This window comes from Lemur catta, chromosome 2, assembly GCF_020740605.2.
Source record: "Lemur catta isolate mLemCat1 chromosome 2, mLemCat1.pri, whole genome shotgun sequence".
Lineage (NCBI taxonomy): Eukaryota > Metazoa > Chordata > Mammalia > Primates > Lemuridae > Lemur > Lemur catta.
In genome coordinates, this window is record NC_059129.1 from 139,996,787 (window position 1) to 140,140,965 (window position 144,179).

The window sequence follows — 144,179 nt, forward strand, 5'->3', positions numbered from 1 at the left end:
TTTCAGAGTGCTAGGATTACAGGCATGAGCCACCACACCCGGCCTCCAATAAATATTAATCTATATCATCATTACATGGGTCTGTTGAAAACTTAAAGAAATTGTCTAGTTTCCAGCATTAGGCTTGGGCGAACATCTTTGTAGTTAAATCTTTTTATATGGCCTTAACTATTTACTTTAGAATGTCCTGAGTGTTCTTGGAGAGGCAGAATCCAAACCCAGGTGCTTGAAGTTCTGGTGACCTCTGTAGTCTTTTCTGCAGCCCCAGGGTAGCAGGAGACCAGGGCTACTTCTCATGTGATTAGTAACCCCCACCCCACTGCTCCCGAGGCCTGCTGTGTTCTGTGTCTGTCTCTGTTTCTCTTTTAAGGCAGCCTTTGATTTTAGGAACAGTTTCTTGGGTAAGAATGGGCTCTGCTGGGACAAGGAGCCCCCATTTAGGGATGAAACAGGGTGAGAAGGAGGATGTGGCAGTTTCGAGGGGTGCAGTGGTTTGAGGGGACACAGTCCCTATCCCATGGGGATCATAATCTGAGACAGCCATAGAACAACAGTGGAATTGGACAGAACTCACAGAACTGGCCGGGCATGGTGGCTCACGCCTGTCATCATAGCACTCTGGGAGGCCGAGGCGGGAGGATTGCTTGAGGCCAGGAGTTCTAGACCAACTTGAGCAACATAGGGAGACCCCCATCTCAACAAAAAATAGAAAAATTAGCCGGGCGCAGTGGTGTGTGCCTGTAGTCCCAGCTGCTTGGGAGGCTGAGGCAGGAGGATCACTTGAGGTCAGGAGTTTGAGGTTGCTGTGAGCTGTGAAGACACCATTGTACTTTACCTGGGGCACTGTCTCCGAAAAAACAAACAAACAAACAAAAAACCTTCACAGAACTTTGGTTCCTCCAACAGGGACTCAACCGCTGACCCTATGGGCCCTCAGCATGTGGCAGAAAAGCCAGAAAGGCATGTGCACAGGAAACGGGGCCAGGAAACCTTCTTACCTTGTGCAAATGAAATATTTGACCCAAATTTGTGAGGATTTCTTTGGAGAATCCTGGGCCCCATTTTAGCTTTAACTAAGAGGTGCTGGGATCCTGACTCATTGTGTGTGTTGGACTCATCTCCACAACAGAGCTTCTGCAGGCCAGGCAGCAAACGCAAACATCCTTACAGGTTAGCAGAGCTGCTTTCCAGCTGACCCTTGGGGGCTGGCAAGAAGCGAAGCCATTTGTACGATTACTTAAAGTGCTTAAACAATGTGCCTTGTCCATCCATATTCCTAAAAGAATCCTACACTCTTCTTTTACCTAATAATTAAATGCAATTTCAGCAAATCCAAACTTTATATAGAGCATTTTAAAAACAGATGTTTGGGACTATTTCTGTTATTATGTGATTTTGTTACTGAAAATGATGTGTCCACTTTTTTAAATTTTCATATTTTTCCACTTCAAAAGTTGGAAACAGAATTTTCTAACTTGCTTAAAATGTTCCAAATTAAATCTTCAGACTTTCAAACGATATATTAAAATTATAAAAATGGAACACTCTGATTACTTTGCAAGAACTGATTGGTATCAGAGAGGATTTAAATTTGCTAGCTAAATTTCAACAATCTTTTGCTCTATCATAAACTATTACACCAATATTTTAAAAAAATCTGCAACATTCAAAAATCACATTGCTCTGCCTAAAATATTAATACATACATATGTGTATAATATATATTGTATGTATATAACTATTCATAATGAGGAAAAAAATTTTTTGGTGCCATTCATAAGTAAAATAAAAGAAAGCAATATTTTAGAAAACCACTAACACACTAATAGGGATACAAGATAAAAAATGTGGTAACCTATTCTAGGGATGTTTCTGAAGTTTCTCCCATTCTCCAGACACTTTCCCCCACCCGAGGGTATTGCCCTTCCCCCACAATTAGTAATTATGATTCCTGGGAGCTGCCTCGGCCTACTGCTTGAACCCAGTTTTGTTCTAAAGATAGTTGGGGTATGTAATATACAAATTCAGTGCACTGTCTTGGTTCTGGTGGAGCAGCCTCAGGTCTACAGAATCTCCAAAGCAATCAGTAATCACGTTTGGATGTTAGAACATGGGGCTATGGTATAGTTTAATAAAATGACCTCCGAAACCAGAGTAACACTCATGATGACTGTAAATTATTAATCAGGTCAATGTGGACTGGGAAGCACAGGTCCCAGAAGCAGCTGACCAAGCAAGCTTTATTGCAGAGGATCGTACTCCAGCCGTCCTTGAGGCATAATATTAATAACAGAAGCCATCAAAAACCCTCCTTGCAGGCCAATTCAAGGAGGCCAGAGTGATTTAGGGGATTATTTTACAACCAATAAAAAGAGCCTAAAATTTATGAAAGTGAGAAGCCAGAGCAGAAACACCGTGATGCATTTAGACTGCTTCTCAATCTTCGCTGCCCCTTCAGGTCACCTGGAGAACTTATAAAAAATGCTCTGGGGCACTATATTCAAACAGAAAACATCCTCAAGGCATTCCAGCGTGCAGCCATATCAACCATGATCACAGCCATAATCCTCACTGCATCTGCCTGACTTCCTTTTCTGCCCATTATACAAACTGGCACCAGACTTGTCCTGCTGAAAACAACTACAAAAATGGACAGAACACATGAGTCAAGTGTTTGCAGGCACTGAATAACAGGCAGTGCTGGATGTGATCTTGACACATGGGAAACACACAAGATGAGCTCCACATCCCCTGGCTTTCTGCCTGCTGTTACACAGGGAGGTGGAACCTAAGCTGAGCAGTGACTTTACCGAGGTGAGGATGCAGAGATTGGAGTTCCGGACTGCTCAAGCAGCCGACGTTTGCAGAACAGGCTACTAGAGAAGAAGGGAGCTGTTCAGGATACGGGGGACAGAAGTTTGTGTGGGAGTTTTTATGTGAATCCTTAACTAAGGACCAGGCTGCGATTGTCCAGGGTAAGACTCCACAAGGCCTGTTGTGGGGCTGAGAGCTGAATAGCACTACTAGAATTTGTACATTACTGGGAGATGGAGTTCTGGTCTAGCCTGAATAGAGAGACCTTGCTGAACACCTCAGGGATTCAGGTGAGACCTAGAAAGACTACGCCCTGGGAGAAAGAACTATGCCATAGAGTAAGGGCAATGCCTCAGGACTAAGTTTAAAACCAAATAGATTCCTCCCAAAGAATAATACTAACCTATACTGATCAAAAGCATATAACAGTAATTTAAATGTTTGCCATAACAAAATGCAACATCTTATAAGGGAAGATGACATAATCCAAACTCTCTACAACATACTATTTACAATGTCCACCATATAGTAAAAAACTAGTAGACATGTGAAACAGAAAAGTGTGACCCATGATGAAGAAAAAAACAGTCAATAACAGATTCCAAATTGATCTAGATGTTAAACTTAGCAGACAAGGATTTTGAGAAGCTAATATAAAAATATATAAAGACTTAAAGGAAAATATGGTCCTATTGAGTGATCATATAAGGAACATCAGCAGAGAAATAGGCCTATAAAAAAGAACCAAATGGAAATGCTAGAATTAAAAGCTATAGTATATAAAATGCAAATGTCATTACTTAACAGCAGACTGTAGAAGAAACAGTTAGTGAATCTGAAAATAATATCAGTAGCAATGATCAGATTTGAAGAATTAAGAGAAAAAAAGATTTAAGAAAAATGAGCACAGCTTTAGTGACCTGTACGGCAATTTCAAGTAGTCTAAAATACATGTAATCAGAATCCTAGCAGAAGAGAAGAGAGAGAATGGCAGAAAAATTCTTCAAAGAAATAACGGCCCCGATCTCTCAAATTTAATGGTGTTTAAACATCAATCTACAGATATAGGAAGCTCAGGGAACCCCCCCAAAAAGAGAAAAACAGAGAAGTACATCCAGCATAGCAAAGTCAAACTTACAGAATGCAACATTCAATAGCTTCAGAATCACAACTGTCAACATTAGCAGTATCAGTAACAAAGGGAAGGAACACAACAATGGCTGAATCCAGCTCTTCCGATGACAACCACCCAAGGTACCTGTTAAAGTCACAGTCCCTGGGCTCCATGCCAGGCCCACTAAATCAGAACCACCAGGGAGCTGTGTGATCCATAAGCAACCAGATAATTCCCACTATGGGGAAGTTAGGGAAGTGCTGGAATTCCCTTTACTGAGGCGTGGCCTATCGTGATTGTCTTGGAAAATAAGAAAGGTGGTGTTTCTAAATGAGATACATTTAAAAATGTTCTGTTTAAACAAATGGTATTTGCTTTGTGTTTTAATGTTTCAGAACTTGATAAGGCTGCATAGACAAAAGGACTGACCTAGCACAAACTTTATTTAGTGGGTGTGGATGCACACAGTGACAGTTATTTAGCCATAATTTATGAAAACCCAATATGCTAAAATCAACATACTTTGTATGGAATGTTCTTGCTTCTTATCCAGTAAATGTAGGTAAGCAATTTAATAGTGTGTAAAAATTCTTCCTTTTGTAAGAAGTTGAGAGAGGCTCACAGCACTGTGATTTTGTGACCAGCTGCACCACATAATAAGGACTATATCTTCCTGTTATTTATGTGAATCTATAGAAGCTAGACTATCATTAGTAAGAAACCATTCCCTTAAAAACATAATCAGGTTGTGTTAACATGCAAACAATCCAAGTATGACCAGTATGGGAGAATGCATTTGAGCCAGGGCTAGAGCGCTCTCAACTCTCCAGAGGGGATTTCCAAAGCATTTCTGTCTGGGAAGACAATGGCAGGAGGTAGAGAGACGATCATTAAATGACTATCGAGGATCTTATTACAACCTACCATGATGTCACTTTCCCCCAGCACATTTCTGCATTCATTGCATTTCGTGTTTTTTAGCTTTGGAGTAATCCACTTATAATTGCTAAGGTTGTCTGGGTTTCAAGTCTCAGACACCAACTCTGTAATTATTTGGAATGAAAAGAGAATTTACTGGAAGGAGGCCCAGGCATTTCAGGGCATTTGAACAACTGTACTTTGAAAAGGGCAAGACCCAGGAAGGCAGTGGAGACCTGAGCAGTTGTGGGCCTTTTCCTCAGTGTGCTGCGTTGGTGAGAGGAAGGTGGGGCCGGGTATGGCAAGGAGGTGGGCGCGGTGGTGGCGGCAGAGCAAGCAGCAGGCAGTGTGGCAGGAGCGGCGCTGCAGCCGAGGCTTGTGTGTGTGTGTTGGGGGGGCGGGGTAGCGCCAAAGGAGGGAGCATGTGGCTTGAGCCCCCACCACAGAGGCCAGGGGGCTGAGCCACTTCTCTCACAGGCCACACTAGGAACCACATTCAACGCTCTCCACCGACAGGCTTCCCCACTAGTCGAATTTCTGTTCTGACAGGTGCTTCATTTCTGTCTCTCTCTTCTGATTCTAGCTCCTATTTGAGTGCTTGTGCGTAATCTGAGTTTGATTATTTTAAAGCATGTTTTTCAGCTCTAAATATAATACATAATCGTTGTAGAAAATCTGAAAACAAAGGAACCCTCCAAATTACCCTTAGTCTTATGACTCAAAGATACTGCAAGTCCTTGGCATTGTCCTTTGCTTCCTTCTGTACCTGTGTTTTTTTTTTTTAAGAGAGGAGGTCTTGCTCTGTCACCCAGGCTGGAGTGCAGTGGCATGATCACAGCTCACTGCAGCCTTGAAATCCTGGGGCTCAAGCAATCCTCCCACCTCAGCCTCCTGAGTAGCTGGAACTACAGGCAGGTGCCCATGCCGGGCTAGTGAATCTTTGTAAAGACGGGGTCTCGCTATGTTGCCAAGGCTGGTCTAGAACTCCTGGGCTCACATGATCTTCTCGCCTGGGCCTCCCAAAGTGCTAGGATTGTGGGCACCAGCTACCCCATCCAGCCCCGGGATCTCTTTTGATCAGTGTGACTGTACGCAATGTATGACTCTGTATCTCACCTCCTAAATACCTGATTTCTGGAGGACACTGCCTTGCGGACAAGCTGTACCCGCTGTCAACGCGCCCTGGAATCTGGTGGCATCTCCCTGCCCTGCTGTGGGGGCTCCCGGCTGTCGCTTCCGCTCTGAGCCTTGGCTCCCAGGAACACACAGCACACAACACACCTGCTGCCTTCCACCTCCCACCCCCTTCTCCAGCCGCCTGCGCAGCGTGGCGGCCTCGCTGCTGGCCGTAGTCCAGGGCTCCCTCCCCAAGACCTGCCCTGGGCGCTGCTCAGCCTGTGGTGCCCTCCCTGGTCTCAGCACTGAGCCCGTCCCTGCCTTTTCTCCAGGGCTTTCTGTGCCCAATAGGAGTTGAACTTCCTCTCGGTGGCCCCTTGCCTGGCTCCCTGTCTGGAACAAGCTCTGTGTCCCCACCCTCAGTCCTCCCTGGGGCCCGCTGTCCTGCTGCCCTTTCTGCTGCTCTCCGGCCCCGTGGCTGTCTGTGTTCCCTTGGATGCATCGACCTGTCCCCACCTGGGGTCCTCTCCACAGTCTCCGCTGCTTGGAAAACTCTTTGCCCAGCTCTTTGCATGGCTCTGGCCCCCTCCTCAGTCTCCTCTCAAAGAGGTGGCCCCATTTCAGGAGGTCCCCGATTGCTCCATTTAACTGTCCATCATAAAATGTGACCCTTCTGTGCGTGTTTCTCATCTGCCCCTTCCAGGAGCTGGAGCCGCTGGTCGGCACCCACCGCACTGCTGGTGCAGTCCGCGCCGGCGCCTCCCCGCACCCGCACCCGCACCTGCACCAGCCGCGCTGCCCAGGGCCACCGCGCTGGCCGCCGGCAGCTCCCTCCACATCTGCCTCCTTTTCAGTCACTGTCTGCTACGTTGTTCACGTCACCCTCCTACTTAAAAATCTTTATTCTCCCTCCCTGCTGTAAAATCTCGAGCACGCGGGTGGGACGCAGCGGCCCCTCGGATCCTGCTCTGCCCTGGGCCGCCCCGGGGCCTGGCGGTCGGTTCCCTCCGCCCCGCTTTGCCGTGTTACCCGCGCCCTCTCCCTGCCTCTTGCTGCGGTCCCCGGCGGTCCCCTGAGCCTGGCCGTGCGTCTTCACCAGGTGTCGGGCCACAGCTCCGTGCGCAGCTCACACGCCCGGCGGGTGATCCCGCCTGCCCAGGGCCTGCCCTGGAGACTCACTCCTGGGTTGTGCACGTCTACGGGGCTCTGTGCGGCGGGCTGGCGCTCGGTTCTGCTCACCTTTGTGTCACTAGTGCCTCCTGGCCGGAAGGGAAGATGGGCTGTAGCTCCTGATGTCACTGCTTTCCCGCAGCCTGGGCACAGCCACATCCGGCCAGGCCTGGCTGGAGTCTCACGTCTTGGCGAATCCTTCGAGACCGCCCTAGCCCACAAGTGTGGCCCTTCTACGTGCCTACCACACGTGTTGCCCGTGGCGCTCATTTGATGCGTCTTTCCTTTCCTTACCGCCTCCAGCTGGTGCCCGCGTCCTGCACCACCAGCCAGGCGGGAGCGGCTGGGGCCGGGGGTGTCCACGCCTTGTGCATGTCCTATAATATCTGGGCCACAGAATTTTAGAACTGGTGAGGATTTTAAAGACCATAGAGCCCACCCCCACCTCTTTTAAAAAATGAGGATACCAGGCTGAGAAATTCTCCTTCTCTTTAGCTATTCGATGGCAGATTCAGGAATAGAATCGGGGCATCTTTTTAGAACACAATGGGAAAGGTGTTCATGATTGAAGTTTTACAGAATGATGCTGGTGCATGTCCATGCAAATATTCCATCTCAACTGCATCCATTTGTTAGGAAAAAGTTCTCATGTTAACATGGGAGCCAACTCATGACTCCAGTGAAAAATACAAAATATACCATTGTGTTTGCATAGCAATAACCATTAAAAAGAACAACTGTTTTTCTTTTCTTTTCCCCCCTACAATATCAGGTGATTCACACATGGTAATTGTTGTAATGTTCATATACTAGAAATTGAAACAGTAGAAAGAGAAAGATCACAGGAGGAAGTGAGGGTTGGAAGAGGTTTTTCACAATTCATCAAATAGTGCTAGCTCTTACCTTTTCGCTTTTTAATGTAAGTAATATTGTGTAAAACTGGGGTCTTCCTGACTCGTGCTCCAGTTGCTAATGATGATAAAGGCAGCTGGGTGTTAAGTAACACCTGGTTTCTATTGGGCTAGGCCCTATAGTAGTGGTCATTACGAGAAAATAAGAAATGAGCCTAATTCCCTATTAGAAAGCACAAGTTCATCACAAATGGCAAATTTATGATTAATTCCTGTTGGGGGCAATAATCACTGCAAGAGTTTAGTTCAAATGCTTGACATTGCCTGAGTAAAACATTTACATGTTTAGAGGCAAAGCTTCCGCTGGTATTGCTGACGTGAGAACCATAACTAGGTGAAATGGATAGCATGTATATATCTCATACACAAGGCTCATCGCGTTTTTCTAAAGAGAACACCCAGAACAGTGTTTTTACCTTTTGATTCAAATTGAAACAGCACATCATTGTATGAGAGGTTTTATAAAGTCACAAATAAAAGATTTTGTGTCACAAATATACATTTTTTCCTTGGGTTTCATGTTTGGGGAGAAAAATATCACTTTATATTTGGGCAAATGTTAACAAGTGTCTCTTTTTTAAATAATTGACTTGGAAATCTTCAATTCCTATGATTTGAATTAAGATCATAAAAAGTCTACCAAATTGTTTAGGATCCTCAGACAAAGATGAGTTCCCCATCTTTCTGAAAGGAGATGAGGTTAGGAAACAGGGAGACTAGAGGGGCTGGTTGGAAGGACAGGGCTGTGCAAGGCTGGCCCCAGGCATAGCCTCAGTGGCTATTTCCATGGCAGGCCCACTGCCTTCCTGCAAAGCGTCCGGAATGTGTATCAGCTGGTCACCAGCTCAGAGGAGAGTGATCCGATGCCCACCTCTGCTTCCTGCTCAAGCGCCCCAAGTAGGTTCACATGGCAGGAAGAAGAGCAGATTGACCAAAACTCGCAACTTCTACAACTGTTTTTCTATTATCTTCTGCTTTGATACTCGGTAGGAAGCTTGTCCTGGGGACAATATTGTTTATTAAGGAGTTGGTAATACTGACATACCTCAGCCTGCCTTTGTTTTTCATGATGTTGATAATTTTGACGAGTACAGGTTGTTTTTAATAAGGTTTCTTAATTTGGGTTTGATTGTTTTGATTAAAATCAGGAGCAAATCTGTTTATTTGACAGAAATACTATATAACTGATGTCGTATCCTTCTTACCACATCACGTCAGGAGGTACATGGTATCAGAGAGTTCTATTTTCAGTGATATTTAGCTTGATCACTTGATTAAAGTGGAATTTGCCAGATTCCTATGCCCTGGTTTTTTGGATGAGACATTGTGTGCAAAACTTTTTAGTGATAATTTGAGGCTCTGCATGCTGTTGTCTTTCTCCAGAGAAGATTTGTTAATAATTTTGCTTTTGGCAGACAGGTGGGCTAGGGACAGATACCCTTATTTTTGTCAGAGATTGAGACGGTTCAGAGCTGGGCTTTAGTCTTTAAGAGCTGGTTTATTTTTGGTTCACCCTTCTAAGGGTTTAGCACTTGCAGTGCCAACCAAAATCCTAGGGTGTTTACAGGGGTCCTTCCTCTTGGGTGGACCCAGAAATCTAAGTTTTATTCCCTCAGACCTTGAGACGACCAAAAGCTCTGTTCAGCTCCTCAACCTGTCAGCTACTGCTTTTGCGTTCTGAATCGAAAGTTGCCTCAGGAGGAAAAGTGGCCTCAAATGTTGGGCTTACTTCTGGCTTTGCATCTCTTTCATGTCTCAGTCCTGAAGATACTCATGGCCCTGGTAGATCTCTGCTACCTTCATACCAACACTTGTTATATTTAGTCCAGGTTTTCTAATTGTTCTTGGTAGGAGTGTTGGTCCAAAATCAACTCAGTTTCACCACAAGTATAACCTTTATAATAATTTTTAAATGATTATTAATCTCAACTAGATTGCTTATGTAGAGTAGGTTAGGAATGGGAAATCCAAGGTGAGTTCCCAAATGCAATTAGAAAAGCAATGGTGCATACTAAAACAATAAAAATGGGCACATATATGTATGAACAGAAGCAAACTGAACTTCTGAAACTTAAAATTCAAGTGAACTCTTTTTCAGAGTTAGCAAGCTCATTGTATTCGACTATTGCCATCTAGTTGATAAATGTACATAAATCAATGGTTTTGTCTGGATATTATAGTCGTATTTCACAAGTGTGGGCTGTTCTTTTACTTTTCTCAAATGTAGAAAACCCACAATGACTATTAGGTATGAGTATTTTCTTCTTCTACAACTCTGGGAGCATTAATTATAAGCTAAGACAGAAAAAAAAATCTCAAACATTTTTATATGTTCTTTTGGAACTCCAATGTCTCTATAGTGTAAAAAGCATAAAAGTTTATATATATAGTAAATCCACATGTAGGATTTTCCAGGAAAACCTTAGTTTAAAATACATCATCATATTTTCTGATTACATCATGGAAAATGTGATCTTGGGATGTATCTATTCCTTTTTTTAGTTTTCCTTCATTTGTTATAGCTGATTGTAGTCAATATTATTTTGTATTAATAAGTCAGCACCACAAAATGAGATTTTTCCATTCAGCATTCAGAGTTCTACAGCATTCCCTTTACATAATTTCCAAAGAATGTAAATTGCCACTAAGACAGGAGACAGACTGAAGGTTTAGAGTGTTCAAACTTCATTTTTTAAAAATCTGATGAAAAATCTCATATTTTTGGCACAATTTACTAGGCAAATAACTGTCTTTATCAAAATCTATCAACTATTTTTATTCATACCCCAAACAGTAAGAACTCAAACTTTCTGTATGTATAAATATATTTGTAATTTTTTTTACGGTACATTTACAAAATCACTATAAAATGAAGTAGTGAATTAGAACTGTCTTGTTGGTCAGTCAGTAAAATGGGTTCTATTGTTTTTAAATCTGTAGAAACTCAAGTATAATATTTATCAGAGCATTATCATGTAATTTCAGAAATGGTCCCAGAGCTTTAAATTGTAGCGGCAGTATGCTCCATTATCTATGTTCCCTCTTTCTTTTTCGTTTTTGTTTTTTTAAAGAGACAGGGTCTCGCTCTGTCGCACAGGCTGGAGTGCAGTGTTGGAACCATAACTCACTGCAACCCGAACTCCTGGGCTCAAGTGATCCTCCCGCCTTGGCCTCACGAAGTGTTAGGACTTCAGGCATGAGCCACTGCGCCTGGCCCATGTTCCCTCTATTTCAATGTACTGGGATCCTTTGGCTAACACCCTAAGTCCTATGTCTGTGTTCTCTGCAATGAAGCAGGTAACTTACACTTGCTCTTTTGTTATCCTTGCTCCGTAGATGAAGTTGAATTCAATTGACTAAACTGCAGCCTCTTTCCCAGATTTTTCAGAAGGTCCAAGAGGGTCTCAGGGTTGGCTTGCTTCCAGGACCAGCCTAGCTGCTTTGCTTCCAGACACTGCTGCATTGACTGATTGGAGCCTCCTTGCTCTGAAAGAGTTAATGTGCTGATTTCAGTGCCCTATTCCCAGGGAGGGTTTGGTGCAGTCTGATAAGTATGAGAATATTTTAGCAGGTGGTTTATACGGCCTCTTGACATTGATTCTTCAATCAGTAAACTAACTGAAGCTGACAAAAGAAGGCTGGTGAAATACAACGCCTCTTCATGCCAGGCTCTGGGGAGAATCGGGTTTGTGGGTAATGCAATCAACATCCACACTATTCTGACATTATACAGAACATGCTCCTAGACCTGCTCGCATGCAAACAGTACTGTGCCTAAGGGATTATCCTTCCTCAGTTCAGTTATGTGTAAATGCTAGTTTTAGATATTTACACAGTATAATTCGCATTTTACAAAAAGACTTTCCATTTTGGGGTTTTTTTTGCCTCTAGGTGGACAAACTTTAAGATTACTACCACATTAAAACCCTCTGCAATTGTTGCTCCAGCTTTCGATGCTGGACATGGGTTAAATCCCCACCTGTGCTTCTGATTGTGGTGTGTGCACCCCCTGCGCATGCTCTGTTCTACAGGAGAACGAACTGCAGTTCCAGCCGTCCAAGCTTCATAAAGACAGGCCTTGTTCGTCCTTGTCTTGTTCATCTTGCAGCTCTAGAGCCTAGGAGCGCAATAAACATTTAATGAAGGAATGAATGAGTAGTAAAAGGGAATTTATTAGGACCTCTGGCAGATTGCAAACAGATTATAGAGGAACAAATTATTTTTATTAAGACTTATATTTACCCCCTTCTTCTCCCAGATGGTAATTTAAAATATATACTCAGTTTTGCTTAATTTGGATGCTCTTGGAGGATAGGGATTCTATCTTTAAAAGTACTAAGTTCTGCACTGAGTATGACGTGGTACTTATGAAGTAATTTAGGCTGGGCGTGGTGGTTCATACCTGTAATCCTAGCACTTTTTCGGGAGGGTTGCTGGAGGCCAGGAGTTCAAGATCAGAGATCAACCCAAGCAACTTAGCGAGACTCTGTCTCTACAAAAAGTAAAAATTAGCCAGGCGTGGTGATGCACACCTGCAGTCCCAGCTACTTGGGAGGCTGAGGCAGGAGGATCGCTTGAGCCCCGGAGTTGGAGGCTGCAGTGAGCTACAATGACACCACTGCACTCTAGCCCAGGGAATGGACTGAGATTCTGTCTCACCAAAACCAAAACCAAAACCAAACAAAAAAATTAAAAAGAGCATGATATGAAGTTTTCAGTCAATGAGCTTAATGTGAGGATTGGTCAGCCCATAGTATACGTGCTGTGAGTCTTTTCTACCTTGCCAGATTTATTACAATTTATGGTGCATTATCCATTTAGAAACTCATTATCTTTTATTAAAATTACATTTTCAATCAAAGCAAGTTATTAGATATAAAAAGAACTACAGGATTATATATATTCAATTAAAAGAGATAACTTATTTAAATGTGAAGCTTTAATACCTCAGTAATTTTTATTAAGTAATACTATTTTCACATTGTAATATTTGCTTAGGCCAATATTATCTGAAAATAAACCCATGGCTATATTATTATTATTTTTTTTAATACCGTATTCAACCACCAACCATGGCTATATTCTTAAAATCTAGCTATGTCCTAAATTTCTGAATAAAAAGGGATAGATTGGTTTTTTAATAGAATTTTATACTTTTTAAAAACATTCATCAAAGTAAATAAGATAAAATTTGATTGTAGTTATTTTAATTATAAATAAGACACAGTTTTTTTTGGCATTTTCTCCCCAACGTACATGGGCTCTCCTAATTCTTCTAACTGAGCACTTAGCATAGCAGATGGCTGCGGGAGGCAGATGGGGTGAGCTGCAGCCACCTTCCCCTGAGTACCGTGTCGATAGCCACGTGACCTCCAGTCTCTGCTCTTTGGGGGTTGAGAGATTGGCAGGGATTGCTACCGTCTGGTCGCATCACCTAATTCACTGGATCCAATTTCCACTTTTCTGTAACACCGGAGACTATATTCTGGTCAAATGGAATAAGAAACCAGTGTTTGTGAAAGAACCCAGAGAAACATCAGTACTCAGAGGTTTTCAACTCTTCAACGCTGGCTGCACTTTCCACCAACATGGGGAGCTTTAAAACAAAGGATGTGCAGACCCCACCCCAGACCAGCTGAATCACAATTTGTATTCACTGAAAAAATATTATTTTTAAAAAGTACCTTTATGAGTATTTCACAATGGTCATAATGGGCTGAAGATGTTTGCCCAGGGAGGGAGGCAGGGCTATTTATTCATTTCCAGATGATGTGGGGTCCAGGCAGCAACCTTACCTGATTGTTCACTGCTGTGTCTCCAGTCACAAAAACAGGTCTTGGTACATAGCAGGTCCTAAATAAATAGTGGTTGAATAAATAAATGGCAAAGCATAAAGACAGGACTGTGTTTTCTCCCTGCAGTGTAGATGTGCACTCTGGGTTCTTTCTTCACATGAGCAGCAGGTTTCTCACTCCCCCTTGCACTAGCAAACTGTCATCTGTTTGGCAGGCGATGTCCTCAGTCTGTTCTGATTGAATGCTTTGTTGTGTGTTGATGTTTCCTTACTATGGAAACAGTTGATGGTGCTTTACGTTTTTTCTGATTAATGAAAATGATAATGTTCAAAAAGAGATTTTATTGAATGCGAATTATACTGTGTGAATATCTAAAACTAGCATTTACACAAAACTGAACCGAGGAAGGATAATCCCTTAGGCACGGTACTGTTTGCATGTGAGCAGGTCTAGGAGCATGTTCTGTATAATGTGAGAATAGTGTGGATGTTGACTGCATTACCCACAATTTTCAAGTAGCCTTTATGGAGTAGACAGTATGATTTCAGTATCTTTTGAAAGTACTGTTATTTCTCTGCATAATTATTTGAAAGACACACACCTTCAAATGGCATTCATTTTACGTGTGTAGAGGTATTAATGTAGCAATCGTGAATACATCTATCCATAAGATGCGGTTACTTGGGTCTGGTGTGTCTAGCTAAAGGCAATGGTTCTGATTAGATCTGGTTCTCATATTAAAGATTAACATTAGCCAAACACGTACAATGTGCTCCAATGGTCTTGGATAACCCATCAGGCTTAGCCAGTCTACAGATAATGCTGCCTTATTCTGAGACCTCATAGAAATAAAACTTTGTTTTATTAATTTATTGTCTGAAGTGAAACAAGTGCTGCAGGAGCAGGAGAGCAGCAGGTCAGCATGGTAACATTGCTCGATGTGACATCAGCACACTCGTGCTAAATACCTGTGGTGCTACTGCCAAGCCCAGCATGGTGATGGCCTGTCCCATATCCCTCTGAACTCCTGAACAAATGTAGTGTAATTTGCTTACGTTCAGCTGTCAAGGAACTTAAATTTTATAGTATCACTCTTTCTGGGAGAGCCTTTTAGTTACCACCACTTTATGTTTATAGAACCCCATTCTTATTTTCTATTAGATTAAAAAAAAACAAGATAACCAGATGTAGCTCTATGAAGATAAATTATGAGAACTCTGAACTAAATTAATTCAATTCAGCATTGGGCAAAATGCTATGAATTCCTATCATTTGGAGAAGCTTTTAAACTTCTCAAACCCTTCCTAAAAGGAATCAATATAAAAAATGTGAGTCATCACCTTGTATTTTCTATCAGTGACAGTAGCTTCAGGTATAATTCAGGGACCCACTGAGAGGCTGCTGGCTGCCAAGTACATAGTAACATTTACTGAGGCAGGGTGGCAATCTGGTAGCATCATCTATTCAGAAACTCAATGTTCTATACATGTTTGTTTGCACTCTCTTCCTGTTATGTTTAGAGAAAGATAAACGATTGTGAAACAAGGAACAGAGGAAACCAAACAGAGTAGCAATGTATGAAATTTCACCTTCATACCATTTAATTAGTATGTTTTAGTCCTACCTAGTTTAACCAGATGATTTAACAAGCTGAACTTGGGAGGGGGCAGGCAGGACACACTTTATTTTTCCTCCCGCTGACTCTTTAAGCCCAATCTGTGGACTTATTTCTCTTTGCCTCTTGGATGAAGTCTTGGGTAGATTCCATGGCTTTTCTGGTTACTTTTTTAAAAAAATTGTGAAATGTATAACATAAAATTTACCATCTTAACCATTTATAAGTATACAATTCAGTAGTGTGAAATGTATTCACAGTGTTGTGCCACCAATCTCTGGAATATTTCCATCTTGCAAAACAAACTCTAAACCCATTATATTAATACAACAGCTTCCCTTCCAGCACTGGGAACTACTGTTCTTCCTTCTGTCTCTATGCATTTGATTACTCCAGATAGCTCATACAAGTGGTATCACACAGTATTTGTCTTTTTGTGACTGGCTTATTTCACTTAACATAATGCCTTCAAGGTTCATTCATGTTGTAGCATTTGTCAGAATTTTCTTCCCTTTAAAGGCTGAATAATATTCTATTGTATATATGCACCACATTTTGTTTATCCATTCATCCGTGCACAGACACCTGGGTTACTTCTGCCTGTTGGTGATTGTATCTAGTGTTGCTATGAACATGGGTGTACAGATGCCTCTTCAAGACCCTGCTTTCAATTCTTTTGGATGTATACCCAGAAATGAGATTGTTGGATCACACAGTAATTCTACTTTTAACTTTTTGAGGAAGTGCAATACCATTTTCCATAGTGGCTGCACCATTTACATTCCCATGACCCATGCAAAAGGGTTCCAATCTTCCCATATTCTCGCCAATGCTTTTTGTTCTGTTTTCTGGATAGTAACCACCCTCATGGGTGTGAGGTGATATCTCATGTTAGTTTTGATTTGCATTTCTCTAATGATTGTCATATTGAATATCTTTTCATATTCTTGTTGGCTGTTTGTATATCATCTTTGGAGAAATGTCTATTCAAGTCCTTTCCTCATTTTTAATTGGGCTATATTTTGTTGTTGAGTAGAAGTTCTTTATATATTCTAGATATTAACCCCTTTTCAGATATATAATTTGGGAATATTTTCTCTCATTCCATAGGTTGCTCTTTCACTGTATTGATTGCATACTTTGATGCACAGTTTAAAATTTTGATGTAGTCCAATTTGTCTATTTTTACTTTTGTTGCCTGTCTCTGTTCATGTTTAAGATACTAAAACCTTCAGTCGAATAACTAAGTGAGTTCAATACGGTGCAATACTCAAAACTCTGAATGCTCATCCAGTTGGAAACCTCTCCTTTCCCCAACTGACCCAAATTCAGGCTGGACGGTCTACAGTGGGGGTGGCAGAAGGCTGGGGGTGAGGTGCGTGGCTTTTCCTCTTTTCTGCAAATCTCTCCCAGTTTGCTGCAGATGCTTGTTGTCTCTGATCACTCCGTTAGATGGCGCTGGGCCCAGGGAGGAAGGATCTGCCGAGCTGGTGCAGCTATAATCTATTGTCAGGGCCCTCTGGATGGTATAAAATCTTGGCTCTTCCTCTCAAAGAGAACTTTTGGGGGTTCCTCAAGATCCCATGAGGGAGCTGGATGAAGTTCTTTTGAAGCCACACGCTGATTAAGAGAAGCGTGCTCTGACATCAGTGGCCAGGGACAGCTCTCTTCAGCTCTCAGGGCTGGCGTGAGAAGTATCTGTTGTTGAACCACTGCCGGCTGCCGGCCCTCGGTGCACCAGCCCGCCGTGCTGTGGCTGGCATTTCTGCCTGGAGGTGCCCAAAGTCATCAGACTGCTGGTCGGCGGGAAACATGGAAAATGGTAGGTTAGTTGCGTGGGAAGTAGAGGCTGAGCAGTCCTGCTGTGGAGTGTCCTCAGTGGAGTCTGAATGCTCTTGCTACTGTGGCTTGTCATTTATTACATGGTCTATGACTCCATTATTGTTTGGTGGCACTTCTTTAAATTTTGCAACAGCAATTAACTCCAAGTCCAGGGAACATAGGTTGAACTCTGAGCGCTCCTTCCTGCCTAGACACTGCACAGCACACCAGTAACTCCAGAACAAGCCTCACCCCCCTCCCCCACTCACCCCAGTCCTCTCCTACAGCCTCACGCCCAGGCTCGCAGCCCGCAGCCCCTGCAGGGCCCCCACAGCCGGTGCCTTTCTCCAGGATGTGGCCGCGCCAGGTGCTACTGTGTGGTTCCCAGCCTCTGGGCCCGGCCTGCCCTCTGAGAAGAGAGTCCCATTTAAATATCTCACTACGTGACCGTGTTACAGAGAAACCAACTAGCAGTTTAAAAGTTTACCTTTAAAGCACCGAATAATTTAATTTTATTCCAATAAGGTAATTAACAAAAATGAGGCACTGGTTAACTGAAGTGATAAAGTTACTTTTGAAAGGAATTTTTTAAGGTGATGTTAATTTGAAATAATGTACCTTATGAACTCATAAAAACACGTGACTGAATACTAAGATTTAGAAAAACCAAAGTCACGGTATCTTTGTCCATCTTCTGTTTATAACTGAATACCTGAAACTAGATAATTTTTAAAGAAAAGAAATTTATTTCTTATGGAGGCTGAGAAGGCCAGGGTCAAGGGGCTGTACCTGGCGAGGGCTTTCCTGCTGGTGGGGACCGGCTGAAGGATCCCGGGCTGGCACCGGGTATCACTGGCGAGGATGCTGAGCGTGCTAGCAGAGGTCTCACTTCCTCTTCTTGTAAAGCCACCAGCCCCATCCCACGATAACTCATTAATTCGTTAGCCCAGGAGCCCTCATGACCTAATCACCCTAAAGCCCCCCCCCCCTGTACTGCCAGATTGGGGGATGAGCTTCCGAGGGAACATTCAAACCACAGCATTCCACACCTGGCTCCCCCAAACTCCTGTCCTCACGTACAAAAACATTCACTCTACTCCCATATCCCCAAAGTCTTAACTCATTCCAGCATCAATTCAAAAGCTCAAAGTCGAGTCCGAGTGAAGCGAGCCAGCCGGGAGGTTGCGTGGTCGCGTCCGGAACGCAGTAGCGCTTGCAGCATGGCTGACCAACGGAGGAGCAGGTTGCAGAATTCAAAGCAGCTTTTCCACTGTTTGCCAAGGCTGGTGATGGAACTATCACAACAAAGGAATTGGGAACTGGGACTGCTGGTCCTGTACCAGAAATATCTTTTATTTTTACTTGATTTTTAAACTTTGTTTAGCCACTTAACGAAAATCTGCCTCAATTTGCTTCAAATCTAAGTTGTATGTTTTCCAATAAAAGAAGTTAAAAAATTTTTTTAAAAGCTCAAAGTCCAGAATCTTATCTGTCAGCCTGTAAAATCAAAACAAGTTACTTCCAAGCAAGACACACCAGTGGTTCAGGCATAAGGCAGACATTCCCATTCCAAAAGTGAGAAAAAGGTGAAAAGAAAGGAGTAACAGGCTCCGAGCAAGTCTGAAACCCAGCAGGGCAGACATTAAATCTGAAAGCTGGAGAAGACTCTCTTTCGACTCCAAGTGCCACCTCCTGGACACACTGGGGCTGGGGTTGGGCCCCCAAGGCCTGGGGCAGCGCCGGGCTCATGACTTTGCTGGGTGTAGCGCCCACGGCTGCTCGCGCGGGCTGCAGGGGGTGCCTGGGCTTTCCCAGGCAGGCACTGCACACTGATGACCACTCTGCAGTTGGGGGCCTGGTGGTGGTCCTGCATTGGAGGCTCCCCTGGGCACCACGCTGGCGGGGACTGCAGCAGCTCCAACCTTGCATTTGCACTCTGCATTGCTCCACAGGGACTCTCTACAGCGGCTCCGCCCGCAACAAGTCTCTGCCTGGGTTCCCAGGCTTTCAACCTGGGCGGAGGCCGCCAAGCCACCGCAGCTCCCGCTTTTCACCAGCCTGCAGAATTAGTTCCATGTGGACGTCATCGAGGCTTATGACTTATAGCTTCTTGAGCATGGGTTGATCTACACCTGGGGCTGCTTGAGCCTCAGCTGGGGTGGCTGAGAAGCACTGCACCAGAATTCAGGGAGCATTGTCCTGGGGTGGCCCTGGGAAGAGAGTAGCTCTGTCCCCCAAAACCATTCTGCTCTCATAGGTCTCTGGGCCTGTGATGGAAGGCAAAGCCTCAAAGATCTCTGAAATGCCTCCGGGGTCTTTTTTCCATTGTCTTGAGGAGGAGCACCTGGCTCCCTTCCATCTGTGCTAATCTATTTGGCGAGTGGCTAGCTGGGCTACACCCTTGCGTTCTTCTCCCAAACATGCTTGTTCACTCTATACACCAGTGTGAGAGTTTTCCAAATCTTTCTGCTTTGCTTCTCTTTTGATTATAAATTCCATCTTCAAGTAATTTTCTTCCCTCTCACAGCTTAATGTGAGCACTTAAACGTAGCCATGCAGGAGCCAGAATGCTTTGCTGCTTAGATACTTCCTCCACGGACACCCCAGTTCATCACTCTCGAGTTTAGCCTTCCACAAAGCCCTTGGGCATGGACACGGGTCAGCTGTGTTCTTTGCCAGTTCACGAGGGTTGACTTTACTCCAGGTCTGACGCCTTGTTCCTCAGTTCCATCTGAGACCTTGTCAGAATGGCCTGAATTGTCCATGTTTGTATCAGCATTCTGGTCATGGCCACTTAACCAATCTCTAAAGAATTCCCAAGTCCCCCTAGTCTTCTTGTCTCATGAGCCCTCACCAGAATGAAAACAGCCGTTTGTTCTAGCCTGTGCCTCCAAATTCTTCAGCCCCTGCCCATTAGTTAGTTCCAAAGCTGCTTCCACATTTTCAGGTGTTTGTTACTAGCAACAGTCCCACTTCTGATACCAATTTTCTATCTTAGTCCATTTTCTGTTGCTTATAAATGCTATAAAGAAATTACCTATTTCTTTATAAATAGGTAATTTATAAAGAAAATAAATTTATTTCTTATAGTTATGGACACTGAGCAGTCCAGGGTTGAGGGGCCACATGTGGTGAGGGCCTTCTTCCTGGAGGGGACTCTCTGCAGAGTCCCAAGGTGGTGCAGGGTGCCATTTGGTGAGGCGCTGAGCATGCCAGCTCAGGTCTTTCTTCCTCTTTTTGTAAAGCCAGGAGTCCCATTCTTGTGACAACCCACTAATCCATGAGTGGATTAATCCATTCAAGAGAGCAGAGTCCTCATGACCCAACCACCTCTTTAAAGGCCACACCTCTCAATACTGCCAAATTTGGGATTAAGTTTCAATATAAATTTTGGAGGGGACAAACATTAAAACCACAGCACATGAAAAAAGCATGAAAACCAGGTTGACACAAAAATATTGCTAGCAATTTAAAAAAATTAAACTGAATGTCATTTGGGCAACCACTGTTTGTAAACTAAAAATGTGACTTATGAAACAAGGTGAATTATAAGCCTGGGTATCTGCAAATCAAGGAGTTAGAAAACTACAGAAAATAATTAAATGAATTGAGCTTGATGTATCAGCTCCTAAGGCCCCAGATCTATTCATGGCTCTGTAGAGCTCAGTCAGCAACTGGCCTCAGTCAGCAGAGGCCAGTATGAGGCGCTGACGGAACAAGGAATGAGGCACCTTTTGAATTAGGGGATGAACGGAGAGGTAGGTGTCAACTTGTCCAGGACGCGTTCTCTGCAAATTGGCCTTCCAGAGATGGAGCTATGGAACAGGACCGCTGGGATCCGAAATCTCCACAGATGCCAGCCTATAGCCACAGGCTTAAGGCAGTGAAGTTAATCCTGGCAGAGTCCTGAGTGGCAGATTAGAGCTGCAAGCCACTGATCCACCATGTCACATAGCTGCAACTGTAGGGATTGGGTCGCAGATCCTGACCATGCCAGGGGAAGGCCTGGCACTTTCCCCATCAAGCAGCTGGTCACGGGCATTCAAGAATGCAGGGTTGAAGTTCCCGTGCTGGATCTCACGTCCAGCCCTGCTATGTGAGCTACCGACCGGGATGGGCAAAGGGAAACTCTGCACTTGCAGCTACTCTTGTCTCCGCGGTTTCCTCCCATGAGTGCTGTGCAGGCCTGGCGTGTGCTGCAAGGACACAGGGGCCCTAAGGGAGGCTCACAAAGTGGGGACCCTTGAGCTCAGTATTTAAGGATGATGAGTTTGCTAAGTAGGCAAATAGGTGGACCTCAGTGACCTGGAGTGGACAGAGCAGACGGAATTGGGTGGAGAAGACCGGTGCAGAGGAGGAAAGAAGATTTCTTCTTGAGTCAGTTTTGGTAATTTGTGTCTTTCTAGGAATTAGCTCATTTCATCAAAGTTATTTAATTTGGTTGCATACAGTTGTGGACAATATTTCCATAATAATCCTTATTATTGTAAGGTTGTTAGCAAATTTTCTTTTTTGTTTCCAATAATTTGAGTGTTCTTTTATTTCTTGGTCACTTTAGCTAAGGGTTTGTCAATTTTGTTAATCTTCACAAAGAACTGAACTTGTGGTGTTATTGGTTTTCTCCACTGTTTTTCTATCTCCTAGTATATTCATTTCTGCTTTATTTATTTATTTATTTATTTATTTTGAGACAGAGCCTCGCTTTTTTGCCCAGGCTAGAGTGAGTGCCGTGGCGTCAGCCTAGCTCACAGCAACCTCAAACTCCTGGGCTCAAGCGATCTTCCTGCCTCAGCCTCCCGAGTAGCTGGGACTATAGGCATGTGCCACCAAGCCCAGCTAATTTTTTCTATATATATTTTTAGTTGGCCAGATCATTTCTTTCTATTTTTAGTAGAGACGGGGTCTCGCTCTTGCTCAGGCTGGTGCTTTATTTATTTATTTACATTTTTAAATTCTTTTGAGACAGAGTCTTGCTCTGTTGCCCAGGCTAGAGTGCCGTGGTGTCAGTTTAGCTCACTACATGTGAGTGCCACCATGCCCAGCTAATTTTTTCTATTTTTAGTAGAGACGGGGGGTCTTGCTTTTGATCAGGCTGGTCTTGAACTGTTGACCTCAAGCCATCCTCCGGCCCCAGCCTCCCAGAGTGCTAGGATTACAGGTGTGAGCCACTGTGCCCAGCCTCATTTCTGCTTTAATGCTTATTATTTTCTTTCTTCTACTGGCTTTGGGTTTATTTCACTCTTCTAGTTTTTTAAGGTGGGAGTTTAAGTTATTGATTTGGGATCTTCTTTTTTTAATTTTTTTTAAGGGTTGCCTTGTGTTCAAGGGATCTTCTGGTTACAATGTAGGCTTTTATGGCTATAAATTTTATGGGTATATGCACTGCTTTACCTGCATCTGTAAGTTTTGGTATTTTGGGAACAATGATTTTTTTTTTTTTTTTTTTTTTTGAGACAGAGTCTCACTCTGTCGCCCAGGCTAGATTGCCATGGCATCAGCCTAGCTCACAGCAACCTCAAACTCCTGGGCTCAAGCAATCCTTCTGTCTCAGCCTCCCGAGTAGCTGGGACTACAGGCATGCGCCACTATGCCCGGCTAATTTTTTCTATATATTTTTAGTTGTCCAGATAATTTCTTTCTATTTTTTTGGTAGAGACAGGGTCTCGCTCTTGCTCAGGCTGGTCTTGAACTCCTGAGCTCAAACGATTCTTCCGCCTCGGCCTCCCAGAATGCTAGGATTACAGGCATGAGCCACTGCGCCCGGCCAGTTTTGGTATTTTGTATTTTTGTTTTCATTCATCTCAAATGACTTTGTCATTAATTTTTCCGTGATTTCTTCTTTGATCCATTTATTATTTAGGGGTATATTGTTTCATTTCTACACATTTGTGAATTTCTCAAACTCCTTTTTGTTACTGATTTTAATTTAAATGGATTGTGACATTGTGCCTGCTCAAACATTATTTTGGCTTTTTCTCTTATGTTCTGGAAGATGTGATTTTTCGATGTGTGAGTTTGGAGGAAATGAGTTGGTGGTGTCCAAATCATGGGAGGTAACAGTCCCACAATCCTTGCTGAGTCAGATCACACCTACAGTACTGTATCTAATTCTGGGAAACACGTTTTAAGAGAAACTTTTGACCAAATAGGAGTTTCAAAGTAATAGTAACCATGATGGAGAGTGGGGAAGTTCTAAAACTATTCCAGAAGAGTGGTGGTATTTCACTGGGAGAAAGGAAAACTTGGGGGAAAAGAGAAAATTTTACTAGAGCATATGCTAGGGCTGATACGGTAATAAGATCATTTTGTCTTCCTCCACCATGATCCTGCCCCGTGATTATGACCAATAAGCAAAGGTAATAATGGAACAGATTTTGATTCAGCATAAAAGAAATTTCTAATAATGAGAACTGCCCAACAACGTAATTGACTAAGCATTAATATAGCATAGGCCTACGGAGACAAAACCAAATAAGATGGAATCACTATCTAGAGCAGCTCATAAAGTGAAAACTTCATCTTTAATATGATGAAACAAAGACTGATTGTCCATCTGTTAAGGATCCTGAATTAGAAGAAGACGGGAATTTATGACCACTAAAGTCCATTCTAAAAGGAGCATTTTAAAAGTCTGGCACTCCTACACAACTGGCAGATACTCAGCGGAAGTCTGGAGTCTCCAAAGAATACAATATATTTTGAACTCTTTGCCTATCAAGGTCTAGAATACGCATTAAATTATGTGTGAAGTTGGTGTCAAGGTAACTTTACCTTAGAGTTTTACTGACACCTAGTGGTGAATATGGTATGAATATAATCTGTTAAAATGTTAAAAGACAACATACAATTAAATTATCACAAATAAAAATGTTCATTTTTATAACAATCATGAATGAATGTAGTGATGAAAATTCATTCAGTTTGAACTCTATTTTCAAAAAAAGTTAACATTGTTTAAATGTTATTTTATCTTTAAAATATTTTTATCTTGAAATTTCAAACTCTAACAATTGATTTTACTTATAAGCATGCCTATAATGCTACTACCTCATCTCTTAACTCAGGTATTTGTTATGCTATTTTCTTGGTTTATGAAAAACAGAGGAGCTTCTGGACAGCTGAACACGAGGAGGGTGCTGGAGGGTGGTGCGCCCTGGGAGGGCAGGGCAGGGCAGCTCGTTGTCCCTCCCCATAACTCCCCCTGGGCATCTCTTCATCTGTCACCTTTGTAATATCCTTTATGATAAACGGGTAAATGTATTTCCCTGAGTTCTGTGAGCGGCTCCAGCAAATTAATCGAACCCTAAGAGGGAAGGAGTCGTGGGAACCCCAGCTTGAAAAGCCAGTTAGTCAGAAGCTCTGGACTTGCGACTGGTGTCTGGGGGAGAGGCAGTTTTGGGGACTGCACCCTCACCCTGTGGGATCTGACACTATCTCCAGGTAGAGAGCGCCGGTGTTACAGCAAGTGTTACAGCGGGTGGTTCCGAGGACAAACCGAGCGGCACATGGAGAATCGGTTTATTCCCTGCGGGCTCAGAGGGGCCTGACCACCAAATTCTAAGCCCTGTGTACCACATTTTTCCCACTTTTATTAGGTTGGGGTGGTCCGAGGGGTGGGGTCTCAGGTGGCTGATGCGATAGGTAGGCGTGATTGCAGAAGCCAGGTGATAGGTTAGTGTTAGGTTGATGACGTCTTCCTTATCCCGGGAACTGAATTGAAGGGCTCTCAGCTGGTGTCCGCTGCTTGATGCGTGGGGAAAACCCCCATGTTTGTCACAGAAGACTTCTGTGTTGATGGTTGTTGTGTTGGTATGGAATTGAGAAGAAAAACATGGTTTGAGTGTTTTCCAGAAACAGTGGGTGTCAGAAGTAAGATTTGCTAGGCCGGCACAGGCTCACGCAAACATGAGGTTTGGAAGGAGAAAGAATGAAAGGATGGGGGATGAGGAACCTTTGATTCCTCGGTGGCTCCCTAGTCACTCATGGCATGAAACCGCAGCTGTACTACGCTCGCTTACTGAAGGTAAGAGTTCCCAGTGGAATTCAGAGATGGCGCTAACTCCCAAGGAGTTGGTTCACTGGATGCATAAGAAAATACAAACTAATAAGAAAAAGTGAAATATTCAATCCTTTGGTTATTTTTATCTATAACAGCTAAAATGAAATGAAAAGACAGTGCTTGGTCAGATCTTGATGCTAGACCAAGCTTAGATTTCAGTGAGTCTGAGCTTTGGGCACTGGCCTCAGAGCTGACCCCCACGGGTAAAATTATGCAGAAACAACAGAAAGTACCTCTGAGACCTGTGTTTACCAGCAAGGCAGTCGATGTGAGGGAAGGGCAAAACCAAGTAACTACTGAGACCAGAGGGCACGGTGTGAGGGAATGGTTCAGTTGTGTAGATCGGCATCATCAGCTTCCTGAGGAGCCTTTACTAAAATGGATTATGAGAATAATTAATTTGGGGGCAATATCTTTAGTGTGAAATGCTGTAGAGTGGAAGAGCATGTTTGGGTTGACTCAGGACCCACAGCTCCCTAAGGAGCAATTGCAGATGGGTACATATGGCCCAGAAACAAGGCGGTTATTCCGAAGGGAACGGCCAGCCTGGTGGACTGGACCAAAGCCCCTGTAAGGCCTGTTTACCCTGAGAAGGGGGACTGCCCGACTCCTCCTATAAGTGCCAAGTGGAGCACCCCAGATGCAGCAGCCAACATGCTTCATGTGCAAGCCATTTGGGACTGGCTTTACGATGATATTTACCCCTTGGATATTGAAAGGGGTGGCCTTGCAAAATTAAAAGGAAAATAGCTAATCCTCCAATTTTTCAGTAACGGTTGTGAACTAAAATAAAATCTTAAGGCTCACCCGCCACGGGGTGACTAAATGGACCCCTTTGTGGCCAAAGAAATATCCTAAAACTAAATTACCTGCCAGGAGGAAGGAGGTCAGACATGCCTCATCATGCCCCCTCCCTTCTTGGGGACATCCTTTGTAACCCATTAACAGGCCTAAGGGTATGTAAGACAAACCTGCAGGTCCTCAATTTACACAACAAATATATGTCCGGTGGCTTGTCTCTGATAAACAGCTTCTTATGTTAAAACATTCCAAGCCTCTAGACAAAGCTTCATGTCTTTAACCAATTACAAGTCAAAGAATCTTTAAACCCACCTATAACCTGTAAGCCCTGCTTCGAGATGGCCCACCTTTTCAGGCCACACCAAATGTAAGCCTCCCATGTATTGATTTATGACTTTACCTGTAACCCCTGTCTCCCTGAAATGTATAAAACCAAACTGTAACCCAGCCACAGTGAGTCCACTTGCTCAAGGCTTCTTGGGTGTGGCTCTAGGTCATGGTCCTCAAATTTGGCTCAGAGTAAATGTCTTTAAAATTATTTTACAGAGTCTGGCTTTTTTTCTGTTGACAAATTGAACATGTCACCTTAAATTCAGATCTTCTTACACAAAACCCAAAGCTGGAAGATGATACCAACTCACAAATGTTCATTTATTTCACTTCATCAAAATCTATACTGTGCTGAGTGCTAGAAATTCAGTGCAAACCCTTAAGGACCCTTTAGCATAGTAGACTGATTTTATGAATTAAAAGTGGAAAATGTGTTCTTACAACAGTTTGCCCTCAATTTGGGAGGCTCCTCGGTTACCCCTGAGGCCCATCCATGGAGGGGTCTGTGAACTTTTGCTCTTAGGGTCTAAGAACTGAGGACCACCATATTTCTGTCACTTCCATGGATGCCAGGACAGGGGAGTTTCTCCGGAAGCCAGTGTCCAGGAGATGCCTCTTACAGGAAGCACTGGCCGCTGAGGAATTCCAGGCACAGGCAAAGGGAAGCAGTTGAGCACCTTTGTTTACAGCTGAAGAAACTGGAAACGCAGAGAGGGAAGTCTCACCCAAGGTCCGCTTCCTCATCCATTCACAGATCGCAATAACCGTAGTCACAGTGGCTGTCCTGGCATAGTGTCTGGGAATGGGAGTAACTTTGCAGAATTGGCCTCAGTAATCCTTCCGGCACTCTGATCTGGGTGATCAGCCCACAGAGTCCCCCACCACCACCGTAGGAAGGCCAGCCTAGGAGCATCCGGCCCACAGAGTCCCACCACTGCCACATGGGACGGCCAGCTTGGTGGATTGGCTGACAGAGTCCCCCTCTGCCACCAGGGGAAGGCCATCTTAGGAGAATCCGGGCAACAAAGTCCCCAGCCTCCATCTGGAGAAGGCCAGCTTTGGTACTCCCAGCCCACAGACTCAACCACTGTCACCTGGAGAAGTCCAGGTTAGGTTCATTCCACTGACATAATCCCCCGCTACCTTCTGGTAAAAGCCAGTGTCAGTGCATTTGGCTCACTGTGTCTCCAGCCGCGATCTGGGGAAGGCCATCTTAGGTGCATTTGGCCCACAGCATCCCCCACCGCCTCTGGGGAAGGCCAGCTGCGGTGGCTGCATCCGGCCTATGGTGTCCCCAGCCGCCATCTGGGGAAGGCCAGCTTTGGTGCAGCCGGCCCTCAGAGTCCCCCACCTCTGTCTGGTGAAGGCCAGCTTAGGTGCATCCTACCCACAGAGTCAACTGCTGTCGTCTAGGGTAACACCAGCTTCGGTGCATCCGGCCAACAGTGTCTCTTGCCACCATCTGGGGAAGGCCAGCTTCGGTGTATATGGCTGACAGAGTCCCCCGCCGTCACCACAGTAAGGCGAGGTTAGGAGCATCTGGCCCTCAGCCTGCCCAGCTGCCATCTGGGGAAGGCCAGCTTGGGTGTATCCTGCTGCAAGAGTCCCCTGCTGCCACTTGCGGAAGCCCAGCTTAGGTGCAACAGGCTCTCAGAATCTCCTGCCGCCTTCTGGGGAAGGCCACCTTTAGTGCATCTGGCCCAGCGTCAAGCACTCTTGTCTAGCGTATGGCTGGGTTAGGTGCATCTGGCCCTCAGAGATCCCCTGCCGCCTTCTTGGGAAGGCCCACTCAGCGCATCCAGCTCTCAGAGTAAATCGCCATGGTCTAGGGTAACGCCAGGTTAGGTGCATACGGCCCTCAGAGTCTCCTGCCACCATCTGGGAAGGCTAGCTAGGTGCATCCGGCCCTGAGATTCCTTTGCCACCTCTGGGAAAGCCAGGATAGGTCCATGAGGGCGCCAGCGTCCCCTGCCGCCACCTGGGGAAGGCCAGCTTCAGTGCATCCTGCAGCAAGAGTCCCCCGTCGCCACTTGCGTACAAGAAGCTTTGGTGCATCCGGCCAACAGTGTGCCCTGCCACCATCTGGGGAAGGCCAGCTTCTGTGCATAAGGCTGATAGAGTCCCCCGCCGCAACCACAGTAAGGCCAGTCTAGGAGTATCTGGCCCTCAGCATGCCCAGCCACCATCTGGGGAACGTCAGCATCGGTGCATCCCACTGCAAGAGTCCCCTGCTTCCCCGTGGGGAAGTCCAGCTTAGATGCATCCAGCTCTCGGAGTCTTCTGCCGCCTTCTCGGGAAGGCGAGCTCAGTGCATCTGGCCACTGGATGAATTAGAGTGAACCGCTGTGGTCTAGGGTAACGCCAGGGTGGGTGCATTCGGGCCTCAGAGTCCCTTGCCGACACCTGGGAAAGGCCAGCTTTGGTGCATCTGGCTGTGAGTTCCCAGCCACCACTTGGGGAAGTCCATCCTAGGTGCATCCGGCCCACAGTGTTCCCAGAAGCCATGTGGGGCAGGCTAGCTTCGGTGCATCCGGCTCACAGAGTCAATCCTCATTGTCTAGGGTAGCGCCAGTTCAGGTGGATCCCATCCTCAGAGTTCCCTGGCGCCATCTGGGGAAGGCCGGCTAAGGTGCATCCAGCCCACATAGCCAACCGCCCATGCCTATGGTACACCAGCTCGGTGCATACAGCCTACAGTGTCCCCCGCCACCGTCTGGGGAAGGCCCACTTAGGAGCATCCAGTCCTGAGAGTCGCCAGCCACCACCTAGAGAAGCCAGCTTCGGTGCATAAGGCTGAGAGAGTCCCTGCCACAACCACGGTAAGGCCAGTTTAGGAGTATCTGGACCTCAGCGTGCCCAGCCACCATCTGGGGAATGTCAGCATCGGTGCATCTGCTGCAGGAGTCCCCTGCTTCCCCTTGGGGAAGTCTAGCTTAGGTGCATCCAGCCCTCAGAGGCCCCTGTGGCCTCTAGGCAAGGCCAGCTTCTGTGAATTCTGCCCACAGAGTCAACCGCCATTTTCTAGGGTAGGCAAAATAGGTGCATCTCACCCACAGTATCCCCTGCCGCCGTCTGTGGAAGGCCAGCTTCAGTGCATCTGGCCCACAGTGTTTTGAGGCACCGCCTGTTGAAGGCCCACTTAGGAGCATTTGGCCTTCAGCGTGCCCAGCCACTGCCTGGGGAAGGCCAGCTTCAGTGCATCCTGCTGCAAGAGTTCCCTGCCGCCACTTGGGGAAGTCCAGCATAGGTGCATCTGGCCGTAAGAGTCCCCTGCCTCTGCCTTGGAAAGGCCAGCTTCTGTGCATTCTGCCACAGAGTAAACTGCCATTTTCTAGGGTAGGCCAAATAGGTGCATCTGGCCCACAGTGTCCCCCGCCGCCGTCTGTGGAAGGCCAGCTTCAGTGCATTTGGGCCACAGTGTTTCGAGGCACCGCCTGTTGAAAGCCCACTTAGGAGCATTTGGCCCTCAGTGTGCCCAGCCGCCACTTGGGGAAGGCCAGCTTCAGTGCATCCTGCTGCAAGAGTCCCCCGCCACCTCTTGGGGAAGTCCAACTTAGGTGCATCAGGCCCTCAGAGTTCCTTGCTGCCTCTAGGGAAGGCCAGCTTCCGTGATGTTGGCCCACATAGTCAACCGCCATTTTCTAGGGTAGGCCAAATAGGTGCATCCGGCCCACAGTGTCCTCTGCCACCACCTGTGGAAGGCCAGCTTCAGTGATTCTGGCCCACAGTGTTTCGAGGCACCGCCAGTTGAAGGCCTCCTTAAGAGCATTTGGCCCTCAGCATGCCCAGCCGCCACCTGGGGAAGGCCAGCTTCAGTGCATCCTGCTGTAAGAGTCCCCCGCCTCCACATGGGGATGTACATCTTAGGTGCCTCTGGCCCACAGATTCAACCACCGTCATCTCGGGAAGGCCCAATAGCTGCCTCCGGCCCTCAGATTCCCCCACCGCCCTTGCCGAAGGCCAGGATAGGACCATGAGGCCCATAGAGTCTCCCGCTGCCGTCTGGGAGGCTGGCTTTGGGGCATCTGGCCATCAGTGTCCTCTGCCACCACATGGGGAAAGGCAGGTACAGTTATTTGGCCCTCAGTGGGCCCAGCTGCCGTCTGCAGAAGGCCAGCTTCACTGCATTTGGCCCATAGAGTCAATCGCTGTCATCTATGGTAAAGCCATGTTAGATGAATTGACATTTAGAGTCCCCTGCCACCACCCAGGGAAGGCCGGCTTTGGTGTATCTGGGCAGGATATTCCTTTGCTGCCTCTGGGATAGCCAGGATAGGTCAATCAGGGCCCCAGCATTCCCTGCTGCTGCCTGGGGAAGCCCAGGTTCGGTGCATCTGGCTGGAAGAGTCCCCAGCCGCCACTTGGGGAAGTCCAGCTTAGGTGCATCCGGCTCTCAGAGTCTTCTGCCGCCTTCTGGGGAAGGGTAGCTTGGTGCATCAGACCCACAGAGTAAATCGCCATGGTCTAGGGTAATGCCAGATTAGGTGCATATGGCCCTCAGAGTCCCCTGTCGCCATCTTGGAAGGCCAGGATATGTCCATCAGGGCCCAGCGTCCCCTGCCACCGGCTGGGGAAAGCCAGCTTCGGTGCATCCTACTGCAAGAGTCCCCCACCTGCCCTTGGGGAAGTGCAGCTTAGGCGCATCCGGTCCTCAGAGCCCCCTAACTTTGTCTAGGGAAGGCCATCTTCTGTGAATTCGGCAAACAAAGTCAACTGCCATTGTCTAGGGTAATGGCAGGTTAGGTGCATACAGCCCTCAGAGTTTCCCACCGCCGCCTTGGAATGCCAGCTAGGTGCATCCGGGCCTGACATTCCTTTGCCGCCTCTGAGAAATCCAGGATAGGTCCATCAGGGTCCCAGAGTCTGCTGCCGCTGCCTGGGTAATGCCACCTTTGGCGTATCTGGCTGCAAGAGTCCCCTGCCACCACTTGGGGTAATCGAGCTTAGGTTCATCTGGCTCTCGCATTCCCCTTCTGCCTTCTGGGGAAGGACAGCTCGGTGCATCTGGCCCACCACATCAGTGAGAGTAAACCACCGTGGTCTAGGGTAACACCAGTGTAGGTGCCTTCGGGCCTCAGAATCCCTTGCCGCCACCTGGGAAAGGCCAGCTTTGGTGCATCTGGCTGCAAGAGACCCCCGCCGCCACTTGGGAAAGTCCAGCATAGGTGCATCCGGCCCTCAGAGTCCCCTTTCGCCCTAGGGAAGGCCAGCTTCTGTGAATTTGGCCCAGAGTCAACTGCCATTTTCTAGGATAGGCCAAATACATGTATCTGGCCCACAGTGTCCCCCACTGCCATCTGTCGAAGGCCAGCTTCAGTGCATCTGGCCCACAGTGTTTTGAGGCACCAGCTGTTGAAGGACTGCTTAGGAGCATCCAGCCCTGAGAGTCCCCAGCCGCCACTTGGGGAAGGCCAGCTTCGGTGCATCCTGCTGCAAGAGTCCCTTGCCGCCACTTGGGGACGTTCAGCTTAGGTGCATCCGGCCTATAGGGTCAACCGCCATAGTCTTGGGATGGCCCAATAGGTGCCTCCGGCCCTCAGATTCCCCCGCCGCCCTCTTGGAAGGCCAGGATAGGTCCATGAGGCCCACAGAGTCTCCCGCTGTCGTCTGGGAGGCCAGCTTCAGGGCATGGGGCCAACAGTGTCCCCTGCTACTGTATGGGGAAGGCCAGCTTCAGTCATTCGGCCCTCAGTGTGCCCAGCCACCATCTGCGGAAGGCCAGCTTTGCTGCATTTGGCCCACACAGTCAACTGCCATCACCTAGGGCAATGCCAGGTTAGGTTCATATGGCCCTCAGAGTCCCCTGCCGCCTCTAGGGAAGGCCAGCTTCGGTGCATCCGGCTGCAACAGTCCCCTGCCGCCACTTGGGGAAGTCCCGCTTAGGTGCACCTGGCTCTCAGCGTTTCCTGCTGCCTTCTGGGGAAGGCCAGCTTCAGTGCATCTGGCCCAGTGTCAAGCACCCTGGTCTAGGGTAGGCCAAACAGGTGCATCCGGCCCACAGTGTCCCCCGCCGTCGTCTTCAGAAGGCCAAATAGGTGCATCCTGCCCTCAGATTCCCCACCACTCTCTCGGAAGGGCAGGATAGGTCCATCAGGCCCACAGAGTCTCCCGCTGCCATCTGGGAGTCCAGCTCTGGTGCGTCCGGCCAACAGTGTCCCCTGCCACCATATGGGGAATGCCAGCTTCACTGCATTAGACCCACAGAGTCAAGTGCTGTCATCTAGGGTATCACCAGGTTAGGCGCATCCAACCCTTAGAGTCCCCTGCCAGTGTCCAGGGAAGGCCAGCTTCAGTGCTTCCGGCCCTGATATTCCTTCTCTGCCTGTGGGAAAGCCAGGATAGGTCCATCAGGGCCACAGAGTCCCCTCTCGCCACCTGGGGATAGCCAGCTTTGGTGCATCTGGCTGGAAGAGTGCCCCGCCGCCACTTGGGGAAGTCCAGCTTAGGTGCATCTGGCTCTCAGAGTCTCCTGCCGCCTTCTTGGGAAGGTCAGCTTGGTGCATCTGGCCCACAGAGTAAATCGCCGTGGTGTAGGGTAATGCCAGGTTAGGTGCATATGGCCTTCAGAGTCTCCCGCCGCCATCTGGGAAGCCCAGCTAGGTGCATCCGGCCCTGAGATTCCTTCACTGCTTCTGGGAAAGCTAGGATAGGTCCATCAAGGCTCAGCATCCCCTACCACCGCCTGGGGAAGGTCAGCTTCAGTGCATCCTGCTGCAAGAGTCCCCCACCGCCACTTGGGGAAGTGTAGCTTAGGTGCATCCAGCCTTCAGAGACCCCTGCCTCCGTCTAGGGAAGACCAGCTTCTGTGAATTCGGCCCACAGAATCAACTGCCATTTTCTAGGGTAGGCCAAATAGCTGCATCCAGCCCACAGTGTTCCCCGCCGCCATCTGTGGAAGGCCAGCTTCAGTGTATCTGGCCCACAATGTTTCAAGGCACCACCTGTTGAAGGCCCACTTAGGAGCATCCAGCCCTGAGAGTCCCCAGCCGCCGCCTGGGGAAGGCCAACTTCACTGCATCCCTCTGCAAGAGTCCCCCGCCGCCACTTGGGGCAGTCCAGCTTAGGTGCATCATGTCCACAGAGTCCCTGCTTCTGCTGGGGAAGGCAACCTTGGGTGCAACTGGCCCACAGGGTCAACCACCATCTAGGGTAAGGCCAGGTTTGGTGCATACATCACTCAGAGTCTCCGCCCCCCCCCCCCCTCCCGCCACCTGGGGAAGGCCAGCTTTGGTGCATCCGGCCCAGAGAGTATTCCACCACCATCTGGGGAAAGTCAGCTTCCATGCGTCTGGCCCACATAGTCCCTCCACCACCACCTGGGGAAGGCCAGCTTTGGTACATACAGTCTAAAGAGTCCCCCGCATATGCCTGGAGAAGTCCAGCTTAGGTGCCTGGGCCCCAGAGTCATCCTTGCTGTCTGGGGAAGGCTATCTTAGGTGCCTCCAGTCCCCAGAGTCCCCTGCTGCCATCTAGGAGAAGGCCATCTTAGGTGTCTCCAGCCCCCAGAGTCCCCCGCTGCCATCTAGGTGAAGGCCATCTTAGGTGTCTCCGGCTCCCAGAGTCCCCCGCTGCCGTCTAGGTGAAGGCCATCTTAGGTGCCTCCAGCCCCCAGAGTCCTGGCCGCCATCTAGGAGAAGGCCAGCTTTGGTGCCTCTGGGCCTTGGGTCACTGGGTTAGTTCCTCACTGACCCACCTCCTTATGTCCAGGTTGGAATTTCGGATCTGAAGCAGTAAACATTCCAATCTGCGGGCATCAATGTAGAGCCTGGTGTTCCTTGGTCTCAGCTCCTTGTCACCCCAAGGCCTGCCATCATGTGGCCTCCACTGGCTTCTCTGGCTTCATGGTCTGACACGGCCCCTCTCCAGCGAGACACTCTGACTGCAACATCCCAAACTCCCCAGGCTGGCATGTCCTTCCCTCATGTCTCCACCTCCATCTCTCACCCTCCGACCTCCACAGCCCCCCATCTGCCCAGCAGGAGGCCCGATGGTTCAAGACTTAGCGCAAAAGCGTCAGCTCCTTTGTGAAGTTTTCCCAGGTGAAGGTAACCACACCCTTTATCTGTGACCTCACTGTGCCAGGTTTGGGTGGCTGTGGCAGCTGCAGCTCCTGCAGCACTTTGGGAATTCGGTCTGTTTCAAGTCTTTTCCTTTGAAGACTTTTGGGTTTCAGGATGTGAGAGAGGGAGAGAGAGAAGGAGGCATCAAAGAGGGTTGCTAACCATTTCGCCAAGTAAAAGGGTGTTTTCCAAAACAACCTAAGTCCTCTACATCCCCGATATTTCATTAAAGGTCATATTAACACACAAAACAGGAGAGTCATGACCTCAGCATTAAGGATGGTCTTAAAGAAAGGAGTCTCCACCCTTCTACCTTGATCTATGCACATGTTGGCCTCGGAGCTCTCACTGCTCTCAGGCCACAGGTGGGGACTGACTTTTGAGACCCCGTGTCCTAGAGAGTGAGCTCCAGTGGGGATTCCGGGTGGCCTGTGAGGTCACAGTTCCAGCAGCTATGGTTTCCCTGGCAACCAGAACTCGAGGGATGCCCTTCAGATGCTGCAGAGGCCTCTCCCCTTCTTGCCTCAGTTTAGGTTGTGAGTCTGCCGGGAAGCCACGGGGGCTAGTGTCCCCAGGAGACTCCTGCTGCAGTGTGTCCGTTGAAGTTAAACAGGGGATTTTCTCAGCTGCAAAATCCCATTTGATTTTGGAGCCTCAGACTTGAGAGGTTCCTGGGCGGGGCCTGTTGGACCTGACCCAGCTTCCCCCACAGGGTCTGTGTGGGAGGAGGCTCCTGACCCCCCCAACAACCAGGAAAGGCAGGATGGAGTCAGGCTCTGAAATCCAGTACTTGACTCTCAGCCGAGGTGCTCGGCTCTCAATCCCAACACCACCATCCCCTTTCAGTCCCCTCCCACAATTTGATGTAACTATCAATGTCCTTCCCTTTTTTTTTTCAAAAGTGTTAGGGGGGAGAGAGAGAAAAAGGAAGGGACTATGCCTCCTTTTTATAATAAATATTTTGAAAGCTCTCTTTACTGCTCTGAAATAAAACATATACATAACTTTGGATCTGCTGGATCATATGGAAAAAAGTACACATAGCCGACCTACATGTGTTACATATGTGGAAGAAAAGCAGTTTATAATAACATAACTTAAAATAATATGCTCTTATTTATTTTTCAATTTTTGGATTTTTTAATTTTTGGGGGGCAGTGTCTAGTTCTGTCACCCAGCCTAGAGGGCAGTGGCATAATCTTAGCTCACTGTAGCCTTGAACTCCTGGGTTCAAGCAATCCTCCCACCTCAGCCTCCCCAGTAGCTGGGATTACAGGTGTACACCACTACACTCAGCTAATGTTTTACACATTGTGGAGACGAGGTCTTTTCATGTTGCCCAGGCTGGTCTCAAACTACTAGGCTCAAGCAGTCCTCCCTCCTCGGCCTCCCAAGGTGCTGGGATTACACACATGAGCCACCACACCCAGCTGCTTCCTTTTTTTTTGTAAAGCGATGTTTTGGTGAGTAAAATACGATAAGCTATGTTGTTACTGGTGGTTTGATTTTCTGGTATCTCTTCGTAAAATACTGAACCAAACAGAACACATCTTTCCTTGATTTACATAGGAGTTGCAATCCTAGAAAATGCAGTACAGGTGAAAACTGCAAAAATAGAGGAACACTTATACACCATGGGTGGGACTACAAACTAGAGCAACCTCTGGAAAACAGTATGGAGAGTTCTCAGAGAACCGAAAGTAGACCTACCAATTTCGATCCAGCCATCCCACTCCTGGGTATCTATCCAAAGGAAAAGATGTCTTTCTGTCAAAAAGACACCTGCACTTGAATGTTTATTGCAGCATAATTCACAATTGCAAAGATGTGGAATCAACCTAAGTGCCCATGAATTCATGAGTGGATTAATAAAATGTGGCATATGTATACCATGGAGTTCTACACAGCCACAAAAAGGATGAATTAATGCCTTTTGCAACAATTTGGATGGAACCAGAGACCATTGTCCTAAGGTGAAATATCTCAAGATTGGAAAATAAAATACCACATGTATTCATTATTAAATTTAAACTAACTGTTGAGCACACATGTGCACAGAGGGAAGTAAAACTCAGTGGAAATCAAGAGAGAAGGGGGACAAGAGGTGAGGTGCAAAACCCTACCTAATGGGTACAATAAATACTGTGTGGGTGATGAGCACACCTGTAGCCACCCTGACTCAAGCATTACAAAAATGATCCATGTAACCAAAAACATTTGTACCCCATAAATATTTTGAATAAATGAAACAGCAAAAATGTTTAATGTTTATATGTAAACATATAAAATGTATGTGAAAATGGATCATTAAACAGAAAATGACTAACAGCTGCTTAATCTAGAAGGCTGTTTGGAGAAGCAGTTGAAAGTCAGGCCAACAGGAACCATTCAGCAATTACTGCGACAAGCTAAAATCTGCCCCTCCCCTCACACCAAAGTTTTCAAACCTCCTTAGAACCACTGACGTGTGGTTTGCAGATAAATCGAGCCACAGAGAAAGTGATCCGGCCGAGGCCAAGCAGCCTGCCAGCCCCCAGCCTGGCCTGGGCCTTTGACCTTCAACCCCAATGCAGAGTTCCCTGGAGGTCCCTTTAGAGCTACTGCAGAGTCAGGGAAGTGCCACACCCTTGGAACTAGAAGAGTTCTGCATGCATGCATGCATGCATGCATTCATTCATTCATTCATTCATTCATTCATTTATTTATTTATTTATTTATTTATTTATTTATTTGAGACAGAGTCTCGCTTTGTCGCCCGGGCTAGAGTGAGTGCCGTGGCATCAGCCTAGCTCACAGCAACCTCACACTCCTGGGCTTAAAGGATCCTACTGCCTCAGCCTCCCGAGTAGCTGGGACTACAGGCATGCGCCACCATGCCCAGCTAATTTTTTCTATATAGATTTTTAGCTGTCCGAATCATTTCTTTCTATTTTTGGTAGAGACAGGGTCTCACTCTTGCTCAGGCTGGTCTCGAACTCCTGACCTCGAGAGATCCACCCGCCTCGGCCTCCCAGAGTGCTGGGATTACAGGCGTGAGCCACCGCGCCCGGCCTCTGCTTTTATTTATTTTGGTTAAATAATTTTGGTGAAATAATTGCCAACAATGTTTGGGCATTTGCATGTGCCAGACCCTGCTTACAGAGAGATGACGCTGAGTTCCACCACTGTAACTTCTCACTGGGGCAAGTGTTAGGGTCCCATTTCACAGATAAAGAGCTAGGGGCCGGAGGCCACAGAGCCCGTCTCTCTGATTTCCGAGTCTGAGACCCTTCCACGCACAGGCTGCTCCCCTCCTGTTTCTGCCGTGGGCTTCCCAGTGGGGTTTCTTTAAAAAAAAGGGATGGGGGTTGCTGTAAAACAGCAACTTCATGGAGGCCACTTCAGCAGCCCTGGGGCATTCGGGTTGGAGGAGTTTGGAAAAGCTTGGTCTTCCTGACCTCCTAGGAGGGGCCAGTGCTGAAGTTGTCCCTTCTACAGAGGTGGGGGCAGAACCCCCTTTGTCAGTTTATACAAAGCACTGAAGTGATCAATCATTGCAGAAAAGATAGCAAAAAGAACAAGATAAAAACCACCCATAATCCGCTCTTGATGAGGTGGTTATTATTATTATCATTATTTTGAGGCAGGGTATCACTCTCTTCCCTGGGGAATGAGGGCAGTGGTGTCATCACAGCTCACTGTAACCTCAAACTCTCAGGCTATGAAAAATGATCCTCCTCCCTCAGCCTCCTGAGTTGCTAGGACTACAGACATGAGCCACCACGCCCAGCTAATTTTTTCTATTTTTTGTAGAGATGGAGTCTCACTCTTGCTCAGGCTGGTCTCCAACTCCTACGCTCAAGCGATCCTCCTGCCTCCGCCTCCCAAAGTGTTAGGATTACAGGCATGAGCCACCGCACCTCGCTACAATTGGTGTTATTTCTTCTTTAAATATTTGGTAAATTCATCAGGGGAGCTATCTGGGCCTGGAATTTTGATTGTAGGAAGATTTTCTAACATTTGATTCAATTTCTCTGGTAAATATAGGACTTTTTAATATCTTGGGTTTCTTTTATTTCTTGCGTCAATTTTGGTAAATTGGCTATTTCTAGGAATTTGTTTCTTTCACTTAAATTTTTAAGTTCACTCATATTGTTCATAATGTTCTTCTATTATCTTTCTAAAAAGGGGGATACTAATGATGTTCCCATTTGTTCCTGCTATTGATAATTTTTGTCTTCTCTATTTTTATTCTTGATCTGTCTTGCTGGGGGCTTATAAATATGAATTTTTGATGCTCTTTATTGTATATTTGTTTTCAACTTTAGTTATCTCTGTTGTTATCTTTTTTACTTCTTCTCTCCTACTTTCTTCTTCTCCTTATTTTTCTTAAGAGACGGGGTCTCGAGTGTTGCCCAGGCCGGAGAGCAGGGGCTACTGACGGGCGCGATCCCGCTACTGCTCAGCATGGGAGTTTTGACCTGCTTTGCCAGTTGCCTCCTATGCAACCAACCTGGTGTCCCGGCACTTCCTGAAGGTCACCATATTCATGCTGAACTTGGTGTAGACACCTGATTGTCATAGTGCACGACAGCCTGGAACCCCTGGACTCGAGTGATCCTCCTGCCTCACCTCCCCAGTAGCTGGGACTGCAGCTGCGCACCACTGCACCTGGCATTCCTCCTCCTTTCTTGGGATTCAATTTGCTATTTTCTAACTATTTGATCTGGACACCTAGATAATTGATTTTCGGTTCTTCTTTTTTCCTAATACATGCATCTGAAGCTATAGAATGTTCTCTAAACATGCCTAAGCAGCAGCCCACAAGTATTGATATGTTGTTTTTAATGTTATAATTCTTTCTCATCAAAATACTTTCTAATTTTTATTGTGATTTCTTTCTTTCATTTTTTTTTTTTTTTATGTGAGACAGAGTCTCACTCTGTCACCTGGGCTAGAGTGCAGTGGTGTCATCATAGCTCACTGCAGCCTCAACTCCTGGGCTCAACCGATTCTCCTGCCTCAGACTCCTGAGTAGCTGGGACTACAGGTGTGTGCCACAATGCCTGGCTAATTTTTCTATTTTTAGTAGAGACAGCATCTCACTTTTGCTCAGGCTGGTCTCGAACCCCCGGCCTGAAGCGATCCTCTGTCTTGGCCTCCAAAGTGCTAAGACCTAACTATATGTTGTCTACAAGAAACCCACTTCAAACACAGAGACACATACAGATTAAAAGTAAATGGACAGAGAAAAATATACCATGCTAACACTAATCAAAGGAAAGCAGGAGTAGCTATATTAATTTCAGCAGAGCAGAATTCAAAGCAGGAAAAGTCATCAGGGGTAAACAGGGGTATTATAGAATGATAAAGGGGTCAGTTCTCCTAACAATCCTTAACTTGTATAGTCTAACAACAAAGCATCAAAATATGCAAAGCAAAAGCTGGTAGAACTTCAAGGAGAAATACATGAATACACTATTACAGATGGAGACTTCAACCTCCTTCTTCAGAAGTGGACAGATCCGGCAGACAGAAAAGCAGTAAGAACATAACTGAACTCAACACCACCACCAATCAACTGGATATAGTGGATATTTATAGACTCCTTCAACAACAGTAGAATATACATTATTCTGAAGCTCACATGGAACAATTACCAAGATAGACCACTTCTGGGACATAAAAACACCTTAATGTTTAAAAGAATGGAAATCATACAATGCTGTCCTTAGATCACAGTGGAATTAAAATAGGAATCAATAACAAAGATAGCTGAAAAATCCCAAAATTCTTGGGAATAAACAACACACTTCTATGTAACACACAGGTCAAAGAACTCTCAAGAAAATAAAAAATATTTTGAATTAAGTGAAAATGAAAATACAACTTATCAAAATTATAGGATGCAGCAAAAACAGTGCTTAGAGAAATTTACAGCTTTGAATGCATGTATCAGAAAAGAAGAAAGATCTAAAATCAGTAAACTTATACCTTAGAAAACTAGAAAAAGAAGACCAAATTAAATTCACACTAAGCAGAAGTAAAAAAAGTAATAAAAATTAGAGCAAAAATTAACATAATGGAAAATAGGAAATCAATAAACAAAATCAATGAAAGCAAAAGGTGGTTCTTTGCAAACATCAATAAAACGGACAAATTTCTAGCCAGACTAACTAGGACAAAAAGAGAAAGAAAGCAAATTACTAATATCAGAACTGAAAGAGAGGACATTACTACAGACAGATCCTATGAATTCAAAAGATAATAAAGAACATTATGAATGACTCTATGCCCACCAATTTCATAACCTAGATGAAATGGACCCCTTCCTTGAAAGATACAATCTGCCAGTCTACAATGGAGCAAAGATAGTCTTCTCAACAAATGCTGCTGGAATAACTGAACACCCACATGCAAAAACATGAATCTAGACACAGACCCTATACTCTTCACAAAAATTAACTCAAAATGGATCACAGACCTAAATGTAAAATGCAAAACTATAAAACTCCTAGAAGCTGACATAGGAGAAAACATAAATAACCTTGAGTATGGTGATGACTTTTGAGATACAACACCAAAGGCCCAACCCATGAAAGAAATGACTGATAAATTGGACTTCACTTAAATTAGAAAAACTTCTGTTCTGCAAAAGACAATGTCAAGAGAATAAGAAGACAAGCCACAGACCGAGAGAAAATATTTGCAAAAGAAACATCTGACAAAGGACTATTATCCAAAATATACAAAGAACTCTAAAAACTCAACAACAAGAAAATGAACCAGCTGATTAAGAAAATGCGCCAATGGACTTAACAGACAGGGCACCAAAGAAGATAGAGGGCAAGTGGCATGTGAAAAGATGCTCCACGTTACATATCATCAGGGAAATGCAAAGCAAAAGTGCAATGAGATACCGCTACACACCTGTTAGAATGGCCAATATCCAGAACAAAATCCAGACAGCACCAAACGCTGGTGAGGACGTGGAGCAACGGGGGCCCTCACCCACTGCTGGTGGGAATGCAAAATGGCATAGACACATTGAAGACATTTTGGCAGTTTTTTAGAAAACTAAACATTATCTTGCCACACAATCCAGCAATTGCACTCCTGAGCATTTACCCAAGGGAACTAAAAATTTATGGCCACATAAAAAACTGCACACAGATGTTTCTAGCAGCTTTATTCATACTTGCCAGAACTTGGAAGCAACCGAGACATCCTCCAATAGGGGAACGTATAAACAAACTGTGGCACATCCAGGCAACGGAATGTCATTCAGCACTAAAAAGAAATGAGCATCAAGCCATGAAAAGACATAGAAGAAACGTAAATACAGATTGCTAAGTGAAAGAAGCCAATCTGAAAAGGCTACCTACTGCATGATTGTAACTATAAGACACTCTGGAAAAAGCAAAACTATGGAGACAGTAAAAAGATCAGTGATTGCCACGTGGTTCTGGGAGGGAGGGATGAACAGGAGGCCCACAGAGGATTTTTTAGGGTAGTGGAACTGTTCTGTATGATACTGTGATGGTGGATACATGTCACTATACATGTCTTTAAACCCATGGAATGTATAACATCAAGAGTGAGCCCTGATGTAAACTATGGACTTTGGGCGATAATGATGTGTCAACACAGGTGCATCAATTTTTTCTTGTTTTTGTTTTTTCTTTATTTTTCTCTAATTATTTATAATTGATATATACTTTTTAAAAAAAATATATTACTTACCACTATACAAACAAGGAGGGTTCATCAATTTTAACAAATGTACCACCGTGGTGAGGGCTGCTGATAGTGGGGGAAGTTGTGTGTGTGGGAACAGATCTATGGGGACTCTGTACTTTCTGCTCACTTTTGCTATGAACCTAAACTGCTCTAAGAAATAAAGCTTATTAATTTAAAAACTGGAAAAAAAAAATCAGAGAAAGGCCAGCCAATTTTCCCTCCTGCCCTGCAGAGCCCAACAGTCACCTACCCCTGGACTGTCTGGGGTCACCTCATCCATCCTGCTAAGAGCCAGGCCCTGGGGACCCCGATAAATAAGGGTTAGCTGCCCCCAGGCGCTCACAGTCAGTGCAGCAGCAGTTCTCAGCCTGGCTGCACATCGCAGCCACAGGAAGAGACTTAAAGCCGTCTGTGCCTCGTGGAGGGGAATGAGCTTTCAGATGGTGCCAGCACCCAGCCGAGTCCCCAGACTCATGGGGTAAAGACAGGCCAGCCCCATACAGCCCTTGCTACATTTCCAACCCACAGAAATGTGAGAGACAATAAATGATTATTGTTGCTGAAGCCCCTACATTTGGAGATGATTTGTTGCGCAGCAGCAGCTATGCAGACTGACACCCTGCTCCTGCCCTGCCCTGGTCAGATGCTCACAGCACCCTACTTGTTTCTTCTTTGCACTTAGCACTGTTGTCATTTTGTCCATTTATATGTGTTTGAGTAATGTCTCATTCGCCTACTAGGACGTAAGCCCCATGAGGGCAGGAACCTTGTCTGCTGTGCCCACTGTTCTGCCCCCAGCAGTGAGCACAGTGTCTGGCTCTGTGTTTAAACAAAACGTGAGCCTTGAATGAATGAATGAAGCTGGTAAGAGGCAGGAGCCTGCACCAGTGACCTAGAGGTGGAGTTCAAATACTTCCAGGAACCTCCTGTTTGCTCCTGCTGGCAGGAAGCTCAGCACTGGGAGGCGGTAGCGAGAGAGGTGGTGCGCTGGGAGGGTGGGGGGAAGGTGGCAGCCAAGGGCCGAACCCGACAGCTACCCAAGCAGGGAGAATTTCTGACTCTGGTGCTCTGCCTGACTCTGGTCCACCTGGTGGCTTCCCTCCTGGCTGGGGATCCTTTGGTCTCTGCCATTCTTCTGGACACACCCTGGTAATTCCTGCAGGGGGCAGGGATTGGCCCACACGTCCACCTCCACCTGGACCCAGCACCACCAGGGGATGGAAGGGTGCTGTCCCTCTGCATGCTCCTGCAGTCCTTGGGCTTGTGTCCTTTCACACCCACTTCCGAGTTTCTCCTCCAGGAAGCCTTCCAGGTTTCCTTTGTCACCTGTCACATTAGGGCACAGATACCTGTCAATTCCTGTGAGTAACGCCAGGCCCCACCAGCACCAGGACAGCAGACGGCTCATGGGGTGAACAGCACACCGAGCAGGCACCGCCAAACTCTTTCGTCCACCCAACAGCATAGCAACCTTCACTTCATGACAAGCCGCAGAGGCCTTTGCCGCCACCTCTCCTTATCTTCTTGCCCCGAGTTCTTCTCTGAGGTCCAGGTGGGTCGTCCCCCATACGCAGCATAAACTAGGTGGAGGCCGTGGCAGACCACTTTGTTTGGGGCGAGTATCCTGTGCCCCACTTCACAAGTCCAGGTTTTCTTCATTCTGGTTTTTCAGCATGATGGAAATGTTGGCATGCTCCTGAGGCCACAGGACAAATGAACTGACATTTACCTTTTGCATTTCTTGAAATGGCTTCCGTGACCTTTGGACATCCCGGGAGTCACAATCCCTACCCACCTTGCCCCCGCCCGCTGCCTGGGTATAATCCTTCACTGAGACCTGCGGGGAAGGAGGGAGGCAAAGTGTTCTCAGAACCAAGGGAGTGCTGGTCCCTGGCTCCGTCCACACGTGAGGATGCAGATGGCGGTTGCTTGAGGGCTGTGTCAGTGACTGATCTGGGACCAGCCACAGCAGCACAAACCCAGCGCCCTGCAGCATCCTCCACTTCACTCTGGTTGGGTGGCCCCCTTTGTACCTCCCTCCACAAGTGCTGCTGGGCCACAAGCCACCATTCCATGTTGTTACTTGAGAGCCCTCCATCTCCTGGTCCCCGCACCTCTGGCACACGCAAGTGCTTGTGAGTTGACTCCAGTTGATAACCTGGCCCCAGGTTATCAGTGATGACGCAGGGCTGAGCCACCTATTTCCCTGGACGAGCTTCTCAGAAAGGGATGGGCCGTGTCCATCCCCACGTAGCTTTCACCACCCTCCCCGCCCCCAGCACCTGTCTTCCACAGACAGAGCCGCTCTCCGGCCTTCTCCGTCGGGACTTCTGTGAAGTTGCGCTTGCTTGGGCTTGCAGCCCGGCGGCCTGGCGGGCGCTGATGGCAGCAGGGATGGCTTGGGAGGGGCCACAGGATCCCTGGAATGGGTCTGTCTCTAGGGAGCCTCAGCATGTGGGCATGGAAGAGACTCAGCGCCTTGCTGGGCAGCAGAGGAGACTGAGGCATAGAGAGCAGGGTTTCTTTCTGATGTGTCCCTCACCACACCTATCTTGTCAAGCGTCCCTCCCACAGCCCTGAGAGGGCTACACATGGCTCTTGACAGGAACAGACTCTGACTCTAGAGTGGGCTTTACTTACCCACTGGAAGATGCAAATGCTTAGATTGCCCATTAAAAAAAACAACAGAATATATTGCATGAATTTGGACAGCTGACCCTTATTTCTTCAGACCAAGGAACACACTGTGCAGCCCATAATATCCAGCAATGGGCAAAGAGATACGCTCCTCAGAGTAATAGTTTGATAGGGAGATGGAACCAGCAATTAAAACATCTGTTGTCTAAAACAGGGGGGACAAAAGCAGGAAGGGCTGGCTTACAGACCTTCATGAGTGTGTGCCCACACCCAACATGAATGGGACTACGAGTGTCCCCCTGCCAGGATCTTCTCTGTTTTTCTGGTGGATGTGGAGAAGAGGGGGCGGGGGGGATGCAATTCTTGCTAAGGGAGAAGTACACTGGTATAATGTAATTTTTTTCCTTCTTCCCCAAATCACCTCAAAAAATATTTTTTCTCCCCTATCTGATGCAGTAGTCCTAGGACCAAGGGCTATAACTACAAATGCTGGAAGCAGGGATGATTTCTAAGCAAGAAACTGTAACCACTTAAACATTAGACATTATGTCAGAATTCCTAAGGGCCTGGTAGGGGTGGACTGTGCCTTCACCTCATCTGGCAAACTTGGGGCTAGGAGTGAATATAGCTCCATCTACAAGTGAATACAGCTCTATCACCTGGAGGTATAATAAAAATGGCATAACCCTAACCTACACAAGTGGGAACAGATTGACGGGAGGTACTGGCTGGACTAGCATTGCTCCCTGCAACGTGGACCAGCACAGTGGCCAAACTAGTGGCCGAACTGGATGTCTTTTCCAAATGTGGAAAAGTTTGGGTAAAGTAAATGACATTAACAACTTGAAAGAGTCTTAGAGATGACATTGTCTCTTAGCTCAATGATTCCAGAGGCCTGAAAGAGTGAAGTTATATATTTGCTGAGACAATTTGGGTTCCAGCTTTAGTCCTAATACTTACTAGGCTTGTCACCTACTGCAAATCACTTAAAATCCCTGAACTTTGGTTTCTTCATTTACATCATTTCCTTCTGTTAGCTCCACTGCTAGGCTGTAAAGATATGTATGAAGTATTCATGTCTGTCCACTGCGGTATCTGCAGCCTCATTCCCAACACATAGCAGGCATTCATTTAATGTCTGCTGGTGGACTAAACTAACAATTAGAAACTAAAAATATAAATATTATCATGCATGCCTCAGAAGGATACTATGAGGTTTAAATGATATAGCAATATAATTTATGGGAAAAGGCTACATTCTTTTAAATTTTTAAAATGTGGATACAGTTGTGGTAGCTAACTTAAAAAGAAATTAAGGTAAATGGGCTAATAAGTTATTTCAAATTATTACAGGTTATGTATTTATAAATATTCTGAGAAAAATAAGATATATCTATCTGAAGACTCAGAAGATTTCAGTTATTGCTTAAGATGGACAAGGCTTTGGAGAGGAAATAATCTGTTAACTTCCATCAGGTAAATTCTCCAAACACATTCAGATAAAAAAGTCAAATGTTAATTCCCTATGCTATAGCACATTCATAATATAATAACATCATACCATATTTTAAAAAGAGATTTGTGTTTACCAATGCTGAAAGATCTAAGACATACTGTTAGGTGAAAAATAAAATATGAAAATATTTATATAAAGAAAAATCAACCTATATATTTCTAGATGTTCAAACATATGTGTACCTAAGTATTTCCAAAAAGGCCTACATGATACACACCCTACTGATAATAATGATTTGCCTTTGAGGAGGGGAGTGAGACTGCAAAAGGGCAAACAGGGACTTGTGCTTTATTGGCATTGCCTGAAACTTTTAAATAGCAGGAATGTGAAAAAAATACACGAAAGCATATTACTAATCCATAGGACCCCTTAAGTCTTACTTGAATATTGAAGCTGGAAGGGCTACCTATTAATTCTTTTTTTTTTTTGAGACAGAGTGTCACTCTGTCACCCAGGCTACAGTGCAGTGGCGTCGTCATAGTTCACTGTAACCTCAAACTCCTGAGCTAAAGCGATCCTCCTGCCTCAGCCTCCAAGTAGCTGGGATTACAGGCGCTCACCAACAACATCCAGCTAAGTTTTCTATTTTTTGTAGAGACAGGGTCTTGCTCAGGCTGGTCTCAAACTCCTGACCTCAAGCAATCTTCCCACCTTGGCCTCCCAGAGTGCTGGGCTTACAGGTGTGAGCCACCTATTGTTTAATTTTATACAAATCAGGGTATAGTTCTTGGTCCTCATGTGGAGGGAGCACTATAATGTTCAGTAACATGACATTCAGGTATTCTTTCACAGAGTAAAATAGTTTTCCTACAGAGAAGAAACGCTCAATGGCCGACAGCACTGAAATCTAATATTAAATATCATACTTACTAAAGAAAAAAAAGCATTCACAAAATTAAAAAGTTAAGGAAAAATATATTTGCTAGATACATGTAGTGGTAATTGGAAGATAGTAATTAAGTAAAATTCTCATTAGAATTATAATATAGCCTTTGAATATATTATTAAATGAATTAAATTCTTTTGTTTTATATTATCACATTTAATTTGCCCAGTCCATCAGACAAAAAGACATGTTGACTAAATACGACATAATTTCTATAGCCTCAGGAGACTCATGCATCATTACCTGACCATTTGCATTGTTGATTCAGCTGTTGATTAGTTTCATGACTCCGAAGCTGCTCATTGGCTTCTTGACTCTGAAGCTCCCCTCTGTTTTACAATTCTTCCTTCCCTAAGGATTTCCTTATTGTTGTTTCTTCACTTTGTCCTAAGAGCTCTCCTTCTTCCATATACTTCCTTTCTTGGGATGGCCCTCCATCATATGACGTTCTTTGGTCATCTCTGTCTAAAAGAGGCTTCTGTGTGTGGGACAGGCTTTGCTTTTGCAAGCCATAACCGACTGGTGGGTCTCTCATTGCTCCAGGACCACCATGCTCATCCTCAGGTCTCAGAGACTGATGTTTGTTCTCCTTATTCTCATACATACTCAGCCTCTTTTCAACCACTTCACGAATCAACACTGAAAAGTTATATGTTCAGAAATCACTATGATTTTCATATTTTAGGATATTTTAGTAGTTATGATGTTGGCCTTACAGATGAGTATAAAACATTCACTAAGCCTCATCCCTTTCCTATATCATAACCTTTTGTAAAAGTCAGCATACTTAATTTCTTTTTATTGACCCCCCCAGCACACTTAATTTCTACACCACTTAATGCATTGAATATGAATTATATTCTCTGCCTGTTTTAACAGAATATCATTTATAAAATAATGATGGAAGATATTAACGCAGATCAAATTATAAAAGAGCTAAAAATAATATTGAGGATAAAAACTTGCAGCTTTGTTTACATAACCAATATATTGAAAATTTAAGCACTAAAACCATAAAATTAGTATCTCTTCAATTTGTTCTTTCTACTGAAAATGTTAGAGATGGCTTTTAAATAAAATAAGAGAACTTACTGTCAAGCACTGTTCTTCCCACCATGCTGTATTCCATGGTTTTTTCAACTTCATCCATTAGCCATGGTAGGAATCCCATCTCAATATCTATAATTAAAATAATTCCATTAAGTGATTTTTACAAATCACTAGAGACAGGAAGAATGTGTTTTTCTCCTAATGTAACAGATTCATCAACATTGGTTTCTTAACATGAAATGTTAAATAAACTCACAGAATGTAACTTTTGCCATGTTCTCTATATATGTTCCGGTTAGTTTCCTTTGCATGGCAGAAGTGGTATTTTAAAAACTATGAGGACTTCACTGGAGTAAAGGCATGTGGAGCTGACTTCAGAGGTGAAATATGGGGCGGATCAGGGAGGAGGGGAAGGATGTGGATCTGGGAGAATGCCAATCCAAATGTAATGCAAATCTGGGACTGAGCAATGCCAGTCAAAAGAATGCCCCACCTGAAGCCCAGGGCCTAATGGAAGCTGATCAGACTCAGAGGATACAAGTCAGAGGCCCTGAGGAGGGAGCCATCTAGAAATGGGTCAAAAACTAGGTATTCCCATTAGTAGTAAGTTTATTCAGACTGAAATGGAAATCTGTGTAAGCATTTAAAAAATATGGTCCATTGTAATATACATTTTAAAGTTTCAAAATAGCTTTTTGGGGGGGGCAGGCATCTAGTTTTATTTTTCAATAGGATAACAATACACAGTGTGATAGGATATTATATTGCTACTATTAGTAAGTTTAATCTCAGGCATGAATTTCACTTACAAGGTTTTAAATTGATCTAAAACTGACTTTTTTGGTAATCCATGATAGTAAAAAAGGTTACTGCTCTCTGTGACTAACAGTAAGAGGCTTAGCCAGAACCCAAGAAGGTAGGATGGTAGCACAGAATGAACACTGGACTTGGAGTCAGAGTTCCAAGTGAGTCTGAGACCTAAATACTTCCAATGAGGGTTTGGGAGCAAGGCATTTAACTTCTCTGAGCTTCAGCTTCTTCTTCTGAAAAATGGAAATTATATCTGTCCTATCTTCCTCACAGGGTTACTGGGAGGATCAAATGACAGCCATATGAAAAAATACTATGTAAATTGGAAAGTGCTATATAAATGTAAACTAATAATACTTGTCTGTGATCTGACCTCTACGTATTGAATTGAATATGTAATCAGTGAAAATTAACATTACTAACATTAATAAAACACTATTGGCCAATGAAATTAATAAAATACTATTAGCCTATACACAAAGTACTGTGGATGTAAGTGCTTTGCAACCTGTGGAAGGAGGGTGGCAGTGCGGACGCACAGCCCCTCCCTCCCACTGGCAGACCACCTAGGGGTGGGCATTGAGGGATGAGGACAGACAGCTATCAGGCCATGGGTTCCATAAAGGCAGAGATCATCCTTCTTTACCTCCAACACTGAACACTGCCTGAGACAGGGTAAGTGCCTAGTTAAATGGATAAATGACCTCAATAGCTGCCTCCAAAGAGTTTTTGATTGGAATAGGAAGTCAGCTGAGAAAAAGTTAGTAACTATTTTTACATACATACTGCTTTATAGTTTAAAAAAAGTTTCATATACTTTGACTTAACTCCTAAATACTCCTCATTTCACACATGATGAAACTAGAAGTCATAAAGGCAGTTAATGATGAAGCTGGGACCCTAACTCAAGTTTTTGATATCAAGTTCATATTTCTTTCTACTATTCAGTGTTGCTTCTCAGTAAAGAAATGCCAATATCCTAAAATCAGTATCTGTATAATACACATCTTATTAGCAACAGAACTTGCTTAAAACAATTATAATTGAGTTTTTTACTTGTTTCAGAGCTAGAAAGTTCCAACTCAAAAAAAAAATGGGCATGAGATAAATTTAACCATTAAGAGGATGCTTATTAAAGCAGAGTTAATCTTACAAAAATATCCACAAACCTCTTTCAATGGGATCATAAAAGTAGCCACTATCCCTGAGACTGCTAAAAACAGATGGGAGAAGGTCAGCCAGGTAACGCTGCGCAAACACACGGGCGGCAATTTTTTGTGATGTCTCCTTATGCTTGTTCACCATTTCCCACTGCTGCTGCTTCCGACGCTCCTGCCAAGGATAACATAGATGGTTTGTAGCTCTTATGCCCTCCCCAAATACCAAATCTAGTGAAGTTAAATAAGTGGGAGAATTCGGACTTATCAGAAAATGGAGAGCAAGGTGTCTACCAATCAAAGGTTCATATTTTTCAAGATTCTATTAAACTTCTACAACTAGTGGGTACTGAATTCAAAAAGGTATAAAAGATGGAGCTTAAGGTAAAATTCATCTCCTGATGCATTTTCCAGTAAAATAATTTCAAGATATACACATCCAATTATATGGATGATATAAAGATAATAGTTATATGTATTTTAATTATTATCATAAAATATTACTGATAAGAGAATTATAATTGTTTAGAAATCTTCAATGAAAGAACTTGGGCCAATGAATGAATGCGTTTGTAATAATTCTTTGAATTCATAAAGCTGACATGGTTCTGAAGATTATGAAATCCTCTTATTTTTTGCTGTTGTTTCCTTTAGACCACGTATATCTATAAAGCTAATGAACCCTCTACTCTCATGTGGAAGTGGGAGCATTAATATATTTTCTAATTAAATCTATTTTCAAAGTTTAAGCAAATATAAATCTACATAGTTTGCATTCATTTCCCCATATTTTTCATAATAGTTAGAAAACAAATATTTTTGATAAAGATTGCACAAATTATTTCAACAAAGCTTGTTTTTTTCAGTATTTTATATTTGTAAACAATGTCTTCCATTTGTACAATCCTTACGGTAAGACCTATTATGCTCCTTATACAATTAATTAGTTATTCATTTTGGAGGAAAACTTAAAGTCCATTTGATTAGGTATTGAGTAGAATTTCCCAACTACTAAGCTATTCTTTATAGTAAGTCAGGGCCTTTGGGAAATTATTTTAATTGCTTTAGGTATTCAGGCACTACTTTATAATTCAGTCATTCAGTAAACAACAAAGGGTGACAGTTACTGCCAGAACCAGAAAGAGTCTTAAAGATTACTGTGTCTAGTGTTTCCTAACTGCAGGCTGTTTGCATATTTTTAAAAACTGAATTATAAAACTTCTCTTGTTGAAGATTTTAAAACCCTACAATCTAAAAAACACTCTATAAGGACCCAGGTAGTTCTGGTGTATCCCTAATGGTATAGAGAAGGGCTTGGCCACTGAGGAAAAGACCTAGAATTCTATCCAGAATTCTTACCCCTAGTCTCTTCCCAACACACTCCACTTTTTCTGTCCTTCCATCTTTATGCCACTAACTTATGGCAAATCAATGTATGCATTTCTTTCTGTAGGACTGCTGATATTTAAGAGTGCCTTCCAATTGGGACACAAGTAATTTAGGAACTTTCATTACATTTAGGAACTTTTGGAAACTCAATTTAGGTACATTTATGTAAGCTGAATGTAAAAAATGTAATTCAGTCCATGAAACATCTGTGATCTATAGGAGAGACTAGGCTGGGTGCGCTGGCTTGTGCCTGTAATTCTAGCACTTTGGGAGGCTGAGGCAGGAGGATTGCTTGAGGTCAGGAGTTCAAGATCAGCCTGAACAAGAGCAAGACTCTGTCTTTATGAAAAACAGAAAAATTAGCCAGCTGTGGTGTGGCGGCTCTTGCCTATAGTCCTAGCTGCTCAGGAGGCTGAGGCAGGAGGATTGCTTGAGCCCAGGAGTTGGAGGTTGCAGTGAGCCAGAGACTCTGTCTTAAAAAAAAAAAAAAAAAAAAAAAGAGGAGAGACCTGAGCAACAAATACCATAACACTATAGCTCTTTTTCTAACATATTCCCAAGGATCTTTAGTTTTATGATATACCACATGTAATTTTGAACATAATATGTTAAGTAACCAAAAGAATGTCTAAGAAAGAAAAATAGAATTCTATACTTTTTCTTCTCGGTGTCTCCTTTCTTGCTCTTCAAGTCGTTGAACTTCAGCAAGTTCAATATTTCGGATTTCTTCATACGCATACTGCATGGCCTGCAGGTTAGCCAACTCTTCTTCTTCCATTACTTCCAGAAGAGACTGCTCAATTGTCTTTCCCACCAAAACCTCTAACATTGGTTTAACTTCAAGATCAAAGTCAAAGAGCTTAAACACACAAAATAAAGCAAACAAAATTTTAATCAAGAATCAAATACTCAACAAAAAGTATAAAGAAGAATAGTAGTAACAGAATATTATTTATTAAGTGTCTTCTGTGTGCCAGACACTGTGCTGGTGCTTTATTTGTTGTTCCTAATCCTCAAAATGAACAGCATTTTGTTTACAGGCAAATATCTATTAAGTCAACATTATGAAAAAAATCTACACATTCATCAAAATGAACCCTGATACTTAACAATTTTAAGCTCAAACTCAGAAACCCATGGAAAATATCCCTGTCTTTCTTATTCTCTGCTTTTTCTGCTTGATTTTTACTGGCTGTTTTGTAACAAGTGTGATGAACTAAGGAACAAGAATAATGGATATTTTGGTGATTCATCTTTAGGATTTACAGACAAATAAATCCTTCTATGTAGTTTCTGAAGACTTATTTCTCAATTTCATTGATAGTTCTTTCAAGTTCCTTCAAGTCTTAAATCTCATTTAGGTCATTATGCATATAATCATTGCCTTCTCTTCTTCAATTTCATAAACTGGCCTATTTATGCATTCCACATTGATATGAAGATATAATTATTTTAAGATTTTTTTTGGGCCAGGTGTGGTGGCTCATGCTTGTAATCCTAGCACTCTGGGAGGCCAAGACAAGAGGATTGCTTGAGGTCGGGAATTTGAGACCAGCCTGAGCAAGAGCGAGACCTCATCTCTACTAAAAAAAATAAAATAAAAATAAAATTAGATGAGCAATTAAAAATAGAAAAAAAATTAGCCAGGCTTGGTGGCACATGCCTCTAGTCCCAGCTACTTGGGAGGCTGAGGCAGGAAGATCGCTTGAGCCCAGGAGTTTGAGGTTGCTGTGAGCTAGGCTGACGCCACGGCACTCTAGTAGCCTGGGCAACAGAGTGAGACTGTCTCAAAAAAAAAAAAAAAAAAAAAAAAGAAAGTTTTTTTAACAGGTAGAGTAAGTATCTTTATAAAAGTTATGTAATCCACAAGCAACTAATAGTAGAATCTCCTGTATGAGGGATATTAATATTTCCTTATTTGGTACAAATCTACCTTATGTATACACACTGAGTATGTAAACAAAATTCAAATGTGTAAATGTTTAAAACAGAATGACTTTGTTTCTAATCAGCAATCATAACATGGTATTTAACAAGATTTCTGAGTACTATAGGATAAAACCATTATAGATAATATCTGGAAAGAAATCCAAAAAGTAGAATGTTTCTGACTGTGAAGCAGTTCTTACTTGTAGTAAGCTTTACCTAAATCTAACTTTACCTCATTTATAAAGATAATAGAGGAAAGCCCACAGAATGTCCTGTACCTCTCCTTCTAGTATTTCAGTGTCCACATCTTTGCCAGTTTTGGCAGGAATAAAGAGTGGTGTTGATGGTCTGTCCAAAAATGCATCTGTTTGGCATTCCACATCAACTTCTACTACGCGGTCAGCAATTTCTTCAAGGTATAATTCTAAAAAGAATATCATATATGTTGAGTTTAAAATTCTGGTCTATTTCAAGCATATATGTGTAGTTGAAATTTTAGCTTCTTTAAAAGAGAGTTAAATGGATCAGAAAATAAGTCAGAATGAAAGTGCTTGTCAAATGTGGAGTTCAAATGACATAATTGAACTATTAATAAAAGTTTTTATATATTTGGAAGACCATAAGTCAGTCAAACTGGAACATTAACTAAGTATCTACAAAGCACTGAGCTTTGTATTTGAAAATGGAACTAAAGAAGAACATGGGACATAGATGTGTATAAGATGCAAAGTGTAATAGTGGATGAAAAGTTAATAATGCATATATATATATAACTGAGTCCTAAGATAGTATATGTATAAAGATTTGAAAATTCCTGGATATTTTAAAAAATCATGTCCCAAGTTACCATGTATGTTCCCACTACCCTACAGATTATAAACAGCTGTATGAAAACAAATCTCATGTTAGGAATGATTGATATGAGGCAGGGGCAATGTGGTATCATGCAAAGAACATGAGCAATGGAGTCAGCTGTTGAACATAGGACCTGGCAAGTTACGTCCTCTCTGGGCCTCAGTTTCTTCATCCGTAAAAGGAATCATAACTATCTGTCACATGGGCTCTTTGTAATAATAAAGGAGATGCTAAGGTAAAGGACTTGGTGAAGTCTCTGAGGAAATACTGGTAAAGAACCAGGTATAGTCTCTGAAGAAATATTCAACAAAAGGTGGCTGCTATTATATCACTTAACATTCTGGTGGTGTACACAATCATTCAAACTTAGCTCTCACAGAATTACAACTATGCTGGCTAAGAACAGACATACACTTATTCTAGATTTGGCATAAAGGTATGGGGAAAGAACATGGAATGGTTCTCTTCCATTGCCTTTACTACCCAGAAATAATGAGGAATAATCCCAGTTTGAGAATAGAGTATGTGCAAAGGACTAAGAGAGAATGAGTTTGGTCACAAAATTATGTTTTTTAAACCCTACCTCAAACTTCCAGCCATATCCAATATAATAAAAATACATACACTGTGTTTGTTTAATGAACGGACTTCCCTACCACATGATTAGGGAAGTCGTGGATAGCACCGGAGATGCATATGTCACACAAAGGCCAAATAAAAATGAACTGACACAGTAAACAAAGGAGCCACAATGCCAAAGGCATGGTCACACACCTGTTTGTACATCCACATGCTTTCTGCCTTCCAGGGGTTCGGGTGTTCGTGGTCGGAGCTGCTCTTGGGCTCGTTTTCTGGCAAGAGCCCTCCTCTTAGCCTGCTGCTGTCTCTGAAGCTCTAGAGGATCAGGCTGTCCAGGCTAATAGGGACAGAAAAGGCTTCTAGAATTTATAAAATATTTCTCAAAGCATACAGGAGCTGCTTTTCCAAAAGTAATTCCTGGGTAGTCCTAAAGCATCTGTTATAATGATGCTTCACAATTATCAGTGACTTGATTAGTAAAATTTTCTTGGAACTTTGTCAGGTAATTACAAAGGTGTTTGATAAAGCATAAAAGTAACTTCAAAGTATGGCTATTAACTGGAATAAATGGGTGCAGAGTCCTATCTAATAAATGGTTTTTTCTCATTTAAGCATTTTTATCACGAATTCCTCTGGTGCCTAGTAAAAACTGACATAACCATTCACTTACAATAAACTTTATTTAATGTGTAGTTAAGAAATTGAAAACCTTTAAAATTTGTTAAAATTTGAATTTCATTTGGACAGAATTTCCTGGAAAAATATATTAGCTCCCAAAGAAAACATCCTTAGTCCAAATGAAGCTTCTCCAAGTGCACAAAATGATAACTTGATTAAGGGATTAAAAACATAATTATTCCTAGTAGTTCTGTAATATTTGGAGGCCCCTGATGTGGTATCTGCATCTCATCTTACAGTCATTCTCTAGAGTTGGCTTTCCTTATCTCAAGGTAAATATGAAAAGAAAGGGGAAATATGAAAGTATTTTGTGAGAAAAACTTTAATATTTAAGATTAGAATTCTAAACATGTTTTAATTGAAGTGACAACGTAACATAAAAGTTTTTTAAAAACAGAAGAGAGAATTGTCTATCATTCTATATTATTTAAATACATATTGTTTTTGAGCTTGTGATGATAACCGTACATGCTTTACACTGTCTTTCTAATTTAACACTACCGTAAACTTTCCCTCATCTTGGCATCATACAGTGGAAATACAAGGATTGGCTCTGAAGCTCAAATTCCAACTCTTCAATTTATTAATCCTAGGATTAGTAAGGCTTGGACTAATAACCTAAGTTTTCAGATACTCAGTTTTCTCATCTGTATAATATTAATAATATCTATCTAAGGTTTTGGTTGTAAGGAACAAATCAGATGGTAATGTAATGAGCTTAACACAATACCTGACACAGAATAGCTCTTTTCCTCCATAGTTACCATATCCTTTTATTATAAAGCAATACAACCACATTACCAAAAAAGGAAAGAATTGCCTATAATTCCATTTATAAAATCTAATTACTAATACCATTTTGGGATCATTCAGTGAAGACTCTTTTACTTTCTGTATTTATTTTACACTATTATAGTATCATGCTTGATTTACTTCCATTTTTTTCATGGAATAGAATTATAAATGTCAGTTCTTGCAAGATTTGGGGTGTTAACATAAATGCAATTCTGATTTGGCATCTCCTTTGCCCAAGTTACAGAGCAGAGTTACAGGGCTGGGGACTGTAGTCCTGCCTCCCCACTTTGTCTCTGGTTGTTCTTAGGGATATTTCTCCCTTCAGGTAATTGCCATGCTTCCCATGGGTTTAGGGAGGACAGGTCTTCTGCCAGGGAACTCAAGATGGTGAAGAAGCTGGTCATCTACCTCAATCTCACTTTTTCCAATGTAGAAACCACGAGTCAGTCTGCATGGTAGATGCTGGGCAGACAGGGCGGAGGGGTGTCATGGATATAGAATTCTGATTCTCTTACTGTCTACTTGGAGCTTTTTCACTTCTCTGTGGTCCTAGGAACTGTCTCCTCCTCATACTTGAGCTCTGGGATATTGTTGGTGATAATCTCCTCACTGCACATTGGTTGTTGATTTTCTTTTTCTTTTTCTGGTCGTAGACTGGATGGAAAGTGGTGCTGGTTTTCTATAGGGGAGAGTGAAGCCAGCCTACTGCCATTTTGGAACCAGTAAAGAATAACCAGTTTCAGATGAGAAATCTACTGTCATTCAAATCATCGCTCTGCGTTAGTTTTGTCATTTCTTTTTGGCTGCCTTCAAAATGTTTTTTTAGTTTTCAAAAGTTTGATTTTGATGTGTCTTGGTGTGCATTTCTTTGGATTTATCCTTCTTGGAGTTCACTTAGCTTCTTGGATTTGTAGATCTTTTGCCAAATTTGTGGAATTTACAGGCACTACTTCAAATATTTTTTCTATCTCACACTTTTTCTCCTCTCCTTCTGGAATTCCAATAACATGAATGCAGATTTTTTTGTTGTTTCTCAGCTTTCTGAGGCTCTTTTCTTTTCTTTGCTTTTGGTCTATTTTCTCTCTCCAGTTGTTCAGCTGTGTAATTTCCATTGATTTGTCTTATGAGTTCACTGATTGTTTCCTGTGTCATCTCCAATGCACTACTGAGTCCACCCAGTGAGTTTTTGATTCTGATTATTTTTTAGTTCTATAGTTTCCCTGTGGTTCATTTTTGTATCTTATTTCTTTGCTAAGATTTTCTATTTTTTTCATTTGTTTAAAGAGTGTTCATAATTCTTCATTTTTGATTGCAACATTTTAATTGCTGCTTTAAAATCCTTATCAGGCAATTCCCACATCTGAGTCATCTTGGTGTTGTCATCTCTTGATTGTTTTTTCTCATGCAAGTTGTGACTGTCCTGGTTCTCGTATGATGGGTGATTTTCGATTGTATCCTGGATATTGTGGGTATCATATTCTGAGACTTTGGATCCTACTTAAGCTTTCAGTAGGAAGACACCCCTTTTGTTTTAATGTATAAGTCTGAGGGGAGTTGGAAGTCAACTCCATGCTCAGTAAAGGCAGAGGACCAACTTGTCCCACTTTACTGGGGCCAGGTGGGCGTGGCAGTTCAGCTCATTCCTAGGCTTTGCTGACACTGGTATTAGGGCGGGAATGAAGCACTGACTAGCACTGCCTCATACTACCTTGTTCCTCCTTGCTACTATCAGATAGGATTGAAAATTCAGCTCCCCTCTGGCTTTGCTCACACCACAACAGAAAAAGTGGGGCACTGACTTGTACCATCTCTTACTACCTCACTGTTGCTGGGTGGAGGCAGTTCAGCTTTCTGTTCCACCCTGGAGGTCTTAATGCAGAAGATTCAAGACAGGGCTGAAGCACATACATCTTTAATAAATTTTCTAGATGATTTTGATTCATGGCCAGTTTTAGGAATCACTGCCTCAGGCTGTCTAACATTCCATATACAGATGTTCCCTGACTTATGATAGTTTGACTTTATCATGGTGCAAAAGCAATAACCATTCAGTAGAAACTCTACTTCAAGTATTCATATGACCATTCTGTTTTTCACTTTCAGTACAGAGTACAGCATTCAATAAATTACATGGGATATTCAACATTTTACTATAAAATAGCCTTTGTTGGCCGGGCACGGTGGCTCATGCCTGTAATCCTAGCACTCTGGGAGGCCGAGGCAGGTGGATCGCTCGAGGTCAGGAGTTCAAGACCAGCCTGAGCAAGAGCGAGACCCCGTCTCTACTAAAAACAGAAAGAAATTATCTGGCCAACTAAAAAATATATATAGAAAAAATTAGCCAGGCATAGTGGCGCATGCCTGTAGTCCCAGCTACTCGGGAGGCTGAGGCAGTAGGATCGCTTAAGCCCAGGAGTTTGAGGTTGCTGTGAGCTAGGCTGATGCCAGGGCACTCACTCTAGCCCGGTTAACAAAGCAAGACTGTCTCAAAAAAAAAAAAAAATAGCCTTTGTGTTAGATGATTTTGCCCAACCATAGGCTAATGTAAGTGTTCTGAGCACGTTTAAGGTAGGCTAGGCTAAGCTATGATGTTTGGTAGGTTGGGTATACTAAATGGATTTTCAATTTACAGTATTTTCAACTTATAATGGGCTTATTGGGATGTAAGCCCATTGTAAGTAGAGCAGCATCTGTATTATTACCACCTTGCATTCAGCACTTATATGTTATGTACTGTTTACAGATTCACTATATTTCATTTCTTTGCTAAGAAATCACTGCCCTTAGTATCATACTATGTCTTACTCCTCTCTGTATCCTAGGTACCCAGCACAAGACCTAAAACTCAACAAATATTTGTTGAATGAATTAAAAGAAGCATAATTCAGACTTTTTGATTAAATAATGGTAATTGCATTAGCATATGAGATAATGTAAGCAAAGCTAAAGGTATTAGAGCAGTGCTACTTAAAGTGTGGTCCTCAGACTAGTGCTGTTTGTGAACTGTTTGAGCTGGTCTGTAACAATTTAAGTACAGAAATTGAGAGTAAGACTTTAGAAACTTTTAGAGTAGCTTGCCAGAATTCTATTAAATCTAATGAAAATTTAGGGCTTGTAATTTTCTACTTACTATTTTTAATTGTGGTTAAATACAAATAAAATTTACCACCTTAACCACTTTTAAGTGTACAATTCAGTGGCATTAAGTACATTCACATTGTTCTGTAACCATCACCACCATCTATCTCTAGAACTCTTCACCTTACAAAACCGAAACTCTGTACCCATTAAACAATAACTCCCTGTCTCTGGTTCCTCTCAACCCCTGGCAACCACCATTGTGCTTATATTAATAATTTGTATGTCTTTTTTAAAATTTCATTTTTCTAGTAACTCATCTTTATTTTATGAATGTTTTAATCTGCAATGGATTAAAACAAACTGATCCTTCACCACAGATAATGTGACCGCTTGGTGTTAGACTACTCAAATTGAACTTACCAGCTGCCCTGTTTGTAGTGCATAAGTGTTGCCTCGGATCACCCTTCTGTCATACATTATGTTTCCATAACGCATAGGTTCTTCCTCTCTGTAAAATGGAAAACAGAGTGTTGGTATCTATGAAGTAAAATCTTTTTTTTTTTTTTTTTGAGACAGTCTCGCTCTGTTGCCCAGGCTAGAGCACCATGGCGTTAGCCTAGCTTACAGCAACCTCAAACTCCTGGGCTCAAGCAATCCTCCTGCCTCAGCCTCCTCAGTAGCTGAGACTACAGGCCTGTGCCACCATGGCTGGCTAGTTTTTTCTATTTTTTTTTTTTTTTTTAGTTGTCCAGCTAATTTCTTTCTCTTTTTAGTAGAGATGGGGTCTCGCTCTTGCTGAGGTTGGTCTCCCAACTCCTGAGCTCAGGCGATCCTCCCACCTGGGCCTCCCAGAGTGCTAGGATTACAGGCGTGAGCCACCACTCCTGGCCAAACTCATTTTCAATAGGATTTAGACTAAGATGAAAATATTTCAAGAAAATATATCTCTGTTTTAACATGATCCATAAAATAAGGAGATAAATGGCTACCATTTATGTAATGCTTACTATATGCCAGGTCATCCACATACATTATTTATTGCTCACAATAACCTTCAAATTGGGAACTCTGATTCCTACTATTTGATGGAACAGGAAATAGCCTCAAAGAAATCTGCCCAAAGTCACCTTGCTAGTAAGTGGCAGATCTAGATTTAGGATGTATATATGTATGACTACTTAACAAATGTGAAAACGGCCCATCTGAAAATGTGAAAATGGCCTGCCCTAAAGGACTGCAAAAACCTTGATTCAAAGATTGAAAAGTTACATTAATAAAAGAATCAGGCTTAAAAAAATAAGTCAAATTTCTCATTGTTCTTTAAAACTAAGGATATTTTTTAAAGTTATCATTTAAAATATTAATAAAATTTTAATTTCAGGGATCAGAATGATCAATAGTAAAAAATACAAATACACAGTTGATATTTTCATTCAGTTGTTTAAATGATATCCTATTTACAGCTATGAAGCCAAACATTGATCTCCACCAATAATAGCACTCTATCAGAAACGACTTCGAGTGGGGTGTAAGTTGCTTTTGTATCATACATTGAAGCCACTACTGAACATCCCGACATGTTTCACTGCTCATCGTAATTGACCTCTGGGCAGTGTTAAGCTCAGGTGGCCACTCCTTCACTGAAGCACTCTCTTTTCTAGGCCTTTGTGATAGTACCATATTTTTCTGACTATTTTTCTGTTACTTCTCTGGTAGCTCTTTTTTGGCCTTTGTTTGCAGTTCCTCCTGTCCTGGAAGATTTCCTCAGGGCTCAGCCTTCTTTTGTCCTTAGTTGGTCTCAACCATTTTCAAGGCTACAATTATGATCCATATATCTAAAACCCACAATTTTATTTTTGGCTCAGAACTCTCCTTTCAATTCTAGGTATATCCAGTTGCCCAGTGACATCTCATTGGATGTCTGGAAGGCAATCTTAAAATTGACTAATTATCACTCTTCCCTTCCAACTCACTACTTCAGTGTTTCCTATTTCATTAAACAGTGCTACTAATCATGCAGTTGGCTTAATCCAGAAACCTGAAAATCTTTCATGACTCTTTCCTCTTCCCTATTCTCTACACCTAGCAAGTTATATCGATTTTACTCCCCCAAATCTTTCTTGCATCCATCCATTGCTCACTGATACCACTCTTTTACCTGGACTACTGAAAAAGTCTTTTAGTCTCTTAATTGTCTGGAACAACACTTTTATTGTGGCCAGTGATCTTTTACAATGGAAAAATCCAAACATAATACTTAAAGCCTCCAAGTGCTAATTAAAAGTAATAATGAAGAAAAATTTTGGTTTGACACTATCCAAAATCAAAACAAAATCTAAAAAGAAAAAAAATCCATAACACCTATTGTTGGTGAGGACATGGAAAAATAGTCTGGGAGGAAAGGTATATTGTTTCATTTGGATTAAAAATATACATGGCCTAGCAATTCTACTGTTGAAAATCTGCCTCATAGAAATAAAAAGTCCAGGACACAAAGTTGTTTACTGAAACTTTTTTCACTTATAAGAATCGATTGTGATTATATAAGGCCCACCTGGATGATCCAGGATAATCCCCCCATTTCAAAATCCTTAACCTCAAAGTCCCTTTAAGCAAATAAGGTCCTGGGAATTAGGGTGAAGACATCTTTAGGTAACCATTATTCTGCCTACTACAATGATTTTAAACCTCATTTGATCAGAGTCAAATAAAAGATTTGTTCTAAGGTAATTTTTTTCATTCATTTGCATTAAAAATGTTATTTTATTAGAAGGGTTATACATCTTTTACCAAAGGATTTGTAAAATAAGGATGTCATTATCACAATTTTCTTTGGGCACATGCCTAAAGGTGAATTTAATGGTGTTTATGCTCACTTAACTACCAATAACTACAAACAAGATGTATTACATTCTCTTGTTTGTGAATGAGAAGACTAGTATTCAAATGTTCTCCTTTAGTTTTAAGATTTATGATTCTACAAAAAGGTGGAAGTTCTTCACTCACATTAGACTTGTGTTAAACTTAAATTTCTAGGTCCTTCCAAATAAAAAGCAGATATTCCCATTTTTGTATTTGTGTAATTGACTTTGCATGCCTAAGTCTAGAACTTCACAGCTAGCCAGCTAAATTTCATCTTTTGGTTTCAGCCCAATTATATACCCAATCAAGATAACTTGGAACATTGACTCCCTTCAATCATATTAAGTTATCCATTCCAGCCATGTATCGCCTGAAAAACTGAAAGATTTATCCAGTCCAACATAACGTTTTGAACAAAATAAGGACTTTATAGGATAGAGAGAGACTGACATAAAAGCCTATTTTATGGATATGGTCATTTAGTCACTCATCAGCAAGTTTAGCTAACAGTAATATGGTTTTGATAGCAACTCAATATTACTTAAAAGTTAACTAAGAGAGGTCACCCATGCCCTTTCTTGCTTTACTCCACACCACGGGAGCGTTCTTTAGGGCAGAAATTTTATTTCGGCAGAGTGTAGACAAGGGAAAGCAGCATAGGCAGTTTTGCCAAGGCGAGATGGGGCGCAAGTGGAGACCACATAGTGCCGGTTTGGTTACTCACGGCTGCAAGTTGTCCCGGTAACGGCGGCGCTGGCAGGGCAGTGCCCGGGGCCGGCTGGTGTAGGTGTAGGTGTTCACGGCCCGAGAGGTGCGGTCGGTCAACACAGAGGCCATGTCCGGGGTCGAACTGCCTCGCCTTCGGTGGAGCTTGGTTTTGAAGCAGGTGGGCGCTAAAGTGTCGTAGGAACCGGAAAGATGTAAGTAGTGCCAAGGACATGGATTCCGCGACGCGCGGAGAGGCGGCAATAACAAAGGCGGGCCACGGCAGGAGGTGGGAGCTACACTCGCTTTGCTCCCGCGAGCACAGAGCCAGCCTGCGGCGCTGGCATCGGTTGCCCAGCAACCTAGGGTTCCGTTTGGGGGCGGTACCTCCAGGCAGTTCCGGTCGGCGGGTTTCTCGGGACGCCCTGCGCCGCAGGGCACTTCCGGCTCTTGACTCCGCCCAGCTGCGTCTCTCCTACATGTGCGCATGCGTGGTGGGAGCTCGGTGGGCACACCCGTCTTTGTGGAGCCCTGCGGGACAACGGCGGCTGACTCCAGTCCCCTTTGGAGTGTGGCTTTGCAGGGGTGGTGTGGGCGCCATTCTCGCAGGCTGTGCGAGAATGCTTTTCCAGGGCCGCCCTCGGCTGTTGCTCTTCCCGCCACTGCCGTCGCGCTCCTGGGCTGACCCTGGATGACACGCCCACGGTAGCCGGGCTCCCAGCTCTGTTACGTGGCAAAGGGCTTCCTGGTGTCTTGTGGCACCTCTACCTTTCCCGCCCCGGGGGCGGGCCGACGCCGCCCTCCGCAGCCTTGTCTGTGCGTTTTCCCGCCATCTCTGCTCACAGCTCTGTGATAGCACGTCAGAGGATCTTCGGGCGCGTGGAGCGGAAAGGGCTACTCCACAGACTTATAATTTGGGGAAAGGGGTGGGCAGTTTATTGAGTCTTTCAAAAAAAGAGTCCCAGGCGCTGAAGAATGACACATCGTGGAGTGCGGCTGTCCTTATAAGCGCAGATGCTTTGGTTGTAGTAGTAGCAGTGTTAAAAAATCTTGTAGTTTGTGTAAGTGAAATGTATGTATTCTTTGTAATCAATTATTTGCTTTTGCAGTTACACTTTCAGTTCAACTAAATGCTGTCTGTTTGTTTGAGACAGTCTCACTCTGTTGCTCAGGCTAGAGTGCTGTGGTGTCAGCCTAGCTCACAGCAACCTCAAACTCCTGGGCTCAAGCGATCCTCCTGCCTCAGCCTCCCGAGTAGCTGGGACTACAGGCATGAGCCACCATGCCTGGCTAATTTTTTCTATATATTTTTTAGTTGTCCATATAATTTCTTTTTATTTTAGTAGAGACAGAGTCTCGCTCTTGCTCAGGCTGGTCTTGAACTCCTGAGCTCAAACGATCCACCCACCTTGGCCTCCCAGAGTGCTAGGATTACAGGCGTGAGCCACCGCACCTGGCCTTATGTTTTTTTTTTTTTTTTTTTTTTTTTTTGAGACAGAGTGTCACTTTGTTGCCCGGGCTAGAGTGAGTGCCGTGGCGTCAGCCTCGCTCACAGCAACCTCAAACTCCTGGGCTTAAGCGATCCTACTGCCTCAGCCTCCCGAGTAGCTGGGACTACAGGCATGTGCCACCATGCCCGGCTAATTTTTTTCTATATATATTTTTAGTTGTCCAGATAGTTTATTTCTATTTTTAGTAGAGACGGGGTCTCGCTCAGGCTGGTCTCGAACTCCTGACCTCGAGCGATCCACCCGCCTCGGCCTCCCAGAGGGCTAGGATTACAGGCGTGAGCCACCGCGCCCGGCCTGGCCTTATGTTTTTTAATGTTAGAATGGACTGTATGTGTATAGGTTCATAGGAGTGATTCAGGAGAGAGGGCAGAATGGTTGATGCAGGGGAGAGAAGGAAGAATTGGTGGAATGATGTAGGTGAGAGAGGATGTTGTAGAAGGGTTGGCCTTGCCTGGGAACGTGCATAGTTCGTCCACAGGAAGAGGAGAATAGGTGGATAGACGACCACAGATGTAGTCAGTTTGATGGTCATTTAAACATTTCTTAATTAGTGGGTGTTTCTGATGTATAGCAGGCACTATGGTAAGCAGTTTACACACACGATTTCATTTAGTTATTATAATAATCCATGAGGTAGAGTCTGATATCATTCCCATTGAACTTATAAGGGAACTGAAGCTTAGAGAAGTTAGTAATTTACCAAAGTCATACAGCAAGTAAGTGACAGAATAGAGATTAGACCTTTGTCTGCTGGACTCTGGGACCTGTGCCCTAGGCATCGGCCGACGGTGCTCACTATCTTCCCACCCCAAACCTCCCGTTTCTTCCCCTTTTGGTTGGTCCCATTTCCTGTACCCCAATAGCCACCAAGTCCTGTCCATTCTACGTCCTCTGTGGTTCTTGATTCTGGATCCTTTTTTTTCTATCTTTACTCCCCTTACCAGCCTTTGACCTGATCATCCCCACCCCATACAGTCAAAATCGGGTCTTCTATGGAGCCACAGATGGATCTAACTGAAATGCAGCTCTGACCACACTGGTTCCCCCCTATACATTTCCATAACCCGTTGCCTACCGAGTTCAAGCTCCTTATACTATGTGTAAGCCTGTCACTACTTGGTTACTGCCTATTTTTCCAATCTCAAGTCTTATTAATTTCTTCCTTGTTCCTTTTTATCTCAGCAGAGTGGAACCCTTGCTGTCCTGCTGCGCAAACGGTCAGGTTTCCACCTCTGTTTTTGTGCCTTACAATTTCTCCTTGTCCCTTTTCCTAGATTATTGTCTACTCATCTTTTAAACCTCAGCTCTTGTTGTTTTCAGCAGGAAGACATTTCTGATGCCTCTAAATTGGGTTGACATATCTCTCAGCCACATTTCCATCTTTTACTTAGCACGTGGCATTTATAATGATTTGCGAACATGGTTGCCTCCACAGCTAGACCGTGGGTTCCCCGAGGGTGGGGATCATGTTTTATTTGTATTTGGCTATAATAGTTGTTGAATGAATAGCAGAGGTACACAGTTTGTCTAAGTTTTCCTTGAAGAAGGAGCATCTTTTCCTTGTCAGTATGAAAAATATAGTGAATGACTATGGTTTCAGAAATATTTTTAAGTATAGCTACAAGAATGCAAGAGAGAACTTATGACATCAGCAAACATTGAGCACCTTCCTTGTACCAGGTACAAGACTTACGAGCTAGGAATAGACTGAGCTTTCATCCTAGTGAAGGGAAGCAGAAAATAGGCAAATAAATCAAAAGAGGAAAAAAATAAGAAAATTTCAGGGAATGTTAAAAGGTATGATGAAAACAAAACAGTGTCGTGATAAGGAGCATGTGAGCGGCTGCCTTAGAGTCAGTGGTAGCAAAGGCCTGAGAAGGTAACATTTAACTAGAGACCTGTGTGACATGAGAAGCAATCAACCACATGATGTTTGGGGAGAGGGGTCCAGGCAGAGGGTGGGAGCTAGAACGTTCTTCCTAAAGAAGGGGCAAGCTTGTCATGTCTGAGGAGCAGGAGGCGGGCCAGCCTGGAACACGTGGAGCCGCCCTGGAGTGCCAGGGGTGAGGGGGTGGAAGTGAGCTTTAGAGTGTTTGGAGGACACTAGGGACGAACTGGAGAGCCCTGAAGGATGGGGGAGGAGTTGGCATTATGGGGAGCCTTTGAAAGATGAAGGATGATATGATCTGAATTATATTTTAAAGAAATCACCAATTGCTCTGTGAAGAATGGATTGTAAGAGGGGAAGCTTAAGATACCAGTTAGGAAGGTGCTGCAGTAGCTTAGAGAGAGGCTGTGGCTTGAGTTAGGGTGTTAATAGGGAAAATGAAGAGATGGGCACATTGCCCAAAATATTGGGGATATTTTGGGGAATGAATTAAGATAACGTACTAATGGGTTGATGTGGGAGTGAGTAACAGAGGAATAAAGGATGACTGCCAAGTTTTTTGGCTTCAGTAAAATGACAGGATGCTGTCATTTACTGAGATGCAGTCAACAGTGGAGAGAGTAGGGAACCAAGAGTTCTTCTTTGGACAGGTTAATTTTAAGATGCCATTGGACATATGTTAAGCCTGGAGTTTGCTGGAAAGTTCTGGGCTTGAGATATAAACTTGGTACTCATAAGCATTTAGAAGGCTTTAAAAACTTTAACGGTAGAAGGAAAACTCTGTGATTTTGCTGAAACAGAGGGCTTCAAAAACAACGTTCTCAACCTGGTTAAATATTACCAAGAGGTTAAGAAAGATGAGACTCAAGAAGTAACCGTTGGGTTTGTCAACATGGGAGTCATATGTGAACTTGACAGTCACAGAAGTTTCTGTAAGAGGAGGAGATTGAAGCCAACATAGAGTAACTGATGAGAGAATATAGTTACAGAAGTAGAATCTGCAATCACAGATTATTTTTTCTGGAAGTTTTGCATTGTTTTTAACTTCTTAGTGAAATGCATAGGCCTTTGGACAAGCCTCTCCTCTGAAAATGGGTAACAGTAGAGCATGAATTAATAAGTTTCTGCCACAAGGTGTCACTAATTCTTTGTTAGCGTGTATTAATAGTAAAGTAATTGTAGCACAGGTATGCCTTGCATTAAGGAATTACTGTTTTAAAAAAGTCACATTCTCAGATGTCAAATGAGTGGTTTAAAGAACTGACTTGAAAAATGTTCCCACGATGTGGAGAGAAGGATTAAAAACACTGAGCCAGTGTGGGAGAAGAGGACAGACGCACGCAGAGGGAATAGTGATTCATCCTGAGAGTCCTAGGTATTGTCACGGGAAAACAGAAGTAGCAACTAAAGGACTAATTCAAGAAGCATTTCCTGAGTCTGAAAAGTACTTGAATTTGAAGATTAAAAGAATCCACCACATTCCAAGAAAAACTAACAGCAACATTTTTTTATATGACAAGGATATAGGAAACAGACCTTAAGAGGATTGGGCAGAGAGAAGCAAGTTTCCTATAAAGGCGCAAAAGTCCCCCTGGCCGTAGGCTTTTCTGCAACACCCAAGATCAGAAGGCAATTAAACAACATCTAACAGGGTTTTCAGGGGGGGATGTTGGGAACAACCTCGCACCTAGTGCAATCTGCTGTCTTTCAAGGCAACAGACGTATTAATACTTTCAGATTTGCAAGGCCTGGTGCCACAGACCACCTTGCCCCCTCACCAGAACACTGGAGGACTTATGCTTCCTGCGGGAGTAGTCAAATGAAATACTCGGTAATGAGGAAATCACGATCCACTTGTAAGACCAACCTCATTCACTCTGGACCCAGATGCAGGTGTCTGGCCTCCATGCCGTCTGGTCTGCCCGGAGGCCAGCAGGTCAGGTCTGGCCCGCAAGGCTTCCCTGAGCTGCTCCACTCACAGTTTCCCTCCAAATGTATTTCTTTCTTTCTTTCTTTTTTTTTTTTGAGACAGAGTCTCGCTCTGTTGCCCGGGCTAGAGTGAGTGCCATGGCGTCAGCCTAGCTCACAGCAACCTCAAACTCCTGGGCTTAAGCGATTCTCCTGCCTCAGCCTCCCGAGGAGCTGGGACTACAGGCATGAGCCACCATGCCCGGCTAATTTTTTTTTTCTATATATATTTTTAGTTGGCCAGATAATTTCTTTCTTTTTTTTTAGTAGAGACGGGGGTCTCGCTCTTGCTCAGGCTGGTCTCGAACTCCTGACCTTGAGTGATCCGCCCACCTCGGCCTCCCAGAGTGCTAGGATTACAGGCGTGAGCCACTGCACCTGGCCCAAATGTATTTCTTGAAGCATGTGCTTTACCTCATGTTTCAGAAGAAATGTCATGTTTGATGACCCACTTAAAGCGATTTGGCTCCAGTATCTGTTAATACTGGCTTAACTATCTCTGTGGTTCAGAGACAATGCCAAAAACTAAACCCTTCCCTCTTTCTCAAAACTACAGCTGTAGAGTGCAGAGCATGGATTGTTTTCATCACCAAGAGCCTCACACATTTTCTGCATCTTTAAAACTCCAAAGTGCACTTGTTTTCTGGTACTTTTCATTGGGCAAGACCAGTAAAACGTTTATTAGCAGCCAGTGAGTCACTAAGCTTCACTTTACATCAACTCCTACCCAGGACTTGTGAATGTCCCTGTGTGAGCTGTGGTTGGACTCAGTCTGTTTATTATGTTCATATAATGATAGTGTTTAGAGATGTAGCCTGTTTTTCTATTTCTTTTCTTTTTTCTTTTTCTTTTTTTTGAGAAAGTGTCTTGCTCTGTCACCTGAGCTAGAGTACAGTGGTGTCCTCATTGCTCACAGCAACCTCAAACTCCTGGGCTCAAGTGATCCTCCTGCCTCAGCCTCCTGAGTAGCTGGGACTGCAGGTGCATGCCACCACGCCCGGCTAAGTTTTCTATTTTTTTATAGAGACAGGGTCTCACTATGTTGCTCAAGCTGATCTGGAACTCCTGGCCTCAAGCAATCCCCCTGCCTTGGCCACTGTACCCAACCTGTTTTTTTATTTCTTAAAGAAAATCTCAGAATCAGAGAAATTATCATTTCCTTTTGATCTGCAAAGTTAGTGACATACTTCAGTAAGAGATATGTTTTTAAAGGCACAGAAAAAAGACTGAGAATTATAACATTTCTAGTTACTATTGCATCATAACTAGCCCTCTCTTCCCTTGAAATTAGTGGCTTAGACAATGTATTATGGTTCTCCAGAGAAATAGAACCAATAGCGTATATGTATAATAATAAATTTATTATAGGTGACTTATTATGAGGAATTTGTTCCTGTGATTACAGAGGCTGAGAAGCTCCATGCTCTGCCCTCTGCAAGCTGGAGACTCAGGAAAGCTGGAGGTACAGTTCTAGTCCAAGTCCAAAGGCCCGAGAACCAGGAGCACCAATGGTGTAAGTCCCCGTCCAAGGGCAAGAGGAAACCTCTGTCCTACCTCCAGTGGTCAGGCATGGATGGCAAATTCCCCCTTACGCTGCCTTTGTTCTGTTCAGGCCTCCAGTGGAGGGAGGAGGGCAATCTGCTTTACTCGGTCTGCTGAGTGAAGTGTTAATCAGCCCCAAACCCCTTCACAGACATACCCAGAATGATGTTTATCCAAATATCTAGGCACCCTGTGGCCTAGTCAAGTTGACATATAAAATTAACCATCACAACCAATACCCACTTGATTGTGCTCACTGGTTTGGTGGGGCTGGAATGTCATTAGGGCACAGTAGGCACCATTTGTCTTTATTCCATGATGTCTGGGACCTCAGCTCAGTAAGGCTCAAGCTGGCAATGACTGGATAGCTGAGGGCTAGAAACATCTGGAAACTCTTTCATTCCCCTGTCTGGCTGGCGCCTGGGTTGTGATGACTTGAAAGCTAGAACTACCGTGCAGGGTGGTCACAAGCTTGCTCAGCAGCAAAGAAAGGGGACATAGACCCCACCCTCAGTGGGAGGAGCATCAGGAGAATTTGTGGCTGTATTTTCAAAATCTGCCTAATAATAAATTGCTGACATTGGTTTTCCTTGGCTCATAGGGTTTGGGATGGTGTTATGTATTGACTTGTGTCCCCCTCGTCCTAAATTCATATGATGAAGTCCTTAACCCCCAGTACCTCAGAATGTGACCTTATTGGGAAATTGAGTCTTTGCCGACGTAATTAGTTAAGTTAGGATGAGATCATATTGGCGTGGGGTGGGCATCTAGTCCAACATGACCGGTGCCCTTACAGGAAGGGGAAACTGGGACATAGAACCCCCCATCCTGGGAGAACAGCCTGTGAAGGTGAAGGCAGAGATCAGGGTAATGTTCTGGAGGCCAAGGGAGGCCACAGTTGCCAGCAAACCACCAGAAGAGAGAGGCTTGGAACAGCTTCTTCCCTCGCAGACCTCAGAAGGAACCTACCCCGCCCCCCCAACACCGTGATCCTGGACTTCTGGCCTCCAAACCTGCGAGGCGGTCAGTTTCTGTTGTTTCCTAGTCTGTGGGACGTTGTCGCAGCTGCCCTAGCGAACGAATGCACATGCTTCTCAGTTTCTACTTTTCAATATTTTTTATATTTTTGAATAAGGAACATATATGTCTTTAATAATGACAGAAATAGGTTTGATTTTAGTTTAATGTTTTTAATTTCTGTGTCCCATAAAACATGAAAATACAGCAAAATCTTGCTATGCTTGTGTCTAGGTAATGTGACTATAGGTACAATTTTAAAATCCCTTCTATTTCTCTATACTTAAAATGTTTTCTGTGATAAGTATGTGCTACTCTCATGGTGAGGAAAAGAAGACAGGAAAGGTCACGGTGAAAACTGAAAGAGCAAGGCTTCAGGTGGCCTCAGGTGGTGTCAGGTGGCTTGCCCTGGGCCCCGCCCTGCTGCTTAGTAACTCTGAGCCTGTTTCCTAATGTAACTCGGGGGACTAGTCCTCAGTGCTGTGAGGAATCAAGGAGTGAATCCACGTGGATATATGCAGAACCGCTAAGCCAGGGCCGGGGCCCGGTGCCTCAGAAGCAGTGCCCTGGCCCCATTCTCCACGGTGTACTGACAATCTGTGACTGTAATTATGGGGGCGCAGATTTAAGTACTTTAAATGCTCATGCATGTTCTCACCGATTGTTAGTAGACTGAGGGCATAAAATATAGGAAGCGCAGAGCCAGGCATGGTGGCTCACGCCTGTAATCGTAGCACTCTGGGAGGCCGAGGCGGGAGGATCATTTGAGGTCAGGAGTTCAAGACCAGCCTGAGCAAGAGAGAGACCCCATCTTTACTAAAAATAAAAAAAAAGAAATTAGCCAGATAACTAAAAATAGAAAAAAAAATTAGCCAGGTATGGTGGCGCATGCCTGTAGTCCCAGCTACTCGGGAGGCTGAGACAGGAGGGTCACTTGAGCCCAGGAGTCTGAGGTTGCTGTGAGCTAGGCTGACACCATGACACTCTAGCCTAGGCAACAGAGCAAGACTCTGTCCAAAAAAAAAAAAAAAAGCAGGAAGTGCAGAGGTGGCTGTCACTGTGAAGAACACGCAGCCTGAGCTCCAGCTAAGCCCAGGCTAAGGCTTTCTGAAGTGTCAAAATGGATTCCTATGGTCATGGGGCTTTGTAAAATTTGCAAAAAATGTTTTAACTACAACTATGTCTCTTTCCATACTGACTTCCCCTCTTGTTGGATGGCCCTGGAATGGCCGTGGGGATTCTGGGACTAGGCTAAGGAAAAGTTAACTTAGGGAAATACTTAGTTTGGGTTCAGTGGGTGTCAGTCCATTCTGGTTGCTATAACAAAATACCATAAGCTGGGTGGCTTCTAAACAACAGGAATTTATTTCCCATAGTTCTGGAGGCTGGGGTAGAGGGGCTTCCAGGGATATTCCTCCTGGCCACTGTGCCTACTCATGTGGGTTGTGACATGTGCTATGCTAACAGCACTTTTTACAGAGGCTGACCCTGGCAGTACGTGCGTAGTGCTGGGACAGGGTTTGAAATATATGGAGCCAGAAGGTATTCTATAGGCATTTTCCCAGATTTTACAGCTCCTATATGAAAGATACTTGACGGAGATTTTTCCAAATTTGACAACAATCCTAAAAATTTACATGACATTACAAATAACGAGTTGAGAAGTTGGAATAAATTATTCTAAACTATTATTAATGTTGAAAGGACCCCCAAATCTTAACCAAGTTAAAAGAAAAAACAGTTAACTGTTATTCTATATAGAAAATAATTTAAAATCTTTAATTTTAGGAAAAAGTGTTTTAAAAGAGTATGCAGCCAAAAAATATAGAAAAAAGAGCATTAGAGAAATGTATCAGGCAGTTAATAAAAATGGTATGTAATTTTGGGGGGGGAATTTTGTTTGTTGTATTTGTCAGGTTTATTAAATTTATGATTTATAATTTTGTTGTTTATTCTAGATAAACATTGTGTTTATGATTAAATTTGTGTTTGTAAGTTTGCTTTATTTTTCTTACAGAGAGCCTCGGAACTATGAAAACATCGAGCCCCTCAGAACCTGAGTCTGGGCTGAGGGAACCTATTCTTGTTTTCCCACAAAGTCGTTATTTGAATCTGATGCTGATATTTAGAATTGTAATTTCTCTGTTTTTCCATTTCCTACAGAAGAACTCAGAATCAAAGAAGCTATTTACTGATCATTTCCTTTTGATCTAAAAAGAAGTTTCGGTGACTCTCTCTAGCAAGAGTCTGGGGATGTGTGTTGTTTACCCAGTCAGAGCAAAACCATGATTCAGAGTGTGAGAAAATGAATCTCATTTTCCTAGGAAGCTTTTAATATAAAAACAGGCCGTGCTTTTGAATGAAAAGTAAAATTTAAAGCCAATGGATGGAAATTTCTTGTAAGAAGACACAAAAACCCCCAACCCTTCCTATTCTTGAAAATAAGAGTTATTTTTGTCAAAGGATCTAAGACTGAATAGATTTTTTTCTGACATGAATTTGGCAGGCTGCGTTAGGCCTGTGATGTTACGATTTCATTCCTTGGTGAAGCCCCTCGACTACCTTCCCCCTGTACTCACTGTGCTCTGGGGTTTTGTAGTTTAAAAACACAGGAAAATGGTCATGGGTAATAAAATTACTTTTGCAAATACGGAGTTTTAATGTAAAGCCAGGAGTTTCTTTGCCTGTATCTCTGATCAAAGATGTAGCTCCCATATGAAAACCACTCATTTTAATAGATCTATTCTGTGGCTTTAGAAATATGTCATGTCTGTAAAAATTACAGATTTATTACAGAAAGAACATAAAGCAAGTGTCCAGCCTAGAATATTTGCTCCCACCCCTCATGCTGGGATGGAGAAAAAGAGCAAGTCTTCAGAATACGGCAGCCTCATGTCCAAATGCCAGCTTCATGTCTCATGAGCTGTGTGACCTTGGCAAGTTACTTAATCTTCTCATCTATCAGAACGTGGGTATTAATGTTCACCTCAGGAAATTGCTGTGAGAATTAAATGAATTAGCAGTAAATAAAAAAAACTTCCTTGTTTATTCATAGTACCGGAACAAAGAAGGAACTAAGTAAGTGCTTAAAATAAAAGAAAGATAAGGTCTTACACCTCATCTTTATGTCTGTTAGGTCCATTTGGTCTACAATCCAGTTTCAATCCAATGTTTATTTGCTATTTTTTCTGTCTAGATATCTGTCCAATGCTGAGAGTGGGTGTTGAGGTTCACTTAGAGTCTATCTCTCTTTAGATATAGTAACATTTGCTTTTTGAATCTGTGGAAGTGTGAGGAGTCTGGGTGTGAGGCCTGTGGAATTTAGAAATAGCAGAAAAGAAGGATCAGAGAGAAAGGGTTAAATGGTGGAGCCTCTGAAGTTCGAAGGAAGTGGTAAAACGAAGATGAGTGATTCTAGTTTGGAGAAAGTTTTATATGAAGCTGAGGTGTACGTAGATGAATTACATGCAGAGGTCCACTGCCATATTTTTTCGTGGTTGAATTAAAGAGTACATGTTCATTTATTTCTTTGTTCTTTGATTAATTTAATAGACACATAATGAACATTTAACATGTGCCAGGAAGTTTTTAGTGCTGGGGACTAGAAATAGGAATGAGACCCATTTCTTGCTCTCAAGGACATTATAGTCTACTAGGGGGAAGGAAACTATGAAAAAACAATAAGGATATTGAAAAGTGGGGTACAAAAGAGGAAGGGAGGCAGGTGGGATCCATGAGTGCTATAGGGGTCATGATTCTTGAGGTGAGGTGTCTGTGTGGCTGAGAAGGTGGCTGGGCGGGGTATGGACCGTGTGGACATTCCAGATAGGGACCTGGAGTGAACGGAGGCCAGGTGTGCGTCAGTGCATGAGTGTGGAACTGCAATAGGGGACGAGCAGGCGGGGGCTTGGGGGGGGCTGGCTGGCTGGCCTGACGTGCATCAGTGCAAGCCTGTGAGGGGCCACATCAGGGAACCATGACAGTGGCTGTGGCAGTGACTCCAAGAACAAACAGATGTCCTCTCAGTCTATGGTCCCCAACCCCTGGGCTATGGACTGGTACCGGTCTGTGGCCAGTTAGGAACCAGGCCGCACAGCAGGAGGTGAGCGTAGGGTGAACCAGTGAAGCTTCATTTGTATTTACAACTGCTCCCCATCACTTGTATCACTGCCTAAGCTCCGCACTGCACCCCGCCCCCAACAATGGTGAAAAATTGTCTTCCATGAAATTGGTCCCTGGTGCCAAAAAGGTTGGGGACCACTGCTCTAAGGGAAGGCTTGAAAGGCCAGGCAGAAGGGTGGGATTTGAAAAGTTCAGGGTGGGAAACCACAATGAAGGAAGGGTTTGGAAGATAAGGTTTCCAGTCACTATATACTGTGTACATTGCATGGGGAGGACAACTGAGGCCAGGATATTAAATAATGAGACATTTTTTAAGCCTGGGCATTTGATGTTACAGGCTTGGACTAGTAGCTTGTGGTTTAAATTTTGCCTTTCTATTTTCTAACTCATTAATCTCTAGGAATGGCTGGAAATTTTGAAAAATTACTATCTCTGCTACAAGGATGAGTAGTCAGATACCAATGTTCACCAATTAGACTCGAAACCTGACTCAAACAACTTGTTTAAAAACTCACGTCACAGGAGGAATTTCATACATGCAAATGAACACCTGTGAAAATTCTTAGGCAAGAACTGCTTGATTTAGCAACACCAGCTTAGCAATTTGAGAAAGGATCTTTTCTGGGACTATATGCCGAATTTTACAATTTGTTTTGCTACTTGGATCTGCTATAATGTTTGTTAAATAGACAAACAATGCCCATCTTTAAAGCAATTTTGAACTTCCTTTATAATTAAAAATAAATAAATTTTCTTTATAATTAAAAAGCATGTCAGAGTGCTCTGAGGCTTGCGGATGCTTGCTGTCCTTTAAAGGATTTGGACACCTAAGTATTATTATGTAAAATTATTCTTAGGAACTATACTCATGCAATTCAAGTACCATACCACCTACAGATTTGCCAGAAACGAAAGATGTACATTTTCTCATTTTCGATCACAATGAAAACCCAATAACTTTCTGCTATAGATCCACAGATAAAATAAATTGTGATCATCAATGAAATGACCAGATGGCTGCCCTATCACTTAACAGTGAAGGCTCCTCCCCCAACACTTGTCATGTTTCTTCTTGTTCTATAAGACTTTAACATATTTTTCTTAATATTTTTTGGGCCATATTTACATTTTTGGAGACTGGCTAGTTTCTAGGTATATCTAAATGCCTCCTTATTCTTGACAGTATGTTTAACATGCCAAAATAATTTTTCTAGATATGATCACATTTATCCTTTTAATAAGCCTATCAGGAGTCAGGGACACCAGCCCATGGCTGAGGACTCTTAACTAGGTAGTGCAGATACAGTGGTGAAGGAGACACACAGAGTAGAGTAGACTCCTAACGGATCAATGCTCCAACAAAAAGCAACTATTAGGGATTTAGGGAGTGAACAAAAGAGGCAGAGGGGAGTTGAATCTTGGAGCAGAGTATGAGTTTCCTGTTTTTTAATTTTGGCCAGAGGACAGATCATGGTCACAAAGCGCCTGTGGGTGGCAAAAACTCCAATAGAAAGACCACCATATTTCTGGTTTGAGGATTCAGGGGCTGGAGCCTGGGACAATCACGGACATGAGAGTGAGGAGGACAGACCCAGAGAAGGGATGACCTAAATTCTGTGTCTGAACTCTGCCCAAGTCTCTAGCTGACCCATGAACCACATGTGCACAAAGTAGATTTAAAGCAGCTCACAGCTGAGGTTTAGAATATTAAGCTGAGATTTGAATTGCTACTCACTACAGGAGAGACAGAGTTTGTAATTTGAGTCTAACTAAGTCAATTTCTTATTGAAACAAAATATCAACAATCTTGGGACGAATACAGTAGAATTTAGAGTCTTTACTAAAACATCCACAGTGCTCAGGATACAATTCAAAACTACTCAAAATATGAATGATCAGGAAAATGTGACCTATTTTCAACAAAGAGGACAATCAAAAGAGGTCAGTCTGAGATGACTGAAATATTGAAACTATCAGCTGAAGACTTTAAAGCAGCTATTATGCTTGATGGATTAAAAAAGGTGCTTCTAATATATAAGAAGATAAGAAGTATTGAGAGAAAATTAAAACTATATAAAAAAGCAAGTAGAAATTTTAGAACTGATAAATACTACATATAAAATAAAAATTTTACTGGATGGGCTGTAATAGCAAAATGGAGATAACAGAGGAAAGAACCAGTGAACTAGAAGTTAGGGTGTTAGAAATTGTCCCATATGAAGGAGGAGGAAGAGGAAGAAGAGGAAAGAAAGCAGATAGGAAGGGGAGGAGGAGGGGAAAAGGGAGAGAGAAACATTGTAGAGAGCTTCAGCGATGTGTGGGACAATACCAAAAAAGCTGACACATGGGTAGGCAAAGTACCATAAGGAGAGGAGAAAGAGAATGGGATGGAAAACATTTGAAGAAATAATGGCTGAAAGCAACCTGAATTGGCTGAAATATTTTAATTTTCTAATTGAATAAGCTCAGTGAACCCCAAACAGGATAAATACAAAGAAAAACTAACTTAGACTTAGTCAAACTGCTGAAAACCAAAAACAAGGAAAAAAGGAGAAATCTTGAAAGCAGCCAGAGAAAAATGACACATTCTATACAGGGGAACATAATTTGAATGATTGTGACTTCTCAGAAGAAATTATAGAAGTCAGAGGGCAGTGGAATAAAATCTTTGAGGTGCTTGAAGAAAAAGTATCAACTTAGATTTCAATATCTAGCAAAAATAGCCTTCAAGAATGAAAGCAAAATGAAGACATTTTTAGAGAAAGGAAAACTGAGAGAATTCATCATCAGAAGACCTGGACTTTAAAAAGCTAAAGGAAGTTCTACAGACTGAAGGGAAATGATATTAAAAAGGAATAAAAAGCATCAAAAATTATAAATGTTGGAGTAAACATAAAAGACCATTTTCCCACTTAATTCCTTTAAAATATACATGACTATATAAGGAAATAGCAAAACACTGACTTAGGTGTATATTGTATAGATGGAGCGTGTGGCAGCCATTGCACAAAGGATGGTGGTGGTGGTGGTGGTGGTGTGGCCGGGGAGGGCAAACGGACCAGTGCAATTGCAAGTAGACTGTGAGAGGTTAAGGGTTTCTATTATCATCCCTGGAGGAACTTCTAAGCAATAATGCAAAAGGCTAAAAGGCCAATAGGTAAATTAAAATGAAATTATGAAAAATATTCACATAATCCACAAGAATATAGGAAAGGGGGAACAAGAGGAACTAAGAGCAGAGGAGACAAAGGTAAAACAAATAATAAAATAATAGACCTAAATCCACCTGTGTCAACAATCATAGAAGTGTAGAGATTATCAGGATAGAAAAAAAACGAGATTCTACTATATGCTGCCTAGAAGAGAGACACATTAAACATGAAGACACAGAAAGGCTGAAAATATTAATAATTGGATGAAAAAAGACATATCATATAAACAATAAGCCTAAGGAGTCTGAAGCAGCTATATACAGATTAGATAAAATAGACATCCAGAGTATTATAATACCAGAGATAAAAAGAAACATTACATAATGAAAAAGGAAGAATTGATCAGGAATATATAACAATCATAAATGTTTATGTGCTACAACAGAGACTCAAAGTAAATGAAACATTTGATTAGACAATATCATAGTCATTGTAGGGTATTTTAACATTCCTTACACAGCAATTGCTAGAACTACTAGACAAAATGCTAGTAAAGGCACAGATAATCTGAAAAACACTATTAAACATCCTAATCTAATTGATTTTCATAGAATGCAACACTTAACTGAAGAATATGCATTTTTTTCAAGTACACATGGTATATTCATCAAGATAAGCATTATGCAATGCCATAAACCAAGTCTTAATAAATTTAAAAAGATTGAAACCATATGGAGCATGTTTCTACGGGCAAAAGCAGAAACCAAGAGAAGCTAGAAAATATTTTATACTGAATAACAATGAAAATGCAACCTATCAAAATTTGTAGGATGCAACGAAAAGAATGTTTAGAGAGAAGTTTATAGCTTTAAGTGCTTATGTGGGGAAAGAAGAAAAGCCTAAATTTAATCATGCAAATTTTCACTGTAAGAAGTCAGGGAAAATAAAGCAAACATATGCAGGAGGAAAGAAAGCAGAGAGGAGCCGAAATCAATGAGATAGAAAAGAGACAACCAATGGAGGAAATTAACAAAACTGAAAGCTCGCTCTTTGAAAAGTTCAACAAAATGGGTAAACCCTGAGCTATGATGATAAAGGAAAAAAAGAGAAAACACAAATCATCAATATCATGATTGAATGAGGATTATCACTAAAAGCCCTACATTTATTAAAGGGAGGATAAGAGAATATTATAAACACCTTGATGCCAAAAAATTTGATAACTGTGAAAAATTGGAAAAGTCCTTTGAAAAACAGAACTTACCAAAAGTGACCCAAGGTAAGATAGAAAATATGAATAACTCTATAACTATTTAACTATAGTAACTGTATAACTATACCAAAACCTACCCACAAAGAAAACTCCAGACTCAGGTGATTTCACTGCTGCATTCTATCAAACTATAAGGTAGAAATACAGTTTTTATAAACTTTTTTTAGAAAATAGAAAATAAGGGAACACTTTATAATTCATTTTATGAAGGTAGAAAAATTTTAATATCAAAACCTGACACAAACTTTACAAAAAGGAAATTATAGACTAATATCTCTCGTGAACATAGATGTAAAAATCCTTAAAATATTAGCAAATCAACTTCAACAATTATGTAAAACAATTTTTTAAAGATAATACATGATAACTAATTAGATTATCTCAGGACTTCAAGGTTGGTTTAACATTAAAAAATCAATGTAACTCACCATATTAACAGAATAAAGGGGAAAAACCATATATGATTATTTTCATATGTAGAGAAAAAATATGACAAAATTCAATACCCATTCATAAGAAAAATTCTCACCAAACTTAGAATATAAACAACTTCTCCACATTCATAAAGAACATCTATGAAGAACCTACAGTGGGTATGATACTTAACAGTGAAATATTAAATGATATCCTACTGAAGTCAGAAAAAAGGCAAATGTGCTCATTTTTACCACTTCTACTCAACATTAAATTGGAGGTTCTAGCCATTGCAATAAAGGAAGAAAAAGAAATAAAATGATAAAGTTTAGAAAGGAGGAAGCAAAATTGTCTTTATTTGCAGATAATATGATTGTTTACTTAGGAAATCCTGAGGCCTACAAAACAACTAGAAGTAATAAGTGAATACAGTAAGGTATATAAGGTTAAAATGCAAAAATTAATTCTATTCTTACATTCTAGCAGCAAACAACTCTAAAGTGAAATGCAAAAACAATTCTGTTTATATTAGATTCAAAAATCAAATATTTAGAAATAAATTTAATTACACATGTACACTGTACATTGAAAACCAGAGGATATTGCTGAGAGAAATTTTAAAAGGCCTAAATGAGTGGAAGATATATTATTTTCAAGAAGTGGAAGACTCAACAATTTTAAGATAACAATTCTCCCAAAATTGATCTATAGATTCAATTAAACTCTAATCAAAATCTCTACTACTTGCCAAACTGATATTAAAATTTATATTGATACAAAGGACTTAAAATAACCCAAATAATTTTAAACACAAAGAACAAAGTTGCAGGACTTATACCACCTAATTTCAAGACTTACTATAAAGTTCTACAATTAAGACAGTGTGCTATAAGCAAAAGGATCAGTATATAGATCAATGGAATAGACTAAAGTTCAAAAATAGATCAACATCTATATAGTCAGTTGATTTTTGACAAAGGAAACAAGGCAATTCAATGGAGAGAAGGAAAGTCTTCAAGAAGTGGTCTTTACGTATGGAAAAAATGTACATTGACTCTTACCTCAAATACACAGAAATTAACTTGCAGTGGATCATAGATAAACCTAAATGCAAAATCTTAAACTATAAAACGTCTAGAAGAAAACAGAGGAAAAAATCCTTATGGCACTGGTTTAGGAAAAGAGTTATTAAACAGAGCACAAAAAGCACAAAGAAAAGAAATTTTATTAATAGAATGAACTTCAACAACATAAGAAGCATTGTCTAATAAAAACATTGTTCAACATAAAAAACTATGTCCAAAAGACATAGTTAAGAAAACATAAACAAAAAGACAAGCCACAGATTGGGAGAGAACATTTGCAAAACTAAGAGTTTGTATCTAGAATATATAAAATACTCTTAAAACTCAGTACTTATGAGACAGACAACCCAATTTAAAAAAAATGGGCATCAGACTAGATACTTCACAAATGACCGATAAACACAAGAAAAGATGTCAACATCACTAGTCAATGGAAAATGCAAATAAAAATCACCATGAAATACTACCACGTACTCACTAGAATGGATAAAAAGCAAAACAAATCTGACAATACCACGTATTTTCAACACTGTGTTCCATATTTTGACTGTGGTGGTGTATTCATGAGTATATATATCAGGTAAATCAAATTGTACATTTTGAATGGATGTGATTTATGGTATATAAGCTATGCACCAATAAAAGTGATTAAAAAAGAAGCCTGTAGAAGAATGCAGTAGTTTATTATCCTGATGAAGGACCCTTGACGCAAAGATGCTCAGGTACTTGCTGTAGATGACAGTCTTGTAGGAAGTGGAACTGGGATCAGACTTAAGTTCTCAGCCCAGACTATTTTCTCTTCCAATTAGGTCATGCTGCTGTGCATAGAAAACAGGAGTGAAGGAGAGGAAGGAACAAGAAGGGAAACAAATGTCCTGAGAATTGACTCCCTGTGGTCCAAACCCTTAGTCTTGTCTCAAACAGTGACGTCAAAACACTTCCCCAGAGAAGTTAAGACATGCCTTTCTCCTAACTGTGAAAAACTTTCGTCTTTTAAACTAGTTTCCTCATTTTCCTTTCCCTTCCCTAATTGTAGACAGAGTAAATTTGAATTATATATAAAGAGTAAGATAGATATTTATTGGAATGTAAAGTTCGAATGACTTACACAATTAGGGGATGTGAGTAAAGAACTTTGGATACAGAGCTTCCTATTTGTTTCTGAGATCACTGACAAATTTTTTAAAAATTACTTAAATTATATAACTGGGTTAAAATTGGGTAAAGAATTTAGGGAGAATCAGAAAATGCACAGAATGTGTTGAGTTAATGCTTTTAGGAATCAGCATGTGAATTTGTCAACATTTTAGCATATTTTTAATATTTTTATTTCCTATATATTTTACATTTATTTTCTCTAGGTTTTTCTTGGGCTTAAAAACTAGGTTTGCTGAAGTTTGATATTTTTCTCCAAGGAGGCATTTATCATTTTGCAATTACTTATATGCTAAATTATTGCCATATTATATTTGATATTGGTATTAAGATTTCACTGTAAGAATAAATGAAAAATAATTTAAAGAAGAGCCCATACGCAAACCTGAGTTCACCAGCCTTTCATCTAAACAAAGAACTAATTTTATCTTTCAGGATTTCTAACACTTAACCATGTGCGTTAAGGGCTTGAACTGTATAGGTTATATTTCTGAAAAGCACTTGTGCTCAAATAGCAAAAAAATCACACTGAGAAATTTAAAATTTTTCTCTGTGAATATGAATCTGAATTTGTAGAGAGTACTTTACCTGAGGTTACAGAAACAAATAATATAACAAAGAAGTTTATGGGAAATAATCTATAAATTTTATGTTCACACAGAGAGCTAGCATTGAACACCTCATGGGGTTCAGGCTCTGCAAAGCCCTTTGTGCATTCTGGCTCATTTGGTCCTCACATCAGCCATACGGAGTAGGTAGTATTGTTATCCCCATTTTGAAGTTGGGAAAATGCAGGCACAGAAAGATAAAGCAATTTGTCCAAGGTCCAATGGCAAGTGGTAGTTTCAAGATTTGAACCTAGGCGGCCTGTAGTCCCAGCTCCTCGGGAGGCTGAGGCAGGAAGATCGCTTGAGCCCAGGAGTTTGAGGTTGCTGTGAGCTAGGCTGACGCCACGGGACTCTAGCCCAGGCAACAGAGTGAGACTCTGTCTCAAAACACAAACAAACAAACACTACTCTTGTATAATTATAAAATTGTCACAATATGCATATAATTGAAATATTCTGAGACTATTATGTGCCTTATCTTTTTATTATCCCTAATCATATTCAACATTTTCAATTATCTCATTATATTGATAGTCTGTGCTTTATCCTACTTTTTAATCATTGTAGCTACTAAATTTGCATGTGTTTTACTGTACCAATGATCTCTTTTATTTGATTTTTGTGTCAAGTTCTAATAGTCCGTCCTTAATACCCCTTGGTTCCTTCTTCCTCACTAACTCATTTTGTTGGGGGAGGCAATATGCCTGTGACAAACTGTATTTCCCAGGTTCCTCTGCAGGTAAGAGTAGCCATGTCCTAAGTGCGGGCCCCTGGGATGTAGCAGAGGTTATTGAGCAAGAAAGTTCCTGCCTGGAATCTGGAAGGACAGGCTGGAGGAAGCGGATCTGGCTCACAGAGCGGACAGTGGGCTAGAGAGCTAGCAAGTGTGAGTGAAACTGGCTACGTAATTCACAGGGCCCAGGGCAAAATGAAAATGCAGGGCTCCTTGTTCAACATCATTAATAATTAAAGATACCAACAGCAGAGCACTCACCCAGCACTGGGTCCACAGGTCACAGCCCCATGAAGCCAGTTCTGAGCACGAAGGCTCCTGGGCCCTAGGGGGTCATGAGCCTGTGCCTCAGCCCTGGATTGCAGACTGTTCTTCCTTTACGAGAGCACAGACCTCCTTAAGTTTAAGCCTCTGCTGTCTGGGTTTTCTGTTATGCGCATTCACCCCTGACGCATGTCACTAACATCCTTTCGTACTTGGAGAAACTGGGGTTTGGAGAGGTTTACTTGGGAGCAGATTTGGGGGTATTCACAGACTCAGGTTCTAGGAATTCGGGTTACATACCTTTTCTGTGGCGACACGTTGTCTTTCTTTTCTCACAGAGATGTTAACATCCCGCATTTCCTTTTTTTGGTCAAGATTTTACCGTCCGCAGATTTGCTTGTCTCACAATGCCCTCTTCTTTGTAGCCTATAACAGCAAGGTGGTGCTTCATCCCACTGGGCTTTTTCTCATTTGCATTTGATTTGTGCTCTGGAGTGGACAAAATGCAGTCTCGGCCCACATTTCAAATATTGCTGGAAAGTGATTCACTTCCATCTCTAGCAAAATGTTTATACTTTTGATCCCTCAGTAATTCTCCCTTTGTAGATGAAGAGTTAAGATGACAAAATTCAATAAAAAAGGAACTCGAAGTATGTGCGGCCCCATCTGACGTGGGTTTCGGTGTGCCTGGCCCCGCGGGAGGAGAGCATGTACTGGCGGTTCTTCCAGGGCGATCACAATCAGGAAAATCCACCTATAAATTTCTTCTTTTAATCGTGCCTTAGGATAAACAGAGTTAATAGCTCTCTGGACGTTCTGTCTATGCCATGAGAGCACTTTGGCCATTAACTATTCATTTTATTAGCGCTACAAGCCGCAGCTGCTACCTGGGCGTCCAGGAGACCCCGGCGTAACACAGGTGTTGCACTTGTTGGGGTTGAGTTTTGACGCCGTTGCAGTTTTCTCAGCTCCTGCAAAAGCACCCCACCTTGGCTAACTCGCACAAGTCAATATTTCTAGATCGAGTTTTAATTTCTTTCAGTCCTGGGTAGTGCCAGGGCGTGGGTGGGGGCATAGTGTGTCATCGCAGATAATCACACTGTATCATGTGTCCACCTGCCTCTCCCCCTCTTTATTGGAGGAGGGAAAAATTTCCCAGGGGAGCAGGCTTGGATGAGGTTTAGGCTCCTACTTGGGCCTTGACTTCCAACCTGGTTCTATCACACACCTTGCATCGGGGTGTCAGGTGCTTACGTGACTGCCCCGTTTGTCATGGTATACGTGGTATACGGGCCCTTGGGAGGTCCCTGGAGCACAGAACTCCAGTGTTCCTGGATCTTTGACTAAACTATCATTTTAATATCATCCGAATCTCATGTAAGCCTTAGCGCTCTGGTTATGCCAAAATATTACAAACTGTTGGCATAATCAAGGCATCATTAAGTACTATTTTTCAAAAGTTGGTGTTTTGAATTGAATTGTGTCCCCCCTTCCAAATGCTTATGTTGAAGTGCTAACCCCCAGAACCTCAGAATGTGACTGTATTTGGGGACAGGGCCTTTAATGAGGAAATTAAGCTAAAATGAGGTCAGTAAGGGTGGCCCCTCATCCAGTCTGACTGGTGTTCCAATAAAAGGGAGAGACAGACCCACACAGAGGGATGACGAGGTGAAGAGAGCAGGGAGGTGGCCCCTGCGCCCCGAGCAGATCCTCCCTCAGCCTCGGAAGGAACCAGCCCTGCCGGCACCTTGGTCTGGACTTCCAGTCTCCAGAACCAGGAGACTTAAATTTCTGTTCTTTAAGCGCCCCAGGCTGTGGTACTTTCCGCAGCAGCCCTTGCAAGCTAACACTTGGAAACCGGGCTGGGAAAACTGTTTGGAGAGGCCGGTGGACGACGTGGTAGGAGTGGGTGTTAGAGCCGGTTCCCCTCGGCCCCGGGAACAGAAAGACAGAGTCACTGAGGCTGCAAAGGCAAAGGAGTTTTATTTTGACTAGCTCGAGCTAGGGTCCAGGTCCCAGAGCACCAACGCAGTGGTCTCTTTACAAACCAGGACCCCGCCCTGGGGTAAAAACAAAGCTTTTATACTTTTTTTTTGCTGGAGTCTGTTGCTAGTTATTTCTGATAAGAGACTCTTTCCCAAGAGATTCCCTCCCAGGAGATTCTCTCCCCAAGGACACTGGCCCTGCACAGCCGGCCTCCCTATCAGGAAGCCACCTGCGGTGCGGTTTTTTTCTTTTTTTTTTAACTGCATTTGAGCAGGTTTTAGCTCTTTATCGTAATCAAGCAATAAGCAAGCAAGCTTTGTGTACAGAAGTGGAATTTGGCTGTTAGCTAAGAGCAAAAAACAAGTCACCATCAAACAAACTAAAATATTGTTTTAGTCCTACTCTACAGTGGGGCCACCACACTGTGCACTATTGGAAACCGTCGTGTCCCTTGTCCTCCACTGTTCAGAGACAGGAACAACAGTGACATCCGCTTGACGGCAAGGAGCTCTGAAGTGTCTGTCGGCAAACTGTGCTGGTCACATGTGGAGAGGACTTCCAGTCTCTCTCCTGCTTTTTAAAAAGAAGTAGAGTTTTCATGGGTAGAGTTTTCATGGCCTGAGTAGGGTCGCATGGAGGTCAGGTCAGAGGCAAAGTGAAAATACATTCGAAGCTTCCTAGTTTATCATCTTTGTGGTCTATTGATGGGAATTCTCTGATTCTCAGTAAGAGTTCCTAAGAAGATGCTGGAAGATTTTTTTTCCCCCCAATACTTTAGCACAGTGCCTGGCACATGGTAGGTGCTAAAATTGTGCCTGTTACTATTAGTGTCCAACTCTGGAAAGGGATTGCTTTTCTTAAATTAGCTGTCAAAAGGGAAGGATCTGCCTCTTGAAATTTATGTATTATTGGTGCTTAATAAAGTTTTTGTTTTGTTTTTTTTTGAGACAGGGTCTCACTGTGTTGCCCTGGGTAGAGTGCAGTGGCACAATTGCAGCTCACTGCAGCCTCCGCCTCCTGGGCTCAAGCCATCCTCCTGCCTCAGACTCCTGAGTGGCTAGGACTACAGGTGTGCTCCACTATGCCTGGTTAATGTTTTTTATTTTTGTAGAGACAGAGTCTTGCTATGTTGTCCAGGCTGGTCTTGAACTCCTGGCCTCAAGTGACCCTCCCACCTCGGTCTCTTAAAATGCTGGGATTACAGGTGTGAGGCACCATGCCCGGCCAGTATTTTTAATATTAGGCCTGAGCATGCGTCCTTGAGAACTCTGGTTTATAATATTAACTTTGTACAACATTACTAATAAGTCATCTCTGGAAAGAATAAGTCTTCAACATCTGGTAGCTAGCCAACACAAAAATATTTCTAAAACAAATCAAAAGCATGCACAGTGTTTTATAAAAATAAGTTGATAAAATAAGGAAAATTGAAGTGCGGTATCTCTAAGATACTGGATAAATAATCATTGAGCAGTACAGTGCTAATATATTACATTTTATCACTATGTCTGCTAATAAGTAAACTGAGCATCATAAAAATGAGATATGTAAACGTACTGAAAAATTTAATTTGCTAGAAATGAGAAATATTACATTTATTATATTACCCCATGTTTGGATACTAAATTTTTTTGGCTTGTGAATGACTGCTTGCTCAAAAAATGGTATAAAGTGTGTACTTTTTTATGGTTTTGCAAACTCCCAGAAAATAGGTCCCATCTCTTTGTAAACACAAGATCTCCAGTCTCGCCTGTTAGTCTGGAACAGTGATTATATATTCAGTAAGCGCTTCTTGAATGAACCAATCTGTGAATGATTTTCTTGGTGGATTTCTATTAAATTGAGAGAAAGAAGGTAACATGTCTGTAAAGAATGAGCATTTTTACTTTCAAATAAGGAAGGCAATTTATTGTAGTGAAATTACATTGAAGTTTAACAGAAGACCCCCAATGTATATAAAATCATTTACCTCCACACTATTGGATAAGACACCACTGAACTACAAAGAAACTCAAAGTGCTATAAATGAGTTTATACTGATGTAATGCATTTTCACTAATCTACCCAATTTAATCAGATGATTGAAAGGACATGCTTAAGTATTTTTCATAATTTTCACTATGGCCTCTTCTTTTGCTGGAGTTTGTAATGCCTTGGATAACTCCAAACACTGAACCCTATTCCTGGCAGTCTGTTTCTTTCCTTTACCATGGTGATTAGTTATCACAAGGCTGCTCAGTGGAGTAAACGTATACCAGAGATTTAAACATTTCTCCCTAAATGGAGTTTGTGGAAAATGCAAAAATTGACATGACATATGAGGCAACATTAAAAAAGCAAAGATAATTTTTAAACACTAACCAATAGAAAAGTACCCCAGGAGGCAGACACAGCAGTGGACTTTACTGCAAACAAACAAACAAACAAACAAACAAACAAAACCAACAAAGTATGCAGGGATTTATGCAGACATTCTTTGCACCTAACACTGGGTCTATAATACATTTTATACATTTGTTACATATTGCACAAATATTGCACAAATCCAGGTACACACAGACACTGCCTGATGCGCCATCGCCACGCTGTAGCAGTCCTCACCAAGGAGGGCTCTGCAGCAGTTTCTAAAGGAGCTTATTCATGACCTTTCAAAAAGGAATCTAAAAGCAGTTCTTCATACAGTCGTATCTTTACAGAGACACCACAAGCTATGGCATGGCGCACGTCCTCCCTTCCTAAATATAGGATTCTTTCGCATATTGCAGCTGGTCAGCCTCAAAGATGGGCTGGCTACAGCGTCGCGTTAGATAGTCCCTCTTATCCTTCTGCACAGTCTCTGACACCGTCCTCAGCCGCTGCAGCTCAGGTCTCCCTGGGACAGCCACGTGCCTCCGAGTTTCCTCAGAAGCACTGACAGTCCTGCTGTGTGCCCAGTGCTGGGTCAGGGGAGACAGTCGGTGCCCAGCAAGGGGCTCTCCACCGCATCTGTCTTTTGAGTCCTCTCCGTGGGGAGACAGGAAAATAGGTGGCAGGAAGGGGTCCTGGCTGAACAGTCTCGCCCTCATACTGCCCACGGTCTGGCTGCCATAGGCGGTGGGCTCCCACGCCTGGCACCGGATGGCCTCTTCATAGGAGGGCGGGCTCCCAGGGCCCCCCAGCTCGGCCAGCTGGAACACGTCGTCCACCCAGAGCGCGCAAGACCTCGGGCTGCAGCCCAGAGCAGCGGGGCTGTGGGTTTCAGACCCGTCGTCCTGGACGACTCGGCCGGCCAGCTGGCTTTCTTTCCTAGAGCCCTTTGTGACTTGGTCTCTGGTGAAGACTTGGGATTTCCCAGAGCTGGGGGTTTTGGTCAGCACTTTTTTGTGAGAGGCAAAGGAGAATGACATGGAGTGTTTTTTAATTTCTCTGTTGGGTTTGCCTTTTTCAGTCTTTGTGGAGAAAGACTGATGCCTGGCGAAGAAATTTCTTTTGGGGCTGGAAGGAGAGGCCACGGGCGAGCTGTCGGAGCACCCGTCCAGGGAGCCACTGGACAAGGCTTTGGGGACCAGCCCCCGTGGTAACGCCAAGCCCTGGGTCAAGTTCTTGATCTTCAGGTCCACCGGCCTCTTGGTTTTGCCGTGCCCTGCAGGGAAGACCTCCTCTGGAAAGGGGTCTTCGGCGTCCTCACTCTCCAGGCGAGAGCCTGCGCGGGCCGTGGGGAGGGCATCCTCACTTTTTGTTAGGCTTTGGTTTGTTGTCTGGTTCTGGTGGCACTCTTGCGAGGACGGCATGCTGGGCTCCGAGTGCCTCCTGTCGGGCTGGCCGAGGTGGCATTTCAGCCTGGCCACCGTGCTTGCGATGGGCTCTGGCCTTGACTCACAGGCATCCCACGGCCCCCTGTCGTCCAGGCCAGCGGCCAGGGCAGTGGGCCCCTGGGGCTGCCCGCCGGGAGAGTTGATGGCGCTGCTGCTGTTGGATTCCACATCGGGGTCGTTGCTGTCATAGGCCGAGTCATTCTGCAGGGTTGATGTGTCTGGGGGAAGTTAAAGAAGAGTTGAACTTTTTGTTCAGGTTCTTATAGAAATAAACTTTACTACAGTTCACCCTACTCATTCCAATTATGGCACTACGTAATCTGGTGGAACTACTTTGGGGCTTGATATGACAAGAAATTTACCACATTAAAGGTTTTTTTCCCAAATTTATTTTGTGATGAGAAGAAAGATGGGAAAAGGGAATGTATGAAGGAGGGAGGACGGAGAGAAAGAGTGGGGGGGGGAGAGAGAAATGAGAAGACAGAATTTCACTGAAAATGTGTTAACCTTAAATTTTAAAATTGATCCTTTGGATGGCTCTTTTATTGGGCCCATTTCCATTTTAATGGACTCATATTCCATTATGCAGAAACAAAACTTTCTTACCCCAAAGCTATAGCTAAAGGTTACTTAGTAAAATTGTGATTTTTGAATTTATTTAGTGTTATGTGTGATTAGAATAGAAAGGGGGAAAGTTCCAGACTGAAGCTGAAAGAGCACCTGCAGTTTGAGGAGGTATTGCAAGAAAACTCAAGACCAAGGTTTTCACGTCTAACGACCTCCTTACAGATTTGAGTGTAGTCTGACTTGGTGATTTGTAAAGGTAACTTCTGCTTCAAAAGTGCTTTTTGTATTACAGGCATGGATGGGCTGACTGGCATGAGCCTTTCCACACAATCACAATCAACTGAAGCATGTTCTGTACCTGAGCTGTCAGTGTGTTCTAGGGAGTCATCAGAGGTGATACTGGAATGCACCAGATTGTTCTCCCCAAATATTTCAAAGCAGTTATCGATGAGGAATTCCACCAATGTCTTAACCTGTGGGGAAAAATAAGCAGGTTGTTAGCTTAAGGACTTTTTTTTTTTTAGGGAACAGGGAAAGAATGGGGACAAAGTGGGGGCACCTATTAGGGAGGTGCCAAAGTGACAATTAGAGATTTTTATGTGTTTGAAAAGAGCATACAGAAATTTGGTAACAATCAGGTACATTAAAGTTAGATATTATTTGGTGTTTTTAAGACATGCATTTTTTGTTTAAGAACGTAAAAAACTTTTACTTAAATTTTTCACTTAAGTAAGTAGTTTCCCAAATTGACAGTTGGACTGATAGAGTGCGATACACAAGAGGAAAAAAAAGGGGGGGGGATTTTCTATACTGGGAGATGGTGATGGTAAAATCTGTAGCACTTATCTTCTGTCTCATAGGATGACAGATGGACGTAGATTTGTGCAGTTTCATCAAACGCATAAGAGAGTGGAACTTTGACAAAAGCATTCTGCATTTCATATTTTTATTGTGATTTTGAGTCTGTTGGAGAAATTCAGGACGTTTTCTCTGCTTGGCTTTTGCAAACAGATGGTGAGATCGTAAGTTGGGAATTTCTCATAAGTAAGCAGAACAAACCTTATTGTTCAAGTCTTTCTGGGCTTCAAATGACAAGTTCTGGTCACTCTCCAGGGTGAGCATGTTGGGTCCGATGCAGATTGCCAGGTTGCTGGAGTCCATCTTGCTGACCTCGGCGTTCTTGCTGATCAGGCACAGAACGTACACCAGGTGCTTCAGCAGCAGCAGATTGGGCCGCGGGAGCTTATTTGCAACCCTGGAAAAAAGTTGAGGGACATTAGTTTTAAAAAAGGCTAATGTTCTATCTGGCTTTGGTGTGGCAAGTTGAAAGTTTCTGCCTAAACCAGACTTCCTTTAAAATGAGGAAGGTGCATTTTCACAAGTAATATTGTGAAATGTCCATTCAGACACTTCCAGTGGCAACTGACACAGAATGAGACTCGTTAACCACAAGGTCTTGGGGAGTTAAGAAACCAGCCTTTACAATTGGGATATCAGTAACAAAGCCCTTAATTATTTATACAGATTTTAAATTATGAAGCCAAGCCTACATTAAACACCATAGTTTGCCTTTGCATTTTGAAAATCATTTTGTTGAGTAATCATTTGGTCATGTGGCATTTCTTTCTGTTTCTAACACTGTTAGACTGGTTTTCTTGCCTCTTTTTTGAACTGAAACCACCAAATGAAAATGACACATTTTTATGCTATTCTGAGAAATTTTTATGGAGAATAAATCAGTTTATAAGGGCATGTTCATAATAAGGCAATGCTTAAACAGCAACATTGTTACAAACAATAATAGACTTTTTAAAGTCTCACTTTTTCAAAAAATGAAATGGTGACTCCAACACATAGATAATTTTCATTTCTCAGAAGAAGATATTGTTATAGGAGAGTTTTATGTCCAAGTAGAATCTTATTGTGATAATCTTAGGATTTTCATTTTGGGACAGTCTAATGTCTTCAGTTCTATAAATATCTCATTGAAAATACTTAGCCATGTGTAACCATTATAATATATAGATAGACTGTTTTAGGATGTGGCAAAAGTGCTGGCATTTTAAGCTAAGTGTCTAGAATTCTCTAGTTGCTAACAGGTCACACTTTCCATTATATATGTAGTTATTTTTACTCTCACTGGAATTTGTTTTTATATGGTTTTCATTTTGGTTAATTATAAGAATATGAAATATGCTATGGAATTTTATGAACAAAACAATGCCTTCCAGATTGCTCTACTACAGTAAGGGATGTTCCGTGGGAGAATTGTTGCCTTGCACGACACCCATCAAAGTAGGTTAAAGATAACCCCAAGTTCCTCCTCTTTGCTGGTTAGCCTGTGTTACAGCTTTCAGATAGAACTTTATCTCATATTTTTTTGAGCTTCTCATATTTTTAGACTCCCTAACCTCTTGGGATTTTTGAGCATTGAAGTTTACTTTCAGCTTTTTGAAGAAATAGTTCATTTGGCTAACGCTGCTTCTTTCACACGTCCAGGGCAACCCCTGGTTTTCGTGCTGGCTGGGGATGAGCAACTCCGCTCAGATTCTCTAAATGTTACAGTTTCCATGAAACGGGAATCACGGAGCACTTCAGCAGTTCTGCGAAGAATCAAAAGGCAGAGGCCACGCAGGCCTTGCCTCCTGGCGTCACGTTCAGGACTTACTGTTTCAGGGCCTCGATTCTCTCCTCCTCGTCCTGCGTCTCCAGGGCGCCCATCCACTCCTCAAAGAGGTCACTTGAAAGGAGCTTCAGGGGGATGCTCCTGAGGAAGTCCTGCGGATGAGAGGCAGGCGGTCGGTCCGTCGTGCTCTGCAGTGTGCTGTGTCCTCACTTCCACCTGACCTCTGTTCCACCTCGGGATCTACGCTTACCCCCTCACTGCCGGCACCCCTGCATCTGACGGATCCGGGGAAACCTCTCTCCAACGCTCGTTGACTCCCAGCAACTTCCTAGCAACAGGCAGAGTAGGAGGCACCATCCCCAGCTGGGTGCCTTCTGAAGGGCCACTGGATTTAGGGGTGTGGACTCTGCCACGGGACAGTCAAAGTGCCCTTTCTCCTCAGCATTTTGGGGGAACTTAATGCATCACTTTTTGGGAGAATCTGGGGTCACAGAAACAGAGGTTCTCACATGTATAAATAAAGGGATTAACTAAAAAAAATTAAACTCCAAGATCAGGTGTAGTTTGCCTTGTAGGGAGAAGAACCCATGTCTTGTTTCCTGAGAATCAGTGTCAGAGCCAGGCAGGTTGTGTGGCCCTGGTTGCTCACCTTAAAGACCACAGCCAGCAGGTGCACGGGGAGCCGCTCCAGATCCACGGCGCCTCCGCAGTTGAGCTCCTCCTTCAGCTCCTTGCGGGCCTTCTCGTTGGCCGCTTTCCTGAATATCCCTTCAGTAGAGGGGCCTTTGAGGCACAGAATAGTGAGAATATCCTGCAGGAAACAGGTGTAGGAACAAGCAACCGTTACCCTTTGTTTTGAAGCCACACACTTTGCTGCTACTAATACACAAAAATCTATGTCTGGGTTGCAGAAAGAGAATTAAAATAATGTACATGAATAATCTCTAACTTTACTTGTCAGAAAATATACTGTCCCTAAAAGTTAGTTCTCTTCTCTGCTGCACTAAAATGGCCTCAGGAAGAGTATTGATGTCATATTTTGCTTTCAGTCCAATTGCTGTAAACTGTCTCTCTCGACCCTGCTGTTTCTCTCGAGGAGGAATATTGTGGAAGCTCTAATTTTACACATTTGGGAATGATTTGGACCTCCCTCCTTTCTCATACTTGCATATAAACCCTGGATTTCTGATCATATGCTCTATACTGCATCTCTGGCTATTGACTTTTCAGAAGCTACAAATCGTCAGCATTCTTAATCCCTCAAAGTCAGAGGAACCGAGGACCTTCCCTCTGAGCTCACTGGCAAACACAAGCAAGTTCTGGAATGTCAGTGGATACTCTGACTGCACTTGTGTGCAGGAACATCATCTCCCAGAGTGGAAAATATGAAAGATCAGCCCCTGAAAGTTTGGTAGGAGAGTGACAGGCAGGTTTCCCAAGGATTTTCACATCCAACAGGAAACTGAAGTAGGTTTACGAGGAAATGTACACCTACCTGAATGGGCCTGGGGAGTGTGTCGTTTTCACCGCAGATAATTGACAAGGGCTGATCAAATAGTGATGCTTTCAATTCTGGCTCCAAAGCCCCCGAGAAGTCTGATGAAGGGGAGAGCCTCCTCATGAGAAAGGGCCAGGACAGCACCTTCTTCCTCTTCTTAACTTCTACAGCCAAGAAAACAAGGCAAAGAGGAAAATTAGATTACAATATTCATAAGCAAAGATCCAGGTGAGAAAATGGGTATTGTCAGCCACATAATGTCATCCATGGTATGCTATGTGGGGGACAGGGGACATAATTTTGAAAACCCAAAAAAGCAAAAAGGCGTGAATCTTAATCTAGAAAAACCAACTGAAAAAACAACCGCACTGTTACCAGGGCAACCACCCCTAAACATCAACACCATGGTTCCTCAAAGTCTCCACCTTTCCTGTTTTCACCCTTTATCTGCTTTTTGCTGCAGAAAATTAGCAAAACCTAACTGTGCAGGTCGTAAACAACCATCTTAACCTATTGGCCTTAATAACCATAGAGGACATTTCTGATATGAAATAGATTATTTTAATTTCCTCCTTCGACTGGTGAAGAAAATGAAACATAGGAGAGGAAGTGACTTGCTCAAGATCCTTTTGAGGGCACTTAGCAGGGCTGGCCATTAACCCTCTGCAGCCACTAGAGGGAGCGACATCACCTGGTCCGTCTGCAGTCACCTGGGTTTCCCAGGTTGCCAGTATTGCCTCTTGAAGTTCGCTTCTTTCTTTTCTTTTCTTTCCTTCCTTTCTTTCCTTCTCTTTTTTTCCTAACTATAAAGGCTATATTTTCTAAATATGTTGGCGTATGTTGCTATACATTTTATACTGGCAAGTGGAAGAACAATGAGAGAGAAGTGGCTTGTCCTTACAGTTCAGGAGAACTGGGTCAGGGTTATGTTTGCACTATGAAAAAAATTAGGAGCCAGTGGTGAGTTCTTTGGGATTTGAGATCAGCAACAATTGCGTCATGGCCTTTTGGATTCGCTCTTCATTAGAGAAGGAAGAAAACAGAAAAGGCACTGTGTGTTTTTCAAACGTATGCATGCTTTAATTGTCAAAATATAAATGGCCAGGAGATTTAACCCCACTAAAAACCCTTGGCAGAGCTGCGGGATTGGCTGTGGGGAGGGTCTTTCCCCTCTGAGCACTTGCTGCTCTAGTGAGTTGGAGCATGCCTGCCATTTAGGGGTTAATGTTCTGCGGTCTTTAACAGAACACTTGTACAAAAAAATTCCTAGTAGAGTAAAAGCTCTGTGGTTTTGCAAACCAAGAACTCTGCTTGTTAGCACTTACATAAAAGATCAGTGTGTTTTCAAACTCACCAATGAACTGGCAAATACTATCTTCACTCTCACATGATGCCAACAGGGGATGTTCCTTGATGTCACCCTAAAAATATATTTATTTTATTTTAAAATAATGACGGAAGAAAACTACCCAGTCTTTCCCCACAAAATACACATATAATGATTCATGCATATTAAAAATTAAGTCAACAGCGTGCACTGATTTTTTCCTAGCTTCTAGAATCAATGTTAAAGTTATAATTGTCATCATATAGATCCAAATTAATGTGTTCAATTTACTATATTTATGATAATTTTCTACTCTGATAATTAAACAATCCAAATATCATCACATTAAAACAAAGTTTTCAATATTCTCACAGTGCAGATAAAACATTTTAAAATTGTTTTCTTACCTCTGATTGACATTCGATTAGTGTCTCCATATCGCCGGAATTTAGTGTTTTTGACTAAAAGAGAAAAAATAAAAGGAAATAAACATCTTTTGGCTCTTGCCTCTAGGAAATATGAATTAATAAATAGAAGAGGGGCACGTACAGCATTGTGGTTGCTTATTAACTTCATCAGCGTTGGGGCTGGCTGTCCAGTGATGACTCCCACTCCCTCGCAGGTCTGGCTCTGTCTACAACAAACCATGTGGGAAAGAGTGACGGGCTACACACATCACAAGTTGGCCACTTTCAGTCCCACTTTGCCAAAACACAGAGTTTGAAACTATTAGATAGAAAAGTTTTCATTTAAAGTCAGTTCTACGTTACCAGATGTCTTATGCAATTAAGAACAGCATTGAACACATTTACTTCTAAATTATTGAAGCCGGATATCGTTACCATTCCAAAACTTGTTTCTAATTTATTACATTCCCCTCAAGAATCTGAATATCAATTATAATAACAACTAACACTTTTTTGGCATGCTCACTATGTGACAGTTACTGTATTAAGTGCTTTGCATGGATTTTTTTTCATCTAACTCAAAAAGGAAAAAACATATTCCCAGGATGCTACTTACAGTAAACATAAAACAAAGATGACATTTATTGAATTCCTACACCAAAAGAGTGCGGGATTCACACTGAAGCAAAGCTTTCTGTGTTCTGAGACTTTATAACACTAGAGCATATATTACATGGTGTAGCTGTTTTCTGTTGCCTCTGACTTTAATGACCCATGGTTTGCCAGGCAGCTTATAATTTCTAGTTGTGTTAATTTATAATACTTACCCTCGGAGAGTCTCTAGCCAGAGTTCTTTTACCTCCGGGGAACTGTGGAAAATGGGAGAAGCAGCATGACACTCTGCTCCTACTCGTCCGCTGGGAGATAGAAGAGACTGAACTGCTCTAATTTCACGTGCTGAGCGTTATAAGCTGGAGGGGTGGGCAGGTGGAAATTCAGAATGTTACCGAGACCGGAAAGAACATCATGGGCTGTCACACAGCCAGCCAGCCAGACGCTGGAGAGCTCTCACTTCCTCCTTCCTTTTAGGGCAGCTATGGGTCTTTTTTTATTTTTTCTCTTCCACTTCAAAGTAAAAAAAATCTATAAACTACTAGGAGTGGAAAAGATGACATGCAGCCCATAGGTGAAGGCTCTGATTAATGTCATAGGTGGGATGTGTGAGTGAGGAGTTGTGTTATTCTCTGCATAAACATTGTTTTATTTTCTAAGTTGGTAATCTCAGGTGCTTTTTTTCTGTTTTTGCTATCCTATTTGGGTGCTTTTCCCCTCCCACTCACCATCTGCTCTGTCCACCGGTACCAGACATTGATCAGCACCGCTGCATGCGGGAGACTGTTGTGGAACCGAAAAGAACCCAGACATGGTCCCTCCCTTGAGACATAACCACCATCAGAAGCCGGTTAGTTTCCTTTGGAAGTAGGAAGAAAGCTCACTGGAGCCAGCCGTCAACGTATCAACCCCCTTCTCCTTTCTGAAACGTCAACAGGCAGAGCTGGACTATATTAATATATTTAAAATTTTTTATTTTATATTTTATGTATTAGGATTCTGGAGTCATCTTCCTTTGAATATAGAATTCCATTGCAAAAAAAGAAAAAAAGAAAACCCACACAGGCTTTAAACCATCAGTATAGTATGTATTGTGTGGTATAGTGCAAACCTAACAATTAGAAAAAGTGTGGTAGTTTTTTTTTTTTTTGAGACAGAGTCTTGCTCTGTTGCCCAGCTAGAGTGCTGTGGCATCAGCCTAGCTCACAGCAACCTCAAACTCCTGGGCTCAAGGGATCCTCCTGCCTCAGCCTCTCGAGTAGCTGGGACTACAGGTGTGTGCCACCACACCTGGCTAATGTTTCTATTTTAAGTAGAGACGGGGTCTCACTCTTGCTCAGGCTGGTCTTGAACTCCTGAGTTCAAGCTATCCTCCCACCTTGGCCTCCTAGAGTGAAATGTGGTGTTTATTTTTAAAAAGAAGAAAATATTTCAATTGGAGATTGATGATTGCTGCTTCAGTTGTAAGAATAGTGCACACATTAAGTTTCTTAGAAACATTCAAAAAGTAAGTTTGTCAGGTGAAAAAAGTTCATAAAGTACATACTAGCAAAGAATATGTATTATATTATAATATTAATTATTAATAGTTTATGGTCAGATTAATTCTAATTCTGACATGGAAGGAAACCAAACACAAATTCTTTTGATCAGACCAATTTAAAGTAGAAAAGAGATGGTGAATTTCATCTGTGGATCCCTCCTTCCACATAAGAGAGAATTTCTGGTCTTTTCTATAGATAAAAGGCTGTATATGAAACCACTCACATACTGCAGCAGTAGAACGGACACATGCACTGTGATACACTCACAGTGGAGCAAGTATTACATGGCATTGAGAATGAACAACCTGTAACCAAATCTAACAATATGGTGAATCTAACAGTATAATAATGCTCAGCGAAAGAAGCCAGACACAAAAGGGCATGTCCTGCTTACTCCCATCCCTGCAAAGCATAAAGACAGGAAAAGTAATCAGTGCTGTTAGAGGCCAGATTAGCAGTTTCCCACAGGGGATATAGGTAGTGACTTGGAGGGGCCAGAGAGGGGCTTTGTAATGGCCCATTTCTTGATGTGGGTGCTGCTAGATTTATGTGCAAATTTCTGTGTATGTATTATTTTTCAACAAAAAGCTTAAAAGTAACTTGGCTTAATTTATCATTAGCACCTTTAATTTTAAGACTTTTTCATAGTAATAGCTCTATTGTCTTTATCCTGAAGGAAGTCTTTATACAGCATACTTCAGGACACTGAAGCACAGAGAAGTTGAAATTTGGTCTATAATTCAGCATCTCAGTGGGTGACCTAAGGACAGATCCAGTTTTTGGGTTTCCAACTGGGAGCTCTTTCTCTTTAAACTCCCCTGGTGCCAGAGGTCGCCCAGCGTTCCCAAGCCAGCTGCAGATGCTAGTACTCTTTCAGCATCCCTCTCCTGCCTTTATAAACCTCCACTGATTTCTCTTCTAAATAAAAAAGGCATTTATGCTGGGCCTAGCCTAGCGCCAGGCAGATAGTATGAACTTGATCAGGGGTGGGGAAACTTTTCATGTTGGAAGGTCATATTAATTTAGCTGTAATCAAATAAGGCCACATTCAAGAAACTTCAATTAGATATACTTAAAAATGTACATTATTTTGTAAAAATCTAACTACTATATACTTAATAATTTCCAAAAATGGAAACTATCTGTTAATTTTAAAGTTAACTAAACTTTTAATGACATTGTTGTGTCTGCTTTTTGTTGGAAAGCATTTGAATGTTTGGTTGCTGCATGGAGGTCCACAGTTTCAGCTGATCCTCTAGATGGGTGTCAGTCATTTGTGACCTTAGGGTGTCTTGATTTGGGTTACGTAGGAGAATGTAGATTTGCAGAAATAAGTGGTTGAAAACCAAGAAAGCATTTTGGGGGCATGTTGCTGAAGGTGTGGGTATTCTACTGCATTTTCCATATTTCAGGTAGATCTTTCTTACCATCAAACAATTGACTTTAAAATGTCATCTACTGAGAGCTTAATGAATTCCATCTGTAGTTCTTTAGGTTCCTTGGTGATATCAACTAGGCTAGGCCGAAATGCGAATTTGAGTGTGATGTCATGATTCTCAAAGTCAGTGAAACTTTCATTGTATTCTCCAATTAATAGGTCTATAACAGTGCGTATTCTTCAAATGATTCACGTATATCATCCCGCTCACCAAGGACCTTTGCTAACTGGGGAAAATGTTCATCTTAAATTTCCTTTTGAAGAAATGTTTTGAAAAAACCTATCTTGAAATCTTGGAAAAAGATAGCTTTTTTCAAAATGCTTGGATTTTTTGCCACATATCACATATAGACTTAGTTTTACCTTGCACAGAATTATTCCAGTCATTTTGATTTGACATATCACACAGAAATGCTGCATTCCTATAGAAATATTCTTTCACTAACTCACATTGCTGATTCTGTTCTTCATAAAATTTAACTGTACTCACAAAGATAAGATTTTGGCTAATACCTGACCCTCCCATAGCCAACACACTTTAGAATGATACAGCAAATCCATACTGAATAGCTCATCTTTCAATGTTGCCATGTTGCATTTGCATAAATGTAGTTAACAACACTTATAATTTGTTGCAAAGTGTCACTCAAAATAGCAGCTTTAGCACAGGGATTTTGCTGATGTAAGATACAATGAAAAGAAATGAGAATATCTGAATCTGTTAATACTTTTTTTTATCTGTGCAATAAGCCCTTTTTATTTTAGTGTCATAGAAGGTGCACTGTCTGTACATACACTCACTAAATTTACCAAATTCAGTCCAACTTCATGATATTTATCTTGAAAGTTGTTGAAGATATCTATTCCCACTGTTTGCAAGAGTGTCCAAAGTAAGTAACTCTTCATAGCAAAGAAAATCTTCTATTATGACCCAAATGAAGTATAAAACCTATGCCGAGTCAGTAGTATTAGTTGATTCATCCAAAGTGATTGAATAATATATATTTTCCTCTTGAAGTATTGCATGAAGTTATTCTGTTAAGTTGAAGGCTATTTCAGGCTGCCCATCAGATACGGTTCTCCTTGAAAGAGGCAGTTGTTTGTAGTTTGAAATGTTACCGGGGTCTAGCATCCTACAACTACGACAGCGCATTCTTTCACAATTTCTACACCAGTGAATGGCTTCCTTTTCCCCCCAAGTGTATAAGCTACTTTATAAGTTGCTTCAGTGATATTATTTCCAGGTCTTATTGCTGCTTGAAAGAATTGTCTTTGCTTTTGTTTTTCACCTTTTAAATTCTGCAATACAAACTTTCATACCTCTCCCTCTAATTTAAAATATTTGTGGTCCTTATGAGTGTTCTAACGCTGATGAGCGTTGAATTTCTTTCATGTTGATATTGCAGTATCACAAAGCAAGCAAATCATCTTATCTTCATCAAGACAAGATAATATTGCAATTCCCAATCCTCATTAAAAAATCTGTTTTCTTCCTTCAGCGTTCTCTTGGTCTTCTTTGACATGATGGGCTGTTAAGCAGACAGAATTAAAAAATACTGTCGAGCTGTGCAAACTATTCACAAACTCCACTTCAGACAGAAACACAGTGCACTGTTGTCGAAGGCTGAAAACAGGCTGGTGCACTCGACCCTCATAAACTCTTGCCAGTCAGCCTCATGCAGTAGTGGTGCCAGTCAGGCAGGGAGAGTTAGAATTAAATCATGATCATAGCAGCTGTCAATGTAGCCCTTATGGCTTACGCGTGTTCTAATTGTGCTGGTCAATCTGGGAGGATTATTTCACTGAAACTTATTTTATTTTTTCGCATTTTAAATACATTCATTTTAAAAATAGTTAGAGATGATAGATATAAGAGATGACCAAAAATATGTTAATAAAAATAAAAGGATTTGTTCTGTAAAATTTGGATTCAGTCAAAAGGCCACACTTAAGGACCTAGAAGGCCATAAGTGGCCTTAAGGCTGCAGGTCCCCCACCCATGTACTTGACAAATAATTTTTGAATATATACTATTACTTATAAAATAGTCAAAATGAAATGTTACTGTACTATTGTATATATTCTAGAATACACATTGTAATATATACTTTGCTAGTATGTATTTTATGAACTTTTCTCACCTGACAAACTTACTTTTTGAATTTTTCTAAGAAACTTAATGTGTGCACTGTTCTTACAACTAAAGCATCAATCCTCAATTGAAATATTTCCTTCTTTTTAAAAATGAAGGCCATATTTTTTCTAATCCTTAGGTTCCTTCTCTTTATTTTGCACTCTGCCACACAATATACACTCTACCAGAGATTTAAAACTGTGATGGTTTTTATGTTTTATTTTGTTTCTTTTTTTTAATCATGGAATTTTATAGTCAAAGGAAGATGATTCCAGCATCCTAATATATAAAATGAGACAAACTTTTTAAAAGTATATTTCTCTGGTGGGAGGATGAGGAAATCATGGGCCCATCCACCTGTCTCTTCCCCTGGGACAAGCCCCAGCTGGTGGTCCTCGGGGAGATCCCAGAAAACTCAAGGTTTGGTCCACATCCGCAGTTCTCAAAGGGCATTCAGAGACCCCTGGGGGTCCCTGAGACCCTTTTGGGGGTGTCTAAGAGGTCAAAACTACTCTTGCAATAATGCTAAGATACTATTTGCCTTTTTAAACTCTTATTATCTTCAGTACATAGTGGAGTTTTCCAGACACTACATGAAGGAAATGCAGTCTTATGTCAAAGTTTTCTGTTTTAATTTCTCCTATAGTACATAGTGATAGATACCACGTACATGAATTAAGTCTCTTTAGAGTCATCAATAATTTGTATAGGATTCCTGTGACCAAAAAGTTTGAGAACTGCTGATCTACACCCAGTCTTTGCATGTGAGAAAATTCAATTTACTTGTGAATCGCGTACTTCACGTTTATAGCCATAGCCTTTATCCACAAAATTCTTTCCCGTATATGTTGTCTGATGATTCCTCACTCCACGTGTTTCTTGTTTTATTGATAGTTTTGACAAGTCTTAGAGTCAAGAAGTGCTCTTTCCTGCTCCTCATGGTGGCTGTGCGCGTTTTCCACGGCAGCTCTGTGCCTGCAGCTGCCAGGGTGGTCTCAGCCCCTCCCCCCAGTTCTGAGTCTCAGGTTCTTTATGGTGGTCACTTCACCCCTTCTCGGTTCCTCTAATGACTCTCACTGCAAACCCAGTCATCAACACATGGCAATGGAGAAAAATGGGGAAGTTCTTTGGATATAACAAAAGTGCTATTTCCCTTTAGATATGTACTTTTAAAACTTTTTGAATTTTTAAGTGAGTTTTGAATATTGCCAGGGATTATATTTTTCTTATGTAGAGGATATCTTTAAATTTATTATGAAATATAATAAGAAACAGACATATAAACATGTTCTCTTCAGTAACAACTATTTGGAAGAGCAGAGTAAAAGATTACATGTTTGTTGACAATATTGTGGTAACTTTGGACATTTTAAAAGGAAGAAATGATTTAAATGCAAATGCTATAAATTATATGAATTTTTAAAATGCCCTCTCATCTAGTGTCTTCTTTCACTTTTCCTCTTCTTCCTTCCTCTTTTTTTTCTTCTTTACTTTAGACTGAATTATGGGACTTCACACGGACACTGAATCTCAGGGCTGAGTGGGTTTTCACATCACATCTGTATCCCAATGTTTTTAGCTCACAGAATCCCCTACCCAGCTGTCTCTTTAGGATTGTTCTTGAAGTCCTCCAGTGCCGAGGCACTGCTACTCCTGAGAAACCCATTCCTAACCAGGCAGAACGCTCTGGTTATGTAAAAGTGGAAACTGCCTTCCAAAAGTTTCCATCTTAGTCCTAAATCTATTCTGGGAGGTACAACTTTCAGGTTCCTCTCCTCATCCCCTACCAGTACCCGCCAAAACAAAGGAGCAGACAACACTTCTCTTTTTGAAATGAAATGACTTCAGCGCCTTCATCATCCCAGTAGGCGATGTTCTGTTAAGCACCATGTGGTTTCTCAGCCTCTGTCCTTAGCTCTGCATCCTATGATTCCGCTGCTAAAAGTAGGCAGGCATGGGAGGAGGTGAGTCTTACTGAACACCTGCATATGAGCTAGGTATTTTCACATAGTGATCAACTCCGCACTCTTACACACGTCACTCCCCCTGTGTCGCAGGTGAGACGTGGGACACCATAGGTCAGTAACCTGCCCACAGCCTCTCAGCCGTGTTTGAAGCTCAGTCTTTGGATCCCGTGTCCAGAGCTCTTTCCATGCTTTCTCTTGGGGACAACCTTCGAGTTGTCATTTATAAACGGAGACTAGATGTCTGGACAGAACACGTCAACTTATACCACACAAGTACAAGTGGCCCATTGCCGGGAGCGCTTACCTACCAGAAACAATCAGATTCGGGGCATGATGCTGAAACTTGAAAATCTCCTTTTGTCAGTTTCATTAATAATAATAAATAGAATACAATTTACATCATATTTAAAAAATACATAGCACCAATTGTTCAGTGACCTGCAGAAACCATTACATCAACAGATTTTCCCACTTACCTATAATTCTTCTGTGGACCCACCATGCCCACTTAAGCAACCACGGGAGGTGCTGATCTATCTAGGATCAAAAGTTGGTCGTAAATACAGCAATCAAGAAGAGTAAGTTAGGGCCCTCACATTTTTTAAAGCAAGAGTATTTTAAAGTGGGAATATGTTTTGGCTCTTCTTGTAAACCCACCCGACGATGGGAGAGCCCAGAGGGAGGTGCCAGCCTTTGATGCCCGTGGGAGATTTTGAGAGTCAACATCTAATAGGTGCATTTTGTGACTGCTGGAAAAGCCACCATCCACCGCTGGTCCTGGTGAGGGACCGAGGAGATATTCTTTTGCTGTTGTAGTAGCCCCCTCCACATATGATGTCCCCTGTGGGAAAAGAGCTATGAAAAATCTCAGTGTAATTTTGATTGCAGTTTTCTCAGCAGTAGGAATATTTGTGAATATAATACATGCTGAACTTTGGAAGCAGTCATGCCACAAGTTAAAAAACCAAAAGGATGGAAAGATCAGTTTCACTTTTTCCATATCCTTGTTTCCCACAAATTTCTCTGAAAAGTAAGTTTGCATCATCCTGCATAACGAGAGTCTTCAGAGCATGGAAAGGAACTTAACTGGCTTTCGCTGGGTCAGGTCGAAGGCAACACCCATGAAATGCACCCCTGTAAAGATGCTTCTAACGCCAGGACTTTTACCATTTGAGTCCTGGTCACAACCAATTTTTCTCCAAGGAACTCACCTTGCTTTTACTGTGGTGAGGCTCTGAGGACAGTCAGCTCTGCTCCAGGGGACCAAGATTTCTACACTGTGTGCGTGTGTTTTGCAGGGTGACTGGAAGCACTTTTAGTTCCTTCTCCTCCTTCCAGGCTCGGTTACCACTTCAGTCTTGACTGTTGGGAACTAGAATTTGGAAGTCATTTACCGCACATTGTTTACCCAGCTTGCCTGGGAAACACCGACATCAGTCCCTTCCTTCTGAGAGCACTTTCTCTTTCTCTTCCTGGGACCACCCAGTAACTCAGAGCCCTGAGTCCCTTATTGGATTAATGTCAACAGTTTCCTGCATAGAAGACTATTTTCCCAAAGTGTTCACAGTTTCCTTGACGACCTCTACATCGCCCCAGGATCTGGCTACCTAATGATGGATTAATAGATTGATCTCCTAGAAAGTTCAAATTATGAATTTAAGTAAATTGGGTGATCCAGCCTTTTCTCTGATTATACCTCCTCCTCCTCCCCACTTGTCATATGCTTCAGCCACACAGTCCATGGTCACTACCTAAAAGTGTTCCTCTGGGTCTCTAGGCCTTTGATGACCTGCTCCGTCCTCCTGGAGTGCTGTGCACCCCAACCCCTGCCTTTTGGAATCCTGGCCTTCCCAGCCCATGTCCCGTCTCCTCTAGGAAGACACTTTTCTATGTTGAATTAACCTCCCTGCCCTGGCCCTGCAATAGCAGCCTCACCCCCTAGACTGTGCGTCCCCAGAAAGCAGCAACCAATTTCCATCTTTTATCCTTACAAGCACCTGGCATACTATTTTGCATGCAGTATATGCTTACTATACTTTATTTTCACTACTAAAATTGTGTGATGAAATGAAAACGTTTAAATCTCACTGTATGTTTACTGGTATTGAAATTTCTTACTTGGTTTTTTTCACCGTTCATTTCATTCTTAAAAATTTTTTTTTATTTTTTTAATTTATTTTTTTCTTTTTTAGATATAGTGTAGTGACACTTAACCATTCGCTTCATTGAGAAAGACCTTCTCTTTGTGCTGATGTAACAGGGCTGTCCCTGCGGGATTGGATGCTGAGGACATCCTCTCCCTGCACACCTTGCCGAGCCCAGCAGGCTGCTGTGGACATGGTGCTGCAGAATTAGGTGCGTGGGCTTTCCGGTCCCGTGGTGAGTAACGAGGCCTTGCCTGCGGTGGGCTTGAGACAACAGGCTTCAGCAGCAGTAGCGTGGGGTGGCAGCTCTGTCAGTAAGTGGGAGGGCACAGCACGCCTGTCCTGCCTCTCACCTCGGCCCTCCAGGGGACCAAAGAGGCACCACTGGGCGGTCCAGACGCCTGACTGTCCGGGGCTTTCTTGCTGCGTGGAGGTGAGGAGGGCCTGGAAAGCGGACTCAGAATACAGGACAGGGTTTGGGAAGTCAGACGGGGCCTCGGTTCTCACTTTAGGTTTAAATGATGGTCTGGGATTCAACCAGCCCCACTAACTTTCTTTTATGCAGTGACATTGGTTATAGTGAATTAGCAATAACACTGCTGGCCTACCTCTCCTCAAAGAAACTTCTAGGAAAGTCTGTGGGCGGATACAGCTGGAAGAGACATTCCAGCCTCTGCCCGGCCTGGGGCTTACGGAGCCAGGTAGGGACTCAGTCTGGGCTACAGTAAATCCAGTCCAGTCCTTCACAGTCATTTTTATTTTCCTGGCAGGAAAAGGGCTGTCCTCCAGCCAAATTTCAACTCATGTTATTGCATGAGGGTTACCTGAACTCTGAGGTTTCCTGGGACCCTAGTGTCCCTGAAATAATATGACAGTCATTGCATCTTACAGAATAATTTGCTATATTCACAAATGCCTGCGTTTCTGTGGCGGTAGATGCACATATTTTAAATTTGTCTCTCAGATCTTTGTGGTAATTAATTTATCTTTGTGTTGGAATACAAAATAGTCTCAGCATAAAATAATATTTGAAGAACTCCTTGTTTTCAGGAAGCTGGCTTGAAAAAGAAGAAAGGCTAGAACAAAATGTTCTTTTTAAATGGGCTTCCCCACTTATTGAGTTCAAGATGAAGAATTAAAAATAAAACATCCTCAGATTAGGTGATTAAATCTGTATTGCTGATGACACAAACTACCACGGTACCACTTTAAGAACTAAAGAATCTCTTCTGATGATATTTTGGCCTGAAAACATGATGTCAAAAGGGTATGTCAGCAACCTGCATGTCAGTTAATTATGATATAATTTGGTGGATTTTTTTTGAAGAAAAAAAGAGAAAACTATGAAAACTGCAGTTCTTTGTTAGTAGTCTACAAAATTCGTGTGTGGCATTTGTAAACATCTGAACAACAACAAAAAAGGAGAAACTATGGAAAAATATTTAGTTGGCGCCATGCTTTTAAAATGCCTTTTAAAGATATATTTACTGTCGTTTACTTTGGGTTTTTTACTTAGCACTTTTTCTTTTGTCATATGAAAAAAATTATCCAGGCCTTTTACCTCCCTGTTTAAATTTTAAAAAAGAAAAGTATTTGTTATTTTGAATGTGTGTGGTCCCTTTCTCAAATACTGCACCTTATTTGGTGTCTCCGGAGAAAATCTCTCAGTAACGGCCTCCACAGGCGGCCCTGATCCCGGGAGCGCGTGTCCACACTGCCCCAGCCCGGGCCAGCCCGGCCGGAACGGGCCTGTCAGTGATCAGGACCAGGGCACTGTGCTCACTGGGTGGCCTTATCTTCTCAGTTTCACCTTTTAGCTCAGGTCCAGCTACCAACCCTGTAACCCTCAGTGGCTGCGTCTGTTGAGTGCTTTGTTTGCTTGGCAACGGTAGCCTTGCTGATGCACTCCTCCAGACTGGTTCTGATTCAGACTCTGGGGACGGCGTAAAGCTAGTGTTATCTTATATGTGAACAGACCGCGCAGAGGGAGCATGGGAAAGCCGAGGTGATTTTGGTAAGCCTGATACGACCTCCGGCGGAGAGAAGCAGATGAGCGAGAATGAGCCCAGAGAAGCCAGAGTAGATGGACACTCGGCGGCGGAGGAAGGTTTTGTCATCTACACGCACAATTGCTCGGCGCCCCCTCCCCTGCTGGGACCCCCTGGAACATCAGGGACCAGGCCACTGTGGTGTTCTCAGCCCCCACTATTCCTGGGCTTTCCCTACAGAAAAAAGAATCACAGCATTTCTCCTCCAGGCTTGGGGTCATAAAACAGTATATGAAACACCAGAAATCATGAGACATAATTTAAAAAATTCTTGTATCTTTCCTAAATTTTGCATACATTGACTGGAAAACTGAGCCCAAATGCCATTTCTCTGAGATGTAGCCTTTGTGAGATCTTCGGTAAATTCCGAACGGCAGGCGTTTTTCAGATTCTCAGTGCAATGGCGCCCAAATTTGCCAGCATCTCAGAATCACCTGGAAGGCTCATTCGAACACAGGTTGTGGGCCTCGACCCTGGAGCTTCTGGCTCAGCAGGTCTGGAGGGAGGCCTGAAAATGTGCATGGTCTCATCTCCTAACGAGCTGCCAGCGATGCTGATGCCGTGTCTGCGTGACCGCCACACTCTGAACGACGGCTGTGGAGGTGCAGTAAGTCCTCACCTAACATTGTCTATGGGTGCCTGGGAACTGCGGCTTTAAGCTAATCAGCATATAAGGAAACCAATTTTACACTGGCTCAGGTTGATTTCGAACTCCTGGCCTCAAGCAATCCTCCCACCTGGCCTCCCAAAGTGCTAAAATTATAGGCGTGAGCTACTGCACCCGGCCAGTCCAAACTTTTATGTTAAGAATAATCTGAAGAACTTTTACTAGGTAGCTGAACAGAGATAAGGTGTCTACTGCTTGACTCACTTAGAGCCCCAAGATCTAACTAAACAGAGGCTTTGCTGATTTTATTTTACTGTATTCAATCTTTTCAAAAAAATGTGGTATTCCCCTATTGGTGACTCACTTCTAATGGCCCTGGGTTCAGGTAACCAAATGGATCACAAGTTGTAGGAGCCTGTTCTGAACCTAAGAGTCAGCTCTAGTAAGTCCCTAAACACTTGAAGGCAGGCTTCCTTCATTATCATCTACGAGAACATTATGCGTGTGTGTGTGTGTGTGTGTGTGTGTGTGTGTGTGTGTGTGTGTGACATGACCCTTTCACGACGCACGTTTACCACACACAGATGACCAGGTAAACAGTTGAATCTCTCTTGCCAAATGAGAAAAGGCAGTTTAAAGTTTAAACACCGGTACTTCTCAAACTTTGCTGCACATTAGAATCCCCTGAGTCGCTTTTAAAAATCCCCAATGCCTGGGCTGCATCTTATACCAGTGAAATTTGGGATTTCTGGAGATGGGACCTAGACATCAGTATTTTTTAAAACTCTCCAGAGAATTCCAGTGTTCAGGCAGGTTTGAGAACCAGTGGTCCCAGCAACAGTTTTCTGGGTAAACTAGTCTGTCAGTTTTATAACTGGATCCTTTTCCACTGCAACCGTAGGCACTGGGTAATCTTAGAAGCAGCAGGTACATTCTGCATCTGGGTGGGAGGTTTGCCTCAGTTTCCCTCCACTGAAAAGCATCATCTCAGGAGTACCACTTCCCTGACTTACCTCTTTTTGCTCATATCGTGAGAAAGCTGGGGCAACTTAGAATCTGCTGCAATCTTGTGGTTGATTAAATGTGGCCATAATTCTTTGCAGCTGCTCCTGTCAAGAGAGGGAGTCTACTTCCCCACGCCCTGAAACCAGGCTGGTCTCACAACTTGTAGAAGGCAGCGCAAGGGAGGTGGTGTAAGTTCTGGAGCCTGCGGCTGAGATGGCCTCGCAGCTTCCACCTTTGTTCTCTTGATTGCTGCCCTGAGACAGTCACGTGAGGAAGCCAGTCTGGCCTCTGGGAGGGAGGATGAGAGGCCACATGGAGGATGAGGCCACACAGAGGATGAGAGACAAGGTGCCCAGCCCACAGCCAACAGGCGTACGTGTAAGGCCATCTTGGGCTTTCCACCTTTGCGACTCTCCTGCTGAATGCTGTCATCTGAGCGAGCCCCCGTGAAACCAGCAGAGGAGCTGCCACAGAACCGTGATAAACCAGAAATTGCTGCTGTTTTAAGGGACTGAGTTTTGGGGCGGCTGTTATGCATCGATAGATGCCTGAAACCAATAGTGACTCCATAAATTGTTATCATGACTTTTGCACATGTGCCACGAGGGGAGCATTGCAACGCGCTGCAAGCACCCATTTAGAAGGGCACTGATTTAATCTCTTTCTCGGCGGAAGCAATCCAGCCTTATTTTAAAGCAGCTCAATGAGCTATTGATATAGTATTTCTCATAGTGAACACATCATGTATTTTTTTAGTATGTTCATGATAGTAAAGTTTAAAACAGACTGTAGAGATGTAAAATAAAAACTAATCAGTGGTGGATGTTAAAAAAACAAATCAGTGCTTATGGATACAAATGACATACAAGGGAATTTTCAGGATGTAAAACAAGAGGGTAGAATATGCAAAATTTTGAGTAGGACTTTTACAAATTCCAGAAAGGATAGGATGCTCAAGGAGTTGAACTGAGATATTTCTAGAAATTTGGTTTCAACACTATTTGTACTTACTGAGTCAATACAGATGTTTTTGAGTCCCTACAATGTGCAAGTTGCTTCACTGACTGTGAAGAGAGCTGAAGAAAGGACCGGCTCCCAAACACAAGCAGCATATCGTGTTCCTACCCCACACTTCAGTTTTCCAAGTTATTAGCTGCTGTCAACATGCATGTGTCAATCCTGACAGCTGGGGTTCAAATCTAGCTCTTCTGGAAGTGTTCGATGGTCTTCTGGGGGAAGGAGGGGAGCCAGTGCTCCACAGGGCTCCACGGAGTGAGAGAGCTCACTGCGTGTTGGGCTGTGACGAGCAGGGGCCCTGTTACACCGCTGAGGAGGGGCAGGACTTTTCATCTGACAATGTACATACACAAGGGGCTTCTAGTGGGCACCAGTCATGTGATTCAGCAATCTAGAATTAATTCAATGAGAAGGCTTTGCGTTGTGACTAGCCACTCCAATTTCTGGCAATTTCTCACATCCATACACACACCACTTTGAGCAGGCTGCCAAAACAAAATACCACGGACTGGGTGGCTTAAACAACAGAAACTTATTTCTCACAGCCCTGAGTCTAGAAGTGATCAAGGTGTTGGCAGGTTTGGTTTCTCCTAAGGTCGCCATCCTTGGCTTGCAGATGGCTGCCTTCTCCCTGTGTCCTCACTTGCCATTCCTCTGTGCGCATGCGTTCCTCTCTGTGACCAAATTTCCTCTCAGAAGGGCACCAGTCAGATTGGACTAGGGCCTCTCTGATGGCCTCATTTAACTTCATCACCTCCTTAAAAGCTCGATCTCCAAATATTGTCACATTTTGAGGTACTGGGGGTTAGGGTGTCAACATATAAATTTTGGGGGGACACAAGTCAGCTCATAAATATACATGGGTATGTATACGCGTCTATGTATGTACAGATTTTTAACTGACCAGAAGTGTGCCTGCCTCTGTTTCTCCGTGAGGGGCTTGCTATCACTTCTGCCTTGTAGGTCACCTTGTGTTTTACCAGACAAGGACCAAGGGGGCCGGGCGCGGTGGCTCACGCCTGTAATCCTAGCATTCTGGGAGGCCGAGGCGGGTGGATTGCCTGAGCTCAGGAGTTTGAGACCAGCCTGAGCAAGAGTGAGATCCCGTCTCTACTAAAAAAATAGAAAACAATTAGCTGGGCGCAGGGGCACATGCCTATAATCCCAGCTACTCGGGAGGCTGAGGCAGGAGGATCACCTTAGCCCAGGAGTTTGAGGTTGCTGTGAGCTAGGCTGATGCCACGGCACTCTAGCCTGGGCAACAGAGTGAGACTCTTGTCTCAAAAAAAAAAAAGGATGAAGGGAGGAGGAAAGGGTGATTTTGATGCAGCAGATACTCCAGTCTGGATCTCTGAGCGGAAGCCTAGGAAAGCTTCAGGAAGCCGAGGGCCCAAGGATGGGCAGCATAAACTCAAAGCATCTACACGAAGTGAGCAGCTGCTCCACACCACAAGAAGGGGCATGGGTTGTGCATTTCTGAGCAAGTTAATTGGGACAAACACCTCACCTTTTGAGTGTGATTGCTCAAGTTCCTATGCAGAAATAATTTTCAAAGAGGAAATTACATTTTTTGGGCAGCTCTTTTCTTCCTTCTCATTTTTAAACTCTCCTTAGTGTTGTAGGCAGATAGGAGTTTTGCTTCCTTAAATGAAAGTCACTTAGTTCCTGTTTTTTCTAATTGGAGGCATTTCAAATAAAAAGTCAGGTTATCAGATAGACATGAAAAAAAACTCTACTTCTTAACTGAAGGGGAATTCTGCAGATAACGAGGAAATCTGAGAGTAGGAATTGAGGATGTTTGCATAAGTCCAACAATATGTATTAATTTACAAACTCAACAGATTGTGTCATATAGAGCCTATTCAATACTTGTGTCTGAGTAAACTTTTCCCAAATGAGTCTAACACAGACCTTTGCTCAACTTTCATGGGGGAAGCTTTAGAAGCCAGCCCGAGGGCAGAGTTCCCACAGCCTCCCCCAAGAAGGGCTGGAGCCGTCCCGGCAGGAGGTGAAGCCCTCCCACTGGCCATGGATGGGAGAAGACAGGGTTTCAAAAAGGAACTAGGAAAAGCCTACCCAGGAATAGAGAGAGACAATGTTAACATCCAGGCCTGAAATTGGAATTGGCCACAGAAGTGGCCAGGTGGAAACACCAAGTCCTGTAGACCTTGCCTCTCACAGGCGGAAGTGGACATGGGGAGCCTGGTGGAGGCTGCCTGCGTCCCCACAAGAGTCCCAGGTGGGACACCGTCTCCTGCAGGTTTTTGGTTGTGCAGTCAGCCTGCCTTCTGCACACTGTTATTTGTTTGTTGTGTTTTGGTCATGATGGGACTGAAAAACATTGCAAAAGGGAGACTCCAAAAGCTTGCATGAATTTCAGCAATGGTCCCTGGATGTAAGGATTTATACATTTTACTCAGAGCTCATTAAATGAGTACGATGTGTAAATATTTCCTGTACTGCTTTTTCTCAACAGGGAAACCACTTTTTCCCCCGAAAAAGGAGCCATACCTGAGACACACCATCACACAGGGCCTGAGTCTCTTCTGTGGCCATGAAGGGACCTGCCTGGCCTGGGTGTGATTGTCCAAGAGCAGAGGGTCTTCGAGGTCTTCCCGGGAGCCCTGCGTGCTGCTCCTCAGCTGGTTCGTTCTGCTGCTCAAGGGAAGAATAATGGTCTCTTCCAAGTTCACAAATTTAAGTTGAGAGAGAAAACCAGCTTAGTTTCATGTTTTCTCCCCACATTTATTACAAACTTGCTACTAACACTCGGGAATCTACTCACATGGGAATCTACTCTGTGATGCTATTTGATTTGGTAAAAAAATTACAAAGTTATTTTACAGTCAACATGGTCATGGTGACCAAAAAGCTTTCCTCTGACTTCCAGGCACTCTGGCGTGGGAGCAGGGGTGGAGCAAGGCCCGGGGCGTTGTGCGCAGTGGCTTTCCCTGAGGGCAGGGCCTGTGTCCTGTTAAAACTGGTGTCACGCACAGTGCCTGCCCCGTAGCAGGCATTCAGTAAAGCCTTGCTGAACAAACAAATTCTAGTAGCAGCTGTCAGTAACCATAAAGCACGCTTGGCTATCGCTCTGCAGCCAACAGTGATGAAATGTCACCAAAGATTCAGAGTTGGGCTCTTCCAGGTGTTAGTTAGCCCAAGAGTCAGAAGGGCAGAGGAGGAGTCATCTCCTGGTCTCCGGGACTTTATGCCCAGGCCCTACCAGATGGGAAGGGAGATGCATTTCCTACATGGCAATGAGTTGGGTTTTCTCTGTGGTCCCTCTTGGAAATCCAACTTCTCAGTGTGACCAGAGGAGAACACTCTATTCCACCTGCCCCCAGTAGAAGAGTTTCTTAGAAAACTTTTACAAATGCTCAGGAAAAGAGCCTGAACAATGGGGAAGAGCCAGGCCACAGAACCAGGACAATGGCTGGGTCCATAGAGTTTCCCTCTTGTGTTTTGGTGGCCACAAGTATAAAGAGAAATCCTGCCAGGTGCAGTGGCTCATGTCCATAATCCCAGCACTCTGGGAGGCCGGGATGGGAGGATCACTTGACACCAGAAGTTTGAGGTCAGTCTGGGCAACATATGGAGACCTCATCTCTAAAAAAAAAAAAAATTAGCCCGGTGTGGTGGCACACGCCTGAAGTCCCACCTACTCAGGAGGCTGACGCAGAAGGATTGCTTGAGCCCAGGAGTTTGAGGCTGCAGTGAGCTGTGATCCTGCCACTGCACTTCACCCTGGGTGATAGAGAGAGAGAGACCCTGTCTCAAAAAAAAAAAAAAAAAAAAAACCAAACAGCAACAACAAAAAACCCCTCCCAAAACAAAAGAAAAATCCTTTGTCCGGAGCGAGGCAGGGGGATTCCCAGATGAGTGGTAGTACAGAGCCAACTTCTGCGGAACAGGAAGATGGACAGTGATTACTGGTGACACTTGACTAGTTGTGTGCAGGGTATATAAAGACTTGGGAGGTAAATTTTCTTCACATCCTTCTCAGAGCTGTATGCTTTACATAGTAACAGTGTAACGATTTTTCTCTTAACAGGATGAGAATTATCCCCAGTAAGAACTGATTTGCTCTCCTGCAGTCTTCAGACCTCTGCATCCTTTTTAGGCTTTGGATATTGGGGTGATTGTGTCCTAGGACGTTTCAGTGATGCCTGAACATTAGAATCACCTGGGGACCTCTCAGTGCTCCCAGGGCCTGGGCTAGACCCGGACCAATTTGTTTGAAATCTTTGGACTTGGGCATCAGTATTTTAAAAAATTCCCCATGGGGTTGCGATATGAAGCCAATGCTGAGAACCGCTGCTTACAGTCCACAATAGTCCTCAAATACAAAGGTTTTGATTTAAAAAATAAGGCCAAAGGTTTATTTTACTTGGAAAAAGTATATTTTAAAAAATTCTCATAACTCAAAAATTACCAAAGGTATTTTCCCCCTAAACTTTCCATTAATAAAAAACAAAGCAAACTTATACTGAAAACAATTATGAGAATATTCAGTCAAAAATAGAATTTTCCATAAAATTATAGGCAACTGAAAAAAAGCAAAGGCTATCACTGAAAAAAAATGCTTTTACAGGAATTTAATTTCAAATTCATTTGTAATGAGTGTCTCATTTCAAAGATGGATAAACAGCATTTGCCAAAAAGTCCCACCTCTGATACTTGCTAAGAAGCTCAGAGTCGAGTGTTGGAAATGCCCACGACAGAGTTAACTCAGTCTGACTCAATGTGGGTTTTAAAAAAGAAATTAACAAATTTTTAACAGTAAGAGCACAAGTAGGCGACAAAATGACTAGCAACCAAATGAGTAGTTGAAAGAATTATCTTGCTAGTCAGGATGGATGGCTTGTCTTGCAAATGCAACTTTCTAAAGACTGTCAGCCCTATCTTTTGGTAGCTAAAGAAATGTGTGTCTCCAGTTAGTTAAGTAATATTACATTCTGCAGAGCCCTGAACTGCTCTGACAAGAGTAGAAAAAGTGGCATGCAACTATCAGTTACTGACACTGCCCCAACGCACCACCTAATGGTTAACCCTTTGCTTTACTTTACCCTGGCAGAAAACATTGACCTCACTGATTTTGTTGCATCAGCTTCCCATTAGCCATAGGAAAAAGTAGAAATTTAAGGCCTTTCATGATGAGGTCACACTATGCCTTTCAATCCTTGTATCCTTACTGTGCCTTTTTTTGGGGCCAGTGTTCCTACAACCTTTCTAGCAAAGAGACTCAATGACAAATGACAGTCCAAGATACTCCCAGACTATTCTGGGTTTCACTTTCTACCATTGCTGGAGGCATGCTATAGGTTGGGCTCTCTGTTCGGTATTTTAGAGACTTTATCTCATGTGCTCCTTACCATAAACCTGAGAGGTGAAAGTTATTACCCCCTTCTTCCTTAAAATCCCATGTAACTGTTGTAGTCTCTGTCTTAGTATGCCAGGGTTTGTTTATAATAAAAAGAATACTTTCTCAACTCTCAAAGCACCAAGTAGAATTGAGGTGCAGGGGGATGCTTATTCCTGGGTCATGCCACTCTCTTTGGATACTTTTGACTGAGCACACCTTTGTAAGGGAATTGAAACAGAATAACTCCCGGGCGAGGTCAAGCTGGAATTGCTGTGCAGGAACGGAGGAGAAGGGCGATCCCTGTTCAATATTTCTGTGGTGTTGCTTAGCTCAGCGTCGGGTTGTGGCATTGGCCGTGGTCATGATGGAGGCAGCTCGTGGAATAGCAAGAAAGGGACAGTCAGATGCAAACCCCATTTCAGCCCCTCCTCTGACATGGCTGTTGTCGTCTGTGTGTGAACGGTGATTTCGTGTCTCTAGACCTTTGCCCCTCTTGTCCCTCTACTGAAATGCACTTTCCACTCTTCTCCAAAGGGCCGATCCCAGCTCTCCCTAGAAGACCCAGCTCAGAAGCTTGCTGCTCCTCACCCCAAATCCTCCTCTGTTTCTCTCAACTTGAGGCTAACCACTTATAGTCAGTCGAACCGTATCCCTCAGAAAGATACGTCTCAGTTCTAACCCGCAGTATAAAGGTGGCCTCATTTGGAAATAGGATCTTTGCAGATGTAATTAAGGTCAGGATTTAGGTGGGCCCTAAGCCCTAAATCCAATGATGGTGTCCTTATAAGAGACAAAAAAGGAGACACACAGAGGGGCCATGTGAAGACGGGACAGAGATTGACATGATGTGTCCACAAAGCCAGGGAACCCCACGGAGGCCAGGAGCCACCAGAATCTAGGAGAAAGGCCAGGGACAAATCTCCCTCAGAGACTGCAAAGGGAACCAACAGCTGCCATCTCAACTTTGGACTTCTAGCTTCCGGACTGTGTGTGGCAAGTTGTCACTGCAGCCCCAGGAAACAAAGACACTGCCGTTCTCGGAACTCTCTTGCCATCCCACCCGATTTTGTCTTGAGACCCATCAGTTTTGATGCCAGTTTTGTCTTTTCACATACATGTCCACCTTCTCCCAGTGGATAGCAACCTCTGGGGGGCGGCATCCAGCGACTGCGCTGCACCGCCTCTCCCGACGGTCCCTGCAGAGTGGCTCTGTGCTCTGGCAGTATTTGCACAGCACCGTGCGAGGGGCCGGAGCACAAACAAGGGGTCTCCCTAAGGGGCTGCCACCACTCAGAGGAAAGCCCGGCCTCAGGGGCTGCCCAATTCTGGCCCGGCCCTGGGGCTTGTCTGTTGCTTCAGGACATTGGGGTGTCCTCACCCAGCCTCTCCTCGGCAACTCCAGGCAGCTCCGGGTGGGGGGCCTCTTCCTCTGTGCCTCTCGGTGTCCTCGTGGCACTGTGACCTCTCACAAGCCTGTCTTCCCCAGCTCTTTATGGTGGAGACTATGCCTTATTTATCTTCGAATGTCCTTAACCCACTACTGATGACATTTGGCAAGTGGTCAGTGAATATGCCTCAGAGCTTATTTTGTCCTGTCTGTTCCCCCTGCCTGCCCAGCCCCTTCCCTGCTGGGGACTGTCCTACTCTGCAGTAGGTATCCTGGGATAGCAGCCCTTGGTTACAGGTTGGTTTGCTCCCCTCATTCATATGTTGGGGTCTTAACCCCCAGTACCTCGGACCAGGGCCTTACTTGGAGATAGCATCTTTACAGAAAAAATCAGGTTAAAGTGAGGTCTTTAGGGTGAGCCCTAATCCTGTGAGAGTGGTGTCCTTATAAAAAGTGGAAATTCGGGCACAAAGAAGCACAAAGGGAAGAGGATGTGAAGACACAGGGAGAAGACATCCATCCACAAGCCAAGCAGGGAGGCCTGGAGCAGACCCTTCTTCCCCCAGAGCCTCAGAAGGAACCAGCCCTGCCAACACCTTGATCTGGGACTTCCAGCCTCCAGCACTGGCAGGCAATACATTTCTGCTGTTGAAGGCCCCTGGTCTGTGGTATTCTGTTTCGCAGCCCCAGCAACTAATCCGATCTCGTAGTGCGCAAGTCACCCAACGCCTCCCCCAAGCTGGCTCTGTGCTGGGGGGTTAATTATCTCATTTAATTCTCAAGAAAACATGGTGTCTGAAATTCCTTTCATGAAAAGGGCTATAGGACACTGGTCGGCCTGCACTGACACCATGAACAGTCCATCCGGGTGGACCCAGAGCAGCTGCACCATTCCCTGACACCCAGTGACCTCAGTGGGAGGAACTGGCCGCAGGGCAGAGCCACCCCTGGCCGGGGTGAATGGAAATGCCAGAGGAGCTCTTGGTCATCTGATATTGGAGGGGACAGGACTTCCTGCATTAGTAAGAGAAACAATTTTTTTGTAATTCAGAGGAAGCCGTTCTGGAAAGAGAAAATCCATTTGTGACAACTCGTTTGAAAGACTTACCTCACGTAGGACTTAGGGCAGAAAGGAAACGGGTGACTTATTGTATGTCAAGTGCTCAGAACGGTGTCACACGTAGTAAGCCCTGTGTGACTGTGGGCCGTGACAATGATGTTGGTGATGATGGTGTTGCTAAGGCTTCTCTACCAGGGAAGTATGTCACAGCACTCATTTTGGCTCCTACCTTGGGCACAATGAGCTGACCCTATGAAGCTTATGGGACCACAGTTATCTATGCAAGGATGAAATATGAACCATTTTTCTAGATTATTGCAACAAGTAAAGGAAGGTGACACAATATCAACCATTTCCTGCCCCAGCCCTAAATCTGTGGCTACAGGCCTTGCAGGAGCTAGCTTCTTCATTCTGACGCTCAGCGAACATCTCATTAATCGCTCTCGTGTGTAACTCCAGGCTTCTCAGTGAGAAGTCGGGTCTCTCCGCGCTGCAGAGTGAGCCTTCTAGGTGGCCCGTTTTTGCAGGTGTGTATCTCTGCTCTACAACATAAAACCCTTCTCCATGCTTTGCCATTCAGTGGTTTGGCAGGTAATTTGAGGCATACAGGGAGGTGGTTGGTGTGCTCCCCAAGCCACCCCTCAGAGACGAATTGAGATCAGAGACTCTGATTGGCAGTCTAATCTTATCAATCATCTTGGCAAGAAGCACCATCTTCACTGGCCTGCATTTCCCCCTCTCAAGAAAAAGCAACGAGCAGCCAGCATTTGCATTACACACCTGCTGAGCGCTCGGAATACTGCGTTAGTAATTTTCAGTTTAGCCTCGTTCCTCAATCCTCAACACTGGATGTGGCAGCAACCCATTTATTCCTCCTCAAAATTCTGTCCTGCAGGTATAGTTACTTCCTTAACAGATGAGGAAACAAAGGGGAATTTGCCCTGGGAAAGTAGGGAAAGACAGATCCAGGATTCCAGTGTAGGTCTTCTTGGTTTCAGATTCTAGGCCATTTCCAAATGCCCAGGGAGCTTCTCAGCCGGGGAGGGCCTGAGTCCGGGAGACCCTCCAGGCCAGAAAGGACACGGTTGGTGAAGTCCACTGAGAAGGTTCCATATATGAGTTATCTCCAGAAACGTCTGGAACACCTCAGTCAGAATCTAAGGGGGACCACTAGACTTTCGGTACTGACGTGGGGGCGACATGGGAGCCCTGTTCCTGTGGGTCTCTAAATCAGATGCCTCCTGCCAGCAACCCAGGGAACAGGTGAGTCTGGCTGGCAAGAGGAGATGCAGAAGATTTCAGAGACACGGCCAGAAAAGAGCTGGCAGATTCACTTCTTGGGTGCTACTGTGCGCCAGGCTCTGGGCCAAGAGCAGGCTGTGCGGCTGGAGGCCCCTGGTTCTGCCAGGGCTGAGGACGGAGTGTGCCTGCAGCAGTGCGGACTGCTCGGGTCAACAGGGCGTAGGACGCGGGAGACACACTTGCACTCTATTACCTCCTTGTCTACACTGAAGGAACCCGTGGTGAACTTTTGGAGATTTTTGTCCCTTTGACACAGCTGACATGGACAACCATTCCCAGAGCAAAGGAGGATTCGTTATAATAGTGTCTTGTGCATATCGCCACCCTCATAGTGCTTTCACACACAGAAGGACCCTGCCAGCTGTGAGGGGCTGCTGGGGGCAGGAGGTGCAATAAAGAAACAAACATCCCCATCTCAACTCGCCCCCAGCGGGAGCCCACGTTGCTCTGAATCTTCTCAGGAAAGATGCTGAGAGGAGCAGCCCCTGTCCCTGTGCCCAGCTTCCTAAGGGATAGACTCACTCGTTGGGTTACATGGTCACAAATGTGCTTTAAGGAAAAGAAAAGCCATGGTTTGTGTGACAAACCGTTTTTAGGGAAATGAAACTGTTAGCCTGAGTCCTGGAATCAGTAGTAAATTACTAAAAATCAACTGTTTCTCTTCCTTTCTTATTATCTTTGTACACAACCTAATTCCTTTGAGTCTTTAAAAGCAAACTAATGTGGATGAAATGCAGGAAGAAATAAAAAATGGGATAAGACGAAGCCGTCTGCTAACAGTAATGCAGACGCTCCTTGGTCAAGTCCCTGGAAGACACTTTCACATTCTGTTTGCTGTAACGGCCACGAGCCAATCAAAGGACCAGGGGCTTCCCGAAGAGCTGAGTGTGGCAAACCTGCAATGGAAACAGCTGCACTCACGGAAACTCGGTGACACCAGGGCTTGAGGCCATCACGAAGAAGAGAGAATTTGCTGGACTGATAATGTCCTCGCCCAGCCTTTCCTCTCTGTCACAGGAGACGAGCTGCACGTCGGACAGGCACAGCTTTTGTTTGAATCTGTAGCTCTTGGCAGACCTGGAAAAAAGAAAATGAGGCTTTGGTTTAGATTCTCTGTTAGACTCTAAAGCACAGTGAAAATGCCCCAAGTTAAGCCAGTCACCTTGTGAGATGCCTGAACAGCCCCAGTTCAGAGGCTTGGTCCTTGTGCCTCCTTTTCTGTGTTGATTTGTCATTGGATCAGTCATTCATTCAGTGTCCAGACAGCGTCCAGACACAAAGGAGCTACACTGGCAAACTCGGTGATCTGCCAGTGTGAGACACTCGAGGAAGCAGCCGTCGGTGGCCTTGGTTTGACACGGCATGCACTGGCACGCAGGACCTCAGATTTCCACCAGGTCCCTAGTCCCAAGGGGAGAAGGGACTTGTGCTGAGATTTGGTGTGGCCTCAGTAGTATGGCATCCTCTGTGGAACTGAGAAAGGACGGTCCCCCCCTGCCCCCCATCATAGGCAGCAGCTGAGTCATGGCAAAGTGTTTTGATAATAAAAGCAATAGTAATAAAAGAGGACCATTATTTTTTCCATTACTTTTTTTGAAAGCATCAAAAGTCAGTAAAAGGACATTCTACCCCCTACCTCGTGTGTATGAACTTCGTAGCTTTGTTGTAGGTATAAATAAAAAGTGTAATCTAACAGATCAAAAGAAAAGCATAATGCCAGGCAGACAGTAGGCACTTAATAATGAAAAGAAAAATTTATGAAAAGCTCAGAATTTATCAAGAGGCTTGAAGACCGAATAAAGACTCATGAGTACACAGGGGCTTTGAGACATTCCTTTCTGACAAGGACACACTTGTAAGTTTCCCCTCCAGTCTCAGCGGCCACCACCAAGTACTATGACATTGTTACTGTAAGGTAGGGAAAGACGAAGCTGAACGTGCAGGAAATAGTCACCCTAGAAGCAAGACATTTCTTGACTTCTGGACTCTTACCAAGCTCTTTATTCTACGAAGCTCCTAACTTTGGTTCAACTTAAGGACTGTGGGCAGAAAGCAACTGTGGCTTTGGCAGGGAGTGAAGAAGTTGAGTGGGGGGGTGGTCCCGATCATCCCCTGATTAGGAGGGGAGGATCGCTTTATCTTGACAAGCAGATCTGAGCTGAATAAGAGGAATGGAACAAAGAGCCAGTATAAAACAAGGGACCCATAAATAACATTTAGCCTCAGAGTGTTTTCAAAACATCACAACCCTCCCAGAAGCACATGGCAACGCTAATACAGAAGAGGGAACTTCGGCAATACCAGGAGGACTTGCGGGTGGTGGTGGTGGTGGGAGTGTTGAGGGTAGGGGGAGGGTAGGGCCAGGTCATCGTAGCAGTTCTCTCATTCCCCAAAGATTAGCAAAAGGGATTCTGTTGTCTGCCTAGAAAAAGCCCAGTTACTCCGTAGGGCAGGCTGACCAGTCTGTTTTAAATATGTATGTATATATTTGTAATCACAATTTTATGGTTGGAATAATAAGAAATAAGGTTGCATTTTGTTTTCCTCTTTCACATCGCCACCAGGGCACCTCAGATCATCTAGGCTGCCGAGACGTAGGGCAAACGGGCAGTGGCATCTCCTCCTGGGCCACTGATGAAGAAGATGCCACGCGTTTTCTCGTGGTTCATGCCACTGTGTAAATTCTTTCTCCTTAAAGATGTCACCCGTACTGTGCGATCACAGGCTGTTCTTTGGAAGTCAATAGAAACCTAAGTCCTTCTTCAGAAGCTTACTTTTGTGAGAGCTGAAGTACATCAAGGACCCAGGCTTTGCTAGAATGACGTCTCCAGTGCCTTCTCCCTGGCACATTTTTGTTTTCAAGGATGACGTGTTTTGGCATGGCACACCCTTTGTGAATAATGTCTCTCTCCCTCACTGCATGTGGCCTGTCAAATGCAAAAAGTGAGACTGGAGAGAGGCCCATCCTTTTAAATGTTGAAAAATTTAAAAATACGCTCTTGATGCTCAACAGTTTTTCTCTCTCCTCCCTTCTCCCACTGCCTGCCCTGCTCCCCACAACACCCCACTGTGTTTTTGGAAGGATTTGCACCCACCACCTTCTTAAGGGAGCAGCAGCCTGTACGTCTGGATTATTGTGTTTCTCTGTGTTCGTTTGGTTTGTGTTATTGTGTTGTTTAAATAGATGGTGTTATTTATCTGGGGTGATGGTGTAGACTACAAGCCAAATACACAGTCTCCCCCTTTCCCACAAACTCAGTAGATAGCAGGACACAAGGATGCTTCAGCCTAGTAAGATGCCATGCTTTTTTGTTTCATGTGAAGGAAAATGAAAATCAAAAATGATTGATGTTTTCTCTCCTGGGAGATGGGATGGAGTGTTTATCCCTCCAAATCAGCTCTTGGCTTTTTTTGGACTTTGTTTTTATCTTTGCCAAGACAGAAGATGAAAACATCAGCAGTGAGATTTGATTATAAAGTAGGGACATGAGTGCCAGAGACCACAGGGGAAACTGTCTCCTTGTTCCCTAGCCACACTTCATATGTGGTCAATAAAACACAGTGTCAGATGGCAGGAACACGATGGGTCAGGCCAGGGGAAGTGCCAGCACAGGGCCTTCCCCTGAGAGGGGGCCCCATGTGACATGTGGCTGGGGAAGCGCATGGTCCCTCCGAAGTGCTGGCGTCTTGCTTCACTTGGGGACGGTGATGAAACCACATGGAGTTGACTCAATATGATGTGCTGGGTCTTCAGCCACCAGGCAGCTGGTAGCGCCAGGAGGCACGTGTTCACAAGCTCACGGAAAGTACTCCATCGCTCTTCTGGGGCGGGCACTTTCGCCCCCAGGAGTAGAGATGTGCAATGGGGAAGTCCTCTCTCTGCAGAGCTGTGTGGGGCCAGCTGCTGAGGTGATGGTGACAGGTGTCTCGGGAGAGGTGGAGACATTCAGAGTGGCGAGGGCTGGCAGTCCCTCAGGCTACGGAGCTATTATTTAAAAAGCTGTGTTAATAGCAAGTTTTACTAGCTGAGGCTGATTAAACGACTGAGTTGATGCCTCTGTAGCTGGGGAGAAAAATTAATAAAATGAGTTGAATTCAGTTCCTCAGTTAATGGATGTGATCTTGCTAGTTCACTGGGTTCTACCAAATAGTGCTGTTTCTCCCTAGCCAGTGTTCATGGATCAGGAATCTCACTATTACAGCTAATAACATACTTCTAGAACTTTTTTGCTTCCATTGTCCTGAACTTGAGCTCTTCTGGGCATCTTGTTTTGCAAGGGAGGAATGCTTCCACCAGGGGCTGTAACAGCGGCTCCCCTGCCTGGAAGGTGAGACTTCCACCTGACCACGTGGGGCTCCTCATGCCTCCGGACCGATGGCCCACTTGCTGGGGTGGACCAAGCAGTCACCAAGGGGAAATCTGGTTGTTGCCACACAACAGGGCAAGGGAGGTCTGTCTGGAACCAGGGGATTATCTGGGCTGTCCCTTAGTACTGCCAAGTCTAATAATAAAAGTTAAAGGAAAACTACAGTAACAAAAAAATGCAGAGTCACTGAGGATTTTGAGCTCTTAGGAATGAGGGTTTGAGTCACTGTATGGAGAACCTCAGCATGCTCAAGCCATGGCTGAGGACAAAGGAGACAGAGTAAGTAGTGAAGGAAGATGTTATAAATGTCACCTACAGCCTCATGAACAGTTGGAGAAAGGATCATGGAAGCTATGAACATTTTCTCACAGGTTCATATGTGTGTGTGTGAGTGTGCATATATATTAACATATTCCTTCTTCTCTCTCCTCCTGTTTCTTACTTTGAACAAGTATTGTTGGAGATTAACCTGCAACTTGGTCTTTAGGTAACACAATGTTCAGATGAGACTGTTAGTGAATTTGACAAATAATGAAGCTGCCAAGAAAGGGGCAGTGAATGTGTCTCAGAGATGGCAGCAGTGGCTGATTTCTTTGCCCACCATTGTCTTTTCGGATCCTCATCTTTCCGTTGGGATTCAATTTCCTTCTTGCCACAGTAGAAAAAAAAAAGGTAATTGTTTTTGTTCACCAAGACTCTGTGGGCACTCAACGCTCTTAGTCTATGTCAGAAATTGTCTTTATTGAGCTTTTAATTTTGAATACTAATTTAGCTAGAATTTAGATTTCTATGATGATAACTGTTTTTTCCTGCGTCTTTTAAAGATCTTATTCATGGCGTCTGGCCTCTATTATTGCTTCTTAGCAATCTATTGTCAGTTTTGTTATTATTCATTTTAGTTCATCTGCTTTGTTTTCCTTTTAGATAGAATTCAGATTTTTCTCTTTGTCTTAGATATTCTGCAGTTTTATTACCATGTGTCTAGGTGCTTTTACGTAAACTGTCCTAGATTCAGTCTACTTATAAATTTGAAAACTTATGTTTTTCCTTGCTTCTGGAAAAGTGTCAGCCATTATTGCTTAAATATTGCCTCTTTCTCTTTTATCCTCTTGTCCCAGAACTCCGTTTAGACACATGTTGGCTTTTCTCATTCTGCCCTTTTATCTTTTATGCTTTATATTTTATCTTTCTGAACTACATTCTAGGTGATTTTCTTAGTTCTCTATTCTAATTCATTATTCTTCTCTTCAACTATTAAACCTACCAATTAAAGGCTTAATTTCCCTGCTTTTGGTTTAATCTGTATAATTTTTGTTTGAATTTTTTTTTTTTTGGAGAGAGGTTAATCTATTTCCCTCTCCCCCATACTCCTTCCTTATGGTATATATGTCTTTCTTTATCCTTAAATATTTTAAATATATTTAGGATCTTTTCGTATTGTTTTATTATCTTCAGTCCTTGAAGTGTAAATGTTCCCATTTAACTGCCCCTGTGGTAGTTTGTTTCCCAATGTGATTTAGACTCTGAATTCATTTTTAGAAAGGGTTGTTTTCCACAGAAGTCTCCCATGATACTGCTTTTGGAAATATTCCTACAGAGTAGCTCGGTATTTCCCAGAAGCCTCTAGTGAACCTTTCCTGGCATCTCATTGGCCAGAATAGAGTCACATGCCTATTTCTGAACCAATTGATTGCAAGGGGAAGACAATTCGCTTATATCAATCAAGCCCACCCCAAACAAGCTGAGGGTGTTTCAGCTTCCCCTTAGCAATATGGGCTGGTGGGGGGGGGAACCTGAACAAAATTAGGGTTCTGATAGAAAGGAAGAAACGAGATATTCACATCTGAAACCCTAACAGCCCCTAGTGATGTCAAATTTGCAAAGCATCATTTAACAGTTAACAATCCAGCAGAGAAAATCTTCAAGGGATGTGAAAGGGGAAGAGAGACAGAGAGAGAGAGGGAAGGGGAAGAGTTAAAACAAAAACAAACACAGTTAGGGCAAATTTTTGGTGAGACATATTTTGGTGGAGTGTCATTTATATGTTCTCCAGAAATGTCTCACATTTTTGTGAAAGGCAAATTTGGTTTCTGCTGCTGGGTGTGGATTAGTGCTATATCTACCACTGTGTGTTTTTCTTTTGTTGTTTTTTCTTCTATTTACAGCAAAATAAAAACAAATATAAAAAGTAATTCGACAAAGAAAATGTAAACAAAATGATCTTTGCATATCAGATCTGGCAAAACAAAAATTAATATTAATGACAACTTGAATTAATCTGTGAGTACACGGTGATCCTTTGAAGAGTTCAAAGTAATCTGAAAAAGGAAAATTATATTCTCAGTATCAGTTCAGAGTTATGCTTTGCCCCTGGTCACATGACATAGTAGTTAAGCAACACAACAGGGAACAGAGTGTCTGACTCTGGGTCTGACACTATCACCAGCCACACAATTTTAGTAACATCTCTTCTGCTGTGATTTGGCAAACAAACCTATGATAGCAGTAACAGAAGCCACTGAGATGCAGCCAAAGCTCTTTGAAGTTTTGCTAAGATTGGTCCACTTTCCTTTGTTCAGTCAATAGTTGATGAGTACCTACTACGTGTCAGACACTGTGCCGTGTTGAGGACATGACAAGAAATCAACAAATTCTTTGCCTTCATTGGAGCTTACTGGGCACCAAATCTCTGAGGAAATGAGACGGTTGTATCAGACTTTATACTTATTTAAATCTATGGATATTTGAATTCTTCATTATTCATGCACATATTTGTCACCTTGTTGAAAGTAAAAGCAATACTGATCATAGTAGTTAAGTGCTAAAATACCCAAAATTCAGCATTCTAGATATCTAGTCTCTCCACTTGCTTGTGCAACTTCTTCCTGCCATTCACTCACTCATTTATCAATAGATGTTAGATTAGATGGCAGGGTAGACTTCCCTGCAAAGGTGACAATTAGGCTGAAACCTGAAGACATAGGGGAAGAATGGTGGTACTGGTGGGAGTGAGGGTAGGTAGGTGTTGGCTGAGGCAAAAAGAATGTTCCAGAGAAAGGAACATTAAACAATAAACCTGAGATGGGAAAGAGCTTATAAGGTTGAGGAACGACTATTCTCTTCTTGTATTAAAGCCATGGGCTACCCCAGCCCCTACATCCCCCAGCTGAACTCTAACACCCCCATCTTAGACTCAGGAACAGTGGCTTACTCCTTGCAATGTGCCCCAGCTCCTCTTATTCCTTTCTCCCCTGGCATCCTCTCTTGTGTCCTCCTCGCCTCACAGCTTTTCTGTCTTCTTATTTCATCCTTGAACTTTGTCTGCTTGGCATTTGGCTGTTTTCTGACCATAATGTTATTGTTTAAACTTTGAAATCTGTTGAGGCTATGAATATGCTTAGGATCTTGCTGGCTTTTCTGTAAACCCACTTCTAAATACCACAACGTAAACGTGTAAAAATTTTATATATAACTCCCTGAAAGAATCCCCATTTGTTCATCATGTTGGAGTTCACAAGGTGGGCTTTACGCATGTCTTATTTAATCCCAGCCCCAACCTGTCAAGGGGATGTTCTCATGAGGAAACCAAGGCTGCAAGAAGGACTTTGCTAAAGTCTAAGAACTAATAAATAGTAGAGCGGAGACTGACCCAGGTCTCCTGACTACTAATTCAGTGTTCCTTCCAAATCACTTCTTTGTCTTTCACACATAATATCATTGCACTGAATAGATCCTGCAGATTTAATTTTAATAATTACAGGACATTTAGCACAAAGCTTATGTTGAGTAGGATTCAGCGTCTCAGTTGATTTTGGAGATTGGAACTCTATTTATTTAGATGAATTGCCCTTTTAGGTGGCATAGACATAACGGATTATACAACTCAATTTTATTCCCCACCCCATGCCACCCAATAGAACTAGGGTCATTTTTATTTGCTCAAACAGCTTTTCATTCAGTTGATTCTCCAGATCAGGAGTTGATAAACTTTTCCTGTAAAGGACTACATAGTAAATATTTTTGGGTTTGTTGCAACCACTCAACTCTACTACTGCTGTGCAAAAGTAGCCACAGACAATGTGTAAACAAATTAGTGTGGCTGTGACCCAATAAAACTTTATTTATAAAAATAGGCAGCTGGTGGGATTTGGCCCATGGTCTATAGTTTGCTGACCCTGTTTAAGATAAATGATCTAGATAAGCAATAAGTATTGTCTAATATTTATTCTTCATATCAGTTAGGATTTGTTTCAACTATGAATAACACTGACTCCAAATAACAGTGGCCTAAACAAGATAGGTGTTTATTTCTCTCTCATAAAGTGCCCAGAGGTGAGCAGGCATGAGCTGGTATGGCCACTCTGTTCTGGGAAGTCCTCATGGGTCAGTGGCCTTCCAGCTCACCAGTCTGCCATCCCTAGGGAGTGGCCTCATCCTTAGGTCTGGGATGTCATGTCCAATTCCAGGCAGCAGGATGGAAGAGAAGCCAAAGAAGAAGTGAGTGAAGGGCACAAGCTTACTGGCTGACTGATCTTTAAGGAAAGTCCCAGACACTGTCACATGATGCTTCCTCTTTCATCCCGTTGGTCAGACTTAGTCACATGGCCTCTGACCTAACTACTAGAGACTCTGGGAAATGTGGGTTTTTTTCTGGGTCACTATGTGCCTGGCTCAAAATTCTCTTTCTAGGAAACAAAGGAAAAATGGATATTGGGAGACATCTAACAGTTCCTGACATACACACTTCTTTCATTAACTGAATTTCAGTAGGATTTTCAGTAGCTGAATTTCATCTGTGTTATTGGAAATATGATATTGACTAAGGAGCACCCTCATCTTGCTTGGCTGTATTAGGAATGCTGCTAATGGCTCACTCCTGAGTATGACTATAGTAGAGTTCTGGTAGAGATCTTTTATCAATTTAAGGAAGTTTTCTTCTATTTTTAGTTTCCTAATTATTTTTAAATCAGTATTGAATAAGCCTTAAGATCTTCTGATAAGATAGGCCTGACATCACACCCTTTATAGGGACAAGAATAACCTTATGACCATCTTAACCAAAAAGCAAAGGATTCCTGTGTGGGGGCCAGGTCTTCTTGATTCTCCAGGGACGCCTGGCCATGGTGTCAGTGAATTCACCTCAGGGAAGCCACAGCTGCCTTTATATGGAATCACTTCTTCAGTCCTCTGCAAACAGAGACCCTGCTCTGTCAGACTTATTCGGGGTTGGTATATCATGATGGTTTCCTGTCCTCCTGTGCTATAAACTATCTAAACCATAAAATACCCACTGGGGCGGTGAGCATTTCCACTGAGACACTGTCTCAGCAGTTGCTGGGAGAACTTATTGCTCACTGTAAGCATGAAACCTAACCCCATACTTCTTGTTGAAATCAGAGTCTTCCAGCCCCTGCAGACACACACTCGAATACTGTTACCTGCCAAGCTGAAGGGCTCCAAAAACCCAGCCAGAAAATGTTATGGAATCCCCTCAAGGAACAGCAACTTCCTCTCTGACTTAATCAACTTTCTATGCCTCTAGATTTGACCTGGACCCATTTCACCTGCCTTCTCCTCTCTACTTGGAAGAGATCTAGATTTTTTGCTTTGTTTTGTTTGGACTCATGGCACCTACTTGCCGCTTACTAAAGGAACCGCTGCTTTGGGGCTGGTCTCGTTGCCAGGCCTTTCCTCTGGGATGGGAGTCCTGTTTCTGTCACCCCCAACCTGCCCTGTGCTGTGGGGCTTCTCGCATCCGGGTGAGCTGCTCCCTCTGCTCCTGGGCTGCCATAAAGCACACGTCATCTCCAATCCAAGGTTAGGAGCCCAGGAACGTTTCGTCACATCTTCTCTCTTAGCATGGTGGCCGGCCAGTTTGGAGAGGGAGCCCGTTCCATCAGCCTGGGTTCCGGAAGAAGAAAACATGGAGCAGAGTCGCAGCTGAGCCATGGCATGGGCATGAGCAGGAAGTAAACTTTTGTGGTTCTAAGCCTCTGAGATTTTTGAGTTGCTTGTTACCCACAGCATAACCTATCCTGTCCCAGCTGCCACATGAAGTTAAACAATTTCTTTATTGCAGGATTTCTTAGCTCCCCTGAAAGGCTGCTGTGCTGTGTGACTCTCCGAGCCGGGGATAAGATATGCTGCCTTTCCCAGCCTCGGCGCCCAAGACGCTCTCAGTGGAACCATCTGTTGGGACTTGGACTGCTGTTCCGAAGAAGACAAGAGGGTCCGTAGCTGTTCCTGTTACGTGTACGTGTCATCTTTTCCAATGAGAGTGAAGCCTCTCGCCATGAACCCAGGGACTAGCACAGTATCTGGCACTGAATTCAATTCAACAAACTTTTGATAAAAAAAAACTTTAATCCTTTCCTGCCACCTCCAAGCCCACCCAGTGCTGAATGGTTGGTTTATTTATTTACAATATCAATTGCTTGCCTTAGGAATCAAGTTAAGTAGTTGATGACTTCTGTTTATGTGAAATGAGACCCTGTGTGGCCCAGGGAGCTACCACTGACCTCTGCAGATGCTCCCTTCTGGGCGGCACCTGGTGGGCAGGGAGCTGTGTGGGAAGCTCATTTCTAGAAGATCTGATGAAGGCAAATGAGTAAGATCCCAATGCTGTAAACTGGTCAGACATCACTGAGCAGCAGAGATGCAGTTTTAAGGCCTTTGCTAAAAAGAAACCTTTCCCAGGTTGGCAGCCATTAGAAAACTTTTGGACATCTTCCAAATAGGATAATGACAATAATGATGTGGTTGTTGGGGAAAATGGGTGCGCCACGAGGTCCTTTTCTTCCCAAAGGCAATTGCAGGAGAGATCCCTGTGTTCAGAAGAGAAGTGAGTGGTGTTGATGGGAAACGTTTCAGCCTTCAGCTAATGCTTACCGCGCCCTTTAGGGGACAGTCAGAAGATGCGGAGGCCTGTGATTCCCCCGGCCCCGTGTGCTCCCCGCGAGGCGGCCTGTGAGTAATAACAGCGCGGCCAACTCTGCAGCAAGTGGGAGGACAGGAAAAGTCAAACCACAGAGTGGGCTTCCAGCTGCCAGCGCGGTGGCCTCTCTGCTTTCACCCGGAGGGGACTCAGGAGGCCCCGAGAAGGAAGGGGAGGCTGGGTGTTAATGCAGAGGTCCTGTCACGGTTTCCGTGGTGAACCATGGGTTTTCCAGGCCTTCGGGTTTCAGGGCCCACCTGCTGAGGCCGCCCCTCCTCCCCCCATCCTGACCAAGTGAAGTCGCCCCCCCCCATTGCCCTGTTTCACCAAAGCAGTGGACATTTGACTCCTTGTGGATGAAGAGAGAAAGTACTTATGAAATCAGGTTTTGATTTGAGAGATTCAAAAGAAAAGAATAAAAAAACTAGAGATCAATGGATCCAGGCACTTTTTTAAAAAAGTGGGCATTTTGGGGGCACTTTCCTTGTGTCCGGTACTATGATAAACATTCTCCAATAATTATGTTTTCTAATCCTCCTGTCACTGCCATGCACTCTGCTGTGGCACTGTTCCTGCCCACGTTTTACAGAGGAGGAAGCCGGTGTCTGAACCCCCCCATGGGAAACCTGGGGCCGAATCCAGGTTCAGCCAAACCACCGGTCTGTTCATCATGGCGCTGCCCTAATTGGCCACTTTGGAAATGTCTGGCTAAAATAGCTGTTTCGTAGGAACTAACTACTTTTATTGGGTCAGCATTTCTTCATTTATCCAGTGAACGTTGTTGAGCTCCTGCCTGTGGGAGCCCAAGATGGATAAGTTTAGTCCTAAGGTGCCTGTCATTTAGTGCTGTTATGTGCAGATGACGCCAAGGGCAGCGGGAACCTCGAGGGGAGAACTGCTCGCTCTGCCTGCAGCAGCTGCAGTGAACTTAACGACATGGTGACATTTGAGCTGAAACTCAAAGGAGAAATGGGTGCTGACAGAGAGGACTCGCAGCAGGGGTGAGGGGATCCTTGGGAGAGGATTCGGCAAGGTGACAGGCAGCGCAGGGAAGTTGACACTCAGGGTGCTCCTGTGCACAGTGGGAGGAGAGGGAGGAAGGAGGAGAGAGCGTCTCAATGCCATGCGCCGCTGCTGGGCTTCATACAGAGGTCATCGACATTTAGTGGAGCTGGTGTTTGCCCCTGATGGTGGGAAGGGATGGAGCGAGGGGAGGTGGGTGCTAGGTGGGTCAGGCTTAGAGCACTTGCTCTTCCGTGGTGGCCTGTAGGGTGAAATAGGCTGGTGACAGATGGGTTGAGGCCGAGGGCATGGGTTAGAATGACACAGTCTTGCTCACAGAGTGGATTTGCGGGGAGGGGAAGGCGGACGTTTTGGCTTCTGCCTCACCACGCTGTCTCAGTCCCGTGCTAAAGGGGACCCTCTGTCTTGACTTATCCTATGCGTCCCCCCCAGTGAGTTTTCAGGGTGACTGTTACCTAAGTGGAGGGCGATGGGGTTTTACGTTCCTGTATTTCATTTATTCACTTCTATCATTTGTCTCTCCAGCATGAATCTGCAAGTCGAACCAGCCCTGGTGAAAACTGTGGGGCAGGATGCGGGAAATTGCTGGAGGGACGATGTGATTCACCCAGCAAAGGTGGCCACACCTTTCCTTTTTGTCTCTCGGCTGCCCCAACCTCATGCTGGGTCTCCCCCTGGTCACAGAGTCCAGCATTCTGGGGCAGAATAGGTTGGCAGAAAATAAAAACAATTGGCATCTACTACAAATAAACAGAGACCACCGTCGGGATATCTTAACTCCAAACAATTCATGGATAAGATCTCTTCTTGGACATTTGAACCACCAAGAGTTGGATGATGCTTTTATAGAACATTTGGGGTATAAAAAGAGGAGGGGGGAGAAAGAAAATTTAGATGACTTCTTTAATTAGAGTACCTTGATATAATTGGGTTATAGCTTCTTGGGACCAATTGTTTTATTTTATAATTTTTTCTTAAATTTTGTTTTGTAATTTTTCACTAGCTATATCAAGAAGGTCTAATTCAAATAAGCTATTGAAACACCTGGGCTCAGATCTATGAGACTTCTACATAGCAGCCCAAAGCACGGGCAAACCCAGTTTCGAATCCTAACTTTGCCATGTATGAGGTTGTGATTCTAGCCAAGGAGGTCACCAAGCGTCAGTTTTCCCATCCTCAAACTGAGAATAAAAATACCAAGGATAGATTGCTATGGGGACCAAATTGTATAAATAATATAAAAATGTTAGGACAGTGCCTGCCCATAGTGAACAAAGAATAAAATGTTAGCTTGTTACTGTATCATTCAATCCCTCGGGCACACTGGCAGGCACACAAAAAGTTTCGTGGCTCAGCAGAGTCACCTTCGTCTCTCTAGAGACACAGGTGGGCAGCGGTATTCACTATGTTAAGAAACAGAGCCTGGACCAGGGTCTATGACAGCACCGGTCTTCCAATCAGAACCGAACTAACTCCTAGCAGGGGTCCATTTTAGGTTGTGTTATAACAAGACATTACAGGAGACCTTTCAGAACCTTAAAACAGCCCATAACCCTCACCACATCCTCCACCCCCCACCTAACTCTGAGTCTGTCTCACCTTTGTGCCTGGGCTGGAGTTTGTCCTTTGTTGACGCTGGTCTAACGCAACTGCCCACATCCGCTGATGGGGAAAGTGGCCGGGCAGGGGACTGGTCCCAGGGGCTTCCCCTTCTGCAGAAAGGGCAGTGGGGCTCACACACTGAGTTCAGAGAGATGACAGGTCCCCTTCTTTCCCTCCGTCCTTGCTCTATGGGTTAGTCTAATAATGTCCATGGAAGGGAAGTAAGAGTTTTGAGGGTCTTGTTTTGTTTGTTTTAGATATAACCCTCATTCCTGCCTGTCCTCCCCGGTCCCCACCCTGGCCCCACACTCTGTGGTCAGGCCGTCCTACTCATATGCCTTACAATGAACTCTCCATCATCCTTACAATTAGCATTTCTGTAAAAAATAGAGCCAGAACAAGGGAATGTATGAATAAAAAAAGAGTACAGGAATTTAGATGTACTTACACCCACCCCCTGCCACCATCCTAAAAATTCACTCCATCTAGTTTTTAAACCAACGTTTAAAGAAAGTAACTAATATCTGCCGAGTATCAAGGACCTGATGAAATCTTTACTAATGCCCTACAAAGGAGTTCTAGTATCCTCACTTCACAGGTAAGCCAGCAGTGCCCGGGCTTACAGGGCTGTGAAAGAGAAAGAGAGGGATTTGAAACGATCTGTCTGTCCCCAGAGCTCACAGTCACTCCAAAACTCTGTCCTTCCCACCACCAGACCAAACAGCTTCAACCGAGTGAGATAACCCAGCATTCTTTAATCAGAAGTCTCATCTTCCAAGGAATAGAAGAGAAAGCAAATTGCATTTCATAAGGAGCCGGTCATCTCCCCGGGCAGGGCTGGAGATGCAGGCCCTTCTGCAGGAGTCCGCACACCACGGAATGGCCCTAGGAAGTGGTAGAAAATAAAACACTCTACTTTCACTTGACTCGTTGCATGCTTAAAAAAAAATAATTTTGACATTCCAATTAATATTAAAAAATAAAATTGAAAAAGATTAGCATTTTTAGTAAAGTGAAAATTTGGGCTAGCATGAGTATAGTAAAATTCCATTTTCGTGAAAATGACAAAATTGGAATCTACTGATAGCAAACATCTGCATATAATCTATATATTGAAATATAGTCTTTTATGATACAAAATATTACTAGGTGACTTAGTGACTAGACAGAGAATTCATATTCAGCTTGCGGAACCATATAACATGGGCTAACTCATAACTGCTGATTTTTCTAAGTGTTATTTAAAAAACACTTAAGTTTCCTCTAGTTCCTCTTCCTCTTTCTTCTTGTTTTTGCAGTAGCAAGATATGTTTATTTTGTGTTTTCTTTTGGGAGGCACTGATGTTAAAAAATACAGAAAAAAATACAAATAAAAAAGCAATCATCCACAATACCACTACTTGAAGACACCTGTTTTCACTTCTATGGCTTTATATTTTGTTTTGGTAGATGGCAGACAGTAGGGCCTGTCTTCCTTGTTTAACTTTGCAGACTCGCCTTGGCTGTTTTCACACATTTAAGAATTTGGTAATCGGTTCCATTTAAAAAAAAATCCCTTGAGGATTTTGATTGGCACTGCAATTATCCAGTAATTTGGGAAGAAATTGAGTCTTATCCACAAATACGATAAAGCTCTCCACCATTCAAGTCTTCTATTTCATATTTAATTAAAACCTTCTCTATAAAGGTCATGAACATTTTTCTTAGATTTATTACCATTTTAATGATTTTTGCAATTGCAAACTAGATCTTTTTGTATTTTTACCTTTACACTTTTAAAGTTTTGTTATTTCCAATTTTTAGATTTTTAAAAACTTTTTTCTGCTTGTTTTAATGTATTTTAATTTTACTTTTCTATAGTCTTGAGTTAAATGATTGTTAATTGCTCTTATTTTGTAATAATTGCATTTAAGATGTATAATATTTTATATAATAGGCTAGTTTTGAAGTTTCATGTTTAATAGCAAAACAAGAGATTCCATTTTTAAGTAAATTTATTTTAATAATGTGATTGGAAGTTTTGCTATAGTTCACTTAAAGGTTTTGAAAACTAAGATAAAATTTGTACAAGCAATCATCTGTAGCAGAATAGAAATTAAGGTAAAAGTTTTACAAACTGGGGTGGTATATATCACTTGTACAATGCCATCAGTACATGAGACTCCTTTGTGTTTCTATGAAAGTACTGGTGTTACATCATGTATATATGAAGTAACTGCAACAATCTATATTTGGGTTAAAACAAAATTGCCATTTCTCTGTTGATGGTTTTTCCTTTGAATTACTGTTTCATAATCTTTTAGCCTATTATGGATTTGATTTCATCAGGAATGAGTAACTGACTGATAGAAGAAAACAACTGCTTGTATTTCCCTGAAATTTTAAAAAATATTGCCCACATTGGCCCTATTTTGCTATTATAGAAAATTAAAATGTTAAAAGTTTAGAATATAAAAAACTTTTCTCATCAATCTTAATTATATTCATCTTACTTTTGTTATAAGCAGTTACTTGATGTATAGTAATTAAAAATTTAAAAAATTATATTGATTTTATTGTTTTTTTATCCATTGCATACAGAATTGGTTACAATGCTTAGAAAATAGTTTTTGAAATAATTGAAATTTATTTCTGTCTTAGACATGCAAATGGAGTAGATTTTTAGGTTCAGATAAAAATCTTCAAAACTTAAACTCAGTATTTGTAAAGGGACGAAACTTGAGAATTCCATGAATTTAAAAAATATATTTCAAATTATATTTAAACAGATTCAATGTATAACAGGAAAACTTTCCACAAACCAATTCCCAAACAATGGGAAACTACTATAGTGTATCTAGAAGGCATTTTTGATTTATAAATGTTATACGTTTGTTTTGTTCAGTGCAGATAATTGGAAAATACAGAAAAATATAAAGAAAAATGCAGACTTTTGGGTATAACTAGTGAAAGTTTAGAAAAGAGTTTGAGAATAACTTCTCTATGTAGGGGTAAAAATTTGAAAATTTATGATTCCACCCGTGGCCTAGAGCGGAGGACCCGGCATGGGCAGGTTCCTCTCAGCCAGGTCCCAGCCTGCTCCTCCCAGTGGCTTCTTTCTGATCCGTGTCTGACCCTTCATGAATCTTTCCTGGCCAGCATGAGCTTTTGCCTGGTCCCTGGCAAGCTGCCCTGCATACGACTGGGGCCAGCCTGCTTGGGCTTAAATGTCAACTACGCCACTTAACATGACTGGGACACGGGGCAAATCTTCCAGCCTCTCCTGCTGTCCTCAACTTTAGATGACTGTTAAGAACAGCGTCTGTGCTGGATTTAATTCTTGGGCTCACTTTTCACTCCCCTGTAGTAGTGTTACATATCCTCGCCTGTGACGTGGCCTCATGGTGGGCAGAGTGTGCGTCCCTGACTCTTGCCGCTGGGTTTGGCCATCTGACTCATCTGGACAATAAGATGTTGGTGTACGCGAGGCAAGCAAAGGCCTGACGCATGCTTGTGAGGCCAGGGTTGCCCACTTGCACTCCTTCTACGTTAGAAACACGTGCCCCATGTACCCTATGGGTCCCAGAAGAATCAGAGACACTGCAGATCACCTGAACTCAACCTGTGGCGGGCTCCCAAGCCCACGGAGCCCCGCTTGGATCAGCTGAGGCTAGACAACCTGAAGATGCCTGAGCAAGAAGTAAATGGTTGTTTTCATGAGCTACTGTGTTTTGAGATATTCTGTGTCATTTTTGTGACACTAGCTGACTAATACAGTACCTGATGCATAGAGTAATCATAAAGATACAATCAGGCACTCTGTGAGGGGCTTAACAGAGTTCACCCCACAGCACTGCTCAGGGAGTGTGGGATTTAGGTCTCCGTTTGCAACCCCCCGTGGCAGTCCCTGCCTCCCTAACTGCCTCCTCCCAGGGGGCTGACTTTTCCAGCTGGGACTGTCGTGTGAAAGGCAGCTATGGTGGCGATGCCCCCACGGATTCCTGGGACCAGCCCTCTCACACAGAGCCCCAGAGTCAGAGGGCAGATACCTAAAGGTGGGATTCTCTAAGGATACAATCATTTCATGGTTTCAGATAGTTAAAGTGAGAACACCACTCATATCAGAAACACTTAGATTTTCTAGATAATTTTCAATTCTACCACTTCTTTTCCTTGCCAGTATTGTCTGAGCAGTCAAGATGATCTCCTATTCCTGTGAATGGAGGTTACTTTTTCCATGAAGCCAACGACCCCAAGAAAACAATTATTTTAAAGAAAAGTAAAATGAAACTCAACGGCAGCTTTCTCTTTCCTAAAAGTGCCGAAATGACCCAGAGTTCGTTTCTAAACAAAGGCTAATAATGTGACTCGGGCAAGCGTGCAGGCTCAATGCAGAGATGAGACCAGTGTCACAGAGCTGTTGGTGACTAAATATCAAGATGGGTAAAGTGACAAACCTGGTGCCTGGGCCGTAGGAAGGGCAAAGTAAATGGTAGATATTGTTATTAAAATGTGGTGTAGACTCAGCAGAGATGCGTAGCAAGGGGGTTAACCCTTCGTATGCACCCGGCAGGGAAGACGAGGCGGGGTGCCATGGGGACTTGGGTGGATCAGACACCAGGAAAGCCACAGCTAGAGCTGTCATCCATTTGATCAAATGTAAAGCATTTTGTGAGCAATTAGGAATAAATATGAATCCTGGATGTCAGTTTCTATTTTATCTACTTGGATCGCCATTAAAAATTTTCTTTTTGCCAGTTTATCAAATTATTTTGTTTTAAAAACAAGAAGATCCTATCGATTCTGTAGCATTACAATAGTCATTTTTTTCAGGATAGCTAATTTATAAAATGAATTTGGATTAAAGCTATATTCAAACTTCCATGTAATCTGGGTTTACATTAAATAGCAATCTGAGAAGAGTTAGTATCTAGTGAGTTTGTGATATTAATTGAGTTTGTGAATTTTAAAATCTCACTTTAATTTGGTGTGTTATTTCATGTTATACTAATACTGGTTAATATTTTACTTAGCTCTTTGATAGCTTTTAATAAAAAAAAGTATTATGAATGCAAAAGTATGTTGTGTTGATGTATGTCCCACAGTCGGCCACCAGTTAGACAATCGATCCCCTTGTTATTACCAGTGACTTTACAGTGCCTGATCTGATCCCCAAATCTGTGCTCACATTACTTGGCTCATGAGTAGGATGTCCAGATAATCCAGCATCAAATCTGGCTCATTTTAAGGGTGAAAGGGGGAACCATTAGTAACACCAGGACAAAAGCAGTCACGGCTAGGCCTGTCCAGAGCAAGCCGGGATGAACGACTGCCTCGCCCCACGGCAGCCTCTGCACAAGGTGCTCCCCCCCACCCCATGTGCTCTCTTCATCTACTTCCAGAACGCCACAGGCTCCTGATTTTTCTCCCTCTTCCAAGCTCTCCTGCTCGACCTCCTTTCACGGTTCCTCGTTTTCTCCCCAACCTTCTCATGTTGAAGCATCCAGGGCTCAGTCCTTGTCCCCTTTTCTTTTTTTCTTCACACTCGTGACTTTAAGCATAATCTAGATGTCAATGAGATGGTTTAAAAAAACATGTCCACAAATCCTTGTTGACCAGTTCTAGTGACTAGATGATGGCAGAAGTCACGAGATGTGCTCTCCAAGATTAGGTTATAAAAAGAACACGGTTTCCACTTCAGGTAAGTCCTCACTCTCTTGGGTCACTCTTCCTGGGGTAAGCCATGGGCCAGGTGTGGATCTGAGGCCTGTCAACAGCCACACGAGTGGGCACAGACGTGGGTCTTCCCAGGCCTGCCAGCAGCTGTGTGAGTGAACTTGGAAGCTGATCCTTCCCCAAACCAGCCTTCAAATCAGACTGCAGCCCTGCCCAGCACCTTGACTGTAGCCTCTAAGCCAGAACCGCCCAGCTAAGTGGCTCCCAGATTCCCAACCCACAGAAACAGTGGGGTAATAAATGATTCTTGTCATAAGCTGCTAAATCTTACAGTAATTTATTGACCAGCTATAGATAAGGAATATAGTCGACTCCCATATGCAACTGTCTCCCCACATTTCCTTCCAGTGTCTAATAGCATCTCAAGCCCAATATGTTCAAAACTGAACTGCCCACCTCACAGCTCCCGAACCTGCTGCACTCAAGCCTCTCTTATCTCAGGTGAAGGCAGCTCCACCCTTCTGGCCAAGGAATTTCAGTCCTCCTTGGTCTCTCCCTTTCTCTAAAACTCCCACCTCTAATCGGCTGGCTGGTCTCACCCTCAATGTTTATTCAGAATCTAGTCACCTCTTCCTTCTGTGACTGCAGTTTCTCCGGTCAGAGCCACCATTGTTTCTTGCCTGGATTTTCTGCAGTCATCTTCTAACAATTCTCCTTCTTCCTCCCTTGGCATCTCCCCTGAGCCCTAGTCTGTTTTCAGCAAAGCAGCCAGAGTGAGCCTTTCAAAACACAGATGAGATTATATTACTACTTCGCTGCCCTCCGTCAATGGCTTCCCAGCTCACTCGGCAGGAAAGATAAGCCAAAGTCCTGCTCAGGGCCCACAAGGCCCTGTCTGAGCCGGCACCTGCTGCCTGCCAACCTCGTCCCTGTCCTCTTGCCCTTGCTCCCTCCCTCCTGCCCTGCTGCTGGTCCACCTGCTCTTCCCCCAATGTGCCAGACACGCTCTGGGCCCTGCGCCTCTGCTCTTGCTGTTTCCTCCTCCAGGAATGCTCTTCCTCCGCATATCTGCTTGGATATCTCCATATTTTCACTCAAATATCCCTTTTGCAATGAGGCCTGCACAATCCACTCTGTTAATATTGCAACTGGCCCTTCTCTTGCCACGAGTTGCCAATCCCTGTACCCAACTCTACTTCTTCTCCCCATAGTGCATACTAGATCATTTGTTATGTTTCTCATCTATTTTCTATCTCCCCTTGCTACAATATAAGCTTCATAAGAGCAGGATTCTTTTTCTATTTTATCCCAAGTGCCTAGAATAGTGCCTGACATATAGAGGTGCTTAGCAAATATTTGTTGAACAAATGAATGAATGGGTACGTGACCAGCACCCATCATCTGGGCAGAACATTGAGGCCAAGAACTCAAGAGGAAATAAAAATTTTAATGGATCCTATATACCAGTCCAAATGGCAAACATTGGTGCATGCACTGCCATGAGCCTTTTTATTTGCTGAACTCTGGTCACCAGTTTGGTGATCTTGGGCAGCTGGGGAAGTGCTGTGCTTCAGCTGCCTAGCCGAAGCTCAGCAGTCACAACCTTTTAGTACTGAAGAAGCCAAGGGCTCAGTCCTTGGCGTCCCTTTCTTTTTTCTCCACACTCACTCCTTTGGTGATCAAACTAAGTCTCCTGGTTTTAAATATAATCTACATGTCAATGTGATGGTTTTAAAAATATGCCCCAAAACTCTTCTGGTCTTTTCTTCCCTCAAGGGGTAAAGCTTAATTTTCCTCTTGTGTAGGGGCCAAACTTGTTGACTTGCTCCTAAGACTAGACAGTGGCAGAAGTGCTGGGGTCTTATTTCCTACCTCATGGGGATCTTTGTGAGAACTAAATGAATTATTGCAAGTACAGGCTTTAGAACAGTGCCTGGCACAAGGTAAGAACAAACCATTGTGTTTGTAATATTCAGCACGTTCACTCTCTGGGAGAGCCCCTAAATTTTCTCTTTCCAAATGGCTGCTTTGGATAGGTTTTGATGAGGAAATTTCCCCGAGGTGTGGGACATAAATAGGTATCTCTTATTTTAATCAACAGGAACAGGCCATCTAAATTCTTCAAAATCAGGTTGGTTGAGGGTTTAGCCTTTGTAAAATGACAAAGGCAGGGTATGTCAACATGTGGATGAGAGCGCCTAGTGAAATCTACATGGAATTCACATTTTCCGCCTAAAACCAAATAAAGCCATTTATTTAAATTCACAGAAAATGTGAGAAATGCACTCATGTAACTTTCATTTTTAAAAATAATGTTGAGGTGATATCTATTTTATTCCAAAACATGATTTTTGGCAAAGAAATAAGAACTTGTGTGAAGCAAAGTGAATGTTGTTAAATATTGGCAAATGTTGGTAAACATATCAAATAAAGGCCTTAAACTTGGAAGTCCCTTAAATATATTCGATGACTTATAATACATTAAGTCCATAAGAGGAGGCAGCTGGGCCAGCTTCACAGACAGGTGACCTGTGCAGTCCCACAGGTCCCCAGGCTCAGAGGCCCCTGTGCTTGGTTTCATATTCTGCTCCTGCTGTATTTAAATTGCTATTACTTTTTGAATAAAGGGCCCAGTCTTGCAAATTCTGTAACCAGTCTTGTGGGTAGTTATTAGCAATTGTGAATGGCTATTGCTTCAAGGGTAGAAGGACATTGCAAAACCATTAGGCAAGTTATGAAATACTTCTTCGTGTCTCATTACTATTTATAGGAAAAGGCAACCAAAAACATTTCCCCTTGGCTGTGAAGGCAAAGGGTGTACTGTTCTTGTCAATGGATTGTGGAGGCTCTCCTAGATTTTCTCTCATTGAAGCCACTCACACAGACCTGAAAATAACCACGTGGCTTCTAATTCCACAAAACTTTGAAAATCAGATATTTAATCCTATAAAAATACAGTAAAAGTTATTTAAAATAGTTCCTCATTACACATATTGGAATATGGTACCAAGCACATCTTGCAAACATATAGTAGGAGATTCTACTCTAAACTGGATAAATTTCCTAAACACACAGGAGTTTCCCTCTTTGAATGGAAAACAACACACAAACTAAACTCAAGAGTCAGTCATCATTCCTTCCCTTTGTCCATCAAGGCTGGCAGATTTTAAACTTCCTTAGTACACCGTAAAGTCTTTGAGAACTTGGACTCTCTGATTCACACTTCAGGGTACAGCAGAATAGACCCTCAACCCATGCCAGCAGTATCAGCTAATAAATGACCGACAATTAAATTCTAGGCTGGTGGAGGAGACTGAAATTTCTCCTTCTCTCTTCTCTTTTTGTGATGCAGGTGAGGTCTCAGAACCCTTCCTGGAAAGCACATCGGAAACTGACTCCGCTTAAATGCTTATCACACGTGCCAGCTCTGTCTAAACTCAGCACGTGTCGTAATTCTTTTCATCCTCACCCTAATCCGTCCTGTGAGGAAGGTACTATTTTTCTGCCCATTTTACAGATAAGGAAACAAAGGCACATAGAGCTTCAGTCACAGTTAGTAAATGGTGGAGCTGAGATTCGACCTGGCACTGTGGTTCCAGAGTATGTGCTTTGATTCACTCCCCTGGGGCCACGTCCCCAAGCATGGGAACAAGCTGGCCACAGGAGGAGGGAGTGTAGCCTCCCACGTGGCTGGAGCAGCACAGAGGCACAGAGGCCAGAAGGAGCAAGGTCCATTTGAGGAGTGAAGGTGGTTCCTAGGGCTCGGCCACGGAGAGTGTGGGGGGCTTTGCTACATCTTCTTAGAGAGGGCAGTCACCCCAATTCTCCGTCGGGAAGTGAAAGAGGAGGATTTCTAAGCAGTGGTGTGAATGAATGGTCAGTTCTGGCCACTGACACTGCACTGTGTCCACGGGAGGCCAAGTGGCCAGGCCTGGCGAGAGTCTCCAGCTGAGGTGGCCGTGTGCCTAGAGTGGCCCCAGTGCTCAGCAGTGGCTGGAAACTAACCGCCCATCTCAACGCTGCCCGTGTCTTCCCTACCCGATCTTTTCCGTTCATCCTGACTTCAGGTGAGCAAGAGGAGCCTTTTTTGAGGGGGGATTCAGGGAGTTGTGAAGACAAGTGAGGGGTGGTTCAGGCCACACCCCTGTGGTGAGCTCTGTGTCCCTTTCTAGGACCCGGGTGGAGCCCGTGACAAGGCTTCCTCCCCGAGCAGCGAGCAGCGGGCAGGATTTCCCCAGCTGCTGTTTGTGTCTCCCTGGGGCTTTCTCAGGTCTCTGAAAACAACACATCCCTGGCTGGGATATGGCAGGTGGGGGTATGAGGAGTTTTGAATTCTTTGAAATCTCTAAGCATCTAAGAAAATAATCGTGGTGGGTAGGTGTGAGAAGCTGTTTAAAATGTGGCAGATTTCCCCCCAAAGTTTAAAATAGAACTTTTCATGGGACATTAAACAAAAATATAAAAATATGTAAATGATCTTCTTCCACAAAACAGAAACAATGTTACAGACAGCCTGCCCTCTCCCTGTTCCCCTACAGGCAGCGTGGTCCCTGCCCACTCTGGTCCTCCCACGGCCCTGGGCTCATCCTACACCGACTCGGGGGACTGAGGACCTCAGCACTTTCCCCAGGGGACCTTGCGGTGTCTCTGATGAATCCCACACACCTAATGTATTTATCCTCCCCCCTTTTTTAACCAGTGCGGGATGTTTGGAAGGCTGTCACATTGCTTGGGTCTGTTTCTTCCTGAAAAATGCCCACGGGAGACGGGGCTGGAGTGTCACCGCTCTCCTGCAGGATCTGGCAGCGCGTGGCAGGTGCTGCTCTGGGGAACCAGGAGGCACGTGTGAGTCGCGCCCTGCC

At 43.4% G+C, this 144,179-nt stretch overlaps 2 protein-coding genes across 9 annotated transcripts; both read right to left on the bottom strand.

Moving 5' to 3' along the window:
* Positions 1-11,214: 11,214 nt before the first annotated feature.
* Positions 11,215-63,877, bottom strand: RSPH3 (radial spoke head 3). Of its 5 annotated transcripts, XR_006733591.1 has the most exons (10): positions 63,192-63,855; positions 60,026-60,113; positions 55,247-55,388; positions 53,896-54,041; positions 52,344-52,547; positions 50,312-50,474; positions 48,375-48,461; positions 13,839-13,896; positions 12,023-12,160; positions 11,215-11,529 (listed from the first exon to the last, which is right to left on the bottom strand). XR_006733591.1 is itself a non-coding variant. In XM_045544663.1 (9 exons), the coding sequence occupies exons 1-8, from the start codon at positions 63,659-63,661 to the stop codon at positions 13,865-13,867; spliced, it is 1,332 nt and encodes a 443-aa protein (XP_045400619.1). In that variant the 5' UTR covers positions 63,662-63,855; the 3' UTR covers positions 12,011-12,160; positions 13,839-13,864. The 5 variants fall into 5 exon arrangements, 4 of the variants coding, with proteins under 4 accessions (XP_045400619.1, XP_045400620.1, XP_045400618.1 ...); XM_045544663.1 differs by lacking the exon at positions 11,215-11,529 and having other exon boundaries at positions 12,011-12,160; XM_045544664.1 differs by lacking the exons at positions 11,215-11,529; positions 12,023-12,160 and adding an exon at positions 13,236-13,528.
* A 23,892-nt stretch (positions 63,878-87,769) lies between these two features.
* On the bottom strand, positions 87,770-97,168 carry LOC123633423 (T cell activation RhoGTPase activating protein). 4 transcript variants are annotated; one of them, XM_045544668.1, is made up of 11 exons: positions 96,937-97,168; positions 96,252-96,336; positions 96,110-96,163; positions 95,730-95,796; positions 94,373-94,539; positions 93,527-93,688; positions 93,128-93,205; positions 92,920-93,029; positions 91,311-91,506; positions 90,610-90,724; positions 87,770-89,902 (listed from the first exon to the last, which is right to left on the bottom strand). In XM_045544668.1, exons 2-11 carry the CDS (start codon positions 96,276-96,278, stop codon positions 88,626-88,628), a joined length of 2,253 nt encoding a protein of 750 aa, XP_045400624.1. In that variant the 5' UTR covers positions 96,279-96,336; positions 96,937-97,168; the 3' UTR covers positions 87,770-88,625. The 4 variants fall into 4 exon arrangements, with proteins under 4 accessions (XP_045400624.1, XP_045400626.1, XP_045400622.1 ...); XM_045544670.1 differs by lacking the exon at positions 93,128-93,205 and having other exon boundaries at positions 96,937-97,097; XM_045544666.1 differs by lacking the exon at positions 96,937-97,168 and having other exon boundaries at positions 96,252-96,675.
* Positions 97,169-144,179: the final 47,011 nt, after the last annotated feature.

Bases quoted from the DNA above. Each gene is read 5' to 3' on its own strand.
- RSPH3 (XM_045544665.1), bottom strand. From the start codon at position 63,661: ATGCGCACATGTAGGAGAGACGCAGCTGGGCGGAGTCAAGAGCCGGAA. The intron at 60,114-63,191 runs GTGAGTAACCAA...TCCATTTTACAG, and splicing joins TACCGGGACAACTTGCAGCC to AGAGGAAGAACCTATGCGTT. The intron at 54,042-55,246 runs GTGTGTGACCAT...TATTCTTTTTAG, and splicing joins GCATGTGGATGTACAAACAG to AATTATACCTTGAAGAAATT.
- LOC123633423 (XM_045544666.1), bottom strand. From the start codon at position 96,350: ATGGTTTGTTGTAGACAGAGCCAGACCTGCGAGGGAGTGGGAGTCATC. The intron at 95,797-96,109 runs GTAAGAAAACAA...ATATATTTTTAG, and splicing joins TAATCGAATGTCAATCAGAG to GGTGACATCAAGGAACATCC. The intron at 90,725-91,310 runs GTTTGTTCTGCT...TTTTCCCCACAG, and splicing joins AGAAAGACTTGAACAATAAG to GTTAAGACATTGGTGGAATT.